Source organism: Lissotriton helveticus, chromosome 7, assembly GCF_964261635.1.
Source record: "Lissotriton helveticus chromosome 7, aLisHel1.1, whole genome shotgun sequence".
NCBI classification, from domain to species: domain Eukaryota; kingdom Metazoa; phylum Chordata; class Amphibia; order Caudata; family Salamandridae; genus Lissotriton; species Lissotriton helveticus.
Window position 1 is genome coordinate 1,364,189,569 of NC_136068.1, and position 144,179 is coordinate 1,364,333,747.

At 45.5% G+C, this 144,179-nt stretch overlaps 1 protein-coding gene and 1 pseudogene across 2 annotated transcripts; both read left to right on the forward strand.

The window, feature by feature from the left end:
- The first annotated feature begins 14,310 nt into the window (after positions 1-14,310).
- Positions 14,311-109,769, forward strand: LOC144770290 (testis-expressed protein 47-like). Of its 2 annotated transcripts, XM_078654686.1 has the most exons (8): positions 14,311-14,968; positions 45,537-45,609; positions 54,811-54,914; positions 55,031-55,095; positions 60,757-60,958; positions 63,474-63,630; positions 97,978-98,025; positions 107,769-109,769. In XM_078654686.1, the coding sequence occupies exons 1-7, from the start codon at positions 14,825-14,827 to the stop codon at positions 98,013-98,015; spliced, it is 783 nt and encodes a 260-aa protein (XP_078510812.1). In that variant the 5' UTR covers positions 14,311-14,824; the 3' UTR covers positions 98,016-98,025; positions 107,769-109,769. The 2 variants fall into 2 exon arrangements, with proteins under 2 accessions (XP_078510812.1, XP_078510811.1); XM_078654685.1 differs by lacking the exon at positions 97,978-98,025.
- On the forward strand, positions 25,971-40,579 carry LOC144767337 (dead end protein homolog 1-like; annotated as a pseudogene).
- Positions 109,770-144,179: the final 34,410 nt, after the last annotated feature.

Here is a 144,179-nt window from a genome sequence, read left to right on the forward strand (position 1 = left end):
CAGCACCAACCGCCCCCTACTCTCTGCACATCCAAAAACGGGAAGGAGCTTTGACTTGTAATCAGCATTTGGGGGCCCACGACCTACCGCTGAAGGTCTAAGAATTGTCCCCAATTCGCAGGCGCACCAACTCCAATTTAATTTATTAGCCCTCCGTCCCTTGTTAAAAGCACTCATTACATTTTGGGCTCATTGCTTCTTCTTGCACTTTAGTGTTCTGCACTTCCGGGGTTTGCCTTTTGTACTTAAGCATGCACGGTTGCCTGCACACAGAATTTTGTATTGGAGAGTATTCCTCGAGTACAAATCTCACACAAGATGCCAATCTCTCGTATTTACTACATGGCACAATCCGTAGTGTTACACTAAAATGACAATTTTTTTCAGGAATACTGCTGATTACATTATTGGCAAGCATTTCTGCATAAATATTGTGCGTTTCAATTTTTTTCTTTTCACCAACACAGCACTGTGTAATTTAGTAAAACTTTCCTTCGATGTTTCATCGTTAAGTTATTGCTGAAACTACCTCCAGATTTAGTGGGTGCATCTCAGAGTGGTATTTAGTGATTACGGAAGCCTGGAGATTTCAAAACATGCTCCTGGGGCTGATGGGACCCCTCTTGTATTGAAAAACGTTAAACAAACCGCAGAAATATTACACGACATCAGGTTGAAGGGAATCGGGCTTCACAAAGTCTGTGTTTGTAGTGACTAGTTTACATGATTGGCCAGTAGATTAGCCTGCATAGATGACAACAACAGGCGCAGCAAAATCGCCGCGATCACGCAAAATTCCACGTGTTCGCTGAGATTTCGTGCCGTTTCGCGGAAGTTTGCAGAAGGCACTTCCGCAAATTCCGCCCACCTCTAATTTTGAATCATCTGATGGTGGTGTCTTAGATATAATAGAATGCCAAGGTAGAGAGCATTTCCATAATCTAATTTTGAGAGGATGAGGGCAATCACAATTTGAATGCTGGCCTCTCTACTAAAGAAGAGTCTGATCTTACGCAGTTTACAAAGTTGGACAAAGCAGGCAGAGGTAACTGCGTTAATTTGGGCACTCATAGAGAGGTCAGAGTCATTGTGAAGACCCAAACTCTTGATCGCTGGTTTGGGGATTGGGGCCACACCTAACTCAGGTGGCCAGTAAGAGAGTGTCCAGTGAGTAAGTTTGTTGCTTGGGATGATTATCTCGGTTTTTTCTTATCCATCCAGGTTTTTACATACATCATAGAGCTCCTAACAAAATCTGTGTATTTGGTTGAGTTCTCCAGAGTGAAAATGAGCTGCATGTCGTCAGCATAGTTGAAGATTTTTGCCCCCATCTGCCGAAGACTCCAAATTAAGGGACGTATATAAATATTAAAAAGGATTGGCGCCAGGGATGAGCCCTGTGAGATGCCACAGCTCATTTCAACAGTGTTAGATTTGTGGGGCGAAAGCCAAGCTGATTGTTTGAGGTTCTCTAAAAAGGACCCAAACTAGTCGAGTACTGGGCCCCCAAAACCTGCTGCAGCAATATGGCCCAACAAGATTTTGTGGTTCACGGTGTCAAATGCTGCAGACAGGTCAAGGAGGATCACAGATTTGGTGGAATGTGCAGGGCGGTAGCCAGCCTGGTGAGTGTCCAGAAACTTGGATGCTTCTAGAAAAGAACTGCGGCAGGATGCAACATGAGTTTCCAGTAGTTTTGCTGGACACTGGAGCAATGATATAGGTCTATAATTTTCCAACTTTTTAGGATCTAAACCTTGTGGAATAACTACCGCTTCCTTAAAGGCTGCCGGTACAGTTCCCTGGGACAGGGAGAGATTAAGGAGCTCCACAAGGGTATCGGGGAAAGCCCGATAGATTGCTTTCTTCATATTAATGGGGCATTCCTCCTTGGGGGAGTCAGATTTATCCTTCGCTACCAATTCCAAAAAACATTCCCTATCTAGCATGGGAAAGGTGTTGAGAGAGGAAGGATTAGGAGGATATCACGCATGCTAGGATAGTGTTATTCACCGTGACTATCAGAGCATGCTAGCATGCTGCACATCTATACTCTGGGTATCACGGCATGCCAGGATGGTGTTATTCACTGTGACTATCAGAGCGTGTTAGGGTGCTGCACGTCTGCACTCGGGGTATCACCATGCTAGGATAGTGTTATTCACTGTGACTATCAGGCGTGCTAGGGCGCTGCACGTCTGCACTCTTGCTATCACTGCATGGTAGGATGCTGTTATTCACTGTGACTATCACAGCCTGCTAGGGTGCTGCACATCTGTACTGTGAGTATCACTACATGCAAGGATACTCTTATTCCTGTGACTCTCAGGGTGTGCTAGAGTTCTGCACGTCAGCAGTGTGTATCACCGCATGCTAGGATTCCCTTATTCACTGTGACTATCAATGCCTGCTAGGGTGCTGTACTTCTGCACTGGGGGTTTGACCGCATGCAAGGATACTATTAGGGCGTGTGCGGGTGTTGTATTTTTGCACTCTGGGTATCACCGCATGCTAGGATAGGGTTACTCACTGTGAGTATCAGGGCGTGTGAGGGTGATGTACTTCTGCACTGTTTTACCGCATGCTAGTGTTGGAATGAAAATGTTTTCGTTATTCCTGCCATTGCATTATTCTATGTAAGTTAATATTCGCTGCACCATTTTATGTTTGGCCTCCATTTTGAACCATGATCAAAACGAATCCCTGCTTTCTCATCAAACGGACTGTGCTGAATTTACTTTTTTCCAAGGTTGGGTTTTGCTTTGCTAATGAATACACTGTTGTTACTAGTGCATACCTTTCCCACTACATAGACACTTTCTCCCACCAGTCTAGTGGCGGGCGTGGACAGAGTGACCTTGGTTAGGAGATAGTGTGTGCCCGGCCGCAGAATCGAAACCTATCCATCTCTACTTCTTCTTTTAGCTGCATCTGCTTGGAAAATTCCATTATGGGTGTGCCTTCATTGGTTCTGAATTGTACATAATGTATCTCCATGTTTGCTGATGTCAGTCCTCTCTGCAGCACCCTGGGCAGATGGGGCTCCGCTTGACTGTATCTGAATAAACATATATTAGTTTGTATTATCTACTGCCTGACCGACTCTTCATTTGGTATGGATGGCTGAGAGGTGGTCACGAGTGACTCGGGTAACCCTAAACGGGCCACTTCCTTCAGTATGATACTGTTATTCACTGTGAGTATCACGGCATGCTAGGGTGCTGCATGTCTGTGCTCTGGGAATCACTTCATGCTGGGATAATGTTACTCACTGTGAGCATCACAGCATGCTAGGATGCTATACTTTTGCACTGTGGGTATCACTGCATGCTAGGATACTGCGCGTCTGCACTAGGATTCTATTATTCACTGTGCCTATCAGGGCATGCTTGCAGGGTCAGATTGGGGTGAAAAATTGTCCCGGGCACCCAACAAAAGTGGCCATATTTGCGGATTGCAACCATTCAAAAATCATTGTGTGCTTAGCATTAGAGGCTTATTTTGTAATCTGTGTTAAATTGCGGTTTTTAAAAAAAGTTTCAAAGGCCAGTAGCATCATTCAAGACTGGAAACACTGTTATTCCATTACAGATCACCTACGTCTTCTGACACATACCTTCAGGTCAATAAAGCTTTCACTGTGAGGTCTCTGAACGCATTGCTCTCTCTTTTAGATCCCCAAGTCCTTGCTCAGCCTAGGATCTATAGATCCCCAGTCAGGACCTAAAACTCCTGGTCTTCCTTAGGGGTTTTCTGTCACTTCTAACCAACATGGCCCCAGAGCCTTACACCCATCCTCAAGTCTGTAGGCTTCTGCTAACCTCAAGGACCCATATGTTCTCCTAAGGACATAAGGCTCATACTACCTATCAAGTTGGTCCCTAAACTACCCACTTACCAATAGCACCTTTACACTCATTTCCACTCTCTGGCATCATGAGGATCCTGCCCAGGCTCAGATCTCTGAGGCTTCAGCTCACTCTCTGGAGCCTTTGGACTCCAGCTCATCTTCTGGTCACCGGATTTCCCGGTTTACCCTTAGGCTCAGTAGCTCTTGCTCACTCATACCTAAAAGCTTCAGGATACCCACAGTTCACTGAAAACCCTGTTCACCAGGAGATTTTGCAACTGTGTGGTTCCCTTGCTGCTTATCACATAGTTACCACCAGATCTCTAAAGCTTCTATTTACTCTAATTGAGCATTTACTGGGATGAATATTTCTTTTGGGGGTATGGCTTCGTTTATTTCCCTGAGCCTGCAGCACACCTTCAGCTTCCTGGGGTTCATTCTCACTCTCAGTTACCTAACGCCTTGCTCACTCTCAGTTCTTAAAGACTCCTGACTGCACCAATACATCCTGCAGGCAGCAGCTATCTGCTTTAGCAAACCTTAGCATTTTCAGAAGACCACCATTCTCCATGGAAATTCAATGCATTTTGGTCTTTGTGAGTGCATTGATTTCTGTAGTCTTCCAAAGGTGATTCTGGAAAGTGGATTCAGTACTTCCTCTAGGTGTCTGCCAACTTCGAAATCAAGCAATAGACTACTGGACCGTCAAAGAACTAAGGAGTGTGTATGAGGCACTAATCTGCCTGTTCCTTATTTCAACTGACAGGAAACTTCTGACATCCTCTTCTCCATCAAAGCTTTGTTTCATAATTTGCTGCTCATATTCCTCTATTTGCCATCTGCTTTCTCTCTACTTTTGTTTCCCACTCTTCACTCTGGCCTAAACTATATTGACTGGCATCAGTAATAATGACAGTAAATTCATAAGTGCCAAAAGGCTTTTAAGGAATACCGTTAGCAACTTCCTTTTTGATTACATCAAATTTACGATCTGCCTCCTCACTCCACACAAACTTTTTTTTCCTTTTGAGTAAACTTCTCAAATTACAGATTCTTTCTGCAAATTTGGGTATAAAATGGGAATAAAATTATAACATGCTGAAAAACAATCGCACCTGATCAGTGTAAGTGGGAACTGGAAATTCAGCAATTGCCCTCACTAAACTTCCCTCCGTTTCCACCCTTTGTCCAGAAATAATTTTGCAACCCAAATAGTCCATACATTCGACTGCAAACTTGCACTTATCTTTTCCCAGTTTCATACCTTTGTTTTTTTGGGTATGCCCTTGCACAAGGCCTTCACTACTCTCTGAAAAACAGAGGAGGTCGAAGTCAAACCAAAAGGCATGCTTTTAAATCTAAATGCATCTTCTGACATGATAAAGAATGTTAAAAGCCTCGATTCATGTTTGAGTACAATCTTGTGATGTGCAGCTGTCATATCTACAGTTGAAAAAACCTTGGCACCCTTGAGGAAAGTCAACATCTCATTAATACTGGGCAGGGGATGTCGATCTACCCAGATTGTATCCTTGAGGTCCTTCAAGTCAATGCACATCTTCAACGCCCCTTTGGCCTTCCTTGCTAACACGTGGAGTAATAAACATTCAGAACTTTCAATGGCTTCATTAATGCCTTGCTCACAATTGTTTAGTTCCTTCCTGAGTTCCTCCCTCATAGTTAGTGGCACATGCTTAACTTTGTTGCACCACCGGAATCCTTAAGCTTTCCCAGTTTTTCTTGAAAAATGTCTGGGAATGTTTTGACCCTGAGACAACCACTAACAGTTGCCACACACTCATCTTTCAACAACACCTGCTGTGGACTATTGGGATCAAGAATTATTCCTAACTTCCTCTGCTCCAGCCACACCAATAGACCCGATCCATCTTTGGCCACATATACAGTGGACCTCTCTCTGTTCTGTTTAAATTCCAACACTGTATCAAATTCACCAACGACCTCTATAGATTTCACTCTCTGCCCAATTGGTTGCCAGTTAGACTTCCTTAAACAAATATCTTTGAACCATGCCCACTCTTTCATACCAAGCAGAGTGAAAAAAGATCCTGAATCAGCCAGCCATTATACTGAATGTTATGTCTGCTACATCCACCACGCAAAATGTTCTATTGACCTTTTCAGATTTAATTTGTATTGCACCTTGTCCAGATCGTCCCCTCTCTCTTGTGCACAAAATACATTCTCCCCATCAGATTTCTAAGATAAATCACCATTGCTGATGGTGGTTTCAGTTACATTAATTTGTTTGGGACTACTCTTCTCATTACCAGATTTACTGACCTTGGTGAAATGCCCCTTTTACTTGCTCTTCGCGCATTTTTTCAACAGCAGGGCACTTGGGGAATTCCCAAAATTATTTCTATTCCCACATCTGTAACATTCCATGGCTTTCCTCTTATTGTCCCCTTTCTTATACTTACGCTTCGGAGAGTCCCCCGCCCGCTTTGTCTAGCTATACTATGAGTCATCGACTCGTAGCTTAGATTCCAATAAGTAGCTCTCCTCTGTGCATCCTAGTCTACCAATCTTGAAGTTTTTGCTTTGTTGAATAAATATATGTACACCAAAATTGAAAGCTTGTATTCAAGAGTAAAATGTCTTTATTTTCAGAACTCATAAACCAATGTTTGGAGAAAAATGACTGAATTCCCAAAATATATTTAAGCTGATATGAGTAATACATCATGTGGTTTCGGGAGACTTATTGCTAATATTACCTTGATGTCAGGCTTATTACGGTTATGGTTGTTATGTATACTCACATAGAGGCATTGTACATTGACAAACCCTTTATTATGTTACTGCTGGCAACCATACCTGGAAAAATGAGGTGACCACTGCTTGTAATCTTGCGAATGGTGTCCACTAATGTATTCTTGTATGATGTGGTAAGTATAACAACACAAATAATATTAGTAGCTTGGGTGATTTACACTGAACAGAAGTAGCTATTATCAAAGAAAAGTCTGGAGACCTCTACACCAATCTATTATTCAACCATTGGTGCTCTCAATCTTTCCTCTCCTTTACCGTTTGTCTCTCCGTTCCTCTCGCTCCCTGTCTCTCATTCCTTTTGTCTCTTTCTGTCCTTTCCTTTTTCTCTCCCCTTTCATCCTAGGATGGAGGATGAATGTTCCCTATTTTTTTTTTTACAACAACACTGCCAAAAAAGGTGTTTTCCTTTAATACGTTTGTATTCATTTTTTTGAAAAACAAATTTCAAAGTTATCTAAAACTTTTGTGGTTATTAGTGTTTTTTTTCTCTCGTTCCATTGCACAGTATTTGAATGAAACTACCAATCTCAGAAAACTGGTAGCAGGCACCTGCAGCTTTTATGTCCAATTGTGACCTGCTCTGGAGGACAAAAGTCTCCTCCCTACACTGAAGACGTGTTAATTGTGCTGCTCAAAAGACACACCTCCCTCAAAGGCTCACTGACACCTTCTGAGGCCCGGGATGGAAGGAGATGCACCACATGATCTGTGTCCTCTGGCCTCCCAATAATCATTCTGCAAATAACAATGAATGGACATAATTTATGGCTTTCCCAGACTTTCTCTCACTTAAAGCTGCAGCAGTCTATTGGTTACAAAAATCAGCACAGGTATGTGGGCTGCTTTAGTTCTCCTCTATCATACGCCCGCCCTTGGGCACCGGCTGATTGCCTGCCTTGCCAACAGTCGCATTTGGTATGACTCACAGGGGAAAGAGGGTCAGGGGGAAGAGGGTCAGGGGGAGAGAGGGTCAGGGGGAGAGAGGGTCAGGGGGTCACGCGGGGGGGTTAATTTGACATTAAAAAAAAAAGTTAACTTACCTTCGCTGTCCAGTCCCGCATCGTCTGCTCCACACAGAAAGCAGGCAGCCTCCCTCCCCTAAGTCAATCACAACGCTACAATGGCAGCGCTGTGATTGGCCAGGACGCCGACTGCACAGGCATCTATGGGGAGGCCGTTTTCTACATGTAGGCTGCTTACAGACTACATGGAGAAAAGGGAGAGTGCACATGACTGGTTTGATCGGCCCCAGAGGGCCGACCAATTAGTCAGCACCCTCCGAGTGGGCAAGCCACTCCTCCCCTTCCCCAGTAGTCGAAGTGGGCGGGATCGGAAGGGCACGGCGTGCCCCTACTTCTTTAATTTGATGCAATCCGTTCCCCTACTTTTCTATTTTTAGAAATGCATCCCAGGATGGCAGAAATAGTGAAAGCCTGTAGATAAGGTTCAGCCGTTTGTGGGCGTTCGGGACCGGGCGGGTGGGCAGAGAAGGAAAAGGACTCTGTCTCTGTCTTGTCCAGAGAAGACGAGTACAATGTCAGCTTAAGAATAATAATAATAATACTGGAGTTTGAATAGCGCAAACAGCTACCTCAATGACAGAGGTGTCCCGGCGCTCTAGTAGCAAGTAACGCATGCAGAGTAGTTAGGGAAACGGGCCAGACCTAGTCATTGCTAAAAAGCCATGTATTCAACGCTTTTCTAAAACAGGTCTCTGTTTGCTTGGCGGAGATACCTAGGCAAGGCATTCCACATTTTGGCTGTTCTTGCAGAGAATGCCCTACCACCCAGATGGGCTTTAGTAAAGCGTGGAACACAGAGCAGATTCTGATAATTTGACCGTAGAGATCGATTCTGCTTATAGCAGCAGAGTCTTTGTTTAAGGTAGCTGGAACATTTTCCCTTAAGAGCCCGATAGGCCAAAGTCAAGGCCTTGAATTCTATTATTTTAGGTACTGGGAGCTTCCGCTCGGCTGATGGCAGCTGCCCACATCTCTCATTCTTTCTTCCTCTTCCCCCTTTTTCATTCTCTGTCTCACACCTTCTCAGTTGCTGAAAGCCATGACTTCAAGTTCTCACCCTATCTTTCCTTTATTTGTTCCCCCATGATATGGAAACCCTTTTGCTGGAAATGTCTTTTTCTGACATTTTTCTATTCCAAAGTGGAGCCTCGGGCAGAGAGCAAAAAGGTTTGAAATATGAAAAGTAACTAAAGAAAGCAAGCCAGAGTGGATTTAAAGTGGTCAGATTGGTTTTATTCATACCCAAACATATTAGGGCCACTTTACAGAGTTTGCCAGTGAAACGCTTGTTTCATTTGCTCATCTTTCTTTTAACAAAGGGGCATATTTACAAAGAAGTGACAGAGCAGCAGCGTTAGCCTTCTTGGCTTAACGCCGCGATATGCCACTCTAAAACGTGGGGCTGCACCGTATTTACTACAATATGGTGCAGTCCTGCGTTTCCCCCTTTGCTTGGCTCTAATTTCAGTTGGCTAGCGCTAACGAAGTCACCCTTGCACCGTAGGGCAAGGGTGCCTGTACTGCAGGGAATGATTGTTCATGTGCAGGAAGGTTTCCCTTCCTGCAAATAAACAATCTTAAAGGGTGATTTGTAACTTCTATGTCTGCTGCTTTGTGCATCACATATAGAAGTTGCAACTTGTCATTTTTTTTTAAATGATTGTTTATGTGCAGGAAGGGACATCTTCCTGTACATAAATATTCAAGCATGGGGTTTTGCTGTTTTTATGTGCACACATAAAAACCAGCAACATCGAGGAGCAATAAAGCATTTCTCCCCGTTGCGCCCTGTTAAGACCAGGTTGTTCCTGCATACATTTCACATGCTTTACTTAATCTTGCATTTCCTATGAGTAATTGCTTTTTCCAAGATGTTATTACTTTTTCAGGCAGCATATTACTCTTTTCTAGTGCATAATTTGAATTGAGTCACATCCAGGTGTTTGTAGCGCAGCACAATTTGGTTCTAGCTGAAGGTAGTGTGAGTTTCTCTCAGTGGTGCAGTATGGTGCTCAGTGGGGGAGAGGATGTGGCACTATGGCTAGAGCTATCGAATTTGGAACTGGGGAACCAGGTTCAGCCTTCACAACCAGTCCACTAGACCACTCTACTGAGGGAGCACATTCCCATGCTTGACCATAGAAGCCCCCGCTAGACTGTACAAGCACTGGTGTCTTAGCAGGTGGACCCTCGCAATAGCAAGTGTGGGTTAACCTTGAAGGCCTGGCTATCACAATCCATGCTGAAGTTCACCTCCAGTCTTGCGGGCAGGCTTACGAAGCATCACACCCCAGAGTGACAGTGTCTGTCACTGATGTCACAGGACCCTCGAAGCCTGTCAAGTCATCTACTTTATGTATTACCAAGGCCAGAGCGATAGGAGAAGCCCCTCCACCCTTGAAGGCAATGTACTTCAATGCACGATCAATCTCCAAACATGCGTTAGAAATCTGGACTCTCTTGGATCAAGAGAAACCGGAGGTCTGTTTCATGACTGAAACTTGGTTCCATTAACAGTCCACCCCAGATATTGCCACTGCCTTTCCTTCTCACTACAAGTTAGTAAGGCTGGACAGAGTTGGTGGGAGAGGAGGGGGCCTAGCTTTCGCGACAACAGGTTCTTTAGAAATCAGTATTATAGACGCTCTGTCCCTAGATAGAGCTGAAATACTACTTTTTAAACTAATGTTGCAATCTGCTAGGAAATGGACGGGAGCCCTAGTATATAGACCCCCTGGTTATAAGGCAAAGTTTGTGAACCAATTAGTTGAACTGATTGCTCCTTGTGTGATGGGAGCCGATAATTTCATTCTTATTGGGGATTTTAATGATCATGCTGAGCTGTCGCATGACCCCGATACCGACCAGTTTATGACATCTCTCCAGACCTTGGGTCTGGAGCAAGTGGTAGTGGGACCGACCCATCAGGCTGGCCACACCCTCGACCTTCTGTTTACTAACTGTACCGGGATCACTATGGACCAACCAGCTCAGCTGTTGTGGACAGATCATTATCTGTTACAGTTCAGTCTCCCGGCTAAGGAGCCGAAAATAAGACCATCTAACGAAAGCGTCATGACTAGACCTCGGTGCAAAGTTACATCTGTCTCCTTTGCTAATGACTTCAAAGCTGGAGCCGCACCGAATACTAATGACATTGAGGGAGCGATTACTGACTTTGAACAGGCGATCACAACTACTTTGGATAAAATAGCGCCGTTCTCCCAAGTTAAGAGGAATCATAAACCGTCGCCCTGGTTTACTGCAGATCTCAAAACTCAAAAATTAGCTAATAGGAAGGCGGAGCGCCTATGGAGACAAACGAAGACTGCCATAGATCTAGTCAGGTACAGAGAGAGTCACCGTACATATTTAAATAACATCAAAGAGGTTAAAAAGAGGTATCTAGCTGGGAGGATTAATAATGCTGCTCATTCAAGCAAAGAACTCTACAAAATTATGAAAGAGTTCACCACCCCTGAAACCATTTAATCCTCTGTGCCTCCTTCCCAGGAGTGGGTTGATAAATGATCCTCCTTTTTCGACGATAAGATCAGGGCTATATATCGATCCTTCCCGCTGGAGGATGGGACCTATGCGCAGATAACCTTCAGTGGTGATTTACAAACCGCCCTGTTGACTGAATTCCAACCAGTAACTAGGGAACAGGTCGCCGAGGTTATTGTTAAAATCAAATCCGGATCTCCTACAGATCCGTTCCCCCCTCGAATGATCAAGATTTTGGCTCCCTCTCTGTTACCAAGGCTCACTGAGATATTCAATCTTTCTCTGAACCAAGCTATCGTTCCTGCCAGGTGGAAGAAAGCCCTTGTCAGGCCTATCCTGAAGAAGCCTACTTCAGATGCTAGTGAACTAGCTAACTATCGTCCTATCTCATTGCTGCCTTACTTTGGGAAAGTTCTTGAAGCCTTAGTAAATAGACAACTAACCGGCTATCTCGAAGGACAGAGTCTGCTAGATCCCTCTCAATCAGGGTTTAGGGCAGCGCACAGCACCGAGACAGCGGTAGTCAAAATGATCGATAACATCAGGCTTGCCCTTGACAAGAAGGAATCAGCTATTTTCGTGCTATTAGATCTATCGGCCGCTTTTGACACCATCTCCCATGACATCTTGTTACAACTGCTCTGGGAGATGGGGGTTCAGGGGAAGGCCTTGGACTGGTTTAAAAACTATTTGAAAGGCCGATCGACCTCGGTTCACCTTGGTCTTAGGGCAGCATGTAGTAGATCAGTGTGATTTGGAGTACCGCAGGGCTCCATTTTGAGTCCCATGTTCTTTAATCTGTATCTGACTCCCTTGGCCAAAATAATCAAACTGTATGGCTTTGAAACGGTATCGTATGCCGATGATACCCAGTCGCTGATAACTTTTGGCCCGACCCCTCAGACACTATCATCAGGTTCAAAAAATGTATGACCCACATTGATACCTGGATGGGTCAAAATAAACTGCAACTGAAGAGCAAAACTGAAATAATTCTGTTTGGCAGAGCTGAAGATCATTGGTCCAGTGACTGGTGGCCACAATCACTGGGCCCCTGCCCACCACCAAAATCTACTGTTTGCAACTTGGGGATCACCATCGACAACAAACTGTCGATGAAAGCTCATGTGGACCGGGTCGTGGGCATTTGTTATGGAATTTTACGCAATCGGCGCAGGATTTTTAAGTGGTTACCAATCGATTCTCGTAAACCATTGATCCAGGGACTAATTATGAATCGAGTAGATTATGGTAATGCACTATTGGCTTGCATAAATGACAATCTTTATGCCAAGCTACAAATCCTTCAAAAGACTGCTGCCAGACTCATTTTGGATCTACCCAGGAGATCATCCTCCTGTGCCAATTTGAAATTCCTACACTGGCTACCAATTAGGCTGAGAAGCAAATTTAAGACTCTCTGCCTCATACATAAGAGCCTCTACCATTCTGGCCCAGGGTACTTAGTTAATAAACTGCGGAAATACCAACCAAACAGAACTCTGAGATCTAGCTCTAAATTTATCTTAACACCATTGAGAGTGCGCACCACAAGACAAGGTGGACGGTCTTTTTCTTATCTCGCCCCCTATCTCTGGAACAAGCTCCCCCCACATACCTCTTCCATTTCAGATCACATGTCCTTTCGTAAGGAACTAAAAACCTGGCTATTTCCCAACTAATAGCTTTTGATCACCCTCACTGTGTCCGCAAGCGCCCTGAGACCTAACGGTGATATGTTGCGCTATAGAAGACCATATGACATTGACATTGACAAGCCAGTCCCCCTCATCCACTGGTAACTCCATAGGCCTTGTTTCAGCAGTAGTAGCTGCCACTCACCAGGGATCGGCAATGCAGGATTTGCATGCACACCATACAGTATATTTTCTGATACTTTATTATTTTTACATTTTTATACATACTAACAGTCTCAGCAAATATCTTGCCTCATTAGTACCAGTGTATCATACAAATGCAGCAGTGAGAAAGGTTACCAGCCAACCTTTACAAAGGGCCAACCACATTTCAGCGACATAAGTCAAACTTTTTTGTAACTTTTGATAAGTTTGGGCTACAAACAATTTGTTAGTTAAAATCAGAATATACAGCAGAGGATGTATTATGTGGCAAATATGGTAAAACGCCATAATTATGTGGAAAACAGTTGAAAACTAGGATATGTTGCAATTCATGTTTGAATTGCTCTTGTGGAAAAAAGGAGAAGTGCTGATGACAGAAACTGCATGGCTCGGACACAAATGACTTGTGATTCCACTTTTTTAGCGTATTTAGGACATTCTGTAATTGGAAATGTATCCCACTTTGTGAATATATTTTAATGTCAATAACTCATTAAACCTTTAATAAACGTGTAGCCATTGGTTGAATTAAATAATGTAATAAGTTGTAACTGGCCAGTAAAATACCAAACAAAAACGAAAAATGGGGGTGTTTGGCTCTTTCTGGCCACAAACCCACTAACCCAATCCGCGGGTTATTCCAGCCCTCTGATTCTCCGCCCACAGTTCCCCTACTTTTTTTCCCGACTTCGACCACTGCCCTGCCCTAGAGCAGGACCGCCCACCCACCGGCCCCCAACCAGAGGGGCGACGCTCCTCCGCCCACATTGAAAGTTGCCAATCCATCCCTGCCTGCACTGTGGGTATCACCGCATGCTGGGATAGTGTTATGCACTGCATGCCAGGGTCCTGCTCTTTTGAACTGCGCCTATCTCTTTTTCTTGGATAATGACTGTTGCGTCTTTCAGTATCAGGACACGTTAGAAAAGTGCAGCACTGCGGTCGAATAGTGCGTGCCCCACAGGGAGCAATGCACGAGCTCCGCCTGGCCTGCATTTGTCCAGTGCACAGCCCCCGTGCGCCCTGCAGCCTCTGAGTGCTGCCCAGGGGCGGGCGGGCCACCAGCGCCGTTTACAACTCTGCGGGGAAGACGAAAGTCCGCCCGAACAAACACTGAGCCCTTTGACGCGCCGAGGAACGATGTAGACTTCAATGGGGAAAGGATCTATACTTTGCTCCCTAGGCAACACTCCCCTACAGCCAAACCAGCAACGGAAAATAGCAGTGCCAACAAACAGCGCAGACCGGACTGGCGACTTCACCCAGCGCCCAAGCCTTGGCAGCGGCCAGTTCTTACCCCAGGCTTTGGCGCCCAGCAGTTTTGCTTCTCTTTCCTCCGTCGTTATTTTTTCTTCCTCTGCTTTACACCTCCTTTCGCTGCGTCATTATCACTTTCCTTCTTTCTTCGTTTTTTTCCTGGCATTGATTTTTTGTTCATTCTTTGCCTTTTGCGTTCTGTATTTTCTTTTATGTGTTAGTCTTCCGTTTTCTCCCCCCACTTCTTTTTTCTTTCAAGATTGTTTCTTTTCGTTTCTCCCCTACTATAATTTCTTATTCCCCTTTTTGGTTTGACATTCTGTATTTTCTGTCTTCCTCTTGTAGTTCCTTTCATTTTCCTAGTCGTGTTTTTCTCTCCGTTTTATCTTTCCATTGTTTTCTGTTTCCTGGTTACTTGTCCCGGCTGGATTAGCATTTTCATCTAGTTGGCGTGATCCTTTGAGAGCGCTGCAAACGCTGTCGGTGCTTTGAGTCTACTCGGCGCTTTGCTGGTCTTCGTGCTGAGGATGGAAGGCAGGTCGGAAGGCTCTCTGAAGAGCGCGGACCGCAAGGTGAAGAGGAAGGAAGGCTCAGCGCTGGAGAGAGCCGGGAACAGCCTGTTCCATCAGATACTGAGCAAGAGAACTTTCCTGACGGCCGAGGAGGACACGGTCAGTGCTTGTACTCTGAGAGGCCTCGCTAAGGCCCCTAAAGCGCTGCTTGCATTGACGACGCTGACCCCTTAGTCGTCTGTGCCCTTTCATGAGCATAGAAGGGGCACATGAACTTTGTTAGCCGGGAATCTGCCCTAGCTCGGCCAGGTCAACCCCCTTTGTTCTCACTGAAAGTCCTTCGTTCTCTCTTTGCCTTGCCTGCGCTGCTCGGTGCTTGTCTGCACCCTCTTTGTCGTGGTTGCCATACATTGTCACAATATAATATTCCACTGTTGCATAGTGTTTGCCTCATCTTCTTAAAATGTGTGCTGCTCCGAGCTCATGTTGCTGCATTTTAAGTGAGAACAGTTCACCCTGTCAAGTTGTTTACCATACGTCTCTGCTACTGGTGGTAGTTGTACACTACAAGTACCAGCAGACCTTGGGGCAGGATGATAGCTTGACGTATCTTCTTATTGTGTTTCTTACCGAGAGCACGCCGACCTAGCTGTGTGAGCCAGGGAGGCTACGTTGTTTGAAGAACTCGAATTTATGTGCTTATTTCGTGTGTTCAGGTCTCTGTTTCCAGATCTAGGGTTTATTTTTAGAAGGCATAATCTTTAATGTGTTAGTCCACTTGCCGCAATTATGAACTGGAATTCCCAGAATGCACTTTTTCTTTTAAATTAAGGGTAGGACTTAAATCATGACTGCTGATCTTTCATTTGCTCAGCAGAAGATCGATCAGAGAAGGTGGACAACTTTTGGAACATTTTCTGTAACTTTGGGGGCTATTTTCTGGCGAACCGATTTGCACCTTGTAAATGGGAAATGTCGTGGGAAAGTGCTCTTCTGAACATAGCAATGCAGCAGACTGCGATGGTAAAGCAGTTCTGCATTTACTAGTTTATCAAATACCGCATTTTCAAATAGCTTACGGGGTTAAAACACCAGTTGCAGAAATATCCGTTGGTAATCAACAAATCGAAGGGTAATTGTAAGGTAAAGCAGGTGGTTAATGCACTTGCTGGCGATGTGTGTGCAAACCTTGCTCAGACCATAAATTAGCCGCAGAACTCTCAAATTTCCCAGTTCCTTACATACCCCCCTCTAACCATATGTTTTCGGCATCTGGGGATTGTTGCCCTGTTTTAACCCATTAGAAAAATCAGAACTACTAGTCCCAGAATGCAAAGGAAACTCCATGGAGTAGATGAAAATCCGAGGCATGGTACTGGAAAACTAGGGAGCATTGTTGTTGACAACGTGAAGGTGTCTTTTGCGGAGCATGGCGTGTTCAACACATGTTTGACGTTTTACATACTTGTCCTCTTTAAAGGCAGATTTGAAAATACACATTTCCTAAGCCAGTGTGAACTGTAAAACCCGGGCGCGCTTTTACATTTACAAGCGGCATCTGTTGTTACCTATTATGAGACCTTCGGCTTTCAATCTGTTGCAGTAGGTTTGTTTCTTGCTCATTATTAAGACCACGTGGTTTCGTCCCCCTGTGATACCAGCCTCAAGGCTCCCACTACACATGGGAATATTTGCCTCTTACTACCTCGGAAGTGGCAATGCGTCTCCATAGCTATGCCTAATTAATCAGGCCCTTAGCACGCTAATCACCCCCTACTCCTTTGGGTGTTGTCTGCCCGAGAACCCCGGAAGTGTTCTCATTGGTGCGTCAGAGCGACAATAAGTCAAAGTCAATATCAGTGCGGCGACTAGAAGTTCTTGTCCCCCTTCACAAGCACCGCCCCGTCAGCCTGAAGAGCGCGCATTCTTGCAGGACTCAACAGGGCGAGGGCCTGTGGTGATAGTTCCTGTGCTGTTGCAGGTGGTGGGCACTGTTAACCCCTGCCTGTTTCACCAACTCGCCTTAGGTGACAGGGGCCCTGGAGGAAAACAAAAGGTGCCCCAGAACCATTGCAGAGGTGGAACCGTGTTTGCAGGGCTTTAAGTGGGATAACAAACTGGGGGGGGGGGGTCTCTCAAGGAGGCGTGGCTCATGTAATTAAGGGCTTGGTTTAAAAACACATAAGCTAAACATCTGTGCTTAGCATAGTGTGCTGCCCGACTGGTATTTTACTGTTCGTCATTGCATCCAGATATATGTTCTAACAAGTAACATCATACCTAAAACAAATCAAGACTATTGGCTTTGTCAATGGTTGTTAATTGCATAAGATAAATAAGCAGCAACTATGGCTTTTATTAATATTGAAAAAGCTTCCACTTGAAGCCTTGGTGACACCACGACAATGTTGCTGCTCCTGAGTTTCAAAAAGAGAAGGGAAATCCAGAGAGAAAATGACTCCCTTTAAATGATTTCCCTTCCCCTACAACGCTCGAAAAAAACGGACCGTCTGTGCCAGGGCACAAAACAGAGGCCGATAGAGACCCGTTTCGAGGCTTCCTTAAAAAAACTGCCGGTGCTCAGACCCGGTGAGACCCGGCCCACTTAAAGCCCTGTGTGTTTGGCTGAAAATCGTCGAGATGGAAGTTTCAATAAATAGAAACATTATCCCACGTGTTTTTAGCTCTTCAGAGCATGGGACGTCATATTTTTTGTTTTGTGTATTAATGCCCATGATAAATTGATTTTAGTTTTAGTTTTATTAAGCTTTCCAATACTAGTGGGTGTCCTGGCAGTAGTCAAAATAAGGCATAGTGTAACTCGGAGTGTAAACAGATAAGTTCCGAGAAGGTTACAAAACGTATGCAAATAGGGTGCTGAATGGATAGTAAGTCAAAGAGGGGACTATTTCCGGTCAGAGCAGTGACGGCGGGGAGAGCAGGGCTGCCCATTCATGATTTTTTGGAAGAGCAGCGGTCACAAAAAGAGTTAGAAGAACACAAGAGGTGACAGGCTCTAATCACAAACTGCATTTATTGTACTACAATAGTACTAGAAAATACTATGCACAATACTCCGAGTGTAAATCTACACCTCTGCTACCATTTCTAATGGGAAGATCCTCAGACATCTACGTTTGCTGATAAGTACTACACATGAGAGGGGCCAGAAGAGTGGCTGGAAATAGGATCATACTTATGAGCAAATGGGAGGGTTTAAGGAGTAGAAAGGGTGTTGGGTTGGCCCAGGGTGGGGTTTAGGGAAATATGTAACCCACCCACAAAAGAGTACACCCATTGATATTCACAAACTGCAATTCTATCAATCAGGCGTTTGTTAAGCGGGACTACTCACCCGTAAGGGTCTCAAGGCGGTGGGAAGGGGGGTGGGGGGATTTGGCATGCTCCAGTCCATCAAGGGGGGGGGTCTGTCGAAGAGCCAAGTTTTAAGGTTTCTTGCGAAGATGGGGAGCGATGTTGTCTGTCTGAGGTGGTGCGGCACGGCGTTCCAGGCTCGGGGCGCGAAGGAGAAGGAGTGGCCTCCTGATCTGGTCTTTCTGGTGCGGGGGATCGCAGCATAGGAGAGCTGGTCAGATCGTAGGGCCCTCTAGGGTGCGTGAAATTTGAGTTGGCTGTTCAGGTATGCTCGTCCGGTGTCGTGGAGGGCCTTGTGGGCATGGGTGAGCATCGTGAAGGTGACTCGAGCTTCAATGGAGAGCCAGTGGAGTGTGCGCAGGTGCTGGGAGATGTGGTATTGTCTTGGAAGGTCGAGGACCAGTCTTGCAGCAGCGTTCTGAATGTTCTGTAGCTTGCCGGTGAGGTTTTGGTTTATTCCGGCGTAGAGTGCGTTGCCGTAGTCTAGTCTACTGGTGACCAGGGCATGAGTGATGGTCTCTGTGTTCGAGGGGGATCTATTTGAAGGTCTTACATAGGAGACGGAGGGTGTGGAAGCAGGAGGACGAGACAGAGTTGATCTGGATTTCCATTTTGAGCTCGGAGTCCAGGATGATTCCCAGGTTGCGTGCGTGGTCCATGGGGGTGGGCAGGCTTCCGAGGATTGCGGGCCACCAGGTGTCGTTCCATGCCTCGGGGTTTGGGCCCATGATGAGTACTTCTATTTTGTTGGTGTTCAGTTGTAGGCAACTGTTTTTCATCAATTTGGCGACGATTTTCATGCCTTCTCGAAAATTGTGTCTGGCGTTATTGGGTTCGTTGGATAAGGAGAGGATGAGTTGGGTGTCGTCTGCGTATGACACAATGTTGAGTCTGTAGGTTCTGACAATGGTGGCGAACAGAGCCATGTAGATGCTGAAGAGTGTAGGTCTGAGGGAGGACCCCTGGGGGACTCCGCAGGTTGTAGGTGTAGGGTCGGAGAGGAAAGGGGGGAGTCTGACCCGCTGCGTTCTGCCGGATAGGAAGGAGCAGATCCAGTTGAGGGCCTTGTCTTGGATCCCTCTGTTGTGTAGTGTGCGTATTAGGGTGCGGTGAGACGCTGTGTTGAATGCCGCTGAAAGGTCGAAGAGGATGAGGGCTGCTGTTTCTCCTTTGTCCAGTAGGGTGGGGATGTCGTCTGTTGTAGCGAGGAGGGCGGTTTCCGTACTGTGTTTTTTTCTGAAGCCGGATTGGGAGGAGTCGAGGATATTGTGCACTTTGATGAATGTGGCAAGTTGGCTGTTGATGGCTTTCTCGATGACTTTCGCTGAGAACGGGAGCAGGGAGATGGGTCTGTAGTTTTTGAGGTCAGTGGGGTACGCCAAGGGTTTCTTCAGGAGGGGGTTGACCTCAGTGTGTTGCCAGTCGTTGGGGAACATGGCGGTTGCCAGGGAGCTGTTGATGGTGTGGCAGAGCATGGTGATGAAAAAGGGTTCAGGCAGATCAGGTCGTTTTACCCCTTTTCTAGGTTTGCCCGGCGTTAGCCGCTTCTCACCCAACTCACGATTTACCAAATAAAGAGGCAGGCGCTGGAGATTGGAAGGCAGGAAACAGGAGTTTATTTCCGACGGAACGGAACACGTCAAATCAGACAACAGGGTATCTTCTCGAGGTGCTCTAACAAGTTTCTCTACGGCTCCGTCTTTTATACACAGGTTTATGATGTACAAACATTCCTTATTGCAATAAAGACACTTTGAAGTACAAAAAAGGGCATGTTTGGGACCCCAGCTCCAGGCCCATTCCCATACTGACCGCTCTGATGTTGTTTTCCCCTCGAGGATGTGACATGTGATTGTAATCTGCAGCCGGACATTCCAACAGGGCACGAGGGCAGGAGGGGGTGGTCGGATCTAAGGTTGGGCAGGCGATAAGATCATGTTTCGCTATGCGGGGCCGGAGGGGTACATCCACGAGACCTAGTTTTATGATGTGGGACTGGGTCGAGAGGCCAGGTGTAGCCGGGGGGGGGGCCATCAGAAGAGAGGAAGGGTGTTCCTGGGAGGGATGCGGGGGTGTCGGTCAGATCTAGGGGTGTGAAGGCCTTGATTAATCACCGTTCCTCTGATGTGAGGCGAGGTCCTACTGTAGGAAGCAATAAACTGCATCTGTTGGGCTAGGTGATGGCCCGGGATCAGGCCGGGCAACCGGGCAGGGAGGAAGAGGTTACCAAAAGGGCCCGTTCTATGAGTAGGATGAAAGAGCGAGGGGGCAGGGGTCCAGAGTGGTGACAAGGTCGTGTTTAGCGGTGCGTTTATGGCCCGAACAGGAGAGACCGGGGGCTGTCGGGGCGCGGGGTGCTTGCGGGGCTGGAGAGAGAGAGAGAGAGCGAGAGAGAGAGCGAGAGATGATGGCTATCGGCAATGGGCAGAGAGGTCATGACACAAAGATGGCTACTATCTATGTTCGTGATGGAGCCTAAAAGGGAACAAGATGGCGGGGCCACTGTTTCGTGACTTTCTTTACCTTCAACAGTGGCGAGGGTGAACACAAATGAACGCCGCTTATGTACATATACATTTTGTCATTTTCCACAATGGGTGCAATGGTGTCAGCGGCTCTGATGAAAATGTGGTGGGGGCAGGGGTCCGTGCGGGCCCGGAGTGGATTGACTTCATTGTCTTCAGTGTGTCTTCTGTGATGAGGGCTGTCCAGTTGTTGATCGCTGGCTTCAGGGTGTCTGGGGTGGTTGGTGAGGGTTCAGTTTGTTGGTTGTCTTCGTCAAAGTTGTTGTAGATGCTCTTGATTTTGTGGTGGAAAAAGGTGCTGAGTTTGTCGCTGAGGTCTTTTGAGGGAGGGATGTCGGTGGACTCGCTTGATGATGTTAAAGAATTCTTTGCTGTTGTGTGCGTGAGTGGAGATTCTGTTTTCAATCGCCTTTTTCCTCATTTTTCTGATGAGTTGGTGGTAGGCGTTGGCGGCGGCTCTGAAGTTGTTGTAGGCTTCTGTGGATTTGGTGTTCCTCCAGGCCTTTTCGAGGCGGCGGCAAGTGCGTCTGGACTCTCGAAGTTTGGTGGTAAGTCATCTGGCTTTCTTGGTGTGGGTGTTGTTTTTCTTGAGGGGGGATGCAATGTTGGCGCTGTCGGAGATCCATCTGTGCAGGGTCCGGGCTGTGGTGTTGGGGTCATCATTTTCCGCGATTTTTGGGGTGGAGTTGCTGAGTGATGAAGTTAGCTGGTTGCAGTGATTCTGGTCCAGTTTCTTCATGGGAGCAGGGGCAGGTGTCTGTGGATGGTGGGTGTTCCGAGGGTGAAGTGGACGCATCGATGGTCAGTCCATGGGAGTTCGCTGGTGTGGTTGAAGGTGATGGAGTTACCTGTTATGAAGAGGGGGTCGAGGGTGTGCCCTGCTGAGTTCGGTGGTGTGGCTGAGGGTGATGGAGTTACCTGTTTTGAAGAGGGGGCTCGAGGGTGTGTCCTGCTGAGTGCTTGGGTTCGGTCATGATCTGGCAGAATCCAATGTTGTGGAGGTTGTCCAGGAGGGATGTGGTGCTGGAGTCCAGTTGGTTGTTACTACAGTCAAAATGGCCCCCAAAAAGTAGTAATTTAGCTCAGGTTAGAGAAGTCCAGTACCAGAGATGGCCAACCGCTGGTACTGTAATAACCTCCATTAGAAAATAATGGAGGTAGTGCTTAAAATAAAATCCAATAGGAAAGATTGTCATATTAAATACCATTATTTAAAATGGTAACTAAATAAATAAATGTAATCTAAAAATAAACCATTTATTATTTAATTATAAAATATTTTAACTACAAAATTTAATAAAAAAATGTATAACATTAATTTTTATTAAAATGTATTCATATTCTTTTAAATGTATTCTATGTATCACATTTATTAATTACTTCATGATAACATTTAGAATGGATTTAAAAAAAATATAAACTTCAGAAACATGATTCAATTAATTGAATATATTTAACATAATTAAAAATGTAATTCAAAAGTAGGTTAATCATGCTGTAGCACTTTTTTTTAAATTTTGTTCTACATTTAAAATCTATTAAATAAAAATGTAAATGTTCGTTTGTTCAAAATCCTAAATTTTCGAAAATGTTCTTCACCGATTGCTTTGAAATTTTGACACAACATTGGATTCGAATACGCGCGTGTTTTTATATACACAACGTTGGATTTGAATACGCGTGTGTCGAATACGCTGTGTCGAATACGCGTGTGTTTTTAATCGAAAGCCCAAACAGACACATAAAAATGTCAATGTTCGTATGTTCAAAATCTTAAATCTCCGAAACTTCTTCACCGATTGCTTTGAAATTTTGACACAACGTTGGATTCGATTAAGCGCGTGTTTATATGTACAGAATGTTGATTTTGAATACGCGTGTATTCAATATGTGCGTGTTTTTAATCAAAAGGCCAAACTGACCCTATTGATTTGGTTGCTGCGCAACAACTACAAGGGACGCATAGAGACAATAGTATACATATATTAGGATGGACAGTTGGTGTCAGGATGGCAGGCTAGGAAGTGGGTGGAGGGGGGGATGAGTTGGTTCACTTTGCAACATTAAGAGAGGACACATAGAGACAATAGTCTACATATATTAGGATGGACAGTTGGTGTCAGGATGGCAGACCGGGAAGTGGGTGGAGGGAGGAGGGAGAAGTTGGTTCATTTTGCAACATTAAGAAAGGACGCATAGAGACAATAGTCTACATATATTAGGATGGACAGTTGGTGTCAGGATGGCAGACCGGGAAGTGGGTGGATGGAGGAGGGAGGAGGTGGTTCACTTTCCAACATTAAGAAAGGACGCATAGAGACAATAGTCTACATATATTAGGATGGACAGTTGGTGTCAGCATGGCACACCGGGAAGTGGGTGGAGGGAGGGGGGAGGAGTTGGTTCAATTTGCAACTTTAGCGCATGTTTATATATACACAACGTTGGATTCGAATACACGCGTGTACAATACGCGTGTGTGTTTAATTGAAAGGCCGAACAGACCCTATCGATTTGCTTGCTGCACCACAACTGCAATGGACGCATACAGACAATAGTCACAAAAACATATTGTATACCCACAAGCATTGTGAAATTAAACATATTAGAAACGTGCGCTTACGCTTTTCTTCCACTTACATTTAACCAGACTGAGCCACAGCAACGCGTGGCAGGCTACAGCTAGTAAATATGTAAAAATAATCTCTCTGTCTCAGGAGGTGGCGATGTGTTAGTCTACACTTTAGATTAACTTTACACTTGGATTTTGTGAATAGCCAAAAGTAGTAAAGTTACTCAGAGTATGAATAAATTAGACATGTAAATTACTAACAAATGTAAGTTACCTTTGGGAACACGTTCATCGTTTTTAGAATAAGAACAAAAAAGATTGTTCTGGGAGAAACTAGGGGCCATATGTATCAACACATTTTCTCATAGACACAGAATGGGTAAAACCCTTTGATACATCTGGCCCCTAGAGGTTTAAAAATAGCATGTTTCTGGTTAGGATGCTGGTGCAGAGAGTGGCAGATGTCCTAGAGAATTTAGTAGATCTCATAAGAATAGTGGGACTAAAATAGGATCCTTGTGGAACTCCCTTTACTATAAATTTAGACATAACGTGAAATTAGCCAATGGTACTGTGTACTGTTGCAAAATAGGCTCCGTGTCACCAGAGCTCCACATTGCCAAACCTGGAATTCCATTTTACAAACAATTCCTGCCACCTCCATTAGCAATATTCATCATTTAAAGCAAGCCAACTCCATAGGCAAATCAGCGTATATTGAAGGCCTTTGGAAGGCAACAGAACCTGGGTAGAGTCTGCCATATCTGAGTAAAACTTTACCAATAGTGTATTAGACTGTATTATTGTCCAATGAGGAACCATTATATGTTCAGTTTTCCTTTCTTGGGCCTTTTGGTCCTGCCTACCAAACAGTGCAATATATGTAATTCAAAAAAGACCTATTGTTGGCTTAGCAAGTGCACCCATTACTTACCATTGGGTGGCGTAAGATTCACCGTTTTTGCTTGTTTATTCAATAGATTTTCCTGGACCATTTTGTCCACCATGTGTGTGTCTCCTTTAGAGCATATTATTTATACCATCCTGTTAAAATCTGGATTGTGGCGTAAACATTATCGGCGCCATCTTGTCCTTTTCAGATCCATACATGCGCGTAAGCAGCAGCCATTTTGATTGCCATGGTCTCTCTGCCCACTGCCAATAGCCTGCGCGTCTCTCCCCCTCACTCCCCGGCCTCGCAAGCACCCCCCCGCGCCCCGACAGCCCCCGGTCTCTCCTGCTTGGGCCATAAACGCACCTCCAGCGCGACCCTGTCCCCGGGCCACATCCCGTGCTGAACCCCCTCACTCTTTCATCCCATTCATAGAAAAAGGCCCTTTTGATAACCTCTTCCTCCCTGCCCGATTGTCCGGCCTGATCCCAGGCCATCACCTAGCCCAACAGATACGGTTTATTGCCCCCTCCAGTAGGACCTCGCCTCACATCAAAGGAGCGGGGATTAATCAATGCCTTCACACCCTTAGATCCGACCGATCGCCCGCATTCCTGTTCCCAGCGGAATGTCCAGCTGCGCGATAGCCATCATGCTGAGATTTGGGTGGGGACCCCTACTGTAGATATGTGTGAGAACGGGCCTGAACCGGGGATTCCAAAGATGCCTTTTTCGTACTTCAAAGCAATACCACTGATGTCATAAATGTAATAAAGCCATAAACTTGTGTATAAGAGGCCAGGCCTCAGAGATGCGGTTAGAGCACCTCGAGAAGATACCCTGTTGTCTGATTTGACGTGTTCTGCTCCGTCTGAATAAACTCCTGTTTCCTGCCTTCTGTCTCCAGCGCCTGCCTCTTTGTTTGGTAATCTCGAATGGTATGAGGGGCGGCTAACGCCGGGCAAATACTGAAGGGTTCTTGGTCGACATCGGCTCTACCTTTTAACAATCCCTATTGATTGACTGACTTGCATTCTTCTACTGCTCAATTAGAGGGAACTACTTTTTTCTTTTTGGTGAAGATCTGCTTGAGAGTGCATATGTTTTTTTAAGCCCTCTCCCTTCTGTGTTTCTCCCACTCAAACACACACTCCCCTTCATGCTCAACTTGCCATCTCTCTCGTGTGTTGCTCACTGTCATACATGTGCTTCTCCCCTGCCTCCCACTCCGTGTTGCTCTCTCTCTTGTGTGCTTCTCCCTCAATTCTCCATTTTGCCCTCTCCCTTATGCATCATTTTTCCATTCCTCCTTCCACTCAGCTTTATGTGTTTTATTTCCTTCACCAACTCGCAATTGCTTACCCTTCTCTCTCCCGTACACCCACATGGGTTTTTGGAAAAAAAAGAATTTTGGAGGACACAGCAACAAATTTCTGCCAGCCCTTTCACACTTCTCTAACGTAATTTTTTTTCTTACTGACTAATGCTAGATCTGTAAAAAAAAAAAGACCCCTGTATCTTTGGGCAAAGGCATGCATGGTCACGTGCACACTTGGTTGATGATGCATTTGCACCCATGTGTCATCACAAGGCACCCCCCTATGAAAGGACACCAGCCCCTTTATTTTATTTATTGATGGATTGCTAAATAAAAATCACTCCTTTTTATTTTGTTCACCAATGCTGCACATCAGTGGCAAAAGTCCTTTTTTCTAGTCTTTTACTGCATCTCCAAAATAATTATCAGAGGGTATAAAAGGTGGTGAGCGGTAGGATAGCGAAAGTCGAAGCGAAGCCATGGAGATGGAAAACCAGCAATGTAAGATGTGGATCAATTTTTTTTTGCAGAGTTTTATATAGCGCGAACAAGACCCGAACCGAATCCGGTATCAGAGCGCTTTACATAGCACCAGTTACGTTACATGAGGACGGACACACATTCATTTTAGGCACGGGGAGATTACGTGATTTGCCCAGAATCACAGGAGGTTTTGGCGTCGTTACCGAGACTCAGCGAGGGGCAGCAAAAGGCTGTTCCTCATCTGGTATTGGACGGCCAAAAGGATACATGTCTGCTAGAGAACGGGGCAAGGGATATCCTAAAAGTTCAAAAGCTAGGGACACTGCTAAAAGTTCAGACACTCCAAAACCGGCCAGACGGGTTCTTCACCCTTCGATGGGCTGTTCTCCCTATGTCCGTTAAAGCCTCATAGGCAGGCTTTCGACTTCGCAAACCCTATTCCCTCGACGGAGTCACACAACTGCAGTGACTCAGGAGCACAGAACTTGGGCCCACGTACAACTCTAATGTTCCATTCAGCAATATCTCAGAAGCAATGTCTCAGAAGTGCACCAGGGCTCCTTTCAGCAGTCCATCCCTATTGCTACAATAACCTATCGACTATAGTCCACTCCTAGTCCCTATCTCAGCCCTTCTTCCAGTGCTCAATGCGTTTGCCTCTCTTTCCTGGGCCGCAAGTTATAGCGAGTGCTCCCTCGCACTTCTGGGTCTGAAAACAGAATTGGTGGGTCGTTTTGAAAAGAGGTGGCTTCGGTCGCTTGAGCACCGTGACCGATAGAAGCCTCGCTACTCGTACTCAGGGTTGGCTTTCGTGCTTTTTCGTCGTGCTCCTCCCCAATCAACACAGCATCAGAAAAGGGGAGATACTTAGGCAATGATTCTGTTTCATGATCTGCAATGCCACCTCTTACCCATGCATCATAGGGTAAAGGTAGTGGAACCTTCCTTTCGTGGGAGGCATGCGTCCACGCCTTTCGACCCTCCACTCGAAGTGCGGTGCGGGTGGTGAGCAGCACCAACCGTGGCTCAGACCACCTGGGCTCCAAACAGGACTTCCGCTGGTACTTCTTAACGACGACCCAGTCCCCTGGGTTGATGCCGTGGCCGGGCCCCTCAGGCAGCGGCTTCAGTGTGTCTGCTACCTGCTGGTGAACAGAATGGAGATCTTTAGTCAAAGCATACAAGTAGTCTGTCAACATAGGATATTCTATTTCTGAGAAACATTTGGGTCTAGGAACTCCCCACACATTGGCGGGCCTGCCGAATACAACTTCGTGGGGAGAAACACCTGTCTTGGAATTTACTGTAACTCGTGTGGAGAGCAGAGCAAGGGGGAGAGCGTCTGGCCAGCGTAGCCCAGTACTTTCCTGTATTTTGGCCATTTTCAATTTCAGTGTACCATTAAATCTTTCAACTAAACCCGCAGCCTGTGGGTGTAGGGCTGCGTGGAATTTTTGAGAGATTTGTAATCCCTTACAGATATTTTTCATCAGTTCAGCATTGAAGGATGTACCGTTATCGCTCCAGATCACTCTAGGTAACCCGAACCTACTAAAGTATTCCTTAATCAACATTTTAGCTGTCGACATGGCTGTACAGTCTTTTGTTGGAAAAGCCTCCACCCACCTGCTGAATGCGCACACCACCACAAGTACATACTTAAGGTTGTTCACTCTTTCCATTTCAATGTAATCCATCTGTATTACTTCAAAGGGGTATGTTGGGGGTGCAAAATTACCCACAGGGACGGGTGTTCCCTTCCCAGGATTGTGTCTTAAACAAATCATGCACTGTTGTACCAAACGTGTGGCCACCCTGGAAATGTTCTTATTACTCCATACTGGGTCTAATAATTTACATATTCCCTTGGCACTTATATGAGCTGGTCCATGAGCCATTGTCACCACTGGGAGTACATATGCATTTGGGAGCAACCATCGTCTTTTGTCTGTCACATCCGTCCAACACTCATCCGAGTCCAACTGTCCCTTTCCATTCTTCCATTCCTTCAGCTCCTCCTCAGTCACTTTCTCTTGTATGTTCCGCACACTCTGTACAGTGTCTGCAAACATGTTAACGTCTGGTACCCATCTAGCCGGTCCAGCCACAAACATTCGCGGGAGTCTGTTCCTGGCAGTTTCTTTAGCTGTCTGATCTGCAAACGCGTTTCCCCGCCCTACGTCATCAACCACCGCTTTGTGTGCACTGCACTTTATTACTGCTAGCCGTCTGGGAAGCGTTAGAGCCGTCAGCAGGCGCAATATCAATGGGCCATGTTGAATTCGTTGTCCGTGTGATGTCAAAAATCCCCTCTCTGCCCACAGTCTTCCATAACTATGAGCCACGCCAAAGGCGTATTGGCTGTCAGTATAAATGTTCACATCCAATCCTTCACTCAGTTCACATGCACGCATCAACGCTATTATCTCTGCAGCTTGGGCTGAGTTGTACGGGACTCTAGAAGTCTCCACCACTGTTTGTAATGTCGTGACTGCATATGCTGCTGTTGTGGTACCGTCCGCTAGTTTAAAACAAGACCCGTCGACATACAACTCTCCGTCAGGGTCATCTAGGGGCTTATCCGTCAAATCTACTCTCCCTTTTGTCTCCTCCTCTGTTCGGAACAGGCAGTCATGCACTTCACCATCTTTCTCATCTGAAGGGAGAGGCAACAGTGTGGCCGGATTCAGGGTAGCGCATCTTTTTATCGTTACATGTGGGGCAAATAGTGTCATCTCATAACCAGTCAGGCGGGCGCTAGTTAAATGCTGCGTCTGTGTTCTGTTCAGCAAAATGTCCACTGCATGTGGTACCATTACCGTAAGAGCTGAACCCAGTACGAGCCCTGCCGATTGTCTTATCGAGACTGCAGCAGCCGCTGTAGCCCTTAGACAGCTCGGAAGCGCTCTTGCCACGTTGTCGAGCATTGCAGAGAAGTAAGCACACGGTCTCTGTTTCCCTCCAAAATCTTGTGTTAAGACAGACAACGCGCAACCTTCCGCCTCGTGCACATAGAGTACAAAAGGCTTCTGGTAATTGGGTGTTCCCAAAACGGGTGCAGAACATAGAGCAGTCTTCATCAACTCAAGCGCTTCTTGGCATTCAGGTGTCCAAGGTAGGGGCTCGCACACCTCTTTTGTGGTCAGATACAGCAGGGGTTTCGTTAGTAAAGCATAATTAGGTATCCACTGGCGACAGTACGATGTTATGCCCAAGAACGCGCGCACCTCTCGCTGTGTGTTAGGTACTGCCATGTTAGTTATTGCCTTGACGCGCTCTGGTGTCAGCCTTCTCCCGTCCTTCGATAGGAGGTGACCGAGGTAGGTGACCTCCTGTCGACAGTATTGGAATTTAGGGAGGGACACCTTGTGTCCCTTACGAGCCAAATGGTGTAACAATTTAACAGTAGACTCTCGGCACCCCTCCTTAGTATCGGAGGCGATGAGAATATCATCCACGTATTGCAACAAGACATTTCCTTGCGGGAGCTCCAAATCATCTAACTGTGCTTTTAATGCTTGGCTGTAAATACTAGGGCTTTCTGTATAGCCTTGAGGAATTCTACAAAATCTAAAACTGCGGGCAGCCAATGAGAATCCGAAGAGGTACCTGCTATCTGGGTGTACAGGTATACTAAAGAACGCATTCTTAAGGTCCAACACTGAAAAGTATTTAGCTGAGGGGGGTATCATAGTCAAAATGGTAGTAATGTCAGAAACCACTGGGTACTGGGGCTCAACAACCTTGTTAATATGGCGTAAATCAATCACAAAACGATAGACATCAGGTGTATTCTCACCAGCGTCACCTGAGGATCTTTTAAGTATCGGAAGTATCGGACTATTACAGATATTCGAGTCCGTTTCCTCGACTATCCCCGATCCAATCAAATCCTGTATAATCTGCAACAGAGCCCTCTCTCCATCCCTAGAGATCTTGTATTGAGGTATGCGAGGCAGCTTCGCTCCCACCTTAACATTTATGGACACCGGTGCAATGTCCATTTTTCCCACATCAGTATCGCTACTGGCCCACAGACTCGGGGGGACATCCCTGAACTCAACTGGGAGGGGCTCGTCCTTTGAAAAACATTGCTGCGCACGCGCGACAGAAGGACCCATCGTAAGGTACACACCATCCGGGGAACAGTAAATCGTAGCATGCAACCTTTTTAACAAATCCAAACCCAGTAAATTCTCACCACAATTCGAAGTTAAGAGAAAGGAGGAGTCAACAGTGAAGGGGCCAATCGTAAGTGTCAAGGGCTTAGAGATGGGGCTAACCACCGGGGTACCAGAGAACCCCACTGAAATATTATTTTTGCCAGACAGAGCCGCCCCTGGAACCTGAGAACGTGCTACAGAACTTTTCGTAGCACCTGTATCCAATAAAAATTTCTGATGGGATCCCGACAAGTCTGCCGTTACATAAGGCCCACGTTGATCAACATCCACAGAAACAGGTCCCTTACTCTGCCCTACGCTGTCCTAGTTATAGGAAAATCCTGTGAAATCATCCATGGCGTACGTATCGTTGTAGAACTGTCTATCCCTGCCGCCATCGCCCTCCCTCTGAGAATGCTGTCTATCCTTTCCTCCGTCAAAATAATTTCCTCCCGGTCTCCTGCCCTCCTCGGACTGTCTAGTGTCTCTATTCGCATCTCCCCGACCTCGTCCTCTACCAGGTCCACCCTGGGACCGTAGTAGAGGACAATCTTTCCACCAGTGCCCTTCCTGTTTACAGTTAGCGCACTGGTTGGGTCCCAAACGCTCTCTTCTCTCTCCCCTTCCGAAGCTACTTCCTCGACCACCTGACACGGGCGGGGCTCCCCGTCCTCTCCCCTTCGCTACTTGCTGCAACAAGACCTTTGTCTTCAAATCTTTCGCCTTCTTTTCTTGCCTGTCCTTATTCTCATTCTCTCTATGTTCATAATACTGGGCCATGCTCAAAATTCCTGAGGGGGTAGATGTTGTCCATGTACTTTCTGACGCTTGCAGTCGGGCCGATATTTCTGGCAGCAGATTCGTAACGAATCTGTTGACAAAAAGACGGAGCCCTCCATCTTGAGAGATATCTTGTCCGCTAAAATCCATAAATGTTTCTTCAAAACGAGTGAAGAAATCTGAAACTGCCTCATCCTTTTTCTGTTTGCAAGCCGTTAACTTATCCCAATCTACCTTCTTAGGAGGAATGAGTGAATGCATATATTTAATAATACGCCCGGGTAATGCTAGTATCTCGGGCTTCGGCTTCTCACCTGGCTTTCGTTCCTTATCCCAATCTGTAAATTCTTCCCAAGTTCCGCCTAACTCCTCTCTATGTTCCGAGCCCTTCACCTGTCTCCACACATCCACGGGGACCAATAATCCGAAAAACAGTTCAATATCTGCTAACGTCATTACTGTTGAGGAGGCTGCCTCCGTTAATTCTTTGTAATAAGCCGTTGGATTTTTCCTTGAGTCGGGTAACTGCGCCTTCAGAGCTAATACCTTGCTCCTTTTCCAGGGCGTATACACCCATTGTTCTTGGAAATGAGCATCTACACGTGGTCTAGTCACTACCAGGGTGGTCGGGTCTACTATTTCAGATACCTCAGGGTGAAATATAGGGTGTACTTCACGCATTGGATGTATCCCCGGGAAGTGGGTCTCACCTGTCGCTGTTAGCTCATTCCTGTACTCCAACAAATACCTCAAACTACGGAGCACTTCCGCTGCTCCAGTATTAGCCCTGTAAGCATGAGTCTTAATATCGCAAAGAATCGCTGGCGCCACACCACCATATCCCTGCTCCCATAGCGCTATTAGGGTCGTTGACATGTGCCACAAAGCATGCTGTTGCATCAAAGGCTCATAATCCTTCATAGTAGACCAAATATCCTCTAGTGAATAAATATTATTCCTGGCCCATTGACAAGCTTGATTAGCTACCATGGTCTTCTCGTCTAGGGGTACAGTAGCACGTGTGAGTAACTTTCGTACCTGAGTAAATAGTCCTCCCTCTGCTCCTCTAGCAGGTGTTCGCAACGCGCTCTGAGGGGTGGCGCTGGCAGAAACAGTGGGGATAGCGGGGCCGGCAGAGAACACCGGGGATAGCGCAGCAGACGCAGGGCTCGCCGCCGAGAAAGGGAGCAAGGGTGCCGTGGTAGAAGGGGAAGTAAGTCCCCCTGCAGAGGAAGCAGGTGTACCGGACAAGGGAGGAGCACTGACTTGGGGAACTGAAACCACCGCCTGTGGGGCGGAATCTCCGAGCTCAAAATATCTTCCATCTCGTCTATATCCTCTTCCTTTACCACATAGCACTTATTTTCCAATAACCTAAAACGCCTATCTGCGCGCTCAATCCGCAGCTCATTCTCTTTCTTAGTGTGTTCCTTTGCCTTCTGCGCCATGGTCTGTGCCGATCTTTTCTGAGCTACCTTCTCCTCCCTTATCTGCCGTTCTCGTGCCTCCTTCTGCCACATTCGCAAAGAATCAAACATACTCTGACGGCTGCGCCTAGCAAACAATTTGTCTTGTAAATAGTCTAATTTTTCTGCATCAAAAGAGCCCAGCAAAGGCCACTGTAAGTCCACATTATCCATTGTATACTTATGCCACAAAGAGGAAAACAAAATAGGAGGTAAGCCATGTTTGACGTACATGTCGAAATTCGGAGAGCCTTCCTGCGGGGCAGGTTGGCTCTTAGCCAATCTCACATCTGAAACCTCCTCACAACACCCGAAACACCGCAATTTACTAAAGCACGGCATTTTTGTTCTCTTACAAACACACAACAGCACAAAAAAAAAATTCACAGCTTCAATATGCATATATCGATCAAATAGAATCCGCACCAAAACACGTGTTACCAAAATGGGACAAGGCCCGTCGACCAAGTCCTGGGAAACCTGGACCCTACCGCAGACTGAACAGCACGCACCCGCTGTTCCGAGACTGGGAAACCAATCCGTTTCCCGGGCAGCACTACAAATCGGCAGGCGCCACACCGCGCGGGACCCGGCACTCTCCCGCAAATCACCACATTAGGTGTTCGGTCGAGCCCAAAATCCTCGCGTAGCAAGCCGCTCACCAACCCGCAGTACTATCCAGTCGGATTTTCACAAACCAACGTTCCCCAATCTCCATCAAGTCTGTCAGAGCGCTATCTGCACCCTGAGTTTCCCGGAGCACACTAGCCCCAGAAGCACACCGGCTCCTCCAATCACCAGAGACACACCGGTCTCACGGAGCACTCCGGCTCCTCAATCACAGGTCGGACCACTTACCTTCCGTGCGCGGTCCCGACCTCTACCGTTCTCCACTTCTGGCTGGCTGGACCAACACGGTCAGCTCCAAGGTTCCGCCTTCCGGACTCCGGCGTAGGATCTTGGACCGAGACCTCCTCCGATCAGCAGGGTGGGGCAGCGCTGCGAGAACCAAGCTCGGCATCAAAGTGGGTACCCAGACCCACCGTGCCGACCAGGGGGTCTCCGGCCTTCTGCTACCCACTTACGGGTGAGAAATGTCCTAATCGCGGAGTCCCTATTCGTGCGCCATCTGATAAGCGTGGCTAAAATACCACCCGAGTGACTTACCTCACTCACCTGTAATTACCCAAAATAAGTCAGCCGGACAGTGGAGAAGAATAAACAAAGCAAGTTTATTAGGTCACAAACTCCCATATGAGAGGGCCCTATATCGACCTCACCCCTAAGAGTGTGCCGAGAAGGACTGACTCACATCATCATGGTGATACATTATATTACGAGAAGGCAGAGTAAACACGCCCATAATGGAAAAGTACTGGTCCACCAGGAGTGTGGACAATGGCCTCATACAAGAGGCATCTGCACCTGTAATAGCAACACTTGTTATCATCTCCCAAGGACACAGAGCCAGGCCGCTACATCCCCAGCGCATGAGAACGGCCTGATAAGGAGTTTCGTTAGCAGAAGCCTCAGCTACAGTAAACCAAGAAATGTATATATGCTGACACGAGGAGTTATTCCTATTCCTACGGGAGGGGGAATGAGCAAGTACAGTTTGCACGTAGAGAGAAATAATTCAAAAATGGTGGCGCACATGCTAAGCTAAGAACACTGCAAACGATATCACGCGCATAAGTGAATAACTGCATAATAAGAACATAAACGTAAATGCAAGTAATTAGTTAGACACATTCCGCTAACTCATAAGCATAATGTACAAAGGGGGCGGGGCTTGACGCCTATCAAGGTCGAGCGCCCTAGCCGTTAGGCCAACTCCTCTCCCAATGCTGCGAACCCTGTAGACAAGGCTGCGCTAATGACCTGGGACAAAGAAACGGGAACCTCCCTGGTGCAGGTGAATGGTCAGCGGAAGTACAGCTGACCGCCCTCTGAATGGGTGTTGGAGTGTAGAACGTTAAGGCGGTTGTTGAGGTATTCGGGGCCTATGTCATGGAGCGCTTTGTGTGCGTGGGTGAGGAGCCTGAACGTGATCCTTTAGCTGACGGGGAGCCAGTGCAGGTCTTTCAGGTGGCCTGAGATGTGACTGTGGCGGGGGATGTCGAGGATGAGTCGTGCGGATGCGTTCTGTATGCTTTGGAGTCTTTTCTGGAGTTTGATTGTGGTTCCTGCGTATAGGGCATTCCCGTAGTCTAGTCGGCTGGTGACGAGGGCCTGGGTGACCGTCTTTCTAGTACCGGTTGGAATCCACCGGAAGATCTTATGGAGCATGCACAGGGTGTTGAAGCATGAAGATGAGATGGCGTTGACTTGCTTGGTCATCGTGAGAAAGGAGTCCAGGATGAATCCCAGGTTGCGTGCGTGCGTGGTCAGTGGGCGTCGGTGCGGTGCCCAGTTCTCTGTTGTCATCTACGAAGACAAATTGAGCCCGCTCTTTCAGAGCGTGGGCAAACTGTATGAATTCCGCCTCATGATGACCTTCAGCTGCCTGAACCTGGGCTTTGCCTACACCAAGTACACAAGCCGGCGAAATGGCCATTGCTGCGCTGAACGGCTATGAAGTGCAGAAAGACCACCGCATTGTTGTGTGTCGGAGCACTGAGAAGTGCGAGCTGTGCGTCTACGGCGTGTCCTGCCGCCTGGAGCATGGGGAGCTCAAAATGGCACTTCAGCAGCTGACTTCCAGAATTGAGGACATCGCTTTATACCCAAGCCCCCCAAGAAACGCGAACTCCTGGCTGTAGTCAAATACAACTCTCACCGAGCGGCAGCAATGGCCAAAAAAGTCTTAGTGGAAGATAACTTGAGGTTGTATGGTCAGAAGCTTAGCGTTTACTAGCTGTAACCAGTCTTAAAGCAAAAACTATGAATTGTTTCAGAGGAAACCACTACCTCTCCTGGTGAGCGAAATTGGACAAGTTCATCTGTTCCTGCTGAGTAATCTGAGAGGAAGAAACGGGACCAGCTGAAATCCTGTGGCTGTATAGTGGATTTCCTATGCATACTTTGCAGAAAGATGCAGCTGGGCTCTCCAGTATTCTTGACCAACCTCTTGGCTGTTAGCTTCTAGTATCCGGTTGTAATTCCAGGCAATCAAATTCCATTCAGTGGGTATACCTGGGTCATGCCTGACAAAATGGGTTTGCGAAACAAGCATGATCAGGCAAAGGAGGTTGTTGCTCTACTAGTCCTAAAATCACTTGTGGTGGGTACAAAAATCAAGTTGTTTATTAGGAGGGTGATTGTTACAGCAACATGTGTAAGAGGGTGCTTGGGATAATCTGCCATGTTTAATGTATGCCTGCAAGTAAGGTGAGATTCCCTCATTAAGGAATTTTCATTAAGGGAATGGACTTGACTACCCTGTGAAAGGATGGGCACACTTTCCTTCGTCTCTCTGTTCTGTTTCCTTCCGCCCTGCCTGCTGACAACTCACAGAGGATCTGCTGATGACGAATGCAATTCAGAGTGGCCTACGCCTGATGGAGATGTCCGAGTGGCTATGGAGGGGATGGGCTGGGGATCAACCCTCCAGTCATCTCCTGCTTTCCCCGGGTTTAACCGCAGTGACCTGACCCCCTGCTTCACCTTCCGGAATGGCGACTGGGACAAGCAAGTGTTGTTTCCGTGGCACTACGATCCAATTGCCCCCGTGCTTGTTTTTCACTTCTTGAGTCTGGGTAGGAGCGCCCTCTTGGTCCACGCTGCTGCCCCTCCCTTTTCCGGGGCTACTGCCTGGATGCCCGAGCTGACTTTGCTGCTTACCGAATCGACTAATGTGCTGCCCCGAACGTGTGCATGTAAATGACCTGAGTTTGATCAGCAACCTCCTGCCGTTCTTGTTCCAATGGCTGCAACCCCCACCCAACCCTACCCTGTGGAGCTAGCTCCCTTGTGGTTTGGATTTTTGCATTTCCCGCCATTTGTATTCACGCCATCGGTGCCCATGACCGGAGTCCTCCATCTTTGCGGCTTCAATCTGATTCAACATGCCGCTGGACTATGCTCTATGTCGCCTGACTGACCTTTATCCTGAGTTGACCCCCCCCTTGGGACTCATACACCCCTCACTGCAACACCAGATGTTATGTTTGTTGATTTCCTAGTTGGTGTGTTTTGACTTTCACATTGACTTTTGGCTCCCCTGAAGTACTTTCCCCTTTATCGGTTCTACCTGGCCTGATCTTCTTCCCACACCTTTTTACTTTTTCCCCTCTACTTCTATTCCACATATGGCGTGTGTACATGGTATTCTATGCTATAGTAACTCTTGTTACTGTGTAATACAGTTTTTTTTCCTATGTGAAACTAGGCTTCTGTAACTGATGTAGGCTGCCTTGATCCATTGCAATCAAGTTTTCGTTCGAAACACAGTACCGAAACAGCCCTGGTGGCTGTCACGAATAACATCAGGCTTACACTAGATAGCGGCCAATACACTCTTCTGGTGTTATTAGATCTTTCCGCTGCATTCGATATGGCCGACCACCAGATTTTGCTCAGGAGACTGGAGGAATCCGCATTGGTGGAGTGGCACTGCAGTGTATGACATGTTTCCTCACTAATTGCTCCCAGACAGTTCTTCTGGGGCCGTATCGTTTTAAATCTAAAGAACTGCCCAAGGGAGTGCCCCAGGGCTCTTGCCTAAGCCCCACCTTGGTTGACATCTATATTGCTCCCTTTGCCGCACTTCTAAGGAACTACGGGTTCACCCCGATATCATATGCAGATGACACTCCGCTTACCTTCTCTTTCGAAAAATCTTTCCAGGCAGCTCAAGCCTCCTTCTCTACTGGCATGTGGGCAATCTTTCAATGGATGCGTAACAACTTTTTACAACTAAATGCCAGAAAGACTGAGATCATGCTTTTTGGAGTGGCTCCACTGTTGTGGACACCAGAGTGGTGACCAAGAGAGCTGGGGAATGCCCCAGAACCAAAGACAGTAGTAAAAAATCTAGGGGTTCACATTGAGCAGGCCTTGACCATGAAGGAGCATGTGACCCACACGGTTGGCTCATGCTTCCATGTGCTTAGCCTGCTGAGAAGAGTCTTCCCCTTCCTTCCCGATTCCATACAGAAGACTCTCATTCAGACTTTAGTGTTGAGCTGATCGGACTACTGCAATGCCTTGTTGATTGCAGCTAACGTCAGGGCCGGACTGGGAACCAAACCCGGTCCTGGCAAAGTGCTCGACCGCCCCCTCCCCTGGAGGGTTGTGAGTGCCGCCGAGCGCTTTGCCAGGGCCGGTTTTTGGCCGATTTTGTTACATGGCCGATTTTGCAGCTATGCTGCAAATCAGGCCCTGTAACAAAAACGGCCCCCAGGGGCCCCAAACCATCCCCACACCCCTGCGGCGCACCGGGGGATTGCCCGGTACCTGCTACGGCCAGTCTGGCCCTGGATAACGTGTCCTCTCTGGACCGCCTACAGGTAATGCAGAATACAGCGGCTTGTTCGACACTGAATGCCCCTTACAGAACAGCCTCACTCCCCCTTCTCCAAAAGCTCCACTGGCTGCCTGTACGCAAACTAATAACATTTAAGATTTGCTGCATTGCCCACAAAGCAATGTGGGGCAAAGGACCTATTTACCTGGCGGAGAAACGTAACCGCTACACTCCCCGTAGGTATCTCCGCTTTGGTTCAAAATCCCTTCTCAAGATACCTTAGGTCAAGAAGTTAAGGACAGGGAGAAAAGCCTTTTCATATCTGGCTCCCCTCTATTGGAACTAGCTTCCCATCTCATTGAGGCAGTGCTCGGACCATCTGCAGTTTAGAAAGGTTTTGAAAACTGTCTGTTCTAGACTCGCTCCTGTGTGACAGCTTTCTTATGTGGGTCAGTGAGCGCTGAGATGCCCCTTCGGGGGTGATTCAAGCGATTATAAATCCATAAGATCAATAAATAAAATAGGCCATTTTGTATCTCGCTAATCCATAAAGTGCTCTGATACCTCCGGGTCTAGCCAGTGCTATATAAAACTCTGCAAATAAAATTAAAAAAAAAAATAAACATTGGCAAAGCCAAAAAGTTCTAATGGCAAGACCTACAGGCAAAGCTAATGCTTGTTAAATATTGTTACTGATGTTTGCTGTGTTTTTCTGACACATGTAAGTGCTTTTAAAAAGAACAAAGAAATGTAACATTTCTGGACCTATGGGTAAATTGATAAAAAACTACAGTGAGAACCTACCACAATCCATTAAAGTCACTGCAAAAGCAAGACGTAGACATGCCCTGTATTGTTTAAGTTCTGCCCTTGGACTTCCTCCTTCTGGATCTATGCCTTTCCTCCAACCAGGGCTCCTGTTGGGCACCCACTGCCCACAGGCCACACCCATTTTGAATCATGCCAATGATATAATTCTGGGTGTGTTAAAACCCTCCCAACATGTCCACGGCCACCACCACTTGTTGCAACAGGGAGCTCTTGCAGTCAACAACAGTTTTCTTCAAAGCAATTGGAAAGGATTGCCATAAAGTGGTTGCAGTGCAAGGGAAGCTGTGCCATCTTGCCTTGTCTAAATTTTTCTGTCCAGTTTCCCTCTCAATGAGCTTAACAATCAGCAAATCTATAGTGGGTGCTCCATGCTATGCAGTGTTAGAGCAATCCTGCTATATATTTTTAGCTGCTTTAAAAGTTTTCCGAAGGGCTATTTAAGGCGGATATTATTTTGGCCCCTGATGTTTTATGCTTTACGGCAAGAGTCTACCCCTTGTATACTTTCCATTTTTTGAGTTCTGAAAAGAACCACAAAGCCAAGTTTGTTTTACTCCTGAATAGAGACTAAGGAGCAACATTATTCATGTTGTAATCCCTCATTAATGCGGAATTTGTTGTTTTTGCAGAATTACACGTTTTTGCAGAGAAAGGCAATGGTGAAAAACCGATCCGGAACCAGCAAAAAAGTCTGTCTACTAAGGGTGCACAATATCCTTCGACTTACTACCAGAAAAACACAAGGCTGTGAGGGCTAAGAGGGGCACCCCAGTGTACACTCACAAACAGTGGAGGATGGTTATTGCCCTATAAATAGACAACTTTAGCAGCTGATATTCTAGTAGAGGGTAAGAGGAGGTTCAGGCCTTTCATACAGATGCCTTCTTAATGCAAAATCCATGTAACTAACCAGAACATGGAACCTTCGCTTACGCCTAAAAATAAGTGGTGAGTTGCGATATTTGGCACGATTGTTGCATTGTGTTTATTGGTGTGTGTATCAGATCTTCATTAATGATGCAGCGAATAGCTGGTGATCTCTCTTACTTCCGATCCTGGTAATAGGCCCGGCAGCTAAAAACTTGTCTGTCAGTAGTGGCTGGTTGGATGGTTCTGGATAGCCTCAGACTAAGTGGCGGGAAGACTGGGGTGATACTAGTGGGGAATCAGCCCAACCTTTGGTCCCAAATCTGGTGGCCTGATACGCTGGGCTCCTTTCCCAACTGGTAAAGAATAGTTACTTTGGTTTACTGCTTTGGTTTACTGGGATGCATCTATAAACTTCTATGGGCTCTTCCATCTTCCTCAACCAAAAATGCTATTGCTCAGATACCGATGTCTCGGATCTAGTTCGCGGTATATAAAACGCTAAAAAAAAAAACAATCATCTGTTCATGCTTGGGTTATGGTAATGTCCTTTACTGAGGCATCTCTCAGGCCCTTCTCCATTTAAAGCACTTTCTTTTGCCTATCGAGCTTTGACATTACAGGACCCATATATTTGCAACACATTATTAAGCCATATATACCCTCCAGGTCACTGAGATATGAGGATCTTAGGCTGGCTCAGATCCCTAGAATCAGAAAAGCTAGACAGGGAGGACACTCTTTCAGGTATTTTGCTTCCAAACTTCTCAAGTGTTCCACTTTATCTTTGTCAATGCCCTAATAAGGCGCTGTTTAGAAAACAACTAAAAACATGTTTTTTTAGGAGGCCTTTGCACCTGTGTCTGAAGATTGATTCTTTTTTTTGTGCTGGAACGCCCTAGATTGGGCAGCCATGCACTTTACAATACAATACATGACAATATGAATGATGCACCATATTGTATATTTGTTTTTCTTGCTCTATCATTCTTCTGCAGAGCCAGGTAACCCACCTGAAAGAGATTGAGGATTCCCTTTACCACAGCGTCACTGCTAAAGAACAAGGATCCCACCTCAGCCCTTCCCATTAACAGCCTCTCCTCACTTGGATTGTCTGGCACCTCACTCCTACCTTCCCAATTCGGGGGTGACCTACAATCCTATTATTTTTCTTTCACCAGAGCTGACACGCGGTCACTGATACTCCACTCAGAAAATATACCCTGCCACACTGAGATACCCACCTTGTCACTGTTGCACTTCTCCTTTGTATGAAAAGCCTTTGATGATGGTCCCTACTCGGGTTGGTTAGATTTGGATTTTGAAAGTGGTACTACATTTAACCATTCCTTGCAAGTGGATACAAATGAACCCTTCAGGATAAATTCCTTGTGCTCACATGGATTTCTGGAGAAAGTGTGTTGCATAAGAATAGAGAGGCGTCCTTGAGACCCCAAATGCTATGACCTGGCCTAGAAGAAGAAGCTCTACCAGAATGTCCAGAATGGAGAAAAGGTAGCCTACAGCAAGGAGTATGAGGATAAGCTAATGCAGATTGTGGTCTATACAAGTTTGTATGAAAGAGGTAAGTCACCTAGGAGCTAAAGGACCTAGAAGCCAGCTGTCAGGAAATGAACTGTAGAGATCTGTAAGTGTTGAGAGTCTACATTGCTTTCACCAGCCCTGTACAATTCCTGAATTTGTATGTGCCCATAGCATCCATTTTCCAGCCCAAGGGGACTATGGGGGGTTATTTTCCTTCAGTCTCGGCCTTTAATAGTGTCTCTTAAACTGAGGCTACTCAACCAAATTCTAGATAATTTTGAAACCTCTCTCTAAATTAAAGGTTTGAGATATAGTGGTATAATGGCACACCTGAACCCTAACACTACATTCTACTTCCTCAGTCGCTAGTAAAAACCCATGGGTCTGGTGGGGGTGCCACCGGTCTTGTGAATACACCCATCATCTGCAAATATCAAATTCAACCATCTATGCCGTCGGAGCTCATTTGGCGTGGTATTTTTTAACTTTGAAAGCAATTCCATTAGCACTAAAAAACCATAATATTTTCTCTGTGCATGAGTGGAGGGAGAATGGGGGGAGGGGTGGAACTCTCTCTGGTATGCTTGTGGGAGTTTAAAATACTATTTGGTTTTGTGGATTTTTTTCCTACCAAACTGGGCTCCGTTTTCCTAACTTACTGGGGGCCTCTGAGAAATTAAGCCAAAAGTTAGAAATATCATTGCCTACTGGACACATGAACCCTGGCAGTTTTGATTCATTGATTGAGGACTGCAAAGCAAGTCATAGGAAAAGTATGGAGGCCCAAAGTACCTTACGTGTAAGTGCTATAAAAGTATTTAGGGTCAATTGGCAGATGCAGAAAGTGCTAGAATTGTGTGGTTTCTTTCACCGTTGATCGTCTTAAGGCCATCCAAGGGAGTGGTGATCACATGTTTGCTGTAGTTGTGAGAGCAGGAGAATTGACTTTAAAATTAATATTTACCCAATGCTCCCTGCTCTCCCCTCTGATATCATAGGCAGAATCTTCCATTCAGGATCAGTCTCCAACCATCATACTGCACTTCACACATAAAAAGGTTTGTCATGTTCATATATATCTTTGACAGACCCTCTCCGCATGAATCACTCTCTTGTAAATGGCTTACTTCTTTGCTTTAATCACTTTGCAAGTGCTGTTTTTTTTATCATGCCTTCCTCAATAATTCAGAACCTAACATTTTCTGACAATCCAATTGTGATCCAATCCACTGGTCTGTTCTTGTGAAGAGTTGCTTGCCACACATCGGCATAGCATACATCTATCCTTAAGATTCTGGTCCCGTCAACCAAGAGATGTGCCATTCTATGAAGATACGGGTATTACCAATTTGAAGCACCTGCTCCTGGGCCTAGTTCAGAAAGGCCATTAGAGGGTCTAATATGTGGACAAAATTTCCTGTACAAAATCCTATCTTTTCATCTTTAAACCTAGCCTGAATCATATGCCAGGGTCCATGGGGCGTCTCATTTGGTTAGCCTCCTCTGTAGCCATGAATGTTTCCTGAAAGCCTCCGAGGAAACCTGGAGCCTATATCAACCCTCCGAAGGCACAAAACTCACCTGCCCCGAAACAACTCTTTCATCCTTATCTATGTGTAGAGATAAATTGTCTTAACAATTCTCAAATGTTGATATAACAAATCAGATAGCAAATCACATCTTTTCACAACTTGCACATGGCTTAAAAATACTGGAACCATCAGCCCATTGAGGCCACAGCGTATATCAACCCAGAATATCAGTCCCGGATGTTGTGTGTAACACAAGTTCTGAATAGGATAGACCCTTCCTCGCGGGCATTGTGTACATGGTTTCTAGTCCTAGACTTTTGTGTTAGACTAAAGCATTTTAGGTGCTATTGTCTTGTCATGCCTCCATTTAAACTAATTAGAGTAACATACCTGAAATGAATGATTGCTGGGTGAAAAACTCAGCACTGTAGACAGTGTCCACATGTAGTAGTAATCACCCTAGTTCTGAAACACCTCCCCCAAACCATCTCTTGTGCAGTACTTTGCCACGCACCATATTCAGTAGTAATCTCAATTGGCTCAAACTTGATTCCGCGAAACCTAAGTGTTGAATTAGCGAAAGAGGAAGTGTTTTCAGGGGTTCTTAAGTGTATAGCATAACACCGCCTGCTTCTGGATGTGTGCCAGGTATGACTTTCTTTTCATTTAGGGCCTGATTTAGATATTTTCGGACGGGGTACTCGTCACAGTGGTGACAGATATCCCGTCCGCCGAAATATAAATCCCATTATGTCCTATGTGGTTTATAGTTTGACAGACTGGATATCTCTCACTGTTGTAACAGAGTAACTCATCTGCAAAAATCTAAATCTGGCTCTTAATCACACCTGATCTCAGTAGCTCTTTGTGGGAGCACCACATTGTTTGGAGGAGGGCCCGTGTAAGGATGTTAAGAAAGCGGATTGTGCTCCAGACAGTGAAATGATCAACATGTATTTGCGCTTAATTTCAGTAGCCCTGTGGGAGTCCATTACAATATCTTAAGAAGGTTTAAGTGTTTGGCATAACACTACCTTATTTTAAATTAGACCGAGATCCTATACATTTATCACAGTTTGCTCTGATTTGATTTCGTCAGCAGTCTCTGAGAGCATCATTTTTGTAAGCAGTTGTGAGTTTACAGATCGTTAAGTGGGTGGCATAACACTGCCTGCTTCTGAACTCTGTGTCGGTCGCAGCATTGGTCACTCTTGCTCAGCCCTGGAAACATTCTATTGTTTCTAAGCTGGTGAGAGTTGGGTGGTCACTAAGCAGGTGACATCTCACCACCTGATTCTAGTCTGTTACCAATCTGTGCAATGATTACATGTTGCTCACACTTTATTTTAACAGTACTTTGCAGGGCCATCAGATTGTCTGAACATTTGGGCTTGAATTAAACACTTCCCACCTGAGACCTCTGGAGTGTGTACTTCACATCCTCCAACTTTGGATATGCTTGCATTCAATCTAGTCAATGTATGTTTGTTGCAGCACTATTTGTGCTACGATGCACATCATGTCAAACAGTTGAAGTAAGTTACTAGCCTCCCCTTACAGAAGACCTGGCAATAGTTTAAAAATACTGTATACTTGGAAGTATCATTTGCTCCCAGCACTTGTTTAGTTTTTGAATATCTCACCCATTTATGTCCACTCCATGGTAATGTACACATATGAGGTATTAAGATACACAAAGTTAACAGTATTGATATTCTGACTGTAAAGGAAACATGGATTAAGCTGTATTCTAATAATGACCTTAATTCAACACTGCTGGGGGTTTATTGTATAGCTTTAGAGCCCGACGTAGCGGGTTCTACAGGACATTAAAGGCCTGCTCCAGCGTTTTTGGCGAGGGCCTTTAAGAGGGGGCGGGCCTTTAATGGCCTATAGAGTCCGCTACAAGGGCTCTAAGGCTTGAGAACCTTCCGCCCCCAGAGGGCAGAATGTTCTCATTTATAAAAACAAAGACCTCTCGGAACCTGTGGGGTTATAAATCCCATCGGGTATTGACAGTCTTTTGTTCACAGCAACAGCTGTGAATTGAAAAATAATATGGGAATATTGCTTTCAGGGCTTCTACCAGCCAGTAGAAGCCTGAAGTGCTCCATTGTCTTTAATGGAGAAATAAACATTCCAATGTTATAATATACGTTAACTGTTTAGAGGTAGGAGTGTAGAAATAATAGCCAAAAAAGAGTTCATAGTCAAACTCAATACATTTGCCTGCCACTCCTTGTTTTGAGGTAGCGGTCTGTAACGCTATGGTATCACCCAGAGTAACACATCCTTTTTTGCCATGTGTAGACCACAAGGGGAACATAAGAACTTTGAAGAAGCTCCCATTAGTTTGGTTCCCTCCATAGTTAATGATAAAATAGAGCATTGAGACCACCATCAAGTTTTAGAGTTCAACATTTCACTAGTTTGTGATCTGGGGCACACCATAAGTCTGTTCTAGTTTCTCAGCTCACAGTGAATTGAACCAATCTCAGTTTCTTGGTCAGATCAAGAAATAATCTCTACTTGTGTTCTCCAGGACGTCACCAGCCCAAGCTGAAGGACATCATTGAGCTCATTCACTAACAAAGTCTTCAAACAACTCCAGGCAGAGAATGTTGAAACCTTACTCCAACCTTCTTCGTCTATAGTTTAGAGAAACCTTTTATATTTTACAATACATCTATCATTGAGAGCACCCAAACAACTTCAAATGATGAAGTTCAGACAGGAGCTCTAAGTAATCACGTCTAAGACCATTAAGAGCGCGTTTATTGAGTTGCTGGTGCTAAAATGCCTCAAATATTCCTGGGTAAGGAACAGGCTCCTGCAACAGGACAGCATCTAAGTGCACAGAGGAATTAATTTTTAACCAAGAGTGACAATTATAACCGTTTCCAGGTTGTAATTTTATGCATAGCATATTTGTCTTCAAATAAAATCTGATTTTGTTTCACTTGCGGTTTAGAAATCACTTCTTCACCGACTGGTCTTCGTGGCTAAGATCTCTCCAGAGCTTGCAGATAAAAGAGATTTGGGAGGTAAGTCTTTGATGTATGATGCATAGGAGTAATGGCTCTTGGATGAGGGGCGGGGACAGGGTAAATTACATACATGACACATTTTTTATTATATGTGATTGCTGGTGTATGACACTTCAAAGTGCTTTCAGTTTCTGCATGTAAAGGGAACTGGGTTACAGGGAAATAAATGTATGTGTCCAGAGTATAATCGAATGTGTAGCAGGGATAACAATGTTTGTATCTGGCAGCCACCAAAGCACACCTTCTGCATGAAGTATTTTCATTGGCTAATATCCCTAACTCCTTTTCCTTCTGCCCATCGTCGTTTATGGGTAGCGCTCAGAAAGGTGCTTTGAGTGTAGCTTTTGCTGGGTGATGTTAACAATTCGGTCTTATAATAAAAAGCCTGAAACAAATCAATGGTTCATTGTTACTTTTCAGTGGTCGGTTGAGTGGCGGGTGTGGGATGAGTCCAAGTCTATTGTGTTCATAGCAAGGGTGTTCCAGGCAAGCTTGAAGTGTCTGGCTGTTGCAGGGAACTGGCACAGGGCACACAACCTTGGACAAATTATGCACTCATCAGGAAACTCGAAAGACTCTCATATTTCATATTACCTAGATCGTCAAGATCACTGGAATTTCATTGGCTCAGTGGTTTCAGCCTACTGTGCCCAGCTGACCTTTTCCACTCCAACATGTGTGTCTGTTACAACACCTTGCTGCCATTTCTTAACTCATCCTTTGAAGTAGATTTTCTTTGTCATTGGGGCAGGCTGTTGTACTTATGTATTTGCTTAAAAATCGGTCATTAGTTACATTCGTATTGAATAAAATAATACAATAAGGGAGAGATTTGTTAAATTTAATAGACCCTCAGAGCATTTTCTGAAACCTTTTGATATAGCTGAAAGTTGGTTCCTATTTCGCATTATCCAGTCCTTTTTTCAGCTATTTCTCTGGAATACTAATTCTTTCCTGTAGACTCGGGCAAAAATAAGTTGAACACTGGCTTTGCAAATTTCAATAAAGGCATCTATGGTCCCCCTTTTCTGTCTGTTTTCTTTTTACAGGATTTCTGGAAGTAAAATTAACATCGTACTAAACATCTAACTGCCTGGGCTTTCTGCCAAATCTAGGCAGGTGAAATCAAAATTTCAGCTGCAAATTTTTCAAACTGTGCACTTTGCGAAGGTTGAAAAGCTTTGTAAACATTTCAAGATTTGTTTGCTGAAGAAGTTGCTTCGAATAACTTATTTTGCAGGACAATTCTTCCTCTAAAGTTGAGTCATTGCAGAGATTGTTTTCCGCAAAACCTATCTTTACATATTTTTTTTTCACAGCTTAAAGTCTACAACTTTCACAAAGCTCGTAAAGTTTAGAAGAAGAAAAAACTTTGCAGTTTTCACTCCTCTGGGCATGTCTTATGCAGGATTTAATATATTTTCTTTGAATACTTTGTTAATTTATTTGACCTACTCTTATTTGACTTATCAGGTTTAGCCATGGTAGGCTTGATGTTGAGATACCCCTGCGCTGAGACTTGTTGCCACTGATGTTTATTTTGAAACTCCCTCAGTTGAAAGTGGGTCCTTGTTGCAGGGTTGGTAATATATTGGAAGATATTTTTGCAGGTAGGGGGTTCTGTGTCAACGACAGCACTTATCACCATCTTTAGTATACAGTGGGGTATATTCACAAATTTTCCATGCAGCACAGCAGCCAAATTTGCTGTGCTGTATTGCGCAAGGCAAAAACACAGCACAGAGCCATGCGTACCATATCAGAGCCATTGGCCTGTGCTGCCTTCATCTTCTGTGCTGGCGCTCTGTTTAGACTGCCTTGCACAACGCACTACCTCACACAATGGCGGAGGTGAGTGTCCACAGACCAGCACATGACTTGTACTGGAACCATGCTTTTCATTAAAAATTCCAATGCCTAGACACATTCCTTAAACACACATTCAACACATGTTTTTTTTTTTAGAAATCAAAGCATTTTCCCTTGTTAACACCTGCTTCAAGGCTGCATTAGTTATTGATGCATTGCCTGGTTTGGCTATCTTAATGTGAAAGACCATGATACAGTTCTACTGTATTAAAAATATTTAAAATTAAACAGTTACAATTCTGGTAGCTTGTGACCATTTTCAAGAGACCATTTATATGAAAAATGGCAGTACTTTACCACATCATTCTTTAGTTGTATGTTTGGGAAGATGTGCTCCAAAATGATCCCCTGAAGGCATACTACTCCCCTACCGCTTTCCTTCTAAATGGCTGACTCAGTACTTATTTTTAAGGGCTGGCGGTGAACTCCTCTCTACCAGCAAAGTTTGCAGAGATTTAGTAACTCTGCACTTCATTTGGAGTGCAAAGTTTTCCAAAACTCCGCTTATGCAGAGGAGCGGAGTTCACCGGTGCAGGGAGACTTACCTTCCACCCAAATCAGTGTCTCCTCTGTCCTACTCCTGCTGCTGGGCCTGGCTCCACTACTTCCGCTGCTCCGGGAGAATTACGGGAATTAGAGGACCTATAGGTCAGGCATGCCTTCAAGCAGTACACCATGCGCACTGCAGTTCTTCCAGTAACTCTCACAGAGCAGCGGAAGTAGTGGAGCCAGGCCCAGTAGCAGCAGAAGGACAGAGGAGACACCGATCTGTGGGGAAGGCAAGTCTTAAGTTCTTAATCTTCTTTACTTAGACTATGTGGGATGGGTGAAGGGGTCCCGCGGCTTTAGCGGGAGGTGGGCTGTGGGGCTGGGGATTTAGCTGGAACGGGTGGGGGGCCGAGGCTTTAGAGGGGGGGGTTGTGGATGTGGGATGAGGGGAGGGCGGCACTCCGACAGCCATGGAATTCAGCAGAATTTCACTGAGTTTTCTAGTAACTCCATGAAATTCCGCAGAGTCCCACTACGCAAGCTCCGCCCACCCCTACTTATTTTGAGCCAGTGGTTTCTGGTGCTCGGCACCAGCACTTAATTGTCAACACTGGCGCTTGTGACACTCTGCCACAAGGTGGCTCTGTCTGGCTAATTTAGAGCTGGCCACAACAACAGTCCATTAGTGATTCAATATACATCATAAATGACTATTACCTGCCGCCCAAGCCATCCTTATAGCTTTGGAGGCCTGTAGTAGTGTGAATCGTCACACTTGTAGGAGTGTGATGGTTAGTAGGTGTTTTGTTAATATCGGCAGCATGGCAAGGGCGTTGTGTGGTGCAAGCTGCAGTAACCGCCTGTCGAGAGCCATGGTACTTATTGTTTCACAAACTGAGCATTGGGCTGAATAGGCATGCCTCATTTGCTCCACTTGTTCATTGTGCTTTGCCTGGATTTTTCACAGTTCCCATGACTTCAGTGACATAACATTGATGTGAGCAGCGCACCCGCAGACCTGCCATATGTCGTTAAGAAAACGGCATTCATATGGAAAAGTTCGTAGAACGTTTACTCAGGACACGCCCCATTTTACCGGGAATTCAACATTTGGATCTTAGCCCCAGTTCAGACAATGGTTGAAAATATGTCCTTTCAAGCTTGGAGAGAGGGCGGATGTTTGGTCCTAGTGGATCTGTACAAGAATGACACTTTCATTACATTTGAACAGGCATGCGAGGGTTTCAACCTGGGACAGGGGCAGTACCTGCAGTATGCAGGCCTTATGGAACTGGTCAGGGTTACATGGCCCAGGTATGTAAACATACCACAAACGACGGAGACACTGGACGTGTTGCTTACATGTGGCAGTGGGTGCTGGTTGGTGTCACTATTGTACAAGGCGGTGAGGGCAGATTTGGGGCCCCATCTCTCAAAGCAGGGGATGCATGGAACGAGGAACTAGAGCCACCATTGCCAGAGAAATGTTGGGTGGGGGCATGCACATTAACACGCACGATATCCTGTAACGCAAGCTTAAAATTAATTCAATTTAATTTAAATCTGTGTACATGACCCCTATGAGACTACGTCGCATAGATCTGACTCTTCCTCACGAATGCCCCAGATGTAACAGGGCTCGAGTAGGGTTCCTGCATTTAGCATGGGAATGTACAGAGGTACAGCAGTATTGGGCCAGTGTGGTTGCGAAGTGAGTGGGGGAATTGGTATTCGTGTGGAGGCTAGTCCAGCTCATTGTCTTTTGGGGCAAGTCCTGAGGCCCAAGACATGCAAAATGGCAAATAAATTACTGTAATTGACCTTGGTATTATCCAAATGGAGTGTAGCTATAGGTTGGATGAGTACACGAGCGCCAACATTGGAGAGTTGGATAAGGGACATGCGTGAATGGTTTCATACCGAAGAGCTGCATATGTGTAGAAAGGACGAAAAACTAGCAGAGGACATTGCAACCTGGAGAGAATTCTGTAGGAAGCTTCTTAGCCCAGTGGGAAATGGGACTGGACAGAATGCATCCACTGATAGTGATAGCGGAACGTAAAGTAAGGATCTCATTGTATTGTAATACTGCTTAGTGTATGGCCTCCTCATATTTACTAGAAATGTATGTGCTTACTTATACATGCAGGCGTTAACGGATGTTCATGATTGTTGTGTCACTGGAATCTGCTGTTCTATGGAAACTGTGTAGATTAAGTTCTGCTGAAAACTGTGTTCACCCACATAGTTGTTTTAAACTGCATACATGAAGTTTAAAAAAAACCTTGATTTGAGCACCTCCACTCTGAAAGTGTAATGGTATATCTGAGAGTGACAAGGCTTTAGTGCTTTACATCAAGCAGGGCCACTATGCCTATTGTTCTTGTCTTCCCACTAAGAATATTTCTTTAAGCAGTGATGTTTCTTTCTGGTCTTTTGATTTTATTTTCCAGCACCCAAGTTCTTCTTACATTCCTAAGAGAAGGGCTTTTCCTTAGCTACAGTTGTTATGCAGGTAAACTTTAAATGTAAAACAAGATGGTGAATGGAAGAATATTGGAGGTTACAATAGCAGCCTAGACCGCACATGTAGAATGCTCCACTTTCTCAGTGTTGTTAATGGCAAACGTTTGGAAATACTGCAGTCATTTGCAATCTTGGATCACTTTACTGAGTTTTTATCATGAGATATTTGAAGGTACAAAGCAGCCAGTTTTTGAGGGGCCTCATGGTGATAAGTAGATTGTGGGCCACTGTAACAACCTCAAAAGATATAATCAAGGAAGGAATTTGAAGTTTTTGCTTATTTTATCAGGAAGAGGCAAGGTATGTTAGTTAACCTGATGATTGGACTTACCCCCAGATTTCTGCAGCTGGGTGGCACTAGGGACATCAACCATTTTAACCTCTGTGGACCACTTCCCAGCTCAATTAAATTTTTAAGCAGAGTTCTCAATTACAGACCTATATCTGGCTATTTGTACATTCTTCAAAGATTTCATGCTGGCATCTGATTACTCGATCTTGTTGTCCATTGTAACAGAACCTGGTGCACAATGTAGACATTTGCCATCTCTCTCTGAATTTTATGCATGATGTATTTGGTGTTTTCATTCGGAACAAGCCTACTTTTGATATTATAAAGTGGCTTTTATTTGAAGTCTTATATACTTTTTGCAGTACAGGTTAAAACAAAACACAGAGCTGCCGCCTATCCACATAAAAGGTGAAACATGCATCTGTTAGTTTTTAAGTAGCACTGAGATCAGAGTAAACTTTAGTGTCTCTCATGGCAAACAAGAGTTCCTTTTTTACTTTATTATGTGTGTTAACCACATTTGAGCAGTGGACAGTATAAACGAGCCACCAATCCCTGTGTCCGTAGTTTGCTTGTTTACTATTACTTCTCTAGGGGACTAGTGGCCTATTATACTGCTTGTGCTCCAGCTTTACCTAGAGTTTTGACAATGTTTATGATCTACCCCGTTCTCTATCCTCTCAAGAGCGGACTCCTCATTTAGTGCCTGAAGAAGCCTTCTGTACCAGTGAAAGCTAAAATGAATTGTGAAGGCAGGATAGCATTTATCAGTAGACGCCAAACAGGTGATTATGAATGCTAATAGAAATTATTAGACCTGGGACCATTGGTGTGGGTCTCCCTTCCACTTTTTGCTGTTGCCTTTTATGTTTTTGCTGGTTTTAGGTGCTTTTGGGCACTGTGCCACTGCTGTTCAGTGCCACAGTGCAAGTGCTCCCTATGGTAAATTGATGTATGGATTAGTGACTCCGTGATTGGCTTACTTGTCAGACCCTAGTACAGTGCTGTGTGTGCCCAGGGCTTGTAAATCCAATGCTGCTGGTGGGCTGCAGCACTGATTGTGCCACCCACCGGAGCAGCTTGTAAAGTGTGTCTCAGGCCTGCCATTGCAGGGCCTGTGTGCAGTCTGGTACTGCCATATTGACTGGGAAAGTGCACCCACTTGCCAGTCCCTAAACCTTCCCTTTTATACATATTAGTCACCTCTATGGTAGGCCCAAGGGCAGGGTGCATTGTAGGTAAAAGTTAGGACATGCCTTGATGTGTGTGGCATGTCCTAATAGTGAATTACAGCCATTTTCGTTTTCACTATTGCAAGGCTACCTGTTCCCCATAGGCCAGAATGGCCAGTTTGATAACATCTTATAATCCCAACTGACTCAGGGAACTAGGAAGAAATTTGAGTTAAGTATGCCTGAACTCAGAATAATAAAATACATCTTTTAGTGAAGTTGGTTTTAACATTCTGTGTTTGAAAATACCACTTATAGAAAGTAGGTATTTTCTTGCCTAACTATCAAAGCCTGCCTCTGCTAGGTTGTGTATTCCTTGTCTGGAGTTTGAGTGACAGGGGCTGGGGGATTCCAGAAGACAGGGTGAGTCAGCACAGGGCTGAATAGAGAGATCTATATACAGATCGGAGGGAGGAGTTGCACCCGGGACCTGAATCGGGCTGTGCCTTCCCTCCACAATGCTGGCTCCATCTCCTGTGGTGTTTCTGATGTCCCTGGCCCTCACTGTCAAAGGAAGAGAAGGAGACCTGTAAACAAAGTGCTCCACGACTGACCAGGACTGGTTTGGGTTAGGTACAGACACTCTCTGCCTTCAGAAACAAAGGATTTTGGTGTATAAATATTGGGACCCAGACCCAAGAACTTTAGATCACTTCTGGGAATCAAGACAAATCTTTGCTGAGGAGAAGAACCAGGAAGCTGAAGGAGGAGACTACCCAGGTGCTGTGTGTTTGGGGTTGTCCAGCAGTGGTTGCTTCATTGCCAAATAAAGGAGAAAAGGACTGAGTGTGCTTTCTATCAACTTGAAGAATAATCTCCAAGGGCTTGAACTAGAGCTTGCCTCTTGCCTGAAGTCTCAGAGATACAAGACTTCACCCACCGGCTCCCCCCCGAATGCCCTTGCTGGGAATTGAAGTGCCTGCTGTTGTGCTTGGCCTTCTGAGAGACTGTGCGTCGCTGGGAGCTGGTAGTGCGACGCAACAAGAAGCAAGCCGCCGCCGCAGCTGCTGTCATCGTATCGCTGAGGAAGCGAGCCTCCGCTGCCGCTGTCATCATCGCATCGCTGAAGCGCGGCGTATCACCGGAGAAGCGGGTCGCAGGGCCTGTCGCAGCTCCAAAGATCATTGAGTCACCACATGGCTGTGGGCATGCACGCATCACCCCAACGTTGTCGCATCGCAACCAAGACTCCATTTTGTCGCATCCCACCGGAGAAGAGTACTGCATTGAGGTGCCATCTTGTCGCATCGTATTGGAGAGCAGTAAGACACCGATGCATCACCTACCCACACAGTAAGGAAGCGAGCATTAACTCCCCTGGGCTGCAGTAAGGAACCGACGCATCCACTCCCCTGGGTGTAAGGAACCAACGCATCACCTTCCCTGTGACCCTTTTATTTTCTTTGTGTTACGCATTTAAGGTACATTGAGAGTAAAGTGTCGCATTTACAACTTGAGAGAACCGAGCTATTTTACAACATTTAAAGTCTATTTTCGAGTGCAGTATTGTGGATTTTTGTCGTTTGCTCTTGTGTTAAGTCTATATAAAAATACCTATTTTTATAATACAACCTTTGTGGTGTCCATCTGTAGTATTGCCACTGTATTACTGTATGTGTTCACAAAAACTTTACACACTGCCTCTGAGATAAACCTTCCTGCTCGTGCCAAGCTACCAAGGAGGTGAGCAGGGGTTATTTTAGGAGTGTAGCTCCTTACCCTGACTAAACGCAAGGGTCCCTATTTGTCACAGATACCTACCTATACCTACTAGAGACCCCCAAATCTAACAGAAATCTACTATTTGCATTGATTTGGTGAATTATAGTTCGTGTTCCCCAAAACTACCTTCTCCTCAAATGTATATAATAATTGTATGTCATAGTCTAAATTTGAAATATCATTTCAAGTTAAACAAATAATGCCATACATTGTGATGAATTTAATGTTTCGTTTGAATAATGTAAATGAAAACATTATGCCGTTTTGTATAATTAAAAATAAATATTTCATGCTTACATTTAAAAAGAGCCATAACAATATTTTGTATGTTTTTGAACCACTGAAACGCATTCCATGCTTCCTTAAAACAACATCAATAAATCCATGATTCACTGTTGTTGGGACTGTAGTACATTGACCCGTACTGCAGACTGCAAACAAAGCTGGCATGGGACCGCAACACGATGATGGAAAAGCTTGCCGCATGTCACCTGCGGTGAAGCCGCAGAACTACATTGGGGGCTTCATTGAGTCCTGTAGTTGTGCTAGAAATCTATATCTTAAATATTATATTTAAATATTTTTAACCATTTGGGTGGGGAAGCACCAGTGGGGGGTCCCTGTAAAGCCAGCCATCCAACATGGGTCAGGGTGTCCTCACCTTTCCTCCTTATGAGCCATATAATGCTTTTTTAAGGGATCAAGGATTATGTCCCCTATCACTTTAAAGGCAGCCGCAGCATTTTCTAACAATGTAGCGTCCAGCGCCAATCAACTTGTTTCTGTTCTGCAGATCCATCTCAGGATCTGCAGTACTGAAGCAGCTGACAGGAGAAAAAGCCCCCCACTGCCAATCATAATTGAGTGTTTTGGGATTTTGGATCTGCGGAGTTCCCACGGTACCAGATATCTCAAGCTGTTCACCCTAACATGCCCACTCTGAACACCCTTTTAATGACAATTTATCAAAAACTAATATACAGATTTACACCAAATTAAAAATATATGTGGCGAGTATATCTTTTTAATGCCACTCACTAACAGGATTACTGACTCATTCTTCTGCAGAGTTTTGGGACCGTCATTTCATGAGCCTGCAACGCTATTATCAGGGAGAGAGCGTAACTGGCCTTCTTCTGCTTTACCCTGCTTATGCTGTGCACGTACTGGAGGTAAGGGGTTATGAATGTGCTGAGAAGTCACTTCTAACACAATACTTCTTGATTTAGTGCAGCTGCAAAATACAAAGGTTGGTAGGATAACAAGATACACCTGTTTCTCTTCCCAGTCATCCAGCGATGCCCTTTACTCTGTGCTGAAGACTATGAAGGAAATGAAAAAACAAGGGAATAGGTGAGATGATGGATGGCACGCTGACAGTTCTCATTTTTGCTTTGTGTTTATGGCCTGGTCTTTAAAAGCGCCCATTATGTTCCTTAGGACAGGAAGTGCGATATGTTGAGGAGATTAGAAGATAGTCCTACTGGCTAGGCTTTCACATTTCACGGGAATCATTCTCTAGATTAAATGATCAAGCATCTCATATGTAATCCAGCAACTGAGATCTGTGTCCTGCATCTAACGGTAACCTTTTTTAGATGTCTGGAAGACCAATAATTCTTTCGAGGAGAACTGGCCCTTACTTCACCTTAACTTTCCCTTCTATTATCTTTAATATTATATGGTTACTGTCTATAGCACTGCACCATTTCAATCAGGTTTCCCACAAAAGTCTTTGCAGTTAACCAATTGAAACTCCTGTAACATTAATTATAAATCTTGTATGGCTGTACGGTTGTGACCACCAGTAGTTATCCAATGTGTTGTGAAATTTAGCCTATGCACTAATGTTACCAAAAAGTAGTCGGCATGAATGGATTGTTGACATTACACTAATGGATGCTCTTCTAATGAGCATCTGTGTTACCTTGTGAGGTGAGTTGGAGGGGTAAGATGGTAATGTAGATGTAGTTTCTCTATCCTGTAGAGTGTCACTGAAGACACTCTACAGGCACGAGACTCACATCTCATCAGCAGCACAGTCCTGCCATGTACATGATTGTTCCCACCCTACTGAGAATGAAGACTCTGTTGCTGCACCCTCTTGTTCTAAGACTGGTTATTTCCTGCCATGCAGTTTCAGAGCAGTTACAGCAAGGAGATTGTGGATGCACATTACGCTGCCTATATTTAGGACCTACGAGGTGCTGCTCACTCTAATGCCCCCATTGTTGCTGCCTACATAGGGACCTCTATTTATAAAGGAACAAGGCTCCCTGACTCAAGGCATACAAACATTTGAATGTACGTAGTGATAAAATGAGGCCTCTGTATGTTATCCAAATGGATCATTCATAAATATGTATTTGACATAATATAGTAAAGTAACAATAGTGAAGGAAAAAACAACCAAAAAAGAGTCACATAAGACTTGAAAACTCAGGCAGCTGAGTGTGAAAAATGAAGCACAATGTCTATGACCCTTGTGTTTCATTTGTCACATTCAGATTCTAAACTGCTACTTTGCAATGCATGCGGTAGCATTACAGGCACCCTTAGTTGTAAAAAGGTTGATTAAGGGCTTGTGATCCATCTTGGTGGTGAATTCCACGCCCCATAAGCAATTACTAAAGGGGTTACCTCCACACCAAAAGGCCAGGACGTTGTGTTCCTTAACAGAGTACGTGCTTTCAGCACCTCTCAAAGCACTTGAAGCAAAAGAAACCACTTTGTCCTTCCCTCCACGAATCTGCAACAACACAGCCCCTAAACTATATTGGGTGTTATCAGTAACAATGACAGAGAAATCAAGAGTGTCAAAGACTTTAAAGGAATAGCCTTAGCAATTTCATTTATGATGACATCAAATTCACAATCTACCTCCTTACTCCACACAAATTTTTCATTCCTTTTGAGTAAAATTCTCAAATTACAGGTCCAGTCTGTACATTTGGATGTAAAATGGGATTTTTTTTTCCAACATGCTGAAAAATGACCACACCTGATCCTTGTAAGTGGGAACTGGGAATTCTGCAAGTGCCCTCACTAAACTTCCGTTCGGTTACACCTTTTGTCCAGAAATGTTAAAACCCAAATGGTCCACACACTCAACTGCAAACCTGAACTTATCTGCTCTCAAGGTCAACCTTTGTTTTTTGTTTTTCAAATCATCCAAGACCATTGCCAATGACTTATCAAGGGAGGACATGTCTTTGCCAAAAATCAGGATATTGTGCTGAAAAAACCTAACATTGGATATGCCATTGCACAAGACCTCGACTAATCTCTGAAAAACAGAGGTGGCCGAAGCCAAACCAAAAGGCATGCTTTTAAATATAAATGCATCCTCTGCTGTGATAAAGAATGTTAAATGCCTCAATTCACGTTTCAGCGCAATCTGGTGCAGCTGTCATATCAACAGTTGAAAGAACCTTGGCACCCTTGAGAGGAGTCTACATCTCATTTATATCGGGTAGGGCATGCCTATCTACCCAGATTCTATCATCGTAGGTCCCTCAAGTCAATGCAAATCCTCAACATTCCTATAGCGTTCTTTGCAAACACATGGAGGAATAACCATTCAGAACGTTCAATGGCTGCAATATTGCTTGCTCACACAAATGGTTTAGTTTCTTCCTGAGTTCCTCCCTCATAGTTAGTGGCACATGCCTCATTTTGTTGCACCACCGGCACCCTTATGTTTTCCCAGTTTTTCTCCGGGAATGCTGTGATCCAGGGACAATCACTAACAGTTGCCACACACTCATCTTTCAACAACACCTGCAGAGGGCTATTGGAATCAAGGATTATTCCTAACGTCCTTTGCTCCAACCACTGCAATAGACCCGATCCATCTTCGGCCACATATACAGTAGACCTCTCTCTGTTGCCTTTAAAATCCAACACTGTATCAAATTAACCAACCACCTCTATGGATTTTCCTCTGCACCCAATTAGTCGTGCGTTAGACATCATTAAACTAATATCTTTGAACTGTTCCCACTCTTCCGTACCAATCGGAGTAAAAAAAGATCCTGAATGCAGTGTCTGCTACATTCACCAAGCAAAATTGTCTATTGACCTTTTCAGATTCAATTTGCATCACACCTTTGTCCAGATCTCCCCCACTCTCTTGTGCACAATATACATTCTCATCATGAGAGTCCTCAGATGAATCATCATAGCTGATGGGGGTTTCAGTTCCATTAATTTGTTTGGGACTACTCTTCTCGTTACCAGATTTACACACCTTGGCGAAATGCCCCTCTGACTTAAAAGTCGCACACATTTTATCAACAGCAGGGCACTTCAGGGAATTCCCAAAATGATACCTATTCCCACATCTGTAACATTCCATGACTTTCCCCCTAGAGTTCCCTTTCTTATACTTATGCTTTGAAAAGTCCCCCCGCTTTGGATAGTGTGCACCTGTGATCCAAGAGAAATCTGTTCCATGTAACTTGTGGTAGCTTTGATGCTACTAGAGACGTCATCAGTTCTGTCCAAGGCTTCGGGTCAACAACTTTTCCTAAATCTTCTTATTCTTAGTTTATCCACAGTCTGATCCCTGATCATCTCTTCAGCAAATACCCGAAAACTACAGGTAGAAGCTAAAATTCAAATTGCACTGACATAAGATTCAACAGATTCACAAGACAAATGTTGCCTAGCATAAAATGAATGCCTTTCCATAATAACGTTTCTCTTTTTCTTAAAACGGGCATCCAAGGTTTTGGTGGCTGTGGCACATTCATCCAAAAATCCCCCCCCACATGCTGATGCTTTGTAGAAGTTTTAACACCTTCCTGCCCTCAGGACCTTGGGTTCCTTCTGCATAAAAGCCTCCCCTTCTATGGCCTTCAAATACACTTTGAAACCCTCTTTCCATTGTTCCCACCCAATGGCTGCTAAAAAGTAAAGTGGAGGAATTATGCTCTGCTGCATGTTATCCTTTGTTTCTACTAAAAATCCAGCAGTGTGCTTATATATACTGTTACAGAAGCAAAGTACCAATTGTATCACTAAAACAGAAAACACCTGTGCTAGCTCCACCAATGTCTCCAATACAGAAGGTGTGCAAATCACATGCCCATACACAACTCCCAGTCACAAGGTATGCAAATCACCAAAACCACCCAAGTTCAGCAAATAAAGAGAATATAGAAAGGCAAAAATAGCAGTAAAATAGTGAAGGAGAGAAAAATAGCAGTAAAATAGTGTGTGAATCACTGCTTATCTGCACTTAAAGAGGGACAGTTGAGTGTATAATTAAAGAAATGGTGTGCGGATCACAGTGATCCGCTATCCAAGTTACCTTTTCACAGTGTTTGCAGCTTGTAAGGCACTGCACCTTTGTGGCCACATCAGTTGAAAATAACGAATAAAGGTGTGCGGATCACTGTTGCCTCTTGCAGGTCGCTGCAGCTTTGTGACCACACTGGTTGAAAATACTACAACTAAAATGTGTGGATCACCGCAATCCACAAACAAAGACGATGACAACTGGAAGGATGTGTCTCAGCGTCTCCTGTGCAACACGTTACCAGGCGCCCAATTGTAAATGCCACAACACGTCATGGCGGTCCCTGCATGCTGCATTGCCAAGCAACACAGTGCATCACATGAGCCTGGCTCAAACGTGTAGCGTCATGCATCCTCGCGCACGGATCCTACAGCCGGAAGCGCTTCCAATTTTGTAGGGCTCCGGCTAAGCCTAAATACCAAGAATCTTCACAGCAAAGAAACCAGGAAGCCAGGAACTACACAAGGAACTATCTGCCTTTCAGTGCCTCACATTACTGCACGCTGAAGATGCAAAAATTCCAGAAAATTGTGACAGACTCCAAAATCCTTGAGCCTCAGCCTGTTGTGAACCGCTTCTTCCATCCTCGTCGCCACTGAAAAGAGGTACCACACGCTGAGGGTGAGATTCCACTTCTTTATTGAAGTTCACGTGAGTAGGTGGAAACACGATCAACGAGGCAGGGAAACCACTACAACTGCCATTACAGTTCTAATTATCACATTCCAAGCATCATCAGAATTTCAACCCAGAATCCAGTCCCAACAAGTAGGGTCTCTTTCTTACTCTGATATAACAAAAGAAAATTAAATGTGCCATTCAACAGATGTATGCCTAATCATTAGGTTAAATTCACAATATAGTCCTCTTTCTAGGAAGTGTGACCTTCACAGCAGACTGGGCGCAAGCTGCTTAAATGCAGACTAGAACCATTGTAAGGAAGAGGCAAGAATGAATGTGAAAGTCGATTATGTAGAGGTATGTAAAGACAAAGGCAAAGAACAAAGTCATATATTATTGTGAAATTGCATGTTAAGAACACACCATAAGTGGCCTCTTAATGGGATGATGTGTTACAAATGTGGCCATATTCTTGCAATAGGTTTTGGATTTAGGAATTTCTTCTGGCTTCTTATACGTGAATAGGAGCTACAAACCTCATATATAATTAGTAAGAAAAATGCTCTGATCTGTGGAGTCTGTACTACATCAAATTCAGAATCCACTTTTGTAATTTCCTCCACCCACTATCCCTTTGGTAGAGCAATTCCTAACGGTAGGTTCCGTATCATATGTAGGACTCCTTTCACAAATTTTAGGATTTTGCCTTAGCACCAAATTCTAAATCTGGACATATGTTGTCTCTAAGTTGGCTAATGTTCCTCTGAGGTGGACTTGAACATCCGTGGGATATAGTCCTCTGTTCTTTAACCAGGAAAGAGTTGAGCATGATAGACCTCTACCAGGTATGTTCAGCATAGATTCTTGAAGACCAGATCTATTCCAGATTTTCATAATACGCACAGAGTGCATAAATGAGCTCCAATTAAATGTGTTCTATGTAATTGCATCATGTGTGCATATCATGAGAGTTTGACATGGATCCAGCCATGTTGGACAAGGATTGTCATTCCTGTTCTTTTCAAACTCTGTAGTCTGTGTTGTAAATGGTGCCATTGAAGTCTGAATGTCACCATCATGTGCTCTTTCAGTGCCTTATTGTTGGAGCCCAGGATCCTGGTGATGTCCCATAACATCCCCACCCGGCTTTTTCACCACTGGAACTATAAGGTGCTCAATGTGCCAGGATCCCACCTAGGATATGCAAATCAAGGCGAGTTACTGGAGAACATCATTGGCGAGTGCCTGACAAAGTTGCTAAAGCTCGGGGTGCACCTTCTGAAGTACCCCAAGGTAAGAAATTAGTGGCAGAGAATGCTATTTGAATAGATTTTGTTTTCATTATTTTTGCATATATATATATATATACATTGATGGCAAAAGAAGCAACATGTGGTATCCTTATTTCAGTTTCATATATCATTCAAACATGACCTGAATGAAAACCATTCTACAGGTTTCGAAATGATAAGTGTTGTACAGAAAATCCCAAGATTTGAGCTGGCAGGCTAGCTCATTGAGCTGAATGCTCACCACTGATAAATGTGGTGTTCTGGAAATGGGGAATTTGAATCCTGGCAAGACAGACTCAGTCTTCCGAAGTCAGTAAATTGAGTGTCTAATTTTGCTTAATATTAACTTCTGTTATGTACATCTCGTAGAAATTGCATAAGTGCTTTCTGAAGCATTTTATAAAAACAAGTTATTATTGTTATGCTAATCTTTTCCAACTCTAGTGTAAATGGAAGACTGACTACAGATTTCATAGTGTTTTCTATCATATCCTAATGGCTTTTCATGATCTTTATAGATCATGAAAATGATATTGTGTAATATTGGGCCTTCACACCGTTCGAAAAATAGCCAATTCATGATATATCAATCTATGCAATTAACTTTGCGCAGAAATGCAACACCTGTAGAAACTGAAAAATCTTATTGTTCCAGTTTATCAGAAATTCTAAACATACAGAAAAAGGATTAGAGGAAAACATTAGAGGAGTACAAAACGGAAAGAATATGAAGAATCCATCACATCTATAAATGATGATATAATAATATTGCGTTTTATTACAGCGTTGCTATAGTCGTTCTGCTGTTGTTCAGCACTTAAAAAGTGTTACTACTACCTAAGTTAATGTTATCCAGTTTATCGATATCTGGATGCACAATAGACTTCACCAAGCTTGAATTCATGCCCATGACCTTCAGATGTGCCAAAAATCGAGAGCAGGCATTTAACTAAGGGAAGTTACACTTTTTTTCTGCTAACTTCGCACCTTTTTATAATAACTTTACAAACTTTGTGAGTTCATAAAGGCTGTTAAGTTTTAAGAAGAGAATTATACAGGAAAATTCCAGAAAAGTAGGCTTTAAAGAACACAGCCCCTGGAAAACCTGGCCTCTAAAAAGAAGAATTTTCTCAAGGAAACGTTTTTTTTACCAGGAAAATACAGTTTGAGGTGGGAATGTTTCATCCAGGGGACATTTTTGTCAAACAGACCAACTTTGTGAAGTTGCAAAGTTCACTAATGTGTCTCCTTGTCAAACAGTACGTGTGAAATGTATAATTTCACAGATGTCTTACATTTAAATCAATAAAGCAACTCGTTTGGCCGGAAAGTGGACAGGTATACCTCTTCAAGTTAGAGATCCAGATACATGGAAGACTTTCCTATTGAAGAATTACACAACCCCAGCATTTTACAATCTGTGGAATGGTACACAAAAGCTTAGCTCTTCCGGGTGTATCCACACAACAATTGGGTGCCAGTGCCTATTTCAATGCGTGGTCTCACTTAAGTCCAAGCAGAGATGAAGCACCCACTCAAAGCTAAAACCACCAACATTATGTCATGTAGTATTCAGGGCATTCATATGTTCGATATTCTTATTGGAGTGTTATAAAGCGTTACATGTCATCATGGCAACTTTTGAGCATGAACAGAAAGCATGAGCTGGGACTGGATTGCAAAACGAATTAGTAGTGGGAAAACATGTTTTACTGGTGCCATTGCATGTTCGTGTTGGTAGGTTAAGGCAGTGGTTGATGCAAACACGTTTTCCACAGTGTTACGAAAGCAGGTTTATGAATGTGGCAATAGGCAACACGAACATTTGTATATATTTATTTTGTTGTTGTGAAGATGCATTGTTTTTTCTTTTTTTGTGTTTTTGTGCTGCATTATAGCCTTATTTTGTACTACAGATTTTATGTGCATTGTGTTTTTGTGTTGTGGCCGTTTATGTTTTTGTTGTGTTATTGTTTTGCTTTGTGTTACAATATTGCCTTGTGTGTTTACTCGAGATGCCAAAAACTTCCAGCTAAAAGCAACACATTTCTTTACAGTCTCAATGACAAACAACCATTTATCACTCTCAAATGTGTTAAAATACTCTTGCTCCAAAGCTTTATCTTTTTAAGATGCCTGTCACCCCAAAACTGGGGGTGAAATCTGTCATAAGTTAGTACTTCTGGTGGTCCCTTTATGAGATCAAGAACATAGAGTGCAGTTTGATGAACAGAAGTAATCTGAGTCCGACATTCTTTGGTCGCTTCCATGCAGATATAGGGCTTAATTAGAAGCCTGAGTCAATGATAAGTTTGAGGTAGGATGTCACACCTGCTCAAGTGTCTTGCTCATGATTAAATTTTTGTACCACAAGGCGAGTTTGCACCAAGTGGTGAACTTTCCTCTCTGTTGTAAGTGAAGGTCATGGCAACATGAAAATACCTGTTGACTTCTGTATTTGATGCAAATGTTTATGGCTGTATGAACCTGACCTTTCTGTGCCCTCCGACTTTCAGGCCTCCAAACACCTTGCAGACTCCATCATCGAAAAGGTGCCTGAGCTGATAATTCCCCAGGCCACCATCTCCCACCTCCTGCAGTGCAAAGAGCTGCTTACTCCTGAGCAGTATCTTCGGACCTACAGTGCACCCATGAACATCGTCATGGACTCGGGTATGTTATTAGCCACACAGTGAAGGGCATTGCACTGTGTTTGTCAGGTTCAAATATATTTCTCCCTAAAAAACATTTTACGGAAAAGCAGAATAATGTTTATGGAAAACAACGGGCTACCTATCAGGTTGGTATGTCTCAGAGTTCTGCGGTGCTGTTTCAATCATTTTGATTAATCAGAAGACCAGATAAGGAGAATATAGCTTTGCAGAGTAAACAGTTTAATAAAAGCAACAGTGCTATCTATAGCCATCAGTCACAATGTAGATTTACCACTTGGAGGTTGCACCCACTGCTTTCACTGCAAGATGGTTCTTTATCATTTTGTGTAAATTCTTTTCTCTATCCAATAAGTTATGCTGGGATGGAAATGATGCAAAACCCTGTACTAGCATGATGTATGTTCAAAATTATTTTCTACAAGGTCTTTTTTCATTATTCCATTCCATTTATGAATTCCGAGTGTACTTGCCTGTCAAAGGCATCTAAGCTCAATCTCGAGTTCCCAATGTTGAGTGTAGGTTACTCCTGCTGTTCTAGTGTTGCATTTCGTGCTCTGGCTCTTATAGTTTTGTTCTTCCAGAATGGAATTAGAACTTTAAACTGAAAGAGATTTTCACCCAAGACATGGGACAACTAAAGATTTTGGTGTGATGCCCACATCAGTTGTAACAACCAGAGACCTGTGAGCTAGTTACACAACATCAGAATCCACATAGTACCAATATCAGTTAGGGAGTCCATCAGGGAGTGTTGGTTGAAATAAGTCATTAAATGACTGAAAGTCAAGCCAAAGTTAGCACAGACAAGAGTTATATACTGCTGTGTGAAAGAGCATCCCTCACACAGCATAAATGTGTCTCAGACCTGATCAGTAGGCCACAATTTCTTCCCCTCTTCTGAATTAACATGCCCAGCTTTGGCACCTTGTTGTACTTCAAACATTTAGGGACTTGGGGCCTGATTTAGAGTTTGGCAGAAAACCCCACATTGCAACATTGACTGTGTACCCTCTCCACCAAAGTTCTACCCACTGTATTTAGAGCTGGGTCATGTACGCAATTGAGACTACTCTGTCTCCACCACTAATGGCCGACAGAGTAATGGCCATCAGAAGTTTGGCCATCGTCTGCCAGCCCAATTTGGAGCGGGCTGGCAAATGGCCAGTTTTTACTTTCACACACTATCACCTTCTTCCACCGCAACATCGCAGACATCCACAACAGCTTCAACAACACGACCGCCATGACTACCACTGAGACCCCCCGCCCCCACAACCACCATCCGCATCAACCTCCTTCTCTCCTGGACTAACATCAATGACGATGACACCATCAAGACCATGAACACCATCCACTCCGCATCTCCGTCAGACCCTTGCCCACACCACACCTTCAACAAAGCCAGCACCGCGATCACACCCCATCTCTGAAAAACCATCAGCATCTCCTTTGAGACAGCAACCTTCCCGGAGAGCTGAGAGCACGCCGAGATTAACACCTTAATCAAGAAACCCAAGGCGGACCCCAAGAACCTCAAAAATTTCCGACCCATCTCCCTGCTCCCGTTCCCGGCAAAGTTAATTGAGAAGACCGTCAACAAACAACTGACCCGCTACCTTGAGGAGAACAGCATTCTGGATCCATCCCAGTCGGGGTTCCCCAGCAACCACAGCACTGAGACTGCCTTCATCGCCGCCACCGATGACATCAGGACCCTGCTAGACAACGGAGAAACCGCGGCCCTCATCCACCTGGACCTGTCAGCCGCCTTCGACACGGTCTCCCACAGCACACTACGAACACGCCTCCACGACGCCGGATCCAAGAAAAGTCCCTGGACTGGACCACCTCCTTCCTTGCCGGCAGAACACAGAGCATCCACCCACCCCCCCTTCCGTTCCGAAGCCACGGAGATCATCTGCGGCGTACCCCAGGGCTCATCGCTCAGCCCAACGCTGTTCAACAACTACATGGCACCTTTCGCCCACGTCGCCGGACTGCATGACCTCAACATAATTTCCTACGCCGACGACACCCAGCTGATCCTCTCTCTCACCAAGGACCTCCACGCCTCCAAAACCAACCTCCACGAAGGAATGAAGGCCGTCGCCGAATGGATGAGGACCAGCCGTTTGAAGCTGAACTAGGACATGACGGAGGTCCTTATCCTCGGACCCACCCCTTCGGCCTGGAACGACTCCTGGTGGCAGATAACACTGGCAACAGCTCCAACACCCACCGACCACGCACGCAACCTAGGGGTCATCCTCGACTCCACCCTCTCCATGACCAAGCAGGTCAATGCAGTCTCTTCCTCCTGCTTCATTACCCTGCACATGCTCCGCAAGATCTACAGGTGGATCCCCTCCGAAACAGGAAGAATGGTTACCCAGGCCCTCGTCAGCAGCAGGTTGAACTACGCAAACACCCTCTATGCAGGAGCCTCGGCCAAACTCCTGAAACGACTTCAACGCATCCAAAACGCCTCTGCACGCCTGATCCTCGACATCCCTCGCCGCAGCCACATCACACCCCACCTTAGAGACCTGCACTGACTACCCATCAACAAGAGGATAACCTTCAAGCTCCTAACCCATGCATACAAGGCTCTCCACAACACCGGACCAGTGTACCTCAACAGCCGACTCAGCTTCTACACCCCCACCCGCCAGCTCCGCTCGGCCGACCTTGCCCTGGCCACAATCCCCTGCATCCAACCTGGAACACCCTCCTCATCCACCTATGGCAGACCCAAGACCAGCTGTCCTTCAGAAGATACCTCAAGACCTGGCTCTTCAAGGAGTAGCAGCACCCCCCACACCCTAGCGCCTTGAGACCCTCATGGGTAAGTAGTGCGCTTTACAAATGCTATGATTGATTGATTGAGAATATGGTAGTAAGTGAAAGTAACAACCTTTTAATGACCCTCACACCATGGAATTAAACTCCCATGGTGAGGTGGGCCGGTCACAGTTTTGTTATTTACAACAAAGAAATCCTGCTTTAGGATTTCGTTTTGGAAAATAAAGAAATATATTGAAAGTGTGCCGAAAGCACTATCATGTTGATGAGGCAGCATGTCACAATGGCGCATGTTTTGGCACTGGGCTGCACACAGTGTGCCAGCGTAAGGAGAAAGCAGAAACGCTCTATATCTTTGTAAATATGGAGCATTTCTGCTCTCTCCCTTTTACGCAACAGAGCGCAGCTTCTTTGTTTGCTGCCCTGCGTTGCGTGGAAGATTCTAAATTTGCCTTGCCATGTCTTAAGTGGATCAGCAACGCTGCATCATATCTGGTCTATCCTTAATTGGTTCCATGGATGGTTGAGAAGGAGATGGAAGCCTGATGGGGCAGGTTTCAAATGAAATAATGGCTAATCGCCAGTATGATGTGGACAATTGCCTGGCAGACGCCACCACATAGCACAGGACAGGGACATAATCAAATCTTCTGCATTCTTAACTGTGCGTAACATCCTTTAATGGCTCAATGATGCGGATTCCAAAGGTACTGCCTCCCTCAGCTACACTGGAAACCCTCCGGGAGGGAGGATAATTGAGGACGCTGGTGTCACGTCTATATGCAGCTCTGAAGGACGACAGACCCTAGTCCTGATGCGAGCCAGAAAGGCATGGGACAATGACTTACCGATATGCTGACGGACAAGGAGTGGGTATCGTCCTGTGCGCAAGTACAGGAGATCGCCAGCAACACCTGATTCAAACTGACACACATTAGCTTCTTACATCACACGTACAGGACTCCAGCCCGACTGTAGAGAATGTATCTGAACAGACCATCGCCCTGCCTATGCCTTAGACACCGTACCACCACATCCCTACACATAGCCAGCTGGCACGATATTTGGACGGAGATAGTGATAGATAGCTGCCAATGTTAAAATCTAGATTGTGGCGTAAACATTATCGGCGCCATCTTGTCCTTTTTAGATCCATACGTGCGCGTAAGCAGCAACCATTTTGATTGCCATGGCCTCTCTGCCCACTCCCGATAGCCAGCGTCTCTCTCTCCCCATCACTCCCCAGCCTCGCAAGCATCCCCGACAGCCCCCGGTCTCTCCTGCTTGGGTCATAAATGCACCTCCAGCGCGACCCTGTCTCCGAGCCACATCCCGTGCTGAACCCCCCCTCACTCTTTCATCTCATTCATAGAACAGGCCCTTTTGATAACCTCTTCCTCCCTACCCGATTGTCCGGCCTGACCCCAGGCCATCACTTAGCTCAACAGATGCAGTTTATTGCCCCCTACAGTAGGACCTCGCCCCACATCAATGGAGCGGGGATTAATCAATGCCTTCACACCCCTAGATCCGACCGATCGCCCACATTCCTGTTCCCAGCGGAATGTCCAGCTGCGCGATAGCCATCATGCTGAGATTTGGGTGGGGACCTCTACTGTAGATATGTGTGAGAACGGGCCTGAACCGGGGATTCCAAAGATGCCTTTTTGAACTTCAAAGCAATACCACGGATGTCATAAATGTAAAAAAGCCATAAACCTGTGTATAAGAGGCCAGGCCTCAGAGATGCGGTTAGAGCACCTCGAAGATACTCTGTTGTCTGATTTGACGTGTTCTGCTCCGTCGGAATAAACTCCTGTTTCCTGCCTTCCAGTCTCCAGCGCCTGCCTCTTTATTTGGTAACCGTGAGTTGGGTGAGAGGCGGCTAACGCCGGGCAAACCTTGAAAAGGGGTAATCCACCTAATCTGCCTGACCCCTTTTTCCTCAATTGGCGTCCCAAACGTGGGGCCCATCAGCGACACGTGGATCCAGTGGGAGAGGTCCTGACGACGGAGTGAACAACTGCAACGATCGGGAAGTGCACCTGCCCGATAGACCCTCGTCTGGCAGCCGATCATCCGAACTTCACTGGTTCCGAGCAGACCTCTCTCGAGTGATCTACGGTCCTGACTGGGAACCATCAGGAGTGCCACGACAGAAGATAGAGGACGATCGGGCGCTGGAATCGGAAGACAGGAAACTGTCCATGCGGTCCGGGTAAGGTCGTGTAACACGACAAACTGTGAAATATTTGATTGATTGATTGGAAAATACTAGTATTACTCTCCGAATTGTTGGTTCTCTTGGAGATTCTCTGTCTGCAAACGGAGAGGAATAGAAAGTATTCTCTCTTCCTTTGCAGGTAGTGAAGGGTAGGTAACGCAGGCCTTTGCCCCCGTTGTAATCCGTCGTGCCTATCTTTCTCCCCCACTGATTGATTGTTTGCCCGAACATTGTTGTTCGAGGATTGTTTCCTCGAGAATTCTCTGTCTACAAACGGGGAAGGATAAAAGTATTCTGTCCTCCTTTGCAGATAGTGAAGAATAGGTAACGCAGGCCTTTGCCCCCGTTGTAACCCGTCGTGCCTATTTCTTTCTCGCCACTGATTGTTTGATTGAACGGACATTAATTGTTCGATATTGGTTCTTTGGAGGTATTCTCTGCTTACAAATAACGGGGAATAGAGATATTCTGTCTAGTCTTTGTAAGCAGTGAAAGGGTAGGTAGCGCTGGCTTTTGCCCCCGTTGTAACCCGTCGCGCCTATTTGATTCCTCATTTGATTGATTGATCGTTTGTCCGAACATTGACTGTTTGGCATTGGTTCTCTCTTTGGGTATTCCCTATTTGCGAATACTGTAGAATAGAAATATTCTGTCTAGTCTTCGCAAAGTAGTGAAGGATAGGTAGTGCAGACTTTTGTCCCCATTGTAACCCGTCATGCCTATCTTCTCCCCATTGTTCAGTAGTTGGTTCAGCCCGGACAGCTTATTAGAGGTGGATCATCCGGCTCCTCTGGAGGGCACCCCTAATAAGGATATGTTTTTAAAGTATGGACTAGTCGCCGTAGCTTATAGTAAGTTATGGCATAAATATACTAAAAAGGATCAGGAAAGTCAGTGGCCACTGATAGGATCCTTCGATTACGCAAAAATAAGCGTGCTGGAAACAGCCCTTTGTAACAATATAACAACGCCCACTATGCTTGATAGTTTCGGCATGTGGCGCAAGGAGACGGAACAACGAAAGAAAAGAAACGAAGTCAGACTAGAGAAAGAATTGCGAAAAGCAGCTCATTTAGCCGCGAGCAAGTTGAAAGAAGAGATAAAGGAAAGAGAGGGAGCTAGACTGAAGAAAGAATCCGAGACATCGAGCCAATGTCCCGTTAGAACACCCTCTACGCTTTACCCTGAGCTACCTTCGAAGCAGCGAGCGAACGATGATCTACTGCTAGGTCCCCCGATCATCTACATGCCCCCTCCATACGCCCCTTCCCAACCCTTAGTGCAACGCGCGCAGCCCCCTAGCACAGATGAGAGCAGTGCCAGAGCCTCGGTCCTCACGGCCTCCGCGCCGGCCGAGCCCCTTGTACTCAGCGCAGCACAAGCAGCAACATTAGATGAGCCCGAAACTGAGAAGAAAGACTCTGCTAGGCTCCATCGATTGAGTAAGAATGAACGAGCAGGGATTGATAAGATCGCAAAGACGCTAGTAGAACGGAAAGAAAACGAAGATTACGTGACAGATATATGCAATACATATGCTGATAACCACAAACGACACTTTGTGGCACGTTTCTGTTACCACACCCTTAACGCCTATGAAGACCGGTATCGTAACAAAGGTCCTGAAAGCCTAACGACACTGTATAGAAAAGTCGACATTGGAGACGAGGGCGAAGGTGATGTGATGGACCTCTTCTCGTGCACGCTTGAAGTCTTCCGCCACCTCACTGAACAAAGATTAGAAGCCGACACCACGAACCCTGTAGCGACTGAACCTCAAACCGAGAGAACTGACACCATGATGCCAATAAGAGAAGCGGCACCTTATTGGGTCCCCTCACGAGGACAGGGAACACACGACGATATTAACCACCAAGATGCGAGAGGGAGGGTAGTGTACAACTGGGTCTACCAACCCTGGGATCGGCAAGACATCCTGACTTTCCGAAAGTCCTTGCCCGATCTACGAAAGAACCCCTCTGCCTTCTACACAGAATTAGGTACCGCCTTGGGTTCGACGATTATGACCCTAGCGGACATCGACTTGTTTTTCGGGCTATGTCTGCCAGCTGATGTGTGGAAGCAAATCCGGAAAGTCGACCACCTTGAGCTGTTCGGACATACCTGGTCACAACTCGATGGCATAGACAAACAGCGAGAGCCCGGACAGAAACCCTTGAAATCGATTCTAGACCTGCCAGACAAAATAGTACTAAAACTGAAAACCATAGTACCAGAAAAGAAGGTGGACTGGTCGATAGTAACGGCTTGCTGCCAGAAACCACAGGAAGACGCCTCAGAATATTTCTCCCGGTTCGAAGTGGTGTTCTCCGATTACAGTGGCCAGGACATGACCTCTGCGACCGGACATCACTTGTTCGTCCAGAACTTTGTAAAAGGCCTGACACCAGAAGTCTCGCAAAAACTGCAGACTAGTGAAAGTAGTTGGGCTGCCTCCAAACCCGCGGCTATCCTTCAGATGGCTCAATACTACGAACGGCAAAAGAACGAGAATGATAGGGCGACTGAGAAAAAGAAAAAGGACTTGAAAGAACGAGTGATGATTGCTCAATTGCAAGGAGTGACGACAGGAAGGGAACAGTATAGAGGATACTACCAGTCGAATGCTCCTAGAAATCCACCCCCTAGAGACCGCACACCCGCACCCGGTGCTCCACGAACAGACCTCGATGAGAACCAGTGTGCGTTTTGCAAAGGATTTGGGCATTGGAAGTCCCAGTGCCCGGTCCTGCTAGAAATGTACAAAAATAGGGCCGCAAAAGACGTAGCGGGTGGGCGGCAAAAAATAGAGGACAGGGACGAGGGCACGCAAACGACGCCAGAAATGACAGATCAGGCAGACCGAACACTTTTGACCACCCCCGACAGAACCAATGCCAGCAGACTGACTGTGACGATGCCCGCGACTGGGCATAGGACTGCCTAGGGCAAGGGAGGGATCCAGTCGAGCTCTATGTTGACCAGCAAGGTCCTTATGTCACCGCTAAGGTCCTAAGTACGAAGTCTCCATTTCTGGTAGACACTGGCGCGACACGTAGTGCGTTATCTAAACGACTGATTCCAAGGGCACCCTTGTCTGGCTCACACATAACATCAATAGGCTTTGATGGAACGCCCTCCACTAACCCCTTGTCCGCACCGGTTTCCTTCGACTTGGACAGTAACCCCACTGACACGACGTTTCTGCTTTCCTCCAACACCCCCGATGCCATTATGGGACTTGACTTACTGAAGCATTTCCGAGCTACTATCAGGTGTTCACAAGACGGAGTTCGAGTCATTCTGTACGATAACCCGACCTTGCTCAGACCTCATCCCGCACGACACATGTTCTCCATCTCTGACGCTGACGCATCCTTACTTGACTCTCTACCTCTGTATCTGTGGGCTAAAACTGACGCTGACGTAGGACGAATGATGATCGACCCCGTGCACATAACTGTTCGCCAAGATGCGATACTCCCAAAACTCCCACAGTATCGGATATCGCCCGAAGGTGAGAAGGCATTGGTAATGATAATCCAGTCCCTGGTAGAGGCAGGAGTGGTAGAGGAAGTAGTCAGCAATATTTGCAACAGCCCTATCCTACCCATTGTGAAGAAGCAGGGCGAGGGAGATGAGAAAGCGTACCGCTTCATCATCGACCTTCGAGAGGTCAACAAGGTAGTTGTACCTCAGTACCCCGTAGTCTCAGATATCGCCACCATTCTGACCCTGATTCCTTCCACAGCCAACACCTTCACTGTAATAGACCTCAAGAACGCTTTCTTCTCCATCCCCATCCACCCAGACAGCCGCTACCTTTTCGGCTTCACGTTAAAATCCCGCTCATATAGATTTTGTAGAGCTCCCCAAGGTTACACTGAAAGTCCCAGCATCTATAGCCAGGCCCTCAAGAGACAGCTGGACGCCGTTCAGCTACCGGAGGGAGTGGTGTTGATATAGTACGTCGATGACATCCTTTTGGCGGCCGACACCACTCCACTTGCAGTCACAGCCACCATCCAACTCTTGCACTTCCTTGCGGAAAATGGCCACAAGGTCTCCAAGAGAAAGTTGCAATTCTGCCAACCCCAGGTCACCTACCTAGGCCACCTCTTGTCCAAAGACGGGAGAAAGCTTATACCCGATCGAATTCAGGCCATTCTAGAAACCCCTGTCCCAAAGACCCAGAAACAAGTCCGCTCCCTGGTAGGCCTCACCTACTTCTGCCGGCAGTGGTTGCCAAATTTCAGCCTCATTGTAAAGCCACTACTTTCCCTACTAGCCAAAGATGTCCCCTTCCCACTCCCTTGGACCCCCGAATGCCAATCTTCCTTCAAAGAACTTCGAGACGCCCTTTGTTCTGCACCAGTCCTAGGAACCCCTGATTACACCAAGCCCTTCTCTCTCTACACTCACGAAAGGGAGGGGTGCGCTTTGTCTGTCCTGACTCAAACTATTGGCCCCAAGCAACTACCATGTGCCTATTTCTCTGCCACCCTTGACCCCGTAGCGAGAGCCTTGCCTGCCTGCCTTCGAGCCGTAGCTGCCGCTGCTGTCTCTATCCGACAAAGTGAGGGGATCGTACTATCGAATTCCCTCACGGTATTAGTGCCCCATGCTGTTGACACCCTCCTGAACCAGACTAAGACGCAACACCTGACTAGCGCACGACTGACTGGATACGAACTGACTCTGCTTGCACCCCACATCACGCTGAAAAGATGCACCACACTGAACCCAGCCACCTTGTTGCCTCTGCCCGAAAACGACCCAAATGTCCCCCCTATACATGACTGTGTGACCCTCACAGACGAACAGACTAGGAGTAGAGTTGACCTCCGAGACACCGCCTTCACAGACCCTGACGGAGAGCTATGGGTAGACGGCTCTTGCATCAAACTCTCCGACGGCACCACCTCAGCTGCCTATGCAGTAACGACAGCCCGAACAGTAATTGAGACAGCCCGCATCACACAACGATCCGCACAGGCGGCAGAACTGATTGCCCTCACACGAGCATGTATTATAGCGACAGGGACCACGGCAAACATTTACACGGACAGCCAGTACTCCTTCGGAGTGGTTCACCATTTTGGACTCTTGTGGAGAGAAAGGGGATTCCTGACGTCCCACGGCACGCCCATCCTCCACGGAGATCTAGTCTCCGCCCTGATTGAAGCAGTTCTCCTCCCCAAACGATTAGCCGTAATCAAATGCCAGGCACACAGGAAGGTGACAGACTTAGTCGGACAGGGAAACGCACTGGCCGACATCACTGCCCGAACCACAGCTGAGAATAGGACGACGACACGCATGTATGTGACCAGGTCACAAGCAGAAAAATGGACTGACGCTAGAGAAACGATTAGGGACATCCAGTCGGCCAGCACACCTCACGAACTGACTGAGTGGGCACGGGTAGGCTTAAAAGACGATGAAGGCTGCTGGCGGACAAAAGACACAAACAAATGGTTGCTGCCTGACTCGTACCTGATTCCCATACTGACTATGGCACACTTCCCCGCACACATAGGATCTGCCCCCATGATCGAACTCATCTCCAAGGTCTGGCACAACGACAAAATCCCCGACTCAGCCAGACGCCTGGTCCAGCAATGCCTTATCTGCCTGCAACACAACCCTGGGAAAGGAACTGTGGTACCCTGGGGAGGGTTTGGGGTCCCCGACCATCCCTTTGAGGTCCTCCAGATGGACTACATCCAACTAGAAAGATGCCAAAGCCTGAAGTATATATTAGTCATTGTGTGTGCCTTCAGCAAATGGGTAGAAGCCTATCCAACCCGTGATAACACTGCCATGACCACTGCCAAGGTACTACTGAAAGAGTTTTTCCCTCGCTACGGTCTTTGTCGAATTCTATGGAGCGACAACGGCCCCCACTTCATAGCTGAAGTTATCCAACTAATCTTGAACGGGTTGGGTGTAAAACAGAGGTTTCATGCAGTCTTTCACCCCAATCTGCTGGCTTAGTTGAGCGCCACAACGCCACAATGAAACTAAAACTGTCGAAGATAGTGGCCACCACAGGACTTAAATGGCCAGATGCCCTCCCACTGGCATTGCTATCGATGCGCTCCACTCCCACTAAGCACCATTTGACCCCCTACGAGGTTGTATTTGGGCGACCGATGAACCTCTGGACTGCCCCTAAACCGACCTCCATTCACGACGTCCCGGATGTCCTACTGTCTGATTACTTGTGCAAATTGACTAAAACGTTGTCTGTCATTCATCAGCAGGTGCAGCAGGCCATCCCCGATGCTTCCGGGGGTCCGGGTCACGATATCCAACCGGGGGATTATGTGCTGATCCGAAATTTCCAACGGGTAAAGAGTCTGGAACCCCGGTGGACGGGCCCCTGGCAAGTACTGATCACCACCCGGACGGCTCTTCGAGTGGAGGGGAAACAACACTGGCTGCATGCACACCACTGTAAGAAGGTCTCCTCGACCCTGGCCACGACAGAAAACATCAGCACCCAAGAAGAGCTCCTGAACAAAGACCGGCCATCACTGAACTGTTATCCTGATACCGAGGCACTCGAACTTGCAAAATTCTCTGATCCCACTGTGCCATCCAGGGAAGGGTATTTCCTGCGTCGAAAAGGAGGGAGCTTCGGCTAAGTAGGCCACGGACTAAGTTGAATCTCAGAACGGTAGCCTAAACACAACCAAGGGTTACCCGGAGAGAAGCTAAGCGAAGTCTGCGGTTCTGCCCACTACCGAGCACCTCGAAGATGATGGAAGCGCCAGATAAGAAGATGATGGAAGCGCCAGATAAGAAGATGATGGAAGCAACCGGAAATACCCACTACAGGAACCCAAAGACTGACAGTATGCACAAATCAAAGACAATTGCCCTTTTCATTGTCCTCCTCTTTTGCCTCCTCCTCATGACTTCCTTCTGGATCGTGGAAGAGAGCGCACCCGCTCATCAGATATTGCTGACCACTGCACAGCCAACCACTATGAAAGAGCATCACCTGATCTCCCTTTCACCTCAGCTCCGAGAAAGGCGTAAGGAGTTCTGGAACAATTCCTTCGTGCAACTGTTGCACCAACACAACCTTGCCGCCAACGCCACAAACTGCTGGATCTGCAGGTTGCTCCCGCATGCCACCGGACACTCCATCCCTTTCATCCCTTCCCCTTTCTCAGTTCATGGCTCCTGCCTTGCCTGGTTGATAATCTTGCAAGAGAGCTACAAGGACAACGCCACTTCTGGTCAAACAGTGTCACACTTTTACCATGGGTTCTGGCTGAACAAAACCGGGAGGACATCTGCTCCCTTTTGTCCTTTGACCTCTGGTTCCTCCTTCCATATGGACATCCCTGCCAAGGAACGAGTTGAAATGCAGGTGTTCCATAATCCAGCCAGACCCACCTTCTCCTACCTACGGAAACGAACTGCTGCCACTCTGACTGTGGCTCTGTCTGTTATCAATGTCACGGGCCTCGTGTGCCTCGAAGGCCTGGGAACACAGCTGGTGGGTCACAGTTCCTGCCACATCACCAGAACATTGGACTCGATTGATCCCCCCTCCTTTGTTGCTTCTCCGAATATGTACTTTGTTTGTGGCACCAAAGCTTACACTTGGCTTCCAAAAGGTTGGGGGGGTACTTGCTACATCGCCTTCATTCTCCCTCCAACGTACGTGGCCCCAGCAAACCATCACCGGCAGAAGCGCGCAAGAGACATTGAACAAGCCGACTCCACCGGAGCACAGTTCCTGGATGCAGTGAAGGGACTTGTTCCTCTGTGGGGCCTAATGGCAAACAGCCGCGCCATCCGACACCTGACCCAGGCAGTAGAAACGACCATGAACATCACGGCTGGCATCCTCACTAACAATACGGCCAAGCTTCAGGCAGTCCGCCTGGTGGCTCGTCAGAACCGCCTTGTTCTAGATGTGGTTCTAGCTGACCGTGGAGGAGCATGCCGCATCATCGGATCCAGCTGTTGCACCTACGTGCCAGATAACTCGCCCTCAGTCTACAAAGCAACCGAGCACCTCCACAGACTTTCCTCAGAGGTTCACCAGGAGCAAGAAGGATGGTCGCTTGGGAGCTGGTTTTGGGGTACTTTGAAGGACTGGGGATGGAGGCTGTTTACATTTATATTGATACCGGTCGTGGTACTGTGTGGGTGTTGCCTAGGTATTCAATGCTTGCCACCTTTGTGTTCACTCATTACTAACTGCATGTGCCGTAAGACTCCGAATTTCGAAGCTGAACGTATGAAAGCTTTGTATGATATCGAAATACGTAATATAATGAGGATAGACATAAATTGACAAGCTGGCTAGATATGTTGAAAAGGGAGGACTGTTAAAATCTGGATTGTGGCGTAAACATTATCGGCGCCATCTTGTCCTTTTCAGATCCATACGTGCGCGTAAGCAGCAACCATTTTGATTGCCATGGCCTCTCTGCCCACTCCCGATAGCCAGCGTCTCTCTCTCCCCCTCACTCCCCAGCCTCGCAAGCATCCCCGACAGCCCCCGGCCTCTCCTGCTTGGGTCATAAACGCACCTCCAGCGCGACCCTGTCTCCGAGCCACATCCCGTGCTGAACCCCCCTCACTCTTTCATCTCATTCATAGAACAGGCCCTTTTGATAACCTCTTCCTCCCTGCCCGATTGTCCGGCCTGACCCCAGGCCATCACTTAGCTCAACAGATGCAGTTTATTGCCCCCTACAGTAGGACCTCGCCCCACATCAAAGGAGCGGGGATTAATCAATGCCTTCACACCCCTAGATTCGACCGATCGCCCACATTCCTGTTCCCAGCGGAATGTCCAGCTGCGCGATAGCCATCATGCTGAGATTTGGGTGGGGACCTCTACTGTAGATATGTGTGAGAACGGGCCTGAACCTGGGATTCCAAAGATGCCTTTTTGAACTTCAAAGCAATACCACGGATGTCATAAATGTAATAAAGCCATAAACCTGTGTATAAGAGGCCAGGCCTCAGAGATGCGGTTAGAGCACCTCGAGAAGATACTCTGTTGTCTGATTTGACGTGTTCTGCTCCGTCGGAATAAACTCCTGTTTCCTGCCTTCCAGTCTCCAGCGCCTGCCTCTTTATTTGGTAACCGTGAGTTGGGTGAGAGGCGGCTAACGCCGGGCAAACCTTGAAAAGGGGTAATCGACCTGATCTGCCTGATCCCTTTTTCCTCACCAAGGTTTCAGATTGCTATGTGTGATATTTTGATAAATTCAGTGTAACTATGAGTGACATTTCAAGGACTATGAGTGACACTTTCTCACGAGCAAAATCAAGCAATGAAGATCAGTTTACCTAGACTGAATAAATGCTACAAATAACCAATTGTTCACTGTATACAATCCAGATGTGGAGCTCATTTCCATACAATAATCTCTCCTTGTGCGTTAGCTTGTACTATGCACAACTTGAAAATAGCCTTGCATCTAGAGTTTGTGACTCTGCCTCATGCCTGCACTCAGCAATGCTAAAAAGTGTGCTCTTTATGAGGCTGTGTGGGTGTCTGCACTCAGCACAGGGCACAAATAGTGAAGTAAAGGTCGCAGTGTGCGCATCTGGCTATCCTAGGTAAGTAATAAAGCACATAGTGTAAATATCTGGGCCTTCTTCCTAGTCCCTGGCAACCAATCAAGCAGAATCAGTCTACTCCAGGACTTTTCTGTCTTATGTGACCCGGGCTGAGTCTTCCAGGATGTGAGAGGCCCCTTCTCGTCAGCTGCCTAATAAATGAATACAGCGGTACAAAAGGGGGTGGTGATGAACGGAGCATCTGAACCAATCAAACACTCGCACCCAGTCAACAGATCTGGGTTTAATCCATCACCGTTCTTTAGCCCACTCTGCCACCCCAGTTCAGACATAGCCATATGCAAATCAGTCTGATCCTGTACCTCATGGGAACAGTCCAGCCCTAACTGCCAAGCCATGCCTTCCCTGGACCAGAATCAAGCTTCCTAGGACCGGTTTCTGGCATTACAGCTGTCTTCAGCCAGGCTTGCTTGAATCCAGTGGCAAAGTGAGCAAGGGACTCAACGTCTGAGCATACCCTGCCAACGTATGGTGAACAAAGCGGTACAAAAGGGGGTGGTGATGGACGGAGCATCCGAACCAATCAAACACTCACACCCAGTCAACAGATTTGGGTTTAATCCATCACCGTTCTTTAACCCACTCTGCAGCCCCAGTTCAGACATGGCCATATGCAAATCAGTCTGACCCAGTGCTTAATTTGTAAAATATGAAGTGCAGGTGCTCCCATTTTTCAGGAGGCCACACCCACGTCCCTGGCTCCACCCACTTTCTCCAATGGCTACACCCACTTTCTCCAATGGCTACACCGACTTCCTTTATTGGCTCTATCCACACCCACAAGCTTTAACACATCAGAGCCACCTCCTCACTTCTAGAGTTCAGCAAGAAGCTGAAGACCTGGCTCTTCACACAAACACCTCGAGTACCTCACACCTACACACCTGCCCATTGCCCAAGCACCTGGATACCCTCTTGGGTGATTAGTGCGCTATGTAAATCAATATAATATAATATAAAATATGAACGTCTATAACAACAACTTATAAGTCAACTTGAATTACAGAATGTGAGTAAAGGTCCAAATGCAGCTTTAGGAAAGGTAATAGAAGGACGTGAGACAGCTTCCCAACTTAAAGAGAATGTGCTTGTACTGTGCTGCTTGAAAGAAAGAAAGGGATGCAGGAAAAAAATACATTAAGGAAGGCAACCATAAATGTAGGCAGGAAGGGGAGTACTGGTCTGGAGTGAGGAAATAAATGAGTAATAGATGAAAGGAGGACAAAAAGAGAATGTGGGAGAAATGAAGGATAGAGGGAAAAAGGAAGCAAATGATGTGTGATGGATGACTAGAAAGAAGAAAGGAAAATGGAAGAAAAGCAGAAGGAAGTGTTAAGGACAAGAAAGAAAGTAATTAAAGTAAGTATGAAAGGAGCAGGAAAAAAAATTAAGGAACAAAAGGAGGGAGAAGGAAGAAATGCACCAAGTGTAGTGATTGAGTAAAAGATATCAGGTCCGCTTGAGGCAAGTTGTACTATCAACCTTTATATTATGCTTTGTACACCCCCACGCCCTGGCCAGTGAGCCTGTGTTGCTTAAACAGGTGCCTCTCACAGGGACATGCTAAAAGCGTGAATACTCGTACGTGCTGCTAGCCTGCTGATCCTGTACCAGAAATAGGTATGTTGTAATACTACATTAATAATATGCCTTTCAATAACATTCCCATGACTGGAATGTCTCTCCATTCCTCTGGATTGCCTGTGAGCTTCCATCCACAACACCAGCCTGTTCCTCCCATTTCAAGAGGAATAATTTCTTTAATTAAACATGCTTTTTCAAGCACAGTCCTCTCCTCTCCCTATTTTGAAAATAAATTACATTCCAAGCAAATTCTCACATAATAATAGTGCCTGTGACAATGCTAGCTACCGCAAGGCTGACTCCCACTATAAAAACGACAACAGGAAAATGCTGCTACAAGAAACAATTAAGATGCTTGCACTTCTACACTGCATTAAATTTCAGTCTAGAATGCCAGTAATATAGCTCAGTAAGTTATTGCCTAGTAGCAAAGATGTGAATACAACATGAGATTCTTTCATTCTATGGCTTAATTTTGAAGTCAATAAAATGAGCACCACCGAGTTACTTTTTAAAGTACTATCAAGTCCCACGACTAATGCACTAAGTACTATTTAAAAACTGAAAGGTTATTCCTTACATGTTGCAGAAAGAGTTACTACCCCTGTACACATCTTACCTTCATGGCTTCTGCCTGACTGTAGCAGGGACTGGGCTGCCCCATATATTAGCAAACTGAATCAAACGTAGTGAGACGAGACACCAGAACCACAGGCTACACTTTACTGAGACTGCTTTTAAGTTCCTAGCTGCCAAGGTTTCAGATTGCTAAGTGTGACATTTTCACAAGTTCAGTGCAATTATGAGTGACATTTTAACGACTATGAGTGACACTTTCTCACGAGAGCATTAAGCAATTTAGACATACAAATAATATTAGAAATTACACCCATTTGAGCAATGAGAAACTAAGAAGTCACTGAACTAAAGTGTACTAACTGCAGGCAGCTGAAAACTGAGCAGTGCAGCCTCAGGTTGCATGAGTGCAAAATGTCTATCTGGGTGAGTTTAGGTTGTCGGGGTGTTTGTGACGGGGCATTATTGAGAACTCTGGAGCAGAGTGCCTGTCAGTGCATTATCGAATATTACCCACTACATTCACATTCAATCCTTGGCGTCTCTGCTGAGCTCTTTCAAAATGGTAACATGTGCCACTTTTGCAAAAGCAAATGAAGGCGATCACACCTGTTAACATATGTACAGCAACAAATGAAAAGAAAATGCTGTGTTCACAGGTGAGTAGAGTGAGTATGCTGTGTGCGCAGGGGAAAATGAGTGAAATCCGTGCTGAAGAGATATGAAGATCCAACATTGAGAGTGCAGAGGGAAATGGTGTGAAAGGGAGCGATTCAGGTAGTCTGCAGACCATTATCAATTACACTGAGCTTAGTAATACTTAATTCACAGTGCCTTGCTCCTTGGATAACCCCCTTTCTTTCCACTTAAAGCTCTGTGCATACCGGATACCATGTTTCCCCCGTTCTGCATTTCACTTGCTTTTTGTTTAACATAAAGTAAGTTGACAAGAAATTATAGCGGTGATTTTGTGTTTTCATAATTAAGGAGCCAGGAGCTGCTGTGGAATGCATATAACATTTGGTAAATCTAATAAAAATATTCTCCTTAAATAATTCTCTTAGTAAATAGTAATATAAAATGGGCATAAAGACTGTGTTACTTTACTAACAACTTTAAAATCAGTCACCCATCTTCTAGGGATTCTTAAAGGCCCGTAGAGAATATTACCCTGTCTTTGAAACATATAATAAAGAAGCTACTGCTAAATGCTAGCCCGCCAAAATCCCCCAAAGATTCACTCTCTGGTTCTCCTGCAGAGCTCGTGTTCGTGAAACAGCAACAGTGCCTTTCCCGAGCCTGTGACCTGAAAATAGAGAAGGGACGAGCAAGCGCGAATCACTCAAGACATGCAGGAAAACGAAAGCAACAGGAAATGTATCATCTATGATAGGGCACACAAGCACGGAGTGTCACCATCACATAAACACACACAACCTAAGCAGACACATTGTGAGTTTTGGTAATCCAAAAATATAAAGAAATAACAAGTACCCGTTGTTAACTTAAGTTAAAATTATGAAACCTAACTGAGAGAGACTGACTGCAGGAGGCAATGCGGCTGCCCGAGGCCACGCAGTGGCCATCAGGAGGGCGGCCCCTTAGACATCGAGGGCTTCCCCCCGCCCCTCTCTAGCCCCTCTCCTCCCCCGGGCAGGCGGAGTCCCGAGGGGAGCTAGGAGGAGCTGAGTGGGCACGTCCGGTGCGGCAGGCAGGGTGAAGGGTACTTAAGCACCCCTCGCCATCTTCTCTGCCTCTTTGCCGCACCGGACGCGTCGTAGTGTCCTCGCTGTGACACACATTTTTTGCCGGACGTCGCGCGACAGCGTCGGGGACACTCTTTTGGACTCTATGTGCGGTGAGTTCAGGCCTTATGACTGGCATCCCCCCCCCCCTCCCTCCGCCGACTCCCTCTTTTGTGGAGGTTGAGTCTGGCCAGACGGCTTGCGTGTCAACGGGCCGCTGGGGACGTGGGGGGTGTGTAAGAGTCATCCGGTGGCCCTTCCAGCCGACCCTTTGTCGCGCTTCCGAGGGGTGTGTGTCGTGCGCTTCCAGCGGGTCGCTGCACGCGTTGGGGGGGGCCTCGCCAGGGGGCCCCACGTTGCTGGCCATATCCTCCCTGTTAATGTCTTGGGATCTTCTGTTATCCCCTTGCCCGGCCCTCTTCACGCAAGGTTTTTGAACACAGCATAGCTTCTGCCGGTCGGAGTGGCTGAAGAGCGACAAGGGCTGTGGGGAGGGCCCTAACCGGGTTGAGTCTGTAGGTCGTCTCCCCCCCCCCACCCCGCCCCCACTCTATCTTTGTGGGGTGCACGGCCATATCGTGGCCGGGATGCGATCAGTAAGGATCTGTCGGAAAGGGGCGTGTGAGGCAGGTTTCCTCCGTGCGGGCCCGTCGGCCAACGATCTTTGTGCTGCCTGGTTAGCTCAGTTGTTAGAGCATGGGGCTATTAATTACCAAAGTCTCAGGTTCGATCCCGCATGGGCCACTCCGTTAATTTCCTACACTTCGATGGGGTGCGTGGTCCAATTTTCCTGGGCATTGTGGCTGCCCCCTTCAGAACTTGTCCCCTCGGGGGCGTTAAGCCCCCCTTGTGCGCACGCGACAGCATTCCCTTATCCCCGCTGTCTATTAGTTGTTTTCCCTAACTGTCACGGCCCAATCGGGGGGGTTTACTGATTGGAGGCAGGGGGTGGCACATCAAGTGGGGTTGACACCGGAGGCTCGGAGGTCTCTTGGTGACCCACCGTGTAGTCGCTTGGTCTGCGCGCAACTTGGCCCCTGTTCCTTGCGGGGTCTCGTGGCGCTATGGTCCGTCTTCCCCCTCTCCCCCCCCTACCTTGCAGCATGGCACGGAAACAGCTTGGGATAGAGAATTTTGCTCACGAATTTATACTTTGTGCCGTGCATATATTGCTAGATGTTTTCTACTTGTTTTGGGGAGAGGAGCTGGCCTAACGGCTAGGGCGCTCGACCTCGGACCTGGGGATCTGGGTTCGAGTCTCGGTAACGACGCCAACACCTCCTGTGGTTCCGGGCAAATCACTATGCATAATATACATATTTCTGCGTTAGACAGCAATTCTTACTGTTTTACAATGCTTATAATTCCTGATAAGCTAATTTTCTTATCGATTTACACTCTTCCTGGTTTTGCAGATAAGGCATATCTACATGTTTCAATCTGCCGCTGGAAAGCATCCGAGGGTGGTGACTCCCTTTTTTGTGGCCGGCGTGCCGTACTGATGCCTAGAACAGAGTTCGGTGGAGTGCTAGATTGGTTTACGTGTGGTCTGGTCGATCAAATTTTGTAGGAAATGGCCACCGCTTCGTGTGTGGCGGAAATTAATTACTGGTCAGGGCACCTAGGTATTGGCGTCTGTGTGTGGCCAATTTACGTGGGCAAGGTATGGGTCATTGTTCGGTGCACGTGGGTAATGGCGTCTGCGGGTAGCCATTTACAAGGTCGGCATGTTCACCCATCTTCTAAGGATTCTTAAAGGCCCATAGAGAATATTACCCTGTCTTTGAAACATATAATAAAGAAGCTACTGCTAAATGCTAGCCCGCCAAAATCCCCCAAAGATTCACTCTCTGGTTCTCCTGCAGAGCTCGTGTTCGTGAAACAGCAACAGTGCCTTTCCCGAGCCTGTGACCTGAAAATAGAGAAGGGACGAGCAAGCGCGAATCACTCAAGACATGCAGGAAAACGAAAGCAACAGGAAATGTATCATCTATGATAGGGCACACAAGCACGGAGTGTCACCATCACATAAACACACACAACCAAAGCAGACACATAGTGAGTTTTGGTAATCCAAAAATATAAAGAAATACAAGTACCCGTTGTTAACTTAAGTTAAAATTATGAAACCTAACTGAGAGAGACTGACTGCAGGAGGCAATGGATGGCACTGGGAGCCCGACTTGCTTTTGATTGGATTTGAACTGAAGGGAAAATACACAGGCAGTCTTCCTCTGCAGGACAAACCAGCTCCCTCGATGTCCGGATCGTGTCTGCTGTCTTTCCACTGTCTGAGAGACAGCAAGGGAAAGTGAAAGAGGGTGCTGATTTAAAACAGACTCGGTGCACGCACACCGAAGCATGTACAGAGTGAGTATGTGATCCGACCCACCCGACCTCACAGTCACCGAGCTGATGACGCCTGGTCACATGCTTACTGGCACGCCCCCTACATTGGTAACATTTGAAGAGAACTTTTCAATTGATTGCAAGTATCGGGTTGAAGACTAAAGCGCCCGTGGCTGTGATCTAAATTGACGGCTGACCTGCGTCTTCTGGGGAGGTGCACCACGGAGTCCCTGAACAATGGCAGGCCAGGGCTAGCCTGGATCAAGGTAAGCCCTGGCTTAGCCAACAAAGTTTCATTTGAGGGCATATGCGCTGTGAAAAAACAGCCTGGCTGCCTGACTGACGCTCGCTAAAGCGCGAGTAAAAGTGACGGCCAGAAAGCCTTAACTAACTTCTTAATTGCTATTACGGTGTAAGCGGAGGCAGGTGTGTCTATAGGGCGGGCGTTCTCGGGACACCATTTGAAATATTTTAAGCACCGTAACGAGCGATATCAGCTCTCGCTGCCACCGGGGAGACCGGAGTGAACTCACTAAACAGGCAGCAGCTAATATCGTGCATAGACCCGGCCCTGACAAATAAGTGCCGGTGCTAGCACCGGCAAGCACCTGCACAAATTAAGCACTGGTCTGACCCTGTGCCTCATGGGAACAGTCCAGACCGAACTGCCAAGCCATGCCTTCGCTGGACCGGAACAAGCTTCCTAGGACCGGTTTCTGGCAGTACAGACAGCCGTCCTCAGCCAGGCTTGCTTGAATCCAGTGGCAAAGTGAGCAAGGGACTTAGAACCATTATACTCCGAAAGACCCATTTTTCTATTTTTTAATATCCATTGTATCCCCGTGAATAAAGGGATACCTGGGGAAGCAATAGGATTTTTAATCTTTAACCCCCCTGGCCAATATCTCCCAAGAGCTCCCTGAAAGATGGTCGAGCCCACCCAGACCTTTAGGAGTCTGGGTGAACCCGATGATGGAGCATGACACCAATAGGGTATGTGAGGGTTAATCAATAAAAGGAAATCCTTTTCCTTCCCGTAACAGTGGATTTCATAAACAGCAGGAGATTTAGAAACTAGTTAGAGCCAAATTGTTGGTTTGGATACAATTGTGTGATAAGTCTATACTAAGGAGGAGGTATCCACACATCTATTCTTCTTAGCCCTGGTGGTACCAGTGAATTTCTTTTACTGTTACCTAGTGGTTAGAGTGACCTGTTGCATACCCTGGTGGGAGGACAAACAGATGGCAATGATGCAAACACATGCCCTGGAGCATCAACATATCCATGCAAATGAGGTCCGGAGCGAGACCCATGCCTCCACTGGGGACGGACAACTCAACAGAGGTGAACACTAACATGGACGCTTATGGCACAGAGTCACTACACTGTTGGAAGACTAAAAAATTTAAAGAAGGATTTCAACAAAAAAATAACATTTGCCAATGTAAGCTAAAAATCTAGTGGGATAATTTTAAGTATCTTGGTATTCACATCCCCCTTGAAGAAAAGTGATGCTGGGAACTGAGTATAAACCCCTACTAAAGAAAAGAAATAGACCTTACAAATTGCGACAAACTATCAGTCACCACTTTGGGGATTGTGGCACTATAGAAAATTATTATTCTTTCAAAACTCCTTTATATTCCTAAAAAAACAAAATCCCATGACATATCCCCCAGCGATTGTTTAGCAGAATACAGACAACAATGACATTTAAATTTCTATGGGGGGCAAGCTTCCAATGTTGGGATTTTGCAAATGCACCAAGGAAGGATACAAAAGTGGGTTAGGGATGTCAGGCTTGTGTCTTTATTACTGAGCAGGACATTAGTCATTGATACTTGGCTCTCTGGGAATAGGGATGACCCGGGCTTGGATCTCGAAATTGATCCATTGGGCAAAATGAAAGACTAGTTGTGTAGAGTTCTCCTGCGCCTAAGGATCTTCCACCCATGGCAAGGGTAGTCATCGATTGCTGGAAAAAGGCTGTTGGCACAGATTGGTGCGAGAAACTCCACTATGGCATGGTTCTTGGCTCCGAACTTTGACCACACTTGCGGGTTTAAGAAGTGGCACTGCATAGGAATCTTTAAATTGGGGAGTCTTTTGGAGGAAAACCACATGCAATCAGGAGGAATTTGAGCTTCGGAAGCACCAATTTCAGAATACTTACTACTGAGACATGCTCTTGGTGTCTGTCAAGCAGACGCGACTGCCATTCCTGACTATAATCCTCTAGAGGCCAAACTGGCTGTAGATTGATCAGCCAAAGAGCGTGTACGGAGAATTTATCGCTCCCTATGTCCAATGCTTGCCCAGCTGAGATTTAAGTGGAGAATGACTTGGGGTGGCAGACTGGACAGAAAAATGGATGGCTGTGTGGGAAATGGCCACATCCTCAAAACTATATCTTAGCCAATTTAATTGTTTACTCTACCCCATGTAAATTGTGTGGGACGGGTAGCACTCCTTCACCTGAATGCCTGTGTCGCTCAGAGAAAAGGAATGTCTTCAATACGCTTTGGACATCTCACCAGATTCATACATATTGGCAGAACATACTTCCGCTATTGTCTAGGGTAAGCCTATTAATCCCTGTGTGGGTGATGGAAGAGCTAGGCAGCACCCGAAAAGAAAGCTCACTGATGGGTGATACTATTCTTGCTAAAAGAGAGACATATCTATGCACTGGCGTCAGAGAATGCCCTGTCCTTGCAAGAATGGACATAGGGCATGGACTACTGCACGCGCTTAGAGAAGCCTATACACCAGGCCAGAGGCTGTGCACATAAATACAAGAGAATCTGAGGGTCTGATGGGACTTTATTCACTTGGGCAAGCAAGCGTTGTATGAGCGGGAAACTGCAAAATCTTAGGGCGGTAATGGCAGACATTCAATTATGAAGTTAAATTAAGTTGTGCCCTGTATTTACTGTGCACAGGACATGAACAGAAAATGGCTCTGCTCTGGATGTATTGTGCATAGCACAAAAAAACTGTAGGCCATGGCAGTTGCGAAATGTGAAGAGGTGAAAGTCATAGACGTGTATGTTACAAAGTTTAACCTCCGGACTAGCTCAGTCTGTTACATCCGGGGCCCTGTCATTCTATTTTTCCTCCATTCTTCATTCAGTGGTTAAAAAGAATTGCCCATTGTTCCATAGACTCAAACCTCCAGCTAGTGAAATGCATTTGGCAGACATGGTCTGCGGAGTTTAGACAAAGAAACCCACTCGACCTGGAAACACTCCGAGGGTTTCTCATGAATTAGGCTGCCAGCATTCCACGTGCATTACGGTCGCAGGGCCTCAGTCTTTGGCGTCGGCTCTGAGCGCTCAATGCAGAAATACAATGGGAAAAAACCGGGAATCGGTTTATAGGGTTACCCTTAAGTTGTTTGGAGTACTGTTCCAACTCTTAAGTGATTCACCAAAGACTCGATTCTGAATTATTGTTTGTGCGACATACTCTTGAGTTTCAACAACTAAATAAGACATTTATTGTAGAATAAGGCTTTGTGAATTGTAGTAATTAATACTGGAAATCTGTGAAGTTTTTTCTCCACAAATAAACTCATTTTGTCCATGGGAAAAGCCCTTCTATATAACCTAATGAAATAGCGGGTGATACTCAGGGCTCGAGTCGGGGTACCACGCGGGTAGACGGCGTCCCCCCACTTATTTTACCGGGGGGACGCTGTCCCCCCCTGCCAAACAGCTGGACTTCACTCTTTGGCCTCTCTGGGACGAGGAGCTCGGCACCTTTCGTGACGTCACTTCCGGTCGTGACATCACTTCCGGTGACAGCGTCCCCCACTTCTTTTTTTACGACTTGTGCCCTGGTGATACTTCACTTTTCACACGTTGGACATTATGTAATCCTTACCCTGACAGAAGTAGTATTGCAATGATATGGACAGCGTCAAACTACCTGCAAATCAACAGTGAACAAGTATATGAGTCTGTGGCTGTTCGCTGCCTTTTCAAGTGTCACCTCCTTGACATGCGCTAAATTGGTACTATAGCTAAACTATTAATCTTGTGGAGCATCATCAGTGCTTCTTTCGAAGGCCACTGTCAGAAGACCTGATTTCGTAATTGTGGATAGTGCTTTTTTCTCACTTTTGGGGCACAAAAACCTACTTGTGATCCGTGCTCTGGGTTGAATAATTTATAGTCTGTGACATTTTACAAATCACTTCTTTATTCAAACGGAGTTATACAATGTTATCCATTTAATAACCACTGGGTGGAGCCAAATGTCCACAGTTTGCCGTTAAGTTGTATTCCTATTGATTATTTTCATTTTTGTGTGTGCTTAGATCAGAAGCGTCTACAATGAACAAGACAAGTACAGGTAGTTTATTTATGTTCTCCGGTGTTGCACATTGATATGATATTTGATATGAAGTTATCATTGTGCAATATAATCTTACACCTCCTCCCCAATAAAATTAAGAAATGTTTCCAAAATCCCTGTGGTAATGGCTAATGACCCTCCTATTTCTTGTCTTGAAAGCTGAACAGTGGAAAGGTTCCTTTACAAGAAAGAGAGGAAACTACCTTACTAGTTCTAGAGTTCCATAGCACCTTCTCCGAAGCACAATACATTAATTTTCTGGAAGTGCTAAACTAGTAAGGAGATTTCATGGATGGGCACAGTAATATCTAAACAATGGATGGATGGATGGATGGGTTTTTATATAGCGCAATATCACCGCCAGGTCTCAAAGCGCTTTGCATTGGGAACCCGTCCTGGTTTTTCCCTGTGAGATAGCCCCTACTGGGTATCCCCAAGGTGAAAGCCAGGCATCCCGCCGCGGGGGGCCGTAGTGGAGATTAAGCAAGCTATTGCCCAGAGTTGCAGAGTGTGAACCTGTGATTCGAGTAGGCACCGAAGTGACAATTACCGAGTCCGTGGACATTTTGGGCTCAAGACCCTGCCGCGTCGGGAATTGAACCCTGGTCCCGGGTCTGATCTCAGCGTCCGGGTCTGCCTCCTCTAACCAGTGAGCCACACTTCTCCACTGAGTAAAGTAAAGTAAAGTAAATCACGCTGCAGAAGTAAACGGAGAACACTTTACCGAATATGCAAATTTATTCGGAATAATCACAAATGGAATTTGGTTGTGGAGCCTGCTTTGCTGTAAGTGTAAGTACACAGTGTAAATATTCGCTGAGACTCCGCAGGTCTGACTCTAAATCACACCATTGTCAGCTGGCAAAAAAATGAAGACTCTACTCTTTTCAAACAGAAAGTGAGATGTAAATATTTTGGTTGTTCTGGTGACTTCAGTGATGAATGTGCTCTTAATAAATTACAATACCTTACCTCATAATTTTTAGGTCTTGCCTAGGCAGCGCATGTGCTATCTTGTTCGAGACATGCTGTATCTACTCTATAGGCTTTTGGCACACCCATGCCTTTCAAAATGTCTTTCTTTTGTGTGGTGAATCTGTGCCATTTAGACCTCCTTTTGGTACGTTTGTCACGCCTATGGAGACTGGACCTGCAACATGGATTATTTTGTTTTAGGCCATTTACTCTACTTTTGCTGCACTATTTCTTTTGTTGATTTGGTTTCTGTATGTGTTTCTCCTGTGCGGCTATCTCGCTTTGTGCGGCTGCCTCCGCTTTGTGTGGCTGCATCCTCTTTATTTTTTTGTGATCCATTCAGCCTCTAATATGTCAGATAAGCAGTGCATAATTTACAGCCATTAAGGGTGCTTGCTCTCACATTATTAAATATGAAAAATAAAACATGAGACGCATGGTACTTTTGCAACCTTTCATTTGCTCGGGTATTTTCATGCACGCACAATGTGAACTGCTTTCTTCGTACACCTGATCCAATATATTAGCAGCATAAAAAGATTTTGCTCGCAAATCACACACTGAACAGACAATGCTGTGTAATTTATAGTGGCATCAGGTCTTGTTTTCATGAAGGCTGGGGTCTGCCAACAGCTGTACTGTCTCTTCGCAATATTGGCCCTCTTACGACACCATATTCCAGTCTACAAAGAGAACTCTTTCTTGGGAAGGGCGGGGTCGAGTGAAGGCTATATAGTTGTAGTGGCGCGCTCTAGTCTATGCACGTCACGTGGCTACGTGACGTGCGGCGGCCATTTTGAGTGACTGCGCGCGCAGCGGCATTAGGGAGCGCGGCAGCTGAGGGAACGGAGCGCTGGCTCGGCGCTCTTCAGGGATGTGTTGTAACCAAATAAATAAGCAGTAACAAGCCAATCTGGGTCAGCGGTTTATTCACAAAGTGCATTACAACAGTGGCGACGAGGTCGGGATTAGAAATTAAAACCCTTCGGAAAAAAAAGGTAAAACGAAGGGCACCACAACCAACACGTGGCAAGGGGGACACGGCAGACCCACATCCCCGCGAGCACGTGGAACCAGCGGAACCCCAGGCAGGCAGTGTCACCAAGGCAGAGGGGACCGGACAGCTAAACGGCGAACCGGTGCAGAGTCGCTGGAGAACCTCCAGTACTGAGGTCACCACAGACGGTATTGTACCCTGAAGAGCGCGGCAGAGCCATCTCCGGCCTACCAGAACAACATAGCGGAGTGGCCCCACGGCAACTAGACAGCGCGTCGCAGTCGGCACACGCTATTCACGAAGCCAGACCTGGCTACCATCAAGGAGGGGGAGGGGGCAGACGCTGAAGGCCCCCCAGTGCAGACTAAGGAAGAGGATACAGATAACACCCCAGGGAGCCCCACAGGGAAAGGAATCGGAACAACTACGGTCAAGGAAGAGAAAATGAGCGCCCCAGCAGGATATGCCATTGCACCAGTCCAGTTCCTCCCGAAGCCAGGAGAACCACTGATGAAGTGGGAGGACTGGCGTGAATACATAAACAACTTCATAGAGGTCCTAGAGGACGAAAATGAAGAGTCTTTCAAACCCAACAGAAAAAAACGGATATTATTACTCAACCTAGGGCCAGAAGGACTTAGAATATACAAAAGCCTGGTACCCAAACCGAGAGATGGCTCGGACGATGATGTATACGCCCACGCGGTTGACGATCTGAATGAACACTATCGGCCCACGGTATGTGTGTCAGTTGATAGATTCAACTTCCAGCAGAGGAAACAACGCGCCGGAGAGTCGATTGAGGAGTACGTGGCGGCCCTGAAGAAACTGGCGGCCACGTGCAGGTATGCCCTGTGGGAGGAAGAATTTATCAAAGACCAAATAGTTATGCACACAACCAGCACGAACGTCCAGGACAAGCTATGGGCAAGTGGGGATACCACCCTCAAGGATGTAATGGTTGTTGTCAAGAGGGCCGAGCTCGCACGGAGGTGCGCTGACGCCACCAAGAAAGAACCGCCAACGGCGACCATCGTGAACAGGATACAGGAAGAGGGACCCCGCAGGGATCAGAGTTACAGAGGTGCCACGTGGAAAGGTTCCAACAAGTGGCAGGGCAACTCTGGATTGCAAAGGAAACCGGAAGGAAGCGGCAACAAGAAAACGTGCTATAGGTGCGGAAGCTGGTCCCATGAGGCACACGACAGAAGGTGCCCCGCGTTCAGGGCCAAGTGTCTACACTGTGGCATCATCGGCCACTATGAGAAAGTGTGCCGGAAAAAAATGTCCAAGGGCGTGGTGAAATACGTAGACCAAGAAGAAGAAGGCCAGGAAGAGACAGGAGAAGAGGGGGTCGTCACCGTGTTATGCATATACGACCAGATCATGAGTATAGAAGGGAAAAGGACGACTAAACCAGTGTTGGAAATGAAGATGGGAGGAGTAACCATCAGCGTAGTGGCAGACACAGGTTCCCCCTTCACGATAATACCAAGAGCAGTGTGGGAGACAACATTCAGACCGAAGATTGGACCGGAACTGGAGAGACTGGACATTCGACCAGTCACATATAATGGTGATCGTATCCCAATGGTAGGATATAGACTCTTGAAGTTTGAGTTCAGAGGCAGATCAGCGGAATGCAAGCTGTACATCTCAGAGAGAGGACCGTCCGTCTTAGGGTGGCTGGACCAGGGAGACCTGGGAATCAAGCTAGACCCGGGAGGCAAAGAACAGATTCTGCTCACAGAGCCAGACACCTGGCCCGATCTTGAAAAATGGAAAGAGGAGTACCCAAGAGTGTTTGGAGGCACAGTAGGAAAGCTTGAAAGGTTCCAACACAAGATCGTACTCAAGGAGGATGCCGTTCCAGTGGCCCACAAGGTAAGGAACATACCCATAGCGGTAAGAGAGGCGGTCCAAATGGAGCTTCAAGAATTGGAGAGCAAGGGGATAATTGAACCTATAACCTGCGCAGAGTGGCTCGCGCCCTTGGTGGTAGTCATGAAGCCAAATGGAAAGGTCAGGCTCTGCGTCGACCTAAGAGAGTTAAATAAGAACATCGTCGTCGAGAAATTTCCCCTCCCGAGGATCGACGAAATGCTAGCAAAGACCAGAGGAGTCAAATGGTACTCCACCATCGATTTGACTTCTGCGTACCACCAAGTAGCATTGCACCCAGACAGCAAGAAACTCACGTCATTCATCACCCCATTTGGTTGCTACCAGTTCTGCCGCATGCCGTTCGGACTGGCCTCGGCGGCTGCGGTATTCCAAAGGTTAATGCACCAACTGTTTAAGGACTTAACTGGCATCCAGTATTTCCAAGACGACATTCTGATAATGGGGCGAGATAGAATGGACCACGACCAGAAACTAGGGAAAGTGTTGGAGACCCTGGACAGCAAAGGCCTCACGGCAGAATGGAATAAGTGCCGCTTGGGACTAGAATCGGTGACTTACCTAGGTCACGAGATAGGGGTGCAGGGCATAACACCCAAGGCCGACAACGTAAAGGCAATTGCTGAGGCTCCGCCCCCCACCAACAAGGAGGAAGTCAGGTCGTTTTTGGGCATGGCGGAGTATTACAGTAAGTTTGTGGTTCACTTTGCCTCCAAAACGCACAATATGAGGATGCTGACTAGAGAAAACACCACCTTTGAATGGACACCAGAGGCACAACAGGAGTTCGACACCATTAAGAGAAACGTCACGGGAGCGGTGCCACTGAAAGGATATGACCCACAGGGTGCCACGGTCCTCACCACTGATGCCAGCGAAAAAGGCTTGGGAGCTGTGCTCATGCAAGAACGTGGACAAGGTCAGATGGAGACGATTAGTTTCGCATCAAGGACATTGACGGCCACCGAAAGCAAGTACAGCGTCATCGAAAAGGAGATGCTGGCGGTGGTGTGGGCTACAGCGAGATTTAGGCAGTTTCTATGGGGCACCAGATTCCTGCTCAGAACAGATCATAAGCCATTAGTAAAAGTGTTAACATCAAGTGGGCATGCTAGTGCCACGCCCAGGATTTCGAAGATGTCCCTAAAACTACTCGAATTCAGGTACGACGTGGAGTACCTTCCTGGAAACCGAAATCGAGTGGCCGACTATCTGAGCAGGGCAGCAGCAATGGAGCCAGGAGTAGAGGACCCCGTGGACCAAACAGAGCTGGTGGCTTTGGTAGGGGATCAAGGCACAGTCATCGACTATGAAGAGTGGGTCGAAGGATATAAGGAAGACGGAGTGTTGGAGGAAGTGAAGAAGTACATTGTAACGGGATGGCCGGATAAGAGGCACGTGAGTGAAAATGTCAAACCCTACTTTGAGGTCAGAGAAGAATTATCAGTGGGGGATAGAGGAGTGTTCACATACAGAGGAGACAAGGTAATCCCTCCCAGGAAACTCGTGAACCAGTTACTGGACATACTGCATGAGGGCCATCTAGGCATTGGGAAACTGAAGTTAAGGGCCAAACAAAATTACTGGTGGCCAGGCATGGACATAAGAGCGGAGAGGCATGTCAGAGAGTGCCCACAGTGTCAGGGAGCGGACAAATCACTCAAGCCCCTGCGCCCCGCGCTGGGGAAGTTCGAGACCCCACAGAACCCGTGGGAGGAATTGTCCATAGACATATTGGGACCCATCCTGGATAGCCAAGGCACGCAGAAGTACGTTTGTGTCCTTATGGATAGATACTCTAAATGGCCTGAGTTGAAAGTGGAGGAGACCATGGACACGGAGAACATCCTGAAGTTTCTATCAGACACCTTCGTGAGGGAGGGCATACCTAAATCCATCTTGAGCGATAATGGCCCCCAATTCACATCTGAAAGGTGGAACAACTTCATGCAAAGGAACGGCATAGCCATTAAACACACAGCCATTTACCATCCCGCAGGGAACGGCTTGGTGGAAAGGTTTAACCGAGTGGTGATGGGTGCCGTACAAGCAGCGATTTCCTGTAACAAAGATTGGGAAAAGGCCATAGAGAACATGGTATGGGCTTACAGGATCACACCAACTGGAACAGGATACAGTCCGTTTCAGATTCTGAGAGGACGAGAACCTTTCACCCATGACAATCGGGTTTGGAAGGAGAAAGTAATCACCAGTGAATGGTCCCCGGCAGTGGTACGTGCCAACCTGGAAAAAGCACAATCGATATACACCAACCACTACAACAAGCGGAGGAATGTAAAGGGAACCAGGTTGGAGAAGGATGAGTGGGTAAGAGTAAAGTTAGCAACACTACAGAAGAAGGGAGACAGTAAATACAGCAGGCCCATGCAAGTGAAGGAAGTGTACGATCGTGCGGCCTTGCTGAGTGATGGCAACGTGTGGTCCCAAGATCGCATGGCCAGGTGTAACAAAGTCTTACAATGGAATCAACATGGAGCTGAATGGGACGTCGGAGAAGATCAGAATGCAGATGAAGAGCAGGGAACCGATGAGCAATATGGAGAAGGAAGTGGTGGAGATGAACTAGGTGAGAGCAGAAGAAGCATAGAGGAGAACCTGGCGGAACAGAGTGAGGAAAGAAGCGACGGAATGCTGAGTCAAAGGTCCCAGGAGGGCCACACCCAGGTAACCAGGAGTGGGAGACCGGTGGTGAGACCAGCAAGGTTCCGAGATTTTGAAATGGACAATTGAACTGTAAGTGACTCTTGAACTATTGGAAAAAAGGGAGATATGTAGTGGCGCGCTCTAGTCTATGCACGTCACGTGGCTACGTGACGTGCGGCGGCCATTTTGAGTGACTGCGCGCGCAGCGGCATTAGGGAGCGCGGCAGCTGAGGGAACGGAGCGCTGGCTCGGCGCTCTTCAGGGATGTGTTGTAACCAAATAAATAAGCAGTAACAAGCCAATCTGGGTCAGCGGTTTATTCACAAAGTGCATTACAACAATAGTGAGTTACACTGTGCGTCCCCTTGCACGATTTCGCATGATGTGACACTTCCAGAGTCACTGTGACTGACTTGTTACCTGGGTTGGGAAGGGATCACAGCAGATCTGTTACATTGCGTCAGTGGACTGGAGCGATAAGGCTCCGATCCCTGTCCAAAAGGTGTCCTGTGTCCCTCCTGCTCTTCCTCGAACACATGTGCAAGGTTTGCTGTATCCACCACTCCCCTGCAGCAGAAAAGCACACACACAAAGTGCTTCATGGTAAAAAAAAAATGCATCCACTCTGTGCCCCCCACCCCTATCTGTATTCCTTGAGTGTGATTTAATTAAATAATCAGAACAACATCTTGCACATCAAAGCACCACTCAAAGCCCCGGCTTATTCAGCTGGTTTTACACCCGGGTTTGCTGTCGGGAACGATAGTGCATCTATTTATAATGAAATGTTTTCTGTTTGGTAAATCTCATTGCAGAGTGGCCATGTTTTCTGGCGTTTCCATTTTTCGTAAGTTGTTTTGTTAAAGCTTTTGCACGACGTGCTCTCGCATTTGTTTTTACAATGTCCTGTACGTGTTTATAAAGACTTTACTATGTGTACGGTATTTTTGTAATTTAGGTTCTTGTTAATTGTACTCGAATGTTGCCATGTCCCAAAGTGCCTGCATGGTCTCTCGAGATGCCCTACGAATAATAATTGAGTTGTGATCACAACTGCTGTCCATAAAATAGGGGTTATCACTGTGTTAGTTGGGTGTGACACACGCACTGTGACCCTCTCCCCCACCCCCCCACATAAGGATGTACTGGACATGTATTACTCAACCTCCTGAACTGGGTCAGCTCCTTTTGTACTCTCACTCCCCAGGGCCTCGAACACCCATGAAATGACATTGATAGCCAGCGTTCCTACTCTGTACATTGTCCCAGCACCACTGCCTGCCTTGTTGAGGCATTTGTGGCTTCAGAGGAGCCCCCACCCTGGCGGATCACCTGACGGTGCTAGCTGCCCATCAATCCTACTTGTTCTCCCAAAAACAAATTCCGAAAAGCAGAAGGTTATTTTGGAGAAAAGGAATGACTAATGACCTTGATACCCTAAGACATCCCTCTCAGGGTTTTGGGGGAGGGGTGTCACTTCCAGACTTCTCCCGGTGGTCCAAAACAGGATAAATAGCATTACCAAACTATAAGTAATCCCCTCTGTTTTCCCTTGATTTCATCACTGCATAAATATGGAATGTAATGGCAATGAATGTAACTGACTGGATGTTGTGTAGAATTCCTTTGACTAAAATGAACAAGGAGAAAGACAATGCAAAATATACAGCTTATAATCGGTTTTGTGGATATGATTGTTCATTACAGATGAGATGCATTTTCGTTTTAATGTTTCAGTTAAAAATACTCAACACATTAATATACTTTTTTGAGCATCTTATCAAAATCGTTTTCCTCCACTTTTGTGTAAAAAGGTCATAATGTGCAGGTAAATATTTAAAAGGTTTTTAAGTGAACTACTGGTTTTTAGATTTATTTGGGATTTAGCATTGATTTGTGTGAATATTATAAGTAGCTTGAGTTTCTTCCCAGGCACTGTGACTTCTGTACCAGTGATAATTTTATGGATTGCATGAAATTTACTGTGACTAGTATTCTACATGTGTGTGTATCCCTATATCATATGCACATGTCAGTCTGTTTACTTGTCACAATGTAGCATACAGATCATCACACAGTAATTTTTTTTTTTTCTTATAATTGGTTGTGTATCAGTGGGCTTATACAGTTAGCTATTAAAGGGCCCTCTTCTATCTATGTATGATCGGTCTGGTGCAGGCCGGGAATATTGAATCCAGAATATAGTCACTAAAATATTGAGGAGCAAAATATCGAAAGGTAAGTTTCTATATATTTTCTGTGCCAACCTTCACACAAATGTACCTTTGTGATATAGATCTTCAAGGTATGTTGATGTGGAGTTAAGAATAGTGAATCCTTACCATCTTCTGTGCACTTACTTGTTGCGAATTTTGCCACTTGACATTGTGGCAACAATATTTAGCCCATTGATATTCGGGCTTCGTTATTACCTGCCCCAGTCAATTGGTCTCTTAGGGAATTGTTGATCTGTATAAGGAATGCATATACATTTACCTCCAATAATAGACTGCAGTGATTACATTTGGTGTATTTTACTTTAAGGACATGTGTTTGGAAGTTGCAACATATCATCTGTGTAGGTCTGTCAAGGTACAGTAAGTCTTCTTGGAAATGTGCATGTCAGCACTTGCATGGTTCCCCGTTCATGCATGTGTATTCATTGTCTGTCTGTAACATGTACCATGGCTAACACATAACAGCTGCTGCTACCTACAAGGCTGTAGTTACTCTGTGCATGTTGGTTTAGAAATATTCATACTAGCCACTAATACTAGCCCTGGAAATATTTATGCATTATCTATTGAATGGGATCTCCAAACTCACACAACTATTCACATGCATAATGCTCTCACCTGAATAGAAATGCTCAATCCTTTGTCTTCACAGTGGTGCCTCCTAATAGTTTTGTAAAATAGCCTGGATATCTGGATTTAGGAAGCAGTTGTTGTTCTCATGTAAATAAAGAAAAGCCTTCCATTTCAATTGCGTCTTGTCTTCCTTCCACTGAAGGAGGAGAACATGTTATGTGAGGTCATACGATCCATCCCTCACTGAAGCGGCAGCCTTCTTTTCTATTTTTCTTTTATAAAAACAAATGGGGTGGTCACATCCTGGGGCAGCTGGTTTTAATGTTCAGCTACTATTGTTTAACTATTTTTGAAAATGAACTATTCCCATTGGTCATTTAGCTTGGTGCTTTTATTTATTTATTTATGGGATTTTTAGTGCGCAGCTACTACCCTAAGGTGTCTAGGCGCAGTGAGATACTCTAAAATACAGTAGTCAGGACATGAACTTATTGATTGAAGAGCCAGGTCTTCAAAGCCTTACGGAAGCCAATGAGGGTTGGTGCAGATTTAATATCTGAGGGGAGTGAGTTCCACAATATGGGAGTTGCTACCAGAAATCGTCTGTCACCCCAAGTAGCCGTTCTTGTACGGGGTACAGACAGTAGACAGCTTGCTGCTGATCTTAAATTCTTTTTAGGGGTGTACACCTGAAATGCCTCTTTTAAGAACTTCGGTCCAGTGTGATGGATGGCCTTATAGGCGATGCATAGAGCTTTGAATTTGATCCTGCTCTCCACTCTTAGCCAATGAAGATGGCGTATGGCTGCCGAAGTGGAATGGCGCCTGGGAATGTTGAGCAGGATCCGTGCTGCCATATTTTGGACAGATTGAAGCTTATTCAGGATGTATTTATGCGTGTTGAAAAAGAGAGCATTTCCATAATCAAGCTTGGAAAACACTAGGGTGGTAATCAGTGTTTTTCCTGCTGATGCTGGTAAATACGGCAGGAGTTTTTTTATCTTTTTCAACATAAAGAATGCAGCTGAAACTACCTTGTTTACGTGATGTCTAAAGGATAGCTTGTTATCGAAGATCACTCCAAGATTTCTGACCTTGGTAGCTGGGACCGGAGGAGGGCCCATCTGACTGGGCCACCATGTAGGGGACCACTCTGGGGAAATATTACCAAAGGTCATTACCTCAGTTTTCTCCGCATTAAGTTTTAAACAGTTACTGTGCATCCAAGATTGTACATCCCGTAGCCCCTCCTGAAGTTTAGCTGCTACCACTGGGCCGTTCTTATGCACCGCCATCACAAGCTGGGTGTCATCAGCGTAGGTAGTTAAACGCATCCCATGCGATTTGATGACCCTCGCCAAGTCTGCGACATAAATGTTAAAAAGCGTAGGACTTAACGAGGATCCTTGAGGGACCCCGCATGGCAGTTCAGAAATCGGTGAGTAATAATTACCCAGTTTGACTGCCTGCTTGCGATTAGCTAAAAAAGAGGCTATAAGATCTTTGGCCAGATGGTTAATCCCAAGGGCTGCGACACGGTCGACCAAGATGGTGTGGTCGACCGTGTCAAAGGCCGCCGACAGGTCCAACAGAATAAACACTGCCGCTCCTCCCGAATCCATGATGTCTCTAATTTCATCGGAGGCCTTTATCAGTGCTGCCTCAGTTCTGTGTCCCCTCCGGAACCTGAACTGAGTATCATCCAAGAGTTTATGTTGTTCAATAAACTCTGAGAGCTGCTGGTTCATAATGGCCTCTACGATTTTAGCCGGGAAGGGAAGGCATGCAATAGGTCTGTAGTTGGCCGTGATGGTGGGGTCTAAAGAAGGCTTCTTAAGCAAAGATTTGACAACGGCCTTCTTCCAAATCTCAGGATAGACACCGGTTTTGAAGATGGAATTACAAATATCGGTGAGCGGCTGAGTGATGGTGTTATTTAATTGATTCATTATGGTAGGAGGACATGGATCGAGCGGAGAACCTGATTTAATCTTAGCAACAAGCTTGCTGACCTGATCTTCAATGACTGACTGAAAATGAGAAAGGGGAGGGTGAGTAAAAGCCAAATTAGTGGATTGATCAATGGTTCTTTCTAACGGTTCTTGGATAAAAGTGGAATAGATATCCATCACCTTAGTGGTGAAGAATGTGGCCAGTGAACTACAAAGTTCCTGAGATTTCTCAATCACGGGTCCAGCAGGAGGGTTAGAGAGAGAGCTCACCACTTGAAACAGCATCCGAGCTGAATTCTGTGCATGCTCAATTTGACCAGTAAAAAAGACATTCTTTTGCGTGTTGACAGCTTTCTTGTATATCGCTAAAGCATTTTTATAAACTTGCTTAGCGGAGGGGCTATAGTGCTTTCTCCAGCGCCTTTCTAAATTTCTACAATACTGACGTTGGAGACGCAACTCCTCAGTATACCACTGGGCCGCTGGAGTAGCTCTGTTTGGGCGATAGAATTTTGCGTGCAACCTGATTAGCTGCCTTCAGGATCCAGTCCTGAAAATTAATGGACATAGTATCAGGGTCAGATGAACTTTCCGGGACTGATGACATTAGGAGAATTGTAAGATGTGGGATGTCTGCATCTTTCCACATCCGTGTCCCCACTGACGACGCACTTTTGAAGCACTTATGATATTTTGTAATGGAGGCCCTGTTAAGTGTTGTCTACCTCGTACCGAAGTCTAAAACTAGATCCTACCAGGGGAACTATGTCTTAATGAGAAGCATAGTTGCTAGCAGTGAGGTTTAACTCTTTAGGGTGGCCTGGCTAGTCAGGCTATATACTGATATAATTGGAGAGAGGTTGGTTTAAAAAATGACAACATTTGAAGGCCCTTTAAATTTGGTAAAATTGATCAGATCCTGTTAGTTTTCAAATGTGGTCGGTTACTTCCCTCATCAGTCCACTTTCCAAATAATGTTGCTAAAACCATACCTAATGAATTTGGATTTGTAGAACTTTTGATATATTGAGTGCTTTCAGATTCTCATGGGCTATATGGGGAATGTCTCAAACTTCCTGACAAGCCTGTCCCTCTGAAGGGCTTATGGAGTTAATCAATAGCGCATCAGGTACATATGACTATCTCGTCTGCAGGCCTTTGAACATTTCAGATCATTTACTTTCACTGTCCTTATATGGGCACAGTTGGTATCTTCGAAAAAGAGTAAAATCCAAAATGGCTAATGAGCATAGGCAAGTGGTCCCCAAACTGTGTGCCGCGGCACCCCGGTGCTCTGTTATGAGTAACCAGGGGCAAAGCGCACAATGTGGGGAAAATAGCGTCTGGCCGTGTGCTGAGCAAGACACCCTACCAGGGCCTGAATGCAGCTAGCAATTGAAGGTTATTGCAGCCGCAGCGCAACATACAGGGGAGTTAGAAATGCCAGCTGCATAATCCAGGAACATGGTTTGGCGAAGAGCGCATTACCGCACTACTGGGCCAAACCATGTCCTAAGAGCGCACTACCGCCATACGTGTGTACGTACGTGCTTTGTTTTCACAGACGTAGCCTCCGCATACACTGGCATACACAGCAGACTGTTGGGCGTTATTGCTGCCCACCATGTTCTGCCTTGCCTCATGGGACCCTCTTCAAAAGTTACATAGGTAAGAGGGCTGAATCACTTCTTCCTCATGATTAACTCATTTATTTTGATAAGTCAAGTTTGAAAGGGACAAGTTAAATAAATGTGCAGTGGCCCACAGTCTCATCGAAAAACAGGACAGCATCTTAAAGAACACGTAGGGCAGGCTTCTCGCAGAACAAGATAAACTTTATGATTTCAAATATTGCTACAACTTCACTCAGCCTGGGTATAATTGGAGTTTCCCCTTCTGGTTCTTGTATCTTCCTTTTCAGTGCCGGGACACACTGCTGAGTAGCTGCGCCCCCTACAAGTCCTTTCTAACTTAACATAATTATATGCTGGCTGCTGTTCGCGGACTTTGTGTGAACTTGAAACACCGCAACTGTTTTTATGAATCAGAAATTCCAGTGGGCAAACTCATTACTGCCGAAGTAGGCCGCATTACAACCAGGATTAATTTCCCGGCCCCAGTCTGACCCTCCGTATATTTCTCCAGTTTCAGTACAAAACTTTTTCTGGGACTAGTACTACCCGTCCCTATTTCGTACACTTGGCAAGCCTAGCGCTTGTACCTCAGAAGAGACATTGCATCGCTGATATTTGTGGGCTGTGATTATTAACCCAGTGATAATAAGGCTTATTTCACTGAATCCAGGTCCGGGCGTACCCGAAGACGTCATTCTCCCCGCTCAAGGAGGGTGAAATGATTGTTTTCTCGCTGTTAACAGGCACGCACTGTGTCTTTTATGTACCGGAGCAGCCTGTGACTCAGAATTGAAGGACACATGCCTCTCGGATTAAAAAGACAGGGATATATCAGTGCCCTCCATACCCAATGCACATGAATACAGAGCAATACAGAGATGTGGATGTGGAGTGTAATTAATATTCTTTAATTAGGGCTCTTGTATTGCAGGATATAATGCCCAATTAGGCTGGTTCTACTCCCAGATGCAACTGGCAGAAGTTCAGGCCTGCATCCACTACTACTGTAACTAGCCTCTCATGCCACTTGTTCTTCTGCTGTCCTGCTGTCTTGCCATGTGACTTGCTCGGTTGAGATGTAGTGGGCGGTATGCAAAGTGACTTTCTCTCCCACTGTCCAGCAGACTTGGCATGTGACAGGCTTGCCACATGAACTTGCTTTGTGCCTGGCTGTAACCCAGACCTACTTGTCTGCCCTGTAAACAGAATAAGCTTGGTCCCCCTTATTCGCCTTCCGACTGACTTTGGCCGAGTCCTGCTTGCTTGTTGTGTGGTTAAAAAAAATTGTTAAAGTTATGGAAACAAATTGGCAATATTGTATCATTTCTTACTTAACAAGTTCTTATTAAACAACTGTTATATTTTTATTTTGTTACAAATATGATTATAATACCTTCATCGCATTCCAATTAATTTCAGGAAGATAACTGGAAGTACTCCCGAGGTCGGGCTTACATTGCCCCACCGGTAAAAAAATAGTGGGGGCCACGGCCAACTACCAATTAGGTCAAGAGAGCCACAAGTCAAAACATTTTGGGAACCACTGAGCAGAGGAAAGAAAAGACTAATAGTAAAATGCTCCCTGAGGAGGAAGATAATTTTAAGTTGTCACTTACAATGTAGATAAAACATTGAGATGAGAAACAATAAGGACATGATTAAGTAAAGAAGGAATAGCAGAAAACAGCATTAAAGTATACAAAACAAATTGAGAGAAAAAAAGTGGGGCAGAAATATTAGAAAAGTTAGTAAAGAAACTTTGTAATCAATCATCATTTGCCAGTAGACGGTACGCTCAACTTTCAATAGTGCCTTTTTATAGTCTGAAGTTCAATTAATGAAAACATTTTAATTTTAAGTAACCAATTTAAAACCTTTTTAGGGTTACTCTTTCATCAGTGTCATCTTATAAGATGATCAGAATGAAAATTACTGAATGATTTTGTGTAGAGAGCCGATAAACGAGATAGTTTGTAACAAAAATGATTAACCTTAAGTCAGTGGAAGTATCTTCCTTAACTATTGTAGAGATAGCACAAAGGTCACAAAGGTGTCCGCATGAACAGTATTGCACGTGTTGAACAAAGAACAACACTCAACACTTGATGAAAATGCTCATCGGAAAAAATATGCTTCTTCCTGAGTGTTGCGAGCAAAGAGAACATGTCATAAAAAAAGATAGTGTCCACTTGACCTTTTCCAGGGTATTTAGTTTGTCCTTGCTTTAAAAGTAAAGGATTCCATATTCAAAATCAATCAAGACTTGTTCAGACTCTGTATTCCTTGTAAAATATCTATTATGCAAAGCATGAATCAAATGTCCTACCCAAAAGCAATAAAAAAGCCAAATTTAGAAAAAGCTCTTTTCTAACAAAAAAAATCTCAGAGTGGTTGGGTACCTATTTGTTTGTTAGTTTCAATATTTTCCTCCCTGATCAAATAGATCTTCTAGGAAAGCAGATTGAGTACCAGGTTTTCACCTCTTTAGTTTTTAATGTAAAAACCTTCAGTAACTTCAACTCATTCCTTAGTGGGATTTGATGAACAAGTGTTTGTATCCTGAGTGTTTCTCGTTGTATGCAATAGTTTAAATAAATGTAAACTTATTATAGAAGCTCAGTGCTTGGGGTGCTTATTGCCAGTATATCGTAGAAAGAAACCCATGTAAGATTGTGAAAATATCACATTTTCAAGCACAGAACAGTTGAAAGGCTTTGCATTGATCTGGGTCAATCAAAAATTGATTTTGAGGAAAATCTGCAGACCAAACTTTAGCCCACAAATTTGATGTCAAAAGACCTCCAGTTCTATGTTAATATTGTCTTTTATTGTTCTGTCCTCATTAAAACAAAACAAATTGCAAACAAAACTCCAGGACATGATGTGAAGTTTGTGCAAAATTAATTCATAATTATGTTGAGCTTGCTCTGTGAGAGGAAGATTTTGCTTCTATCTTTTCACAGTTTCAAGGTGTATATACACAACACTTACTAACTTATTTAAAGATGTTAATAGATTTCAAAAAAGCAGAACTAGGATAATTTTGAAAAAAAATTAAAGTACTTGTCAATTTGATGGCATGGTTAGATATGAAATGGCATAACTGATGTTGACTGTCATGATTTATGCGTGAAAGGGTTAGTATAAAAGGCAAATAATGCTGACCAGAGCAGACACCTTATTGTACCTCTGCCTATTGTGAATGATGCAATGTTTGATTCGTTTACGATTTTCTAATCAAAATTAAGTACAATGGTTGTACTAACCTAAAACAGCTACCATAAAAGTCCATAGAACGGTTGGGTGCCACAAGAAAAACCCAAGTGACACAGACTAAGGCTTTCTTGGAATCAAAATTAATAATGCATAATGACCCGCAGTGAATGATAGTAAAGGGTAGAACTGCTAGTACCTTCAACCATTTGCTGTACAGATATCTACCTTAGATAAACCCCTATCGATTCAAAGGTATTAAGTCTGAAACAATTCTGTTCAGCACTAAGATTTGTGCAAATATTTATGAATCAGATATTATCAGTGCAATAGGAAAGAAAGAAAATTATGCCAATGCATATTTTTTTTGGGTATCTTACGTAGATCAAAATAATTTTGCTAATATTTCCAAAACATCTAGTAGAATGGTGAGATATCATTTGGTGGAAAGTAAGTCGGGACTTAAAGTTTTCCTGTTTGAAAGGGCTTTTTTGAAATATGAAATGTCATCTAACTGAATAGGAGCATTCATTCCTTTAAAGCACATGGAGGTGATATTACAGGAGAAGTAGATTTTAAGAATAATAGAATTTATTTCTCATTAGTCATACAAATATGTTTATACAGATTAGAAACAACTCCTCAACACTACTGAGATTTCTTGCTCATATTAATGTCCCAGAAGTCAGATATTTTTCATTTTTCAATTATGGATTTAATCTCTTTGGATTTAGTTTGGGTAGAAAATAGATGCCTACAATTATCTCCATATTCACTTGTGGGGGCAAAAGATGCATAACTGGTTTCATTTGATCTCTATAGAATATCATCTCAAGACTGATCTAAACATCCTGGACATATTCAACCAGTTACATAAAGGCCTACCGACATATTAATGAAATTGACTTAATTAGGCCACTTTGGCTCAGGGTAAAATATATGTGTATTACTGTGTCAAATTCAGTGGTGCTACATTTGCCACTTTGAAACCACTGGATCTAACAAAATCCTAGTAAAGACATGGATTGAGGAATTTCTCATGAACACCCCGTACCTCCTCAATGTCCAAAGTGCTCACAAGCTTTTCTGACTTGAGCCTTCTCCAGTCCCTTTCCAAGTCACTATACTGTCCCTTGTCATTTCTGTGTCTGTGATCCTGCCTCCCTGCTATTCTCAGAATTATTCCCTTCTGTCCCATTCAATTTCTCTGGTTACTTAACTTCCACTGTTTTAAATTTGCCTGTTATACCTAGTGCCCATCGAATTTCCCATCAGCCATATGCCAGCTTGAGTCATTTCCTCCCTGCCCAATATTTTATGTTTTTCCTGCACCAGTCACTGCCCTTGAGGCCAACTGCAGCACATTCCATCTTCCTGCCATGGTGCTAAGTGACAAAAGAGAACCTTGATTCAGTCATTTACAGGCCACTTTGAAACCGTTATGTACCTACCAGTCTACCTCTAACCACTGATGTAGCACACAATTGCCTAATAAAGTGCTGGTATGTGGGCTAGTGAGATGACCTAGTGCTGAGCTGGGCCAAAGAAAAGCAAATTATTATATGTTTAATCTCAGGCTTCCCACGTATTCCCTCCTAGAAATCATACAATTGCTTATGCAATCTATACATGCCCATTAGCAGAGGCAGGCACTTGGAAAGCCTGTGTGAAACTAAGCATAGTAATCCCAACAGTGGAAATGCCATCCATTGGGATTAAGTGCCGGTATGCGACAGGCCAATGGGCTCCTTGAGCCTGTCAGAATCCAGCCAGAATTACCGGCTAGTTTCAATTCCGACTGCCTAAATTGTAATGAGGTGGTCGGAAATTTAAATCCGACGATCTCGGTTGGAAAGTCTTCCAACCAAAATCATAATAGGCGCCTATATGAACTCTACTGCTCATAGAAATGAGCAAGAAACGGGATATACTCTAAGTTATTTAACATCTCAGTTCTAAGGAACAGCACAAATAAATATAGGCACCAAAAGAAAAGAAAACATCATTGCAAATCCCGTTTGTTCTCCATAATAAAATTTAAAAAGGCAAGACATTATACAATAAAAACATATTTAAGATTACACTTCGATAAAGTTGTGCAATCCTGATGATGTTGAGTCAACTCAGTTATCGTTTGATATCTGTGGATGACCATAACAATACTAACTAATACCAGCTTCATTGTAAAAAGAGGACTTGTGATGTTTGTTTAAAACGCACACCTACAAAATGAGTGTACTTACTATACAGAGTGGTACAAGCCAGTTGAATGCCACCTTAAATTGAGATTTTAGTGTGTCAATACATTATGAAAATAAATTTCAGTCTAAGATCTTTCTTTCTAGAAAAGAAGATTAGCAAGGTCTAGATTAGAAGAAAACAGTCCAATGGGGAGTTGTTTACGTCATGCATAAAAAGCAGCAGAAAATGAAACTGAACGTTAATGCATTTATTATAGTACACATTACAGTGATTTGGTTTGCACCGGTTGCTTAAAGAAAGATTTTTTTTTGTTATCTTTGAAAGAACTCAAGAATCAGGTTATAGTGAATATCCGACCTTTGAATGTCCTCCTGAAAACACCTAATAATAACATATTTGTCTTCATCTTTGTATTAGTATTATTAGTATTATTCCATAGTCATAACAATCTTCATCATAACAATTATCATGATAAAAACTGCCAGTTTGTTTTTCTTACCGTGATGCCTGCTTTTCTTTTTCAGATGTTGTGTGGCCACCTCCAGTCCCTATAAAACCATTAGAAATGAGGTCTTAGCAACATGATGGAATCAATGCAAACTGTTATCAGTATTGTCACAGGAGTGGAGAATTGTATATAGACCTTTAATCATCTCATTATATACATTTCTTGGATTCTCAAATTAAATCTTTTTTGGCAGTCCTTCTATGAAATAACCAGTGGGCATTAAGGAACACATGTTACAGAAAACGATTTATGCGGTGCACACCTGATAGTATCCAATCTAAATTGATATTCCAAAATACTTAGACCAATGTAGTTATGTTTAAAATTGTTTTTAGTGTGCTACACAGTATTAGTGGGCTGCCAATCCCAGGTGAAAATGAGTTAAGAAATATCAAGCGAACTCTCACTTGAGTAACTGTGTGCACTACTTGAACTGAGTTTCAAAAACAAGAAAGCAGTTTATATGTGTTTCTACTAATTTTTCCTCATGTTAATCCTTTTCTTAACAAAAAGAGGTCAATACACAGTTTGTGTCCGAAAAATCATAACTTGTTAATAACACAATTCGAAATTCAAGATACAAGATAAATACATCCTTCTGATGCTTCATAAATTAATATGTTAAACATATTCTTCAGTAGCTAACATTGTCAATAAAGCAATTCAAAGCAATTCTGTATGACATGCAAAACAGTGGAAAAAAATTAATTCCAGGGTGGCCCAATGCATTTCGGGACACCACGTCCCTTCTTCGGGGGCCACTGAAACAAAGAACAAAATACGAAAATATGTATATATTTAATACCTTTGAATACAAAAAAATTTATTGTACATTTAACATAGAGATACATTTTACTCCCAAAGAATAAGATCACACAGAGAAAGCGATTTAGCCCCTCAGGTAGGACAGTTGGCGACCGTCACCAGAAAGATATGTGCAAGGGTGAAGAAGAAAATAAATAGTAGTGAAGTTACGAAACGATATGCCTCCACCAAACCACATATAACAGTACAAGTTACCTATGCTGTCAAATCTCAGGAGGAAGTGTACAGAAATGAATGCTGCGATTTCAGCTGGCAAAAAAATCGGAAAATGCACTATGTACTAGAAATAACCTTATACTACGCTAGTGATTCATGAGATGAACCCCAAAAGTTACCTGAATGGAATAAAGGTGGAAATATGCTGCAAAAGAAACAATACACATACCTTTGAGGAACACATACCAGTTAAGTTTTAAATGCAGTGTTAGATTCTTTCGACATACTAAGAAAAGGTGTGGTGAAAGATTACAGAAACCTAAATCAAACTACTTCCTATCAAGAAAGTAATTTTAAAACTCTTTTGGACAAAGTCTATGTCATTCCGTACATGTAGTATGTCAGCCTTATGTGTATATGAGTCAGTTGTGACATCTGACCTATGCTTTATATCTATGCAGTGTTCTTGTGTTTAGTGTGATCCTTGTACAGTGATTTTCAAAACAGTAAAAGGTAAAGGCTCATTGAAGAATGCATTTCATGTTGTCAGTATTTTGTTTGTAAATTAATAACTCCCACACTCCAAACATGTTGTGAGAGAAGCGGATGTTGGTTCTGCTCACTACCACCACTGGAGAAGTGGTGTAGCACCCCTTCACTGAAGGTAGTCAAGATGGCATTGGTTGATATATCCCATGTTCAAACTGATCAGTTTTTATCAAACAAGGAGATTTTCATATGCACCATTCATTCAATTTTCAAGTCATTTTATTTTGCAATTCTGTGTACAGAAATGTACTCACTGTTAAATAATTTTTAGTGTGATAAATATGTATGGAAATGTACAATAAATATGAAGATAAACATATTTATATTTGCCCATGTGTACTTTATGTATGACTACATTAAGAATTGGTCAAATATAACATTAAAGAGTACTTTCTGTGATGAGTCACATTATTTTAGCTTGCCACCTAAATCCTAGATGTGTTGGCCACAGTCAAGAAGATAATAAACATTGGTTTTGAGCCTTAAATGGTGTTGTTTGTACTTAACTATTTAACAGCGAGTAATTGTGCAACTGCATGCATGTGAAAAATAAATACTTCACAATAATGCTTACTTCGGCTCATACAAATAAAGATTGTTTTTAGCTTGATAACATTGTCAAAAAGCTGCATTTCAGATTCTGTTGATTTACTAATCTTTTAACAATTTTGCAAACAAATGTCTGTGACAGATCCCAACGAGTTTTGTCTCTGTTTTTTGGTTCCGTCTATGACTGCAATTTGTGCAAAAAGTGTGCAATGATACACACAAAAGTGATTCATGAATGCAAAGCCAAGTTGTAGGTTGTAGAGCACTGACCCCAAATCACATAATGCTCACTCCCACTCAAGGAGGAGGACATTGACCCGCTCCTGCTCTTGGGGCTGTTACCGTATCAGGTTGTTTTCACATTTCAAGTCTTCGGGTAAGTCCAGTTAAATCAATTGAAATGCAACTCCGAAAAATCTGAAATTATATTTTTCGGCTTGCCCCCAAATAACTTGTGGCACAACTGGTGGCCACAGGACATGCCTTCCCCTTCCACCGCCGATAGGCTGGTCAAAAATCTGGGGGTGAAATTGGATGACACCCTAAATATGAAGCCACAGATCCAAGCGGTAGCTGGTCAATGTTTTGGCCTTCTGAAAATGTTGAAACAGATTCTACCCATTCTTCCAGCTCCCCACAGGAAAATTGTGGTTCAGGCCCTGATAAGCTCCAGACTGGATTACGTTAATATCCTGTACCTGGGTCTACCAGAATACTTACTCACCCGTTTGCAAGTGATACAAAAACGCTGCAGCCATGGACACACTTTCTCTCGGCCCGAGGATGCGGATGTTGCTGCATCGCAAATCCCGATTCGCAATAGGATCCACTTTAAGGCTCTTGTTTTGGCCTTTAAGGCCCTCCATGACATTGGAGCCCCTCATCTTAGGAAAAGAGTCCAGTTTTATCATCGTAGGCGCATCCTGCGCTCCTCAGCGATGTCTCTGGCACACACTCATGTGTCCCTCCGCTCTAGACTCGGAGAGCGATCTTTTCAGGTACAGGTTGCCAAACTCTGGAACCATATGCCACTAACTCTAAGACAGTCGTAGGACTTTCTCTCTTTTAGGAAGTCCTTAAAGACTTGGGGCCAGATGTAGGTAAATCCATTTTACCGATTCTAAAATACCGAATTTTACCAAATTGGTATTTTAGAATCGGAAAATGGGATGTAGGTAAAAAATCGGTAAAAAACACCGAATCGGTAAAATTCGGTATCGGACAATCGGAATTTACCGAATCGGTATTTACCGAATTGGTAAATACCGAATCGGTATTCCCCATTCATTCCTATGGGCCGAAAGGCCCATAGGAATGAATTAGGGAATACTGAATCGGTATTTACCGAATCGGTATATACCGATTCGGTAAATTCCGAATCGGAAAGCTAACAAAAGTGGAACTCAAGTAGGCAGCCAATCAGGTGCCACCACCCTCCCCCTCCCTACCAGGAAGTGGCTACACAGGCAGCTGCAACTAATTAGAAGCTTCTGGAAAGGCAGTTAGAGCTGAGCAGAGTGCAGGAGCAAAAGAAAGGGTTTGGAGCACTTTTAAAAGTGAAAAATGACAAGCAGCCAAGAAAAAGAACAGCCTGTGAGGAGGAGGAAGCTGAAATTCAGCAGCATGGAGCTGCAGGTCCTTGTGGAGGAGGTGGTCAAGGTGCACCACAAATTGTTTGGCAGGCAGTCCCTCACTGTGGCTGAATCAGCCAAAAGAAAAATCTGGCTGGACATTATGGAGAAAGTAAATGCCTTGGGGGTGACCACCAGGGACATAGATGACCTAAAAAAACGTTTTTATGACCTGAGGAGCCAAACCAAGAAGAAAATGGCTGAACAACACAAGCAGGCATCAAAAACAGGCGGAGGCAAGAACCCAGCACCCTCCCTGACTGACCTGGAGGACATGGTGGCCTCAACCCTAGAACCAGACAGCGTCTGCGGACTGGGAGAAGTAGACAGCTCGGCCAGAGCTGCAAGCAAAAAAGGTAAGACAAATGCACTGCATTCCCCCCAATAGCAACACCCTTACCTGTACCCTTAGTGGGCAAGTGAACCCAAGTCCAGTACTGCTAGCAATATACAGGGCCAATGCATGATGCGATATGTAGACAGGAAATGTAAGGACATGTCATACAGCACACCAACCAATTAGTACATGTAATGACTGCATGCAGAACATGGCCAATGTGATAATTATTTAATTGTAGTGACTGTGAGACAGTAGCGCTTAGCTAATGTACGCTTATATGTCCACAGGTGAAACGTCTCGCAGGAGGCTGAAGGGACACCACCTGAGAGGGAGGAGAGGGAGGATGCAGGACAAAGTACCCCCAACATACCACAGGAGAAAGCTGCATCAAGTAGCCATCCACCTGCCCAGGACACAGAAATGGCCCAAGAGTTGCTGGCGTCCCCTAGCAGATCACAGTCCCCTCTCCTGCTGTCATCACCAGAAATGCCAGCATCACAGCATGATGTCATACCCCCATCACAACCAGGCAGGAGGCATGTTGTGGCTCCACTCCCCGATTTGGAGTCCGTAGCACCTGACATGGAGGGTGACGGACAACAGAACTTGCCTGTAGCAGTGAGCCCTGGCACAACACACTCTAGTGCAGGGATGGGCCATCGTACTGCAAGACGCCGCAGAGTGCAAGAAAGGCCAGCAGATGCACCAGTTGAGGGTGGAAGTGTGTTCCTTGTTCTGGAGGGGAGCATGGTGCGGATACAAAGGATGCAGGGAAGAGCCATCCAGGCATGCCAACGACAGCTGAGGTCCCTGAATAGTCACATGGGAGAGATAGGAAAGGGCATCAGTGAGATGGTACAGGTCAACAAGGAGATGGCAGCAGGGATGCGGGGAATCAACAGCTCGGGGCAGCTACTATGCACCAAAATAGACAATGATTTTGCTGCAAGGCACAGGGATAGGCGTCGTGCACATGTCCAAAGTACAGCCATCAACCGCCTGGGCACTGCCACATCCCTGTTATGCAGGAGGAGCTCCAACATGCAGGAGGCCATGACACAAAACACAAATGAGGTCACCAGGGGCATGGGCAGGATGACCAGTGCCCTTGAGGTGCTGTTGAATGCACAAACTGCACACACAGCTGCTCTGGATGTGCCTATAAGTGAGGAGAGCACGAGCAGGAGCAGCATTGGAAGCACCCCTGTAACTGAAACTAGGAGGAGCAGGCGCCATGCTGAGGCTACAGGCCAGCAAGACAGTGAGCAGGTTGAACAACCTACTAGTGTTACTGGGAAGCGAGCAAGGAAATAACTTTCACAGTTCATGGTGAACTTAACCAGAACTGAGAGCATTGCAGTTAAATGCTTTTTGTTCCACTTTTGTGCTTTAAAAAACAAACGTCATTACAAAATTAAACTAGTGTTGTAGCATACAACGCCTTTTTTTATCTCCTTACTTACTTAAAAATAGTTGCGTGTGACCTCTTCCCGTCTGTGTCTGCCATCAGTTGATGTTGGTCCTCCAGATGTGTGTGGTTCAGGGACTGCTTCCTCGTCATCATGGTCCTCATAATCTGAGATTTCCACTTCTGTGCCCTTCTTGACCGCCAGGTTGTGCAGCATTGCACAGGCTGCAATCATTTTGTACAGGTGATTGGTGTGTATTGGCGGGCCCCTTCACTTTTATGGAGACAGCGATACCTGCTCTTCCACATGCCAAAGGTGCGCTCCACAATGTTTTTAGTTGTTTTGTGTGCCCTGTTGTATCTCCTCTGACTTGGTGTTGTTGGGTTGAGGTAGGGTGTGAGGATGAAGGACCGGAGGGCATATGCACTGTCCCCTATTAGTAATAAGAAATTGACATTAATCACATGCTCACACACATCCACCAGTAATACGATTCAAGTGAATTCCACACAGTGTCTCACCTAGCAAGTATCCTTCGCCAAATTCCCCCGCAGTCAGGCGTTCATAGATTCCACTGTTTTGGAAGATATAGGAGTTGTGGGTACTCCCTGGGAATTTGGCTACTATGTAAGTGATCACGTATTTTGCATCACAGATCACCTGTACATTTATGGTGTGGGTGGATTTACGGTTCCGATAAATGTACTCTGTGGCAGCAGGTGGGCATATTGGTATGTGGGTACCATCCATGCAGCCAATGATGTTAGGGAACTGCGCCATCTGATAGAAGTCTGTCTTCGTCCTTAGCAGTTCTGAATGCATAGCAGGGAAGCTAATGTAGTGCTGCATTCTCTGCAACATGGCATGAAGGAAAATCTCTGCAACATGGCATGAAGGAAAAAAAAAAAAAATGGGACAGACCGCTCTGGGACAACCCGCCTACCGCAGCAACCACACTCTGGTAGCTTCCAGATGCAAGCAGGTGTAGGCTGCACAGCACCTGCACATGGGGTGGGATGGCGTGCTCCCTTGGGTAGGATGGTCCAATAGTGGGTGTAGGTCCCTGATGAGGTCTAGGATTGTTTGTGGGGCCAGCCTGTACCTCTGTAGGATCTCAGGCTCAGTGAGCTGGAATAGTGTGATCCTCTGCCTATACACCTGCTCCTCCCTCCTCCAGACACTCTCTCCTTCTGCCTGGAGCTGTAGCCGCCGCGCAATGACATAGAATGCCGCCATTCTGGTGTAAGTGGTGCATTTTGGGTCCTTTTTTTATAGCCTGCACCTGGTTACCACCTGCTTTCAATCCATGGTAAATACTGACTCTTAAATACCGAATTTTATGCAAATTTGGTATTTAAAAGGGGACCTACATCTCGAAATTAATTTTTACCATTTCTTATTTACCGAATGGGTAAATTTTCCGATTCAGTAACTTTTCCGATTCGGAAACTTTACCGATTCGGTAAATATACCGATTCGGTAAAGTTTCCGATTCGGTAAATTTACCGATTCGGTAAATTTACCGATTTGGTATATTTACCGATTCGGTAAGGGTACCGATTCGGTAACTTTACCGATTCAGCTACTTTTTGGTCCCCTACATCCCGAATGCACAATACCGGTCGGTAATGGCCGAAATTACCGAATTTCGGCCGTTACCGACCGGTATTGTGCCACCTACATCTGGCCCTTGGTTATTCCAGCAATAGCCTCTGTGTCTTTTTAGTTAGCCCGATCTGTCACACCCACCTAGCGCCGGGACACTCTTTGGAGTAGCGGTGCGCTCTACAAATACCCTGTTAACATAACATAAGTACAAATCTAAAAAAAAGAAGCACAACAAATCCAATCAGGCTCCTTCCGAGACTCAGCACTCTCCATCTTAGAAGCCGCAAGGACATCAAGGTGCCACTCAGTCATGCTCCCAGTCCCCTAGCAAGGAGCTGATTCCAAAACTTCTCCTGCTACACTCTGACTTCCATGTAATGCCACAAGAAATTGAAGCTTTTAAGGATGGCATGCTCTACCTCTTTGACACCCTTCTGGTTCCCTCTGGCGTAGCATTGGGCCATGTATCCTATCCCGTGGGCTGCCCTCAGCACTGTCTGTGCCTCCAGAACCCGAATAGTATTCAGTTTCGACTTCAGAGCTGACTCCACACTGGTTCCTGAGACGCTGAACTGGCCTTGAACCTGCCAGCACTGGAGGGTGATGTTAATCTTATTGTTCCGTCCAAATCTGAGCCAAGTCTGTCTCACTCTCATATAAAGCCATGCTCTGGGAAAGTTCTGGCATGCCGTACACCAATATACACTGACTCTGATAAGACAGTGTTTGTACCTAAGGGCCTCCCTTCAGTGATCCAACAACATTTCAGATTGGGCTCCTACGGAAACCACCCAGTTTTAGGTGATGATGGTGATGGTAGGGTTGAACTTTCCCTAAAATATGATGACAACAATTATTATTGGGATCTTTAAGTCGCCAGTGAGCTGGACAATTCACATGCCATGGGGCAAGGCTCTCCCTCTGGCCCTTCCATGGAAGAGTTAGCTTCATTTGCTGTGGTCAGTGGACAGATGGGTGAAGTCTTGGATTTGCAATTGCCTTCCTTCGAGATAAAAACAAACATCCTCATGGACGTGTTACAACTCCTGACCTCATATGAACCTCTACTGTATGTTCAATGAAGCCCTGACCTGCAACCTCATGGGCACTTGGGCTCAACCCTCCTCCGACATACCTGTGAACAGACAGGTAGCAGGTCATCACAGACCCACAACAGGTGGACGTGCTTTCCTGATGCTGCATTCTACTCCTGAGAGCCTGGTAATACAATCACTCCACTAGTAGTGCTAACACCCAATACTTTTCCTACTACCCGCCAATCAGAGAGTCAAAAAAAACTGAGACATTTGGGAAGAGGTCCTTCAATGCCAGCTTTTTCCTGGGAAGGTACTGTCATGTTTTATGAGACATGGTCGCTGAGATCTTGCCAGCAGTCCCAGAATAAATTTGCGCCAACTTGGTTACAGACCATTCAAGATGCCCCATTATTGCCAAGTATGTCATACAGTGTCATGTCCTTTAGGATAGCCCTGTCAGGTATATTCCATTTTACATACATCATCCCATCCACACAACTATAACGATTCTAAACAGGCAACCTTTTACCTAATAGCTTGCCCTTGTCCCTTCAACATCAGGCTCTTAGTTTTCTATCTGAATCCCTGACATACATAGAGATGTCCGCAGTCACGGCAATTTTATTCTATATAAGGGTCACCGCTTTTTTTCACCCTTGGCCAAATGCCAGCTGTGCATAATCGCATTTCTTTAGAAAGGCATTGTTGTTTTCAAAACATGATTGTTGTCAAAACATATCGATTCTAAAAATAACCTTGGAGTGAACACTTTAGTATAAAAGAACCTCACACCCCTCTACAAATTAGAGGAGAATTCCTTCCAAGCTGCGACAGGGGTTCTGCATGCAGAATCTTCGACAAGCAGCTGTCTGACATCCGTTGCGGTTCGTCGTCCTCTACGCAGAGACGGGGTCCTTTGTTCTAAACCATCAGGTGAGGGGGCTGGGTCTTCCCCAGGTATTTCTTGGCTACCGATACACATATCTATATGCATGTGCACCTACACATCCAGGTTAGGCAAGGTACATCTTAGAAAATTACGCATTTTAAGAATATGTAAGTGCTACTTTTTTATCTGAACGGTTTCTGTTCATCTTATTAGCACTGTGGTCCAAATGTATCTACTATTCAGTACTATTTACTATATTGGTACTAGCAATCTCTATTGTTTGCCTCTGTCTCCTTATCCTTGCAGCCCCTATGTTTTACACATGGCTGTCGCTAGACCAATAAATTCTTATTCAAATGTCCTAATCGCCTTCCTGTGTTTTTTCTGAGAGAAAGCAAGCACAGGGAAATGTACTTTACTGCTTTCCACGATCCCGGAGGAATCAGACTTGTCATGTTCAGTGGTTGCCAGATACTACATACACCACTGAAGAACACGGGGGGGGCGGTAGTGACACTGTAGGGCTAGCTTGGCTAACGGCTGACCTATCCTGTGGGGGTGTCAAGAAGCAGTTGGGACAGCAAGCCCTCAGCTCAGGTCATCTCAAACTTGCAGGTCCTGGGGAACTCTTAGGAACTACACACCATGGCCCCGCCAACGTTGGTTTGGTTCTCATATAAAGAGTGAAAATCTGAGTAGTTCAGTCGTGCTTTCTGAGAGAGCCCTACTCACACCTTTCAGAGATGTCTGAAGTGGGAAGGGGAATCCGACTCAGTTAAGCAGATATACTCTGTATATTGATTAAAGGTTTTGCAAGCTTGTAAGGACAAAAGATTCCCTATTTTGTGCCAAATCTCTCCCTCTTAAACTTTCTCTTCTTCTTCAAAATGACTGAGCCTGTGAGTAGCTCGGGGAAGATGAAGTTGCAAACGCTCTTAACAACACAGAGAACTGCAGGCATGCAGTAAATATAAAATTGTTAGAACATGTTGTACCCTTAGCAGGTGGGAGTGTTCTCTTCGTGATCGAGGCACACAAGGTGTTCGGATCAGAGGTATTCTATTCTTGGATCAGTTCCCACCTGCATATCAGGTGACTAAATTGTGCCACACATACATTGTAGTTGAACCACCAGATGAATACATTGCATACAAAGATATTGAATTTCACTTATCTTACCAGCAGCATAAAAGCTGGTTTAAAGGCACCCTCCCACACACAACATCTGTTGTGAGACACGGTCCGCTCAGCATAGAAGGAGCAACCTGGCCTGTCTTAGCGACATACACTCCACATCCCGAGATAGACAGACTATCAGTAGATGAAGTACGTAAAATATACAGGACATTGCCCAGTGCGTCATGCGACCATTGGCAGTCCAACCTCTGAGAAATTCTCCAGCTGGTCCACATCAGACCACATCTATATTTAACCCACAGACACTAAAATCAGTAATAGGGGCAATTCCTTCCAAATGGGAGCAAATTCTGTTCTGCATAGCACAATAAATTGCACAGCTGAAACCAGTATTTCCCCATAGGGATCCATAGGAAACACATAGAATGCTAACAGTTTGCTTGCCAATGGGGATGGTTCCCTCCATTGAGAATTGTACCACTTTAGAAACAATCTTTGCCGCCGTTTACGTCAGATTACACAGTACTCCTTCCTTAGTAGTTGTTCCAGAAGTAGTGAAGCAAATGCAGAATGAGTACAGGGCAGGACCTGCCCTAGAATTGGGAATGAAACTGATGAGTAATTTCGGCCAAGTCTCTGCAATCATGCTGAGCAATCTAAAGGGGGAGGCAGCAGCAGTGGCCATACCCAGCCGCCAAAGGGAAATATCACTTAGAAATAGGGAGCGAGAATTACCAAACATTATTGAAGAAACCTATGCTGCATTAGGGAGAGATCAATTGGAAACCAAAGCAGGCAAGCCACAAATGGTGGGTAGACCCAACAAAGACAACTCAAAGCAATCACCCACATCTTCTAAAAAGAAATGTGAAAACAAATATTCTAAAAATAACAATTCAGATTCAAAAATAACAATTCAGAAAAAAATTCATGATCCAGGGGTAGGTCTCTCCAACGGGAGTCCTCTAAAAAGAGGTACAACTTTAGGAATTGTGATAACATTAAAGAACCAGATAAGTATCGGGACACTGATACACATTCCTTTCGTTCCTTCCAGGGTTCATCAAGAAACTCTGAAAAGAACGGGTGATCAGAAAAAAAGGCTAAAGATCGACCAAAGACAAAAAGGGAAACACATTGCACTTCAGAATACATTATCAAACAGGAAGAGCAACATAAAGCAAAACCTCAATAAAAAAAAGAAGAAAGTAGGTGGCTTAAAAATTAGACATGAACTGGTTACTGAGGACTCGGCTTCTGAACGGGGAATGGGCTCTGATGATGCTAGACAGCATGGCAGAAGTATCAATAGCTCGCCAGAACCTGAAGGATTTTAGCAGTTTTGAATTACCACACCACGGTGGAAACACCTGTAATGAGAGTTCGTGTTCAGCATAGACTGCATGAAATTACTCTTCCAATAGAGGGGGTCATCTCAAGAAAGGGTAAAGGTCTCTTTTGGGAGAACTTAACATATGGACATACTGCCAGCAGAAAGGGATTGGCGGCCTGAGTGTCTGATGGATTCCTAAAGGGGAAAGCATAATTTTGCCTGCTTTCTCTGGCCTCGTTCCAGAACCTTTAAAACATTCATACACGTCGGAATGGGTTCTAGCGCTAACACCGGCATTGTACCGTAACCATGTAGGGTGGGACGTGGAGTCTACTCACCACAAAATCCCATTAAATCTACTCCAAATCCACAGAGAGAGTACCCTATAAAAAGATGTAAAAAGACAGTTCAAAGAAATCTTAGACCAACTCAAATACCAAGGTGAATAATCCTTTGTTTCCAGTAATGAAACCTGACAATCCATATCGTCTAGTTTTAGATTACCGACATTTAAACAAATGCACACTAACATTAGCAGTTCAAAATGCACACAGTGCCGTATTAATGAATAACATTGTGCGTAAGAAATGTAAAACAAAATTATATAGCTCAAATGGATTCTTCTGCCAGAATATAGCTCTTGAAAGCAGATACAGCCGTGGCCGCTGCAGCTAAGAGGCTGAGGGGAGATTTTGAGAGACAACCATAGGGAAAATTAAATAAATAATTATTTTCGGAGTCTCTTGAAATTCCCCCCAGCTGGCCCCACCGCTCTTACCTGCAGCGCCGTGGCTGAGCAGATATTTGACAGCATTTTCTGTGATTGTCACTTGCCCTAAAGGTATAATAACAGCTAGGGGCTATTCTCGGAAATAGTGTCAGAAATAATACAAACGTGCGATGAGGAGCCTGTGTCCTATGTAGATGACATCTTCCTAACGGACAATGAATTACTTAAACACTTGAGCAGGGTGAACAACCTAATTGTGGGATTCGCCAACATGGGTTACAAATTGAATTTCAAGAAATCTAAAATTTTCCTGTTTTTGGGATATGAGCTATTGAGTGAAGGCAAGAGGCTGGCAGCCAACTTTTTAGAAAAGTGCGTGCTGCTCCAACATCCAAAATATCTAAAGGGTTTGCAATCCATTTAAGGATTTCAAAATGTTGGCAGAACATACATTTTAGATTATGCAGGGAGAGTAAAACCCTTTTACGACTTAATCAGACCTGATTTCACACCACATCAGTGGACACAGCAACACACAGATACTCTCTGTTCAGTACAGGCTGACAAGATAGTATCTAAACACTTGGGCACATACCTGTCAATTCTATAAACTTGGTGATCTGGGTCGTCCCTGGTTTATCAGGATATACTTATCTCACTTTCAATGAAGGTGAAACAGTCCCAATTGCATACAAATCACATTTATACACAAATGCTGAAAAAAAGAAATGCGATTTGTGGCAGCAGAAAACTACTGACCGCAGTACAGACTGCTGTAGAGAAAGAAAGAGCACTAGCGCAGGGGAAACACATTATTGTTGTAACCCCAGTACCAAATTTAGAAGCTGTTATGAAAGCAAGCATTCCAAATGCGAAAGCACTACATTGACGATGGATACATTGGGCTAATTCTCTCACTGCAACAGATGTTGATCAGATACAATTCTACATAAAAAATACAAGTGGTCCTATAGAACAAACAAGAATATCCTCTCCCAAATGAAATCTTGCCTCTAGAGAAATATGAATATATCATTTACACTGATGGATCTGCTCAGCCTGCCATAGGAAGTAAACAACAGTATAGCGCTGCATGCACTACAGTGAAGGGTCGCATGCGGGATGGTAAGTTCGATCCCAGCAATAAGACTACACAGTCTCTAGGAGATTGTATAGCGCAGTTAGCTTGGCTGAAAGCCCTGATATTGGCCCTACAGCATACGGATCGGGAATTCTCCACACTGATAGTGTGTGATTTGTTTTATTTGTGTGTAGTCTTACAATGAATATCTTCATTACTGGGGCCAGAATGGGTTTAGAGACTCCAAGGGTTGCAAAACATAAATTGTTATGGAGACAGGTGGCAAAGCTGAAAGCATGACTGCGATGGGCTCAAGGTATTCACACCTTTAGTCACCAGTGTGTTCGCATACATGTTGAAGGGACTTCACTGGCTGGTAAAGCTGCCAAGGCGACAGTGCGAACTGCTGCCGCTGCCTCAATAACTCGTTCTAGCACGAGGATAGACAGAGACATACTGATAGCTGTCAATGCCTCAAAGAATGGCTCTGCCATTCCAAAAGGCTTTCCACTCAAATATTCCTATAAACTAGATGCACAAAGCACACCGTATGCTCAAATTCCAGGAGTTGGGGATAGAGTTATACCAAACACAGATCGCAGATTTGGTTGAATTCTAGCTGTATACGAGGGTCTGGGCTCTGCACATGCAGGAGTCATCACTACAGTTTTGTTACTGAAATGGCCATTCTGGTGGCCTAGTTTGTCTAAGCAAACAAAGGCTTATGTTGTAAAATACGACATCTGTCAGCAGATGAAAGGTTCCACCGTAGCACAGCCACCACAATCACCATTACTCATTTCAGACAGACCTTCAGCATGTGTCTATTTGTATCACTGCAGCCCTTTAAATTCAGAGAGGGCTATCAAGTACATCTTGGTGGCAGTGGATTCATGCTCTAGAGTTCTCTGGGTTTGGCCTCAGCGCTGGACTGACGCTCGAACTGTTATAAAGGATTTGCAAGTCTTTATTGGGAAAACGCAATTGGCAAGTTACTTTCCGACCCTGCGTTTAGCTCTCGGGATTACAAGGTAGCCATGAAAAGTATGGGTGTGGCCTTGCAGTATTCCTCCTCCTACCATCCCAAGGGAAATTCGGTGGTGGAGAGGAAAAGCCGGGACATAAAGCAATCCTTAACATCATAGGTATTTGGTACAGGCGGTAGTTGGGTCAATCACCTATACAGGGTCCAGAGGGCATTGAATAATATGCCAAGAAAATCCTTGGGAGGACGTACCCCCTATGAAATCCTGTTTGGGACAAGAATGTAGGTACCTGACCTCGATTGTGCCAGCACAGTGGAGGATGTAAAACCATTTGAATTGAATGATCGTTTGGCTATTTTACAGTAACTCAATGAATTGTGGGCTTTACAAAGCAATGTACAAGTTAAATGCACCGCCACTGGGGAAGTGAAATCGATTCCGGCAAGACCTGTCTGGGTTCCAAAGGTTGGGGACCTAGTCAGAGAAAAGATCATGGACTAGAAGGAGTTTGGGCCATCTTACAGTACACCTGTGCCTGTCCTGGCGGTTCAAGGAACAAGAACAGTACTTCTTCCGCCTCTTGCCGGCCAAAAAGAAAAAAAGATTTGTCTCCATTGATCTGCTCAAACCACACCATGTGGCTGATTCTCAACAGCAGGCCGCGTGGAGTCCTGAGTAGCGGCCGATATCCTCTCGCTACTATATAGGAGGTTCATATGGAAAGACTAATAAAGCTTCAAGACTCCTCTGTGCAAGATGCCAGAGTAGCCAATAACAGAGTACGATTTAAAAATACTACTGAAACACGAATTGCGATTTGACCCAACAATGAACTTTACATCAAACTGTCTTCACAACAAGCTACTGCCAGTTCTACAAACACTGCTGAGCTCCCAAAGTTAGATCGAACTGCGTGTGGCTACTTCATCAACTTCGATGACTTTTCTTCAGATCTAAGTGAACCTGAGCAAACGCCATCCATTTCCAAGAAAGAACAATTTCAACAATTCTATCTCTGGCTGGAAAAGACTTACTTAGTATACCATGGTTGCATCTTTGGTTTGCATTAGGGGTCCTTTTCCTGTTAATTTGGATTGGTGTAATAACTGTCTTTTTCCTCCTACTGAATGGATATTAAATCCCACAACGCGCTGCGGTCGAACCTATGAACTTGGGTCTTGAACCCTCATATGTCATCACACTGTGAACAGAGAGACCTGTCCCCAGTGAACATTTCAGAAATTACAGTACCGGATGGTATAGTTTGACATAGGCTTTCATTTGATGTATTTGATTCCACCGAACATTTGAAAATTCTACACGTGTTTAAAATTTCAATGAATGATTTAATTACCCCCAGTACACTCTCTGATGATTGGGACATTGAGATTGTACATACTATGATCTCAGAATTCAAATGACCTGCTGAATTTTCTTACAGTACATTGTAGGAAGATACTCCCAACTACGATAGCATGTTTTGTTACCAACATTATGATCATCACATTTTGCCCAAAGCTAGTTTTCCAAGCACTGTAAACACTTACCATCAATGGGACCATTGCCTGACAACACCGAAAGGTAGTTCGGACACATTCACGAAAAAATGTGCATATTTTTCACCGTTCAATAGATCAGACCCAATGTCATACTACTGTAAGATTGACAAATATAACTGTGAAGAAAATGATGCTGACTAACATAAAGCTCATATATTCAGCACATTTCATCCCCCAACTGTCTATACAAGGTTTCAACTATTGGAGGGACACGATAGACACTAAATCCATCTCGGGGACAAAAGATTGGCAGGTTCAGGGAACAAAGGCTTTTTTAGAGCTTGCCTTATACTATTACAGATAATATTCCTGAACAGAACAGTGCAACAGACTACCTGCTATGGGTTTTCAAAAGTTAAAGACCTAAAGCACCATGCATGCCCTCAACCATACCAATTGAAGGTATATCAAATGAGACACTGATTGGTGAGGAGGCACTGGGTACAATGATACAGAACGGTACATACAATTCTTAAGCTCCCAACTAGAAGGGATGGTTTGTTTGGCCTATCGACACAAATAGTTGTTGAGCGAGATTCATGGGTAACACCAAAGGGTTTAATATCTATAAGCCTGACCCATGCTATGTACACACAGATGTTCCAGGGGTAATGACTTCTTATAGTGTTCGAAAGTTGTGCCCAGAATGGCTAAAAACCTCAATACTACAACAAGTGAAACAACACTTGTCCCTTCTATCAAACAACGTGGGGGCATATCAACAAGAGTCAGCGTTCATTACCGCTGACCGCGCTTAGCGCGGTTTTTGTTAATGCCGGCTATCGCTGGAATTTATTGCCATGCTTGCGCTGTATTAACAACGCATAGCGCAATGGCGATACAAATTCCAGCGATAGCGGGGAAATCGCCATTTTGCAGGGAACATCGCTGGTTTTTCAGCGATGTTCCCTGCAAAACGGCGATATGCTTGATGATACAACCCTGTGGTTGTGACACAATAATCCACCTCCCATGTTACACATATATTAGTCAGGATTTTAGCAGATATTAGTTTTTGGCAAAAAACTGTGTTTTTCGCCAAAAACGAACGTCTGCTAAAATGCTCTGGGCAGCCTTGTAAATATTGCGATGTGCACTTAGCGATATTTTACAAGTCCCCCTGTGTGAGGTACGCCCAGTGATGCCCACTTTGCATCTCATTAGAGATGCAGAGCGAGGCGCCGGGGAAAAGGCTGCTAACATGCTCTAAAAATGTTAGCATCCCCTTGTAAATAGGGCAATAAAATTATTGGAGATAAGGCCCTTGTTAATATGCCCTGTGTATCTTAGGGATTTCGTATTCGGTCCCAAGAAACCGCATACGAAACGCTTCTTGTATGCCATATACAAAACTATGGAAAGTCTCCCAACAGGATGCTGCTGAGAGATTACGTTAAATTGAGAGGATTAACCTCGAAAAGGCCCTGGCTGTGGTAGACAATGGTATGACCTCACTTTCTTCACGTATTTATTCATTGGGCAACATTGTGTCCTCAGCAATCAACATAATGGAACAAGATTTATCTATTCTACAACATGGGCAATCTCAATTGCGCTCCATTTTTGTCTTAAGCTGGATGCTGCAATCATTGCGTTCAGGCCACGTGCCATGGAATTAGATTAACAGCACAAATGTGTTCTCAGTTTACAATCTAACCAACAGACAGTTGACTATGGCACGCAGAGATGCAAAGTACACCATGCTGCTCATTGAAATATCGAAGAAGTTGCCTTTCACTGTAGCAGAGTCACCGTCTATTGAATGATTAATTCATGGCTACATCACACTGCCAATCACGAAATTTCAGTTCCAATACTACCTTAGATACATTCAAGCAGGCTGATATGAAGCGTGGGTGAAGGGTTCATACAGGAAACATGGGGGTGCCGTATAGATATAGGTGCAGAAATAAGGACAATGAAGTTTTCTTAAGCGGTAAAGACTGCAGGAAGACTTTAAGTCTTTAAGTGAGTCTTTATTGTGCAAAGAAGTATCGCTTCAAAAGCGAAGTTATCTTGCTAATTGAAGGGCTGTTGTTGAATGGCACCAGGCATCGCATATCTGGTCACAGTAAACTTCAGGGATGCTTGTTGTTAGCAAGTATTGTTTCCCCCGACTCGCACAGTTAGGGAGGCCCCACTGTGGCCTTCATTGAATGTTTGCAGTATAATGTTTGATTCGCTGAGCAGACTGAAACCCATGTTGTTTCAATAAAATGTGACCTTAACTTCAGCCCAAGGTATTTTTGATCTCCAGGTTGCAATGTCTTCAGCAGAGATACAGACCCTGGTCCGTATGAACTTCCCTATCCATGGGGCGCTAGGTGGCGCCAGACCATGATGGCCGCACTGATGTGAGGCTCCCGAACGACTGAGCGCTTTAACCCATCCTACTGAGATCCTGTCTGCTTTAATCCGCTTATACATAGCCCCTACGTCTGCCTTTCATCGTGCTGATTACAGCGATGCCTGATTTGCCTTGACTGCCTATGCCTGGACGAGATTGGCTGCCTGTTTGCGCTTGGGCGGCCCGTGGTGCTGCTGCGGTGGTCCACCTGACCGGCTCTGCTTTGCCGGGACAGTCCGGTGCTGTGCGGCCTTGCCGGCGTGGCCTGGGGGTCTGGCCCGCGCCAGAGTTCCGGTCCGCGGAACACTCGAAACTGCTTCCAGCGCCCAGGGGGGCTACAATACTTCAGGTGAGGGCTGCCCGCTGCCTTCGGGCCTTGTCTGCTGCCGCCGCCCGGCCCCCTCCCCCGCCGCCACTGCTGAGCCCCACGTCGCGCTGTGCATTCGGCGCTCGGACCCTCCGCCATCTTGGGCTGGCTCCTGGGCGGCCTGGGTCGGTAGCATAGCGGCGACTACCTCTTCGGACTCCTCCTCCCCCCTGCGGCACGGACTGACCTCACCCGCCGCCCATGGTATTAATTTGGGGGCCGGATTGTTCCTACTGCCTGCACATCTGGCGCCCGCTCCCGGGCCGTGACTGAGCTGCTCCGGGCCTCGCTGCTGCGAGGGCACTGTACAGATCCTGACTCTTCTGCACGACACTTTCGGCCCCGGTGCACCCCCCCCCCCCTTACCTGGCTTGCCATACCTGCTGCACTCCTGAGGGATCACCGAAACGCACAGCTGTATCTACACTTTGGCATTCTACCACGGGCGGCAGGCTCCCCTGTCCTCTCCTCCCATCCCCCTCCCCCCTCCTGCCATTGCTGCGCTACATGCTGCTCGACTGCCTACGCCTCTACTCCTAATACAAGGACATTGGTCTGCCCTGCTGTGAGGCCTGCTCAGACAGTGGCACTGCGTGGGACGTCGGTCCACAGTGCTGTCATTTCTTCGGGGCTGAACCCCTTGCCGCCTTTCCTCTGCGGGATCACCTGGCGAGCTGCCTGAGGCCTCCTTGCACAGCTTCCCGCCTCTACCTGCGCGGGCGCGGCCTAAAGGGTCACTTTCTCAGCCTCTGCCTTGGGCTTTGTCGCGTCCTGGCGTCCACTTCTTCTCCACCACCGCGGACATCCAGAGGAGTCATGGGCCGCAACGATGCAAGGCAGTCCAAAATCCCTTTTGAAACCAAAAAGACTCCTAAACCGACTCCGGAGCCCGATGGAGGTCCTATCTCCCAGACGCCTCCAGATGAGGACTGGAAGACACTGTTGCTTGGTCTGAAGCAAAGCCTCTCTACGATCGACGCCAAGATAGACAACATTAACACGCGCATGGACAGCGTTGTCACCAAGCTCGAGCAGCATGACACTTGCATCAAGGAAACTGAGGATAGAATCTCTGTCCTGGAGGACGGCGCCACCTCAACAGGCAAACAGGTCACTCAAATGGACAGGTTGCTCAAGCTCATCGCAGATAAGAACGAGGACTTGGAAGCGAGGTCTCGACGCAATAACGTCCGCGTCCTAGGCCTTGCGGAGACCACCAACACTGGTAAAATGGAGACCTTTGTGGAGAACATGCTCGTCGAACTATTTCGGAAGGAATCCTTCTCGTCGCACTTCATAGTTGAGCGAGCCCACAGATCCCTGGCGTCCCGCCCGCCTCCCGGAGCACAACCGCGCCCCATAATTGTGCGCTTCCTGAATTATAGAGACAGGGACTCGGTGTTGAGACGTGCGAGGGAGGTGGGAACTGTGAACTACTGTAATACCACCCTCTCCTTCTTTACGGATTTCACCTCTGCCGTCCAGGAGGCCAGGCGCAAATTCACGACGGTCAAAAAGAAGCTCCAGGCGCAGGAGATCTCCTATGCCATGCTATACCCCGCCAGATTGAAAGTGACATTCCAGGGTAAGCATCACCTCTTTCAAAATCTCCATCAGGTAGAGGACTTCCTTAAGTGCTGCAGGAGGGAGCGGAGGGATGATGATGCAGCTTTGCGCAGATCTAGGTCGCAATCACCATTGTCGCAACAGGACTGAGAGACATTGAGATGGTATTGTCCTCCTTTGGCGCGAACAGGGCGCTGAATATCGCATGGGGCCCACCTGTTTTTTGTGTGCTTTGTTTTGGGCGCTAGATCGACGTAGGGCCTAACTGTCTGAGACTCATGCATGCGCTCGGTCACCCACCTCCGTCCCACGCTAGACGACAGGTCTTCCTGTGGTCAGTGGGTGTAAGTAAGGAGGTGGTTCGGTACGTCTGGAACACCTAGTTCTGGTCCCCCCAATGGGCGAACCCCTGAGAACCTCTTCCCTCCTGGGAAGAGGTGTTTGTGTGCTACTTTGTTTAGGGTGTAATTGGTTTGGGTTTTGGGATGCTGGGTGGGGGCTGAATTCCCAGCTAGTTGGGGTTGCCGGTGTGGGTGGGAAAAGTTTTCGTTTCATTGCTGATGCTCTAGACATTCTGGTTTTGATGTTCTCGGGTGGACCGCGGGGGGGGGGGTTATATGCGAGGCAATTTTGCTATGTTCAGTGTTGAGTGTGCTTTGGTCCTACACTGTGTGATCTCATGCTACAAGATGCTACTACTGTATGAATGGGTGACGTAGAGAGTATGCCACCAGCGCACCAATTCCAGCTGGTTTCGTGGAATATTAGGGGGCTGAATAACCCCAGAAAGAAGAGGCAAATCTTAGGGTACCTAGATAGGCAGGGTATTTCCATTGCTATGCTCCAGGAAACACATTTATTGTCGGATAGCACCTCCCTCTTCGCATCAAAATGGGCTTCATGCAGGGCTTTTTCTTCCTATTCTAATTACGCCAGAGGTGTTACGATCCTGGTTCGGCGAGGCATGAGGTTTGTGCCTGTCGGGACGGAGGCGGACCCTGGTGGAAGATATTGCATGGTTTGGGGGACGCTACACTCACACTCGATCCTATTTGCCTGCTACTATGGCCCCAATGTAGATGACACTTCATCGTTGCTCACTTTATGGGGTAAAATCCAAACCCTTGGCGTGGGCCATGTGATACTTGGCGGTGACTTCAATGCCGTCGTTACGCCATGCATGGACCGTTCTCACCATCAGGCAGTACACTACTCTCATACTCAGCGCGTCCTATCTTCCTTGCTTACTGAACATTCCCTCATCGACTCCTGGCGACACCTGCACCCATCCCTCAAACAGGGCACTCATCACTCTGCGGTACATTCCACATGGGCGCGATTAGACTACGTGTTCCTGTCGGCGGGCCTCTCTCCCTGGTTAACCAAAGCCATACACCTTGCAAGGACATTCTCCGACCATTCCCCGGTCCTAAGATCACTGCGCATCCCCCTTGAGACCTCCCCGTATCTCAGCTGGCGCCTCAACCCCTCACATCTCGCTGACTCTGCCTTTAGGGCGGACCTTGAACAAGACATCCAAGACTTTTTTGACAAGGAATGTAGGGTCGGTGTCGGACCTCACCATGGTCTGGGAGGCCTTTAAGGTCACTGTCCGCGGGTGGTGTATCTCTAAAGGGGGTGGGGTCCTCAAATCCCTGCGGGGAGAGCTTCGCAAACTCTAATCCGAACTGAGGGAGCTGGAGCGTATTGGTACGCGTGAGTCCCGGGACCATTCTTCTAATGCTCTCCTTCGTGACAAACTGAACGAATATACAGAGGCGGCGGATAGGGAGTGCAAATTCCTCGGCAAGCAATACGCGGCGAGGGTCTTTGGCGAGGGAGATAGGCCCGGTAGGGCGCTTGCCTCCGCTGTGCGCCCCCCTAGGTACAATGGCTATGTCACCACCCTGCTTGATGAGCACCAAACCCCCCAACGGGATTTGCCCGAACAACTCCGTATTCTTACCAATCATTATTCCACTCTCTACACCTCTCACAGATCGGTCCCTATTGACCTGCGTCCCTACCTGGACGACACAGCTATTGCCTGGCTTGGCCCGTCCCAACAAAAATTTCTCCACCATATACTCGAAGTGGATGAAATTAAGGATGCCATCATGTCCATGAAGTCGGGCAAATCGCCTGGATCTGATGGCCTACCGGTGGACTTCTACAAAGCGTATATTCATATCCTTGCCCCTATACTCCAGCGGGTTTACTATGCCTCCCTTGAAGGCGGCCTCCTACCCGCGTCTATGCGCGAAGCCCTCATCACGTCCCTTTTGAAACCGGGCAAGCCGCCGGAGCACTGTGACTCCTATAGGCCCCTCTCTCTACTTAATACAGATGTCAAAATCCTAGCGAAAGTACTGTCGACCCGCCTTAACCTGTTGATGGAGCGCCTGGTCCTCCCCGACCAGGCGGGTTTCGTCCCCAATAGGGCGACCTCCCATAACCTACGCACCCTCCAGGCCGTACTACAAGACATTAATCCAAGATGCGAGGCTGCGGCTGTGTTTCTTGATGCCACTAAGGCGTTCGACACACTTGAGTGGGATTATCTATTTGCCCTCCTTGAGCGCATGGGGATCCCTTACAGCTTCCTGGACTGGATTAAGCTACTTTATGGTGAGCCGTGTGCTTCCATCCTCCTAAATGGGGCCAGGTCTGCTCCCTTTCCCATCCACAGAGGCACCAGACAAGGGTGCCCCCTTTCCCCCGTCCTTTTCGCGATAGCCATTGAGCCGTTGACTGCCAAACTCCGACAGCATCATAACCATCGCTCTCTAATATACCCGGAGCGGCAGCTCCTAGTAGCACTATATGCCGACGATATAACTCTATACGTCGACAGGCCACAAGACAACCTTAACCCCCTGCTACGCGAAATCACAAAATTCGGTGCTATTTCGGGAGTTCAAATCAATTGGGCGAAGTCTGCCCTCTTCCCCTTGACAGATAAGACCGTGCAATTTCCCCTGGACTATCCCCTGATGTGGGAATCCGAGGAAATCAAGTACCTCGGTGTGGCGTGTCCCGCAATCGCGATACCCTCATTAGGGCTAACTATGGCACCGTACTTGACAAAATTACTGACAACATTACCAAATGGATCCATCTCCCACTTTCGATGGCTGGGCGTATTTCCCTTATAAAAATGGTCATCCTCCCCAAGCTGCTCTACCTCTTCACCAACATACCTTATAGCCCGGGCTCCCACTTCTTTCGTGCCCTCAATTCCCAACTGTCGCGACTGATATGGGGTGGCAAACAAGCTAGGATCAGTTTGAAGACGCTAATGTTACCCTATCATCAAGGAGGGTTTGATGTCCCCGACTTTCAGCGATATTATGATTGTGCCCAGGCCCATTTTGTGGCGTACTGGCTACATCCCCCTCTTTTCATGGCCCACCTGGCGGTAGAAGATGGTTATATGCGCCCTACACAACCATCGGGTTATCTTTACACCGAATCGAGAGTGTCGGACCGCGACCCCACTACAGTGGACTGCACTGTCCAGGCCTGGCGCCGAATTGCGGCTCACATGGAGGTTACCTTTTTATACTCACCATGTATGCCTTTAGCACACGACCCCAGATTGAGAGTGACCTGTGAGGAGATAGGGCGCAAGCTCCTCAAGAAACTGGCGATTCACACCTGGGGAGAGCTCTTCCTCCAGGGGCAGTTCCGTTCCTCGGCACAGTTCTTTGGGGAGACCACCCCCACCGTCATGGACACATTCCTTTATGTCCGATTAAGGCAGAATGTCAGGGCAGTCATTCCGAACTTTCCTGACGAGCCGGACACCCTGCCCCCCTTACACTCGCTCTTACAAACTGAAACCCCTAAACATGTGGTGTCCATGCTTTATAAGCATGCCCAGCCTGCCCCATCGCCTCCCGCGATCAAGGTTCGCAGTGAATGGGACGGTGACCTTGACACACCGCTCTCTGACGATCAGTGGGAGGAAAGCTGCTCGCACACCACCGCAGTGACCGGCAATACTCGCTTACGGTTAATTCACTTTAAGTTCTTGCACCGCACTTACTTCACTCCCTCCAAATTATTCCGGCTTGGCCTCCGAGATAATGACCGCTGCCTACGTTGCGGGGCGGGGCGGGAGGGGCTGACTTCTTCCATCTGGCGTGGACCTGCCCAGCAGTAGCGGAATATTGGCATGCCATTTTTGGAGCTTTATCTGATATGGTTGGGATCGGTATGGACCCCTGTCCTAAGACCGCCTTGCTGGGACATGCAGTCCCGGCATTGAAAGCACATAGGAAATTTTTTGCACTGGGACTCCTCTTGGCCAAACGCCATGTTGCATGTAGATGGGGCAGAGGCCGTGCTCCAAAATTCAAGATCTGGCTCAATACGATGTCCACCTGGCAAGATCACCTCCACAACTACTCTGAACTCTTACCGCACAAGTCACGTCCCAAGGACATATGGGGGCCCCTCACTGCCTATCTACTCCGACACCAGAGCGAAGCCCATCCTGATACCTGAAGCACCCCCCCCCTTCTCATCTGTCCTTGGCCTGTTCCTTGCCCGGACCGTCCTACTCCCACGCCGCCCTCTCCCCTTCCTCCCTTCCTCCCTTCCTCCCTTCCCTCCCCAGGTTGCTGTCCTGTGGACGGGCCTGCCTGCACATTGTGCCCTTGGACCCCCCTGACCTACGGTACTCCCCTGCCTCCTAATCATGGATAGTCCTTATATACTCCTTGCCCACTCCCGCTGCCTGGCCTCTACATGCTCTGCGTCCCGTTACTCGCGTCACTGGCATATTACACGTATCATTACTCACATGACCTCGGCACTCTACTGACCTCACAGACTTAGCTATATGATGTCTCCCCCCCCCCTTCCTCGTACCCCTCCCCTCCCTCCCCCCCCCCTCTTCCCCACCTATCCCGTGTTAGCCAGTAGAGTTTCCCAGGTGCGGACCACACTTATACTGGCGCAGGTCGCCCCTATTATTTAGCTGTGCTCTATGGTGCCTCACCTCCAAATCCTCCGATCCACATACAAGATATGGTGGTACATTACGGGTGGGATTGTTCCCAGTTTTGTTTTTTTGAAAAAATGAAAAAGAAGCCTCATTTGCATTCTTCTTGTACACGGTGTGCCTTCTCCCACTGCTATGATATATATGCATTACCTGACTGTGCCTCACTTATATCGCGGCCGGCCCTACGGGGTTGTAGGCGACATGCTGTGTATAACTATTCTGCCATGCCTTTTTAAGTATAGGCCTGCCTTTGCCTCCCCCCCCCCCCTTTTTTTTTATTTTTTTTTTTATGGCTGCCGGCCTGACGTCTCAGGTTGTAGGCGTAAAGCTGTGTGCTGTCTTACTGCTTTGGCACTCAATAAAGGCTTAAAAAAAAAAAAAAAAAAAAAAAAACTTCCCTATCCATTTCAGAGAAATGGTTCATCGTATCTTTAGCATGTTTGATACGAATGGGATCATACTCTTCTTTAAAGCGACTTGTTATCCCCTTTCAGACCATCTTCAAAGTAATTCCAGCCTTTATAGACTCCGTACTTGAAAGCATTTTTGGAGGGCTTCCTTTGGTCTTGCTTTCGGCAGCTGGCATCCTGATACTCTTGCTCTGCAATGGACGTGGCAATCCCTCACAAAATGGAGAGAACACTGCTGGAATGATGTTGCGAGCGCATTATGTATTCTACCTGACTACGCCTCGGTTTCGAGAGCTGAGTGAGCATTAGTTCCTGTCTTTGAGACTGGTCTGGCTAGACTGTGTCCTGCCGGTCTTCCATCGCCTTTTCGGCAGATTTGGCTGCATGTTGGACCTGTGTCGTTGTTGAAGATGGCATTTTTAGAGCATCCAGGAGATGCTTCTGCTCCTATTGGAAGGGATCTCGGCTCTGCTCCAGAGGTTCAGACATCGGTATCAGGCGTGCAGGCATCTAACTCTTCCCCTGAGGCTGCCGTGTGAACCAGAGATGACCATCTTTGCTTATTGGATTTGATGCTAGAAGTTCTTGAGGGCCGCCATCTGCAGATACGATGTTCAGCAATGTTGAGTCTTCAGCGCAGGATTCTTAAAACAATCTGGCCTCTCTTGTGCTGGGAACCATTTGGCTACTTTTTAAACATTTGCTAAAATTGAAGTTCGAAACTGGCTTTGTTTTATTTTTTAATCAGTTCTAAATGAGCTTTATGGCTTTCAAGGTGTTCAGAGCAATAATTACAATATATATATATTTTAAGTTTAGAGGACCTTTTGAACGCTTTTTTAGATAAAAATTACTAAGCTTGCCTCTGTCTCTTTGACACCAGGCTCTTAGTTTTCTATCTGAATCCCTGTACCTGACGCACATAAACATGTCCCCACGCACAGCAGATTTAACGGTCACCACTGTTTTTCATCCTTAGTCAACAGCCAGCTGTGCATGATCGTACTTGTTTAGAAAAGCATTGTTGATTGTTTTCAAAACATTTATGATTGTTTTCAAAACATCCATGATTGTTTTCAAAACATATCGATTCTAGAAAATCCCTGTAGTGACCACTTTAGTATAAAAGACCCTCACTCCCCTTACAAATTAGAGGAGAATTCCTTCCAAGTTGAGACGGGGGTCCTGCATGCTGAATCTCCGACAAACAGCCGTCTGGCATCCCTTGCGTGATGTCATCCTCGACGCATAGATGGGGTCCTTTGTTCTAAACCATCAGGTGAGGATGAGGGTTCTTCCCTAGTTGTTTTTTGGCTACAGATGCACATATCTATACACATAGAAAGGTTGCCCCTGTTAGCACGACCACATTCCGGAAAGTACCTCTTTCAAGAACGAAGGCAGCAGCCAGGGAAGCTTCAGACATTTATTCACAAGTGAGGGCTTTACGCGTTTCGAACTACAAGTCCTTGATCACAAGCCATTCTCATACAGGATAACTCCCAACTCTTGTCGAACTGCTGCTTGATTTAAATATTCAAGTTCTTGCCCGGTGGGCGTGACTTCTTGCCCATGTGGGCTCGCTAAGCCTTCTGGAATCTGCAGTTCAACAACAATAAAGTGAAAACTCAGTGGGTGTTGAAGTGTCCAAAACTCAGCCGCAAGCACGGACCCGCCGCTTGTGAGCGGATCTGCGGCGTTGATTCCAGGCGCCGATAACAGAACGGAAAGCTCACACACGAAGGTTTAAAGAGCAGCGGTGAAGTTTTCATGAACGTTTTTCAGCCCACTGTGTTTTTTTTAATGAACTCTTATGTTTTGGACACTTCAACACCCACTGGGGTTTTCACTTTATTGTTGTTGAACTGCAGATTCCAGAAGGCTTAGCGAGCCCACATGGGCAAGAAGTCATGCCCACCGGGCAAGAACTTGAATATTTAAATCACGCAGCAGTTCGACAAGAGTTCGAAACGCGTAAAGCCCTCACTTGTGAATAAATGTCTGAAGCTTACCTGGCTGCTGCCTTTGTTCTTGAAAGAGGTACTTTCCGAAGTGGTCGTGCTTACAGGGGCAACCTTTCTTTGTGGATATCTATACACATATACACCTACACATTCAGGTTTGGCTAGGTACATTTTTGCTAATTACTTAGGGAACGCAATTTTAGGAATATGCAAGTGCTACTGTTTTTATCTGAACGGTTTCTGCTCATCTCATTATCACTATGGTAGAAGTGTATCTACTATTCATTATTTGGTACTAGCCATCTCATTTGTATGCTTCTGTCTTCTGATTGTTGCAGCCCATATGTTTTACACAAGGCTGTCGCAGGACCAAGAAATCCTTATTGAAACGTCCTAATCGCCGTCCTGTGTATTTGCTGAGAGAAAGCAAGGACGAGTGTCCGAGCGAAACCGACTTTACTGTGCTGTGTTTTCCACAATCCTTGAGGAATCAGGGTATTCATGTTCAGTGATTGCCAGTGACTTTCTACACCACTGTAGAATACAGGGGGTGGTAGTGGCACTGTAGAGCTGGCTGGTCTAACGGCTGACCTATACTGTGGGGTTGTCCGGAAGTGATTGGGACACCAAGCCCTCAGTTCAGGTCATCCAAAACATGCAAGTCCTGGGGGACTCCCAGGTACTACACGACAATGTTCAGGCCTAGACACAACAGTTTAGACAGAGAGCTCCACATAATGACAAGAATTACATGTGTTTTGGTTGACATTCGAGAATCGCTCATGGACATGCCTTTTAACAGGTCTCATCATTTTGGTGAGAAGGCCAACTTCCTTGAGCACTTTATAGAGAGTAGAGCCACTGCACCTGTAAGGCAGTACATACAAAAATGTCACTGCTTTTGAGGTATCACTGGGGGCTCACTTAAGGGCAGCATTAGGAACCACTTCCCTCAACTACAGCCACCCCAGACCTTTGGTGATCAGGGTAGGTGACCGACCAGAATGCATTCATGCTCACAGGAACAGCAAACATCCCAGGCTCCAGGCCTTCTGGCAACAACCCCCACACTGCTTTAGTTTACCCTTAGCAGCACACAACCACCCAGTGGAAGGCAGGATCCATCATTTTATCCATGGGTGGCAGCCATAACATTCAACAAGTGGGTCCTACAGATAGGCCAATGAGGCTGCAGCCTTTCTTTCTTTTCCGTCCCACCACATCTTCCTCCCACACCAGAAAGACTTTTGGAGGACGGTGTGTCCATTTTGCTGCAAAAGGTTAGGCCCTTTAGGAGAAAAGAGTGGCTGTAACTCCTATGGCTGCAACTCCTGGTTTTTCCTAGTGCTCAAGAAGGGCAGAGGCCCTCATTCTATTTTAGATTTTTAACCACTCAATTTCTTTCTGTGAAAGGGAAAAACTGAAGATGCTCATGCTGGCACAGGTTCTATGAGCCCTGGAGTGAGGAGTATCGATGGTGCCGCTGGATCTGCAAGATGCCAATTTCCATATAACTGCCCAGAAAGCCCACAGGGTGCTGCCTGCAGTTTAGGGTGGACAATGAGCATTTTCAGTTCGCTGTGCTGTGCCTTTTCAGCCTCACCAGTGCCTCTTGGGGGTTTCACAAATGTGATGGCAGTGGTCGCAGCATGTCTTCGGAGGTCCGGTATAGCAGTATTCCTCTACCTTGACAACTGGCAAGCTGAACACAGTCAGTTATGGACTCCTCCAGACTGCAGTGAACTTCCAGTCCTTATATCTCTGTGGTTGATAATCAGCATATTCAAGTTACACATGACTCTGCAGAAGCCCTTTTTATTGGAGCCATCTGGGATACCATGAATGTTTGGCCTTTCCTCTGGATTATAGAGTCCAGGACATTTGGTCTAGGACCCTGATTTTCCAGCTCCACTTCTGGGGCTCAATGAAGAACGCTCTATGGCTTCTTGGTCTATTGATGTCCTGCATCCAAGTCGCACACGTCTCAGTGGACCAGCACCAAGAGAACCTGTCGGACTCCATCCAGGTTTCTGAGGAGAGTACAAAAGATCTGCAGTGTTGGCTGCTCAAACACAATTGGACCAGTGGAAGACCCCGTTCCCTACCTCACCCAGAGATGATGTGGTGACAGACATGTCAATGATCATTTGGGGATGTCATGTGGGAGAGGTGGAGATGCTGGAGTTGCTGGCCATTAGCTTGGGGTTGTAAGCTCTCTTGCCATTCATCAAGGGGAGGCGGGTTCAGGTCCTCGGGGACAACACCACTGTTATGTGATGCTGCAACAATCAGGGTGATGTGGAGTCTGCGCCAGCAGGCTCTACACCTCTGACCCTGACTGACTCATTAGGACACATCCCTGATTATACATCACCTGGCAGGATCTTTAAATGCCAGGATGGATGAACTCAGCTGGTGACTCCTAGTGGATCACAAATGGCATCTACAACCCAAGGTGGCACAGGGTGTCTTTCAGAGCAAAGTGAGGAACTCTGGGTAGTTCCCAAGTTGAGGTGGAGAGCTGCTTTTGTTGAAGCACATTTACAACACCAGCGACACTCTAAATCTGTCACCTCAAATATCTGTTTTTTTGGCAGAGTTTTTAAGCATAGAAATAGCATAGTGCTACCCATGTCAAACTAGAAGAGCAACATAGCCCTTTGCCATTTTTGCAACAAAGTCTTTACTCATAGGACTAGATAGTGCTGTTCACACCAAGCTTATAAATCACAAACGTCTTTTGGTCCAGGCACAGTATTACTGATTTGGATTAGTAAAATACAATCCAAGACAACCTGAAATGAATAAAAGCAACTCCTTATGCATGTTTTCGTTCTCATTAGAGCTTGTCACAGAAGTATAGCTTTATCTTGACACAAGGAGCTACCCAGTATAAGTAAAAACCAAATACTCCTATGCTAATAGTTTGCTAAATAGTAACTAGATCTTGTGGTCTAGCCATACACCTTGTTGTCATCAATGATGTATTTTCAGATGTCATCTGTGATGTTATCAATGATGTCATAGAACATCAAGACTGATGAATATATAAGGTCCTCCTATCTAGCGCATGTCAAGGTTGTGAGTTACAACTCTGATGAGTTTCAGTGTAGTTTTAGTTTAAAATGTTATATTTAAAATGACATTTTCACCTAACAGCATTTGAACCTTTCTTTTTTTCAGTGAGTCATTTTTAAGGTAAAGTAAGATATTTTTCTGTACGTAACTAGACTGTCACTTTAACTGTTGTTTTGTTCATAGAATTTCTATGTTAAAAAAATGTTAAATAAGATTTATTGCCGTACTCAACTTTGCCAATCCACCGCCATGCACAGTGGGTATTGAACACAAAGCCAATCTGGAAATGTACAACAAAAGCCCAGGAATGTCGACTCCAACACACGTAATCAAGGAATTGGAAAAAGCATATATCCTTAAATGAAAAAAATAGCGTCAAATGAGATCATTAACCAAATTCATTAAATGTTCAAGGATGTCCAGAGAGTTCAAGATTATGGTGATTCCAACCTTTAACAATATGGACCCGGGTCTACTGGAGCAATAGAGGGAACATATCAAACAGTGCTCTATAAAACTCATGGAAACATTGGTGAAACATGCCAATTGTAAAATGGTGATACAAACATCTAAGATTAGGGCTCTTGCAAAAGAACTAGTGGATCTGAAGGGAAAGGATGAAGTGAAGAATTTCCCTGAGAAAATGAAGAAGAATCTGGATAAAAATAAGGAAGAGTTAAAGGTCAGAAAAGTACAAAAGTTTAACCATGCTAGGTTTGATTACCAGTTTGGCCTCCACTACAAAATATGAGCAATTATGTATAAAAAATAAGGATACACCAGAAAAAAACTATTTTGAATATTGCTTATCAGCTGATGAAGGCCACCAATGAGAAGACTATTTTTTTTTTTTGTTGTTGACGAAATTAGACTTTTACACTTGACACCGAGTCAAAGAAAACACATGATGTGGAAGGGAAAATGCAAAAGAAGTTAATAAACAAGATAGAAAATATGGATCACTTAATAGAAGCAATGGCGGATAGACTTATTGTTATTAACATTTCTTCCATGACATTGAATTCAGTCAGGGAAATATTATTTCGAGGCTTACGTTTTTGCCCCTCTTCATCTATGAATTTTGTTGTCTTGGGAATAGAAATCTACAAATGTACATGCACGTTAAAGTGTAACATCAATGCTTTGCAATGAGATCCCCAAAAGAGCCAAAGAGAAAGAATCCAACATGATCTCAACTTTTATGATGCTTGGACATGCCTGGGCTATTGGCATTACAAACCGTACCAGAGGAGGTATACCAATTAACACAGGTGAAAGCTTGTGAGAGATTGGGATTTTAAACGAATATGTCCGATTCAAGTTGCTTAAAATCCAAATTCTGCCTGAAACTAAAGCTGGTAAAAAGGTTGACACCTTCTATGAGTTAATGGTGGAGGACATCACCAGATTACAAGGCACGTAGAGAAAGACATTTCAATCCAAAATGTCTTGGAACGAATGGCAAGAAATCAATACATTGAGAAATAAAAAATCTGTGATTTATGAAGTCATGGGGCAAGGATGGCAACATTGTCCTGATGCGACAGTAAACAATATTTAGAAGAAGCCAATAAAAAACGTATGGGACCGTGAACATTATGAATTAATCGAATCCAGTCCTCTGAAGCAGATCGCCTGGAAGGAAGAGAGAGCTTTTGGACTGGGAAGGATTTCAGTATTTAAAAACATCACATGCTTTATCATTTTATGATACCTTTATGGTTTTTGGAGTATGTTGTATTGCACATATTATCCTAGAGATTGAATCAGGATCAATCTGATTGACTTAATCTTTTAGTGATGAGCAAATGCATTTGTCAATTTAAATATCAACTACAGCACTATGACCACATGAGACATGGAGCATTAAAAAAACATATATTCATATATTATCTGAAGAAAAATATTCACTATTTACATGACATCAGAAATAGGAGAACAAATTAGCAGAGGTGTATAAATGTCACATTTTCAAAAGTATAATAACCTTGAATAATGATTTAAAGAATGTGATATTTTAAGATAGAGATATTATATGCTGACAATGAGACCCTAATATTGATGCAATTGGGTTGACCGACCTTTAGATCATTAAGGATATATGGCTGAATTCAATCTTATGACTATATTCAGCATTTGTCAAGGTACATGTTTTCCATGTATACACACATTATCAGGAGTTTAAGTGCAAAGGGTAACTGTATACCTGTTGTATTTTTATGCACTTGTCACTTTATAATACTGATGTATTAGCCATGTAACAATTCATAGTCAATGGATGCATAGGTCACTTTATTAAGGTCTCTAGTTCAATTGTAATGAATATCAGTATAAGTGCAATGAACATTCGCTATGCTTAGGTGCACAAGGCCCTTTAACACATTGGTGTATTATATGTGTTCATACATCAAACTATGGTGTAATGCAAAGATTGCCTATCACAAGGAATCACGAACTACTGCCTAATCAATGATGATTATTTTCGAATTGTATTAGCCCATTGTCATCAGGCCGGATTAATTATAGAAATGCCTCCAAATGGATATTGACACTGATGTGTGATGGTTAACTTAAAACAGAACTGAAATAGGAAAATAGCGGTTTGTTTTTTATGAGTGAGAATGTCATGCTCCATTGGGTGACGGCCTAATGGCTGGAACAAAAATGAATAAAAGAAACTGTATGTTTGCAAAGGAAGAGTTTGTTTGGCAAATTATGGTCCAGGTGCACTGATAGGATAAAAAAGTTTTAGATGTTGAGGGTGCCACTTAAATATTTATACATTTTTTTTTTAATTAAAGTTATGGACTTAAATAATATTTTTTACACATTCAAAATACAAAATATTGGAATACGAAATTATGGTACATAACCATATTACTCTGAAACAATAACTCCAATATAATGGTATCCACATTTTTTAACCTGGTAATAATGTCACACAACTGAAATCATGAGACATGATGCCACTAGCAATGCCCATCACCATCCACTGTCACGACACCAGCACAGCCAATTACTTGGCTGGCTTCCCTGACCCAGAGGGTTGGCCTTAGCCATGTCAACTGACGGCAGCAATGCAAGTCTGTCCTAGCATCTAGTCCACGGTTCATGCTCATGCTCAATTTTCCTGTTGAGAGCTGTGCCTACTTCTGCAGTTTAGGAGTAGAACAAGTAGAAGACCGGTGCTCTCCCAGGAGCTGGCTGCTCCATGTGGAAGCATGCCAATCACCAGGCTGGCAGTCCAGACTGTTTCACACCTTTTCTACTGAAATTAAAGCCAAATTGCACATGTGAAGGCAAGTAATGTCTGCAAATCAGCCAGCGAGAATCGGGTAGGGACTGGGCCATTATTCGCCATTTTTGACTAGCTATTGTATTCTAATTTGCATAGCATACCTTTTGCCTTTCATATGGGCCTAATAGTACTTTCTGCAATCAAATCACCTTTCTACTGCATTTGAGGGAATAATAGCAGAATGTTTGTGTGGTTAACCTGGGCTGTGTTGTACTTTTCTGGTATATCACATTAGATCTTGCAATATACTGTGGAGCAATATAGAATATTATGTTACTTGACTGAAATGTATATCTTCATATTACTATGAGTTTCTAATGAAAACAATTTAATGCAATGCCAAAAGTTTCTCAGGGAGGGCAACAAGTTGATGTGTTAGACAATGTTTTTGCTCCACAATCACACACTTTCCGAAGTCACTGCATGCAGAGTACTGCACTAGATATTTCATTGCATTAGAGGCACAGAGAAATACAGCTACCCTCAATTGAGACAACAATAAATGCCCTGATAGACATTCTGCAGCCTGGGCCAGCAACATTTGGGCCCTTACTTCCTTTTAATGATGCCATCACACTTTGGTTGGAACTGGGTCGAACCCATGTTCTTGCCCACGGGTGAATAGGCAGGTCGCTAGTCACCATAGACTGGGGCTATATGAACAAGATTTTCTCACCAAGCACCACACTCTAGAGAGCCTTTTTGTGCAGGCCTCAACCAATAAATTGAATCCAAACGTATTTCCAATCACTCCTCCAGATAGGGAATTCAGGAGCACTTATGGTTTTAACAAGCACATTTTCTTTCTGCCTGTCTGGCACTGTGGTCCATGAATGCAGTTTGGCTGCTGGGCTGCTTTACACATTACCTTTGGGATATGGCCAGCAAGCTCTTGCCAACTGTGCTGGAAAAACTTAGGGCCTCCTTGGCCCAAGCAATACTTGATGAGGAGGCCTCAGCGAAATATGTTATCCATGTAGGCCTGGATACCATGTATTGCATGGGCAGGGCTGTAGTGGATGTGATCTACTGGATTCTCTACTGATGTACAGGTCTTGCTAATAGATATACCCCTTATTAGGTCCCCCTCTCTGGTGAGAAGGTGGACTCTGAGTTGGGATGTTATACCAACAGCAAAGCTACAGCATGTTCCATGGGGCTGTTTACCACCACCAACCAGTTTCTGCATCAGTTCCAGACATTTACAGGCTATTCCAGTGCACCAGCATGTAGACCGCAACAGCCTTCCCAGCCAGTAATGCGGCTCCTACCCCAATCTTCTTGAGGTCATTGACCTGAAATCTGGCAGGCGGTGTGTGCGCCAGTAGGAGCATTAATCTCCCAACTCCTCCTCCCCTGCTACAATGGCCAATAAATCACTTTAACTTGCCAATGGCAGGGTCAAAGGGAGGAGGGGGGTGAGGGGTTAGGATTCAACATTTCCTTTGTAGTTGATGATCCATCACATCTAACAAATGGGTCTTACAGATTCTTCAAAATTGCTGAGCCCTGCCTTTTCTCTCTGGCCCGTTTTCTATTCCACCCACGCCAGAATGAATTCCCGGAGGAACATCTGCCCATCTCATTGGAGCAGGTCTGCCTCTTGCTCTCCAAGGACGATATTGAGAGGGCATCTTATCCAGAGAAAGGATTGGAGCACCTCAGTCATAGGGGATCTACAACCCCTAAATGCCTTCCTGAAAAATTACCAATTCAAAATACTCACTGGCCCAGACACTGTATGTTCTGGACCAGGGTGACTGAAGGGTGTTGTTGCACATGCAGGATCCTTGTTTTCATATGCCCTTCTCACAGTCCCACAGGCATTATCTCTGATTCATGGTGGGTTCAGGAGCATTTTCAGTTTGCTGTGTTCCTCTTCTGCCTCACTAGTGCCCCTTGGGTATTCACAAAAGTGACAGCAGTGGTCGCAGCTTATCTTCGAAGGTCAGAAATACCTGTATTCCGGTGCCTCAATGATTGGCTGCTGAAGGTGGTCTCACTGCAGTCGTGACCACCTCCGGATCACAGTGGAACTCTTAACATAATCAGGGTTCATTATAAACCAGCTGAAGTCCCACCTGATTCCTTCGTAGAGGGTCCATTTATTGGGGCAATCTTGGACGCAGTTGAGCTCAGGGATTTCGTCCACAGTAGCCAGTTCAGGACATTCATGCTGTGATCCTAGTGTTTCAGGCTCTGTGCTCAGCAATGAGACTAGCATCAATGCAACCTTTCCAACACTATCCAGGTCTTGGAGGAAAAAGCTCAAGGCTATTAGTGGTGGCTGCTCAACCCAATTGGTTCAGCAGAAAGGGTTTCTCCCTTTCCCACCCACACCTGATGGTGGTGATAGATGCATCATTGCTGGGTTGGTGAGGTCAGCTGGGGGTGTGGGGATAAGTGGAGTCTGGTCTATAGCAGAGGGCCGGCTCCACATAAATATGCTAGAGTTGCCTCTCAAGGCCTCCCTGTCATCTGTCAACAGAAGACTGGTGCAGGTTCTCATGGTCATCACTACCACTGTGTGGTACTGTAACAAACAAAGTAGTCTGGGGTCCTGGGTC

Bases quoted from the DNA above. Each gene is read 5' to 3' on its own strand.
- LOC144770290 (XM_078654685.1), top strand. From the start codon at position 14,825: ATGGAAGGCAGGTCGGAAGGCTCTCTGAAGAGCGCGGACCGCAAGGTG. The intron at 54,915-55,030 runs GTAAGGGGTTAT...TTCTCTTCCCAG, and splicing joins ATGCTGTGCACGTACTGGAG to TCATCCAGCGATGCCCTTTA. The intron at 55,096-60,756 runs GTGAGATGATGG...GTGCTCTTTCAG, and splicing joins ATGAAAAAACAAGGGAATAG to TGCCTTATTGTTGGAGCCCA.